The 144,179-nt window shown below is 49.8% G+C and overlaps 1 protein-coding gene across 1 annotated transcript; it reads left to right on the top strand.

Moving 5' to 3' along the window:
• Positions 1–55,307: 55,307 nt before the first annotated feature.
• On the top strand, positions 55,308–122,897 carry pla2g3 (phospholipase A2 group III). Its single transcript, XM_038819832.1, is given in 8 exon segments — positions 55,308–56,029; positions 88,820–88,952; positions 90,990–91,045; positions 91,048–91,123; positions 92,676–93,496; positions 115,076–115,205; positions 121,162–121,287; positions 122,631–122,897. Coding segments are annotated over 8 exon segments (2,217 nt in total). The 5' UTR covers positions 55,308–55,368; the 3' UTR covers positions 122,845–122,897.
• The last annotated feature ends 21,282 nt before the right edge of the window (positions 122,898–144,179 follow it).

Genomic DNA, 144,179 nt, shown 5'->3' with positions numbered 1-144,179 from the left:
CCTGATGGAGATGATCAGCATGTCCTCACTCTGATGGAGAAGATCAGCATGTCCTCACCCTGATGGAGAAGATCAGCATGTCCTCACCCTGATGGAGAAGATCAGCATTGTCTCACCCTGATGGTGACGATCAGCATGTCCTCACTCTGATGGAGAAGATCAGCATGTCCTCACCCTGATGGAGAAGATCAGCATGTCCTCACTCTGATGGAGAAGATCAGCATGTCCTCACCCTGATGGGGAAGATCAGCGTGTCCTCACCCTTATGGGGAAGATCAGCATGTCCTCACCCTGATGGGGAAGATCAGCATGTCCTCACTCTGATGGAGAAGATCAGCATGTCCTCACCCTGATGGGGAAGATCAGCATGTCCTCACCCTGATGCAGAAGATCAGCATGTCCTCACTCTGATGGAGAAGATCAGCATGTCCTCACCCTGATGGAGAAGATCAGCATGTCCTCACCCTGATGGAGAAGATCAGCATGTCCCCACCCTGATGGGGAAGATCAGCATGTCGTCACCCTGATGGAGAAGATCAGCATGTCCTCACTCTGATGGAGAAGATCAGCATGTCCTCACCCTGATGGAGAAGATCAGCATGTCCTCACCCTGATGGAGAAGATCAGCATGTCCTCACCCTGATGGAGAAGATCAGCATGTCCTCACCATGATGGGGAAGATCAGCATGTCCTCACCCTGATGGAGAAGATCAGCATGTCCTCACTCTGATGGAGAAGATCAGCATGTCCTCACCATGATGGGGAAGATCAGCATGTCCTCACCCTGATGGAGAAGATCAGCATGTCCTCACCATGATGGAGAAGATCAGCATGTCCTCACTCTGATGGAGAAGATCAGCATGTCCTCACTCTGATGGAGAAGATCAGCATGTCCTCACTCTGATGGAGAAGATCAGCATGTCCTCACCCTGATGGAGAAGATCAGCATGTCCTCACCCTGATGGAGATGATCAGCATGTCCTCACTCTGATGGAGAAGATCAGCATGTCCTCACCCTGATGGAGAAGATCAGCATGTCCTCACCCTGATGGAGAAGATCAGCATTGTCTCACCCTGATGGTGACGATCAGCATGTCCTCACTCTGATGGAGAAGATCAGCATGTCCTCACCCTGATGGAGAAGATCAGCATGTCCTCACTCTGATGGAGAACATCAGCATGTCCTCACCCTGATGGGGAAGATCAGCGTGTCCTCACCCTTATGGGGAAGATCAGCATGTCCTCACCCTGATGGGGAAGATCAGCATGTCCTCACTCTGATGGAGAAGATCAGCATGTCCTCACCCTGATGGAGAAGATCAGCATGTCCTCACTCTGATGGAGAAGATCAGCATGTCCTCACCCTGATGGAGAAGATCAGCATGTCCTCACCCTGATGGGGAAGATCAGCATGTCCTCACTCTGATGGAGAAGATCAGCATGTCCTCACCCTGATGGAGAAGATCAGCATGTCCTCACCCTGATGGAGAAGATCAGCATGTCCCCACCCTGATGGGGAAGATCAGCATGTCCTCACCCTGATGGAGAAGATCAGCATGTCCTCACTCTGATGGAGAAGATCAGCATGTCCTCACCCTGATGGAGAAGATCAGCATGTCCTCACCCTGATGGAGAAGATCAGCATGTCCTCACCCTGATGGAGAAGATCAGCATGTCCTCACTCTGATGGAGATCAGCATGTCCTCACCCTGATGGAGAAGATCAGCATGTCATCACCCTGATGGAGAAGATCAGCATGTCCTCACCCTGATGGAGAAGATCAGCAGGGCCTCACCCTGATGGGGAAGATCAGCAGGGTCTTGCTCTGATCTGGGAGAGAAACAGAGTTAATGGGCAGGGTTCTCCGACCCTCCGCTGGGTTGGAGAATCGGCGGTGGTTGGTGTGAATCCTGCCCCCGCTGTTCTCCAAATTCTCCGGCCCCCCCAAAAATCGGCCCGGCGTGAGTCGCACCGCCCACCTCTGAGAATTGTGGGGACTGACGCGACTCAATGGGCCCCGGGGCTCCCCGAATTCTCAGGTCTGCGATGGGCTGAAGTCCCGCCCGTTCTTTGCCAGTCCCACCGTCATAAATTGGAGTAGGTCCCTTACCGATGGGACCTAGCGTCCGGTGTTCTTGGGGGTGGGGGGGGGATCTGGTCCCGGGTGGTGCCCCCATCGTGATCTGGCCCGCGATCAGGGCCCACCGATCCGCGGGCAGGTCTGTGTCGTGGGGCCACTCTATCCTTGCGCACCGGAGGCTGTACCAGTCCACCATTCCTGGTGTGGAAGCGAATCCCTCTGCGCATGCGCGGGGATGACGCCAGCACACGCTGGCACTCCCGCGCATGCGCCAACTCGCGCCGGCCAGCAGAGGCCCTTCGGCGCCGGTTTGCATGGCGCCAAGCCCCTTTTCCGCCGGCCAGCGGGGCGTAAACAACTCCGGGGTGGGCCTAGTCCCTGAAGGTGGGGAGGATTCCGCAGTTTTGGGATGGCCCGCTGCCGGAGTGGTTCACGCCGCTCCTCAGCGCCGGGACCCACCGCCCTGCCGGGTTAGGGGAGATTCCCGCCCAATGTTTCAGGGCGGTTTGAGCTAAAGAAGGGGAGAAATGTGATGGAGTAGATAGTGTATAAAAGGGATAAAACAGATGGAGCAAAATTGAAGGTCAGTCAAAGAGGTGTGGGTCACAAGACAGAGGAAGTGTTAATGGCCGTGTGAGGGACTGCGGAAGGTGTTGATAGTGCCATTACGTTAAGATGGCAATAGGGGCTGTTAACTAAGGTAGAAACCCATGGAATTGAGGGCAAATTTCTGCAATGACTGGGAAATTTGTTGAGTGACAGATCACATAGAGTAAAGGTAATGGGCAGGTTCCCAAATTGGCAGGAGGTGACAAGTGGTGTGTCACAGGTATCTGGGTTCGGGCCTCAGTTGATCACGTTATTCATTAATAACTTGAATAATAGCATAGAAAATCATATATCCAAATTTACTAATGACACAAAGTTGGGAGGCTTTAAAGACAGTGTAGATGGCAGTATAAAATTACAAAGGGACATTGATAGACTAGGTAAATGGGCAAAACTGTGGCAGATAGATTTCAATGTAAGCAAGTGTGAGGGTGTCTATTTGGACCAGGAAAGGATATATTTTCTAGATGATATGAAGCTAAATTCAGTGGATGCCCAATGAGACCTGGGGGTTGAGGGAAATAGATCTTTAAAATGCCACGAACAAGTACAGAAAGTAATCAGGGAGGCTAATGGAATTCTAGCCTTTATATCTGGAGGACTGGAGTATAAATACACAGAGGTTATGCTGCAGCTTTACAAACCCCTGGGTAGACCCCACTTGGAATACTGTGAGCAGCTCTGGGCACCACACCTTAGGAAGGATATATTGATCTTTGAGGGAATGCAATTTGGACATCAGGAGTTAAGTTATGAGGAGAGATTATATATGATGGCCCAGCAGTTGGCACTGCTGCCTCACAGTGCCAGTGACCTGGATTCAATTCTGTCCTCGGGTGTCTGTGTGACGTTTGCACTTTCTCTCCGTGTCTGCGTTGATTTCCTCCAGGTGCTCCGGTTTCCTCCCACAGTCCAAAGATGTGCAGGTTAAGTGGATTGAGTAGATTGGCCATGCTAAATTGCCCCTTAGTGTCCTAAGGTTATGTGGGATTACTGGGTTATGGGTTGGGGTGGCACCATGGGCCTAGATAGGGTGCTCTTTCCAAGGATAGGTGCAGACTTGATGGGACGAATGGTCTCCTTCTGCATTGTAGGAATTCCATGAAATTAATTAATTTAAGCCTGTTTTCGCCAGAGTATAGAAGGTTAAGGGGTGATCTGGTCAAGTCTTCAAGATATTAGGCAGCAGGGTAGCATGGTGGTTAGCATAAATGCTTCACAGCTCCAGGGTCCCAGGTTCGATTCCCGGCTGGGTCACTGTCTGTGTGGAGTCTGCACGTCCTCCCCCTGTGTGCGTGGGTTTCCTCCGGGTGCTCCGGTTTCCTCCCACAGTCCAAAGATGTGCGGGTTAGGTGGATTGGCCATGCTAAATTGCCCGTAGTGTCCTAATAAAAGTAAGGTTAAGGGGGGGGTTGTTGGGTTACGGGTATAGGGTGGATACGTGGGTTGAGTAGGGTGATCATGGCTCGGCACAACATTGAGGGCCGAAGGGCCTGTTCTGTGCTGTACTGTTCTATGTTCTATGTTCTATATTAACAGGAAAAGAAGGGTAGATGAAGATAAACTGCTTCCATTGGTTAGAGAGTCAGGGGCAGTCTAAAAATTAGGGCCAGACCGTTCAGGAGAGCTGTTAGAAAGCACTTCTACACACAAAGGGTGGAACTTTCTTCCACAAATTTGATGCTAAATCAGTTGTGAAATGTGAGATAGATAAAGTTTTGTTAAGCAAAGGTATTAAGAGATCTGGGCCAATGATGGGTTAATGGAGTTAGGCTACAGATCAGCCATGATCTCAGGGTGGCATGGTGGCACAGTGGTTAGCACCAGGGACCCAGGTTCAATTCCGGCCTTGAGTGACTGTGCGGAGTTTTGTACGTGGGTTTCCTCTGGATGCTCCGGTTTCCTCCCACAGATCAAAAAAATGCAGGCGGATTGGCCATGCTAAATTGCCCCTTAGTGTCCAAAGATGTGCAGGTCAGGGGGTTATGGGGTTAAGGGGATAGGGTAGGGGAGTGAGCCTATGGAGGATGCTCTTTCAGAGGGTCAGTATAGACTTGACAGTCCAAATGGCCTCCTTCTGCACCGTAGGGATTCTATGGAATGGAGAATCAGGTTTGAGGGGTTTATTGGTCTACTCCTGTTCCTATGTTTCTATGTATCAATAGGAGAACAAAGATCAGTTGAACAGGAGAACAAAGATCAGTGCTCAGTGAAAGTAAACCTTAAGAACAAGTGCCAGGTGGGGGAGGTGAGTGGTTGCTTTGGGACAATGCAATATGATATTGCTTCCTACTTCACCATCTCACATCCCAGTTCCCTCTCATCCCACAACCTGTTCTGAGTTATAAGCTGCAGATGGTGTGTGTATGCAACCCTGCATTCCCTCCTATCCCTTGCCCAAGCCCACCCTCAGAAGCCCACCCGGGGAAGGGGGTGGCATAGTGGTATTGTCACTGGACTAGTAATACGGACCCCCAGGATAATTCACTGTCAACCTGGGTTAGAATCCCACCATGGCAGAGGGTAAAATTTGAGTTCAATGAAAATCTGTAATCAGGCACCAAATGATGACCATTAAATGATTGCCGATTGATGTAAAAACCCATCAGGTTCACTCATGTCTGTCAGCCAGACAACCCAGACTGCTGCTGTCTAAGCTGAGGCTGTGCAGTCAGGAGCTAAGCCTCCTCGACCCACAGCTGCATGAGGGCATCCTGCAAAATCAGCTTCAGTTCCACCCACTGATAGTCAGCAACCTTCCACCAGACATGCTGCAACCACTGGGGTAGAAATGTGAAAAGGCATACGGTCAGGTAAAGACAGACAGTGAGGGAATGTACAAGGGTGATGTCTTGTTATGCTCTTGGCGTAGCATAAGCTGCTTCCTTGATGTTCACTCTGACAATGGAAGGTTCAGACATGGAGATAAATTCAACACGTTTATTAAACTATTAACAATTCTCCTACTCTGATTCGCCTCTACTGTTAATCCTTCTATAGCTACTCAGACTGACAAACCAGTCTGCTACAATCCACGTGGTGGGTGTGATGTGTTGAATCAATCCTGTGTACCCACTGAATGTCTCCACTGGAAAGAGGAAGATCATGTGTGCTGTATCCTTTATATATGGGTTGGTGTAATGCCCCCCCTGTGGTAGTGTCACCTCTGTGTGTATCGTGAATGCCCATTTGTCGTGTCCTATCTTACTGACCTATTGGTTGAGTGTTTGTGTGTCATGTCTCTGGTTCTCCCTCTAGTATCTAGCTAGTCTACGTGTACTTACATTAACCCCTTGTGTATCTACAGTGATGCATATCACCACAGGTGACACGTTGTATGGAATAATGGATGGTTTAGTGGATAAATTTGGTTTGGAATGATTGTTTTGAAGTGCCTTTAATTTAATCGCTGTGACCAAAAGGATTCAATGAAGGTCTGAAACAAAGGGATAGTAGAGAGTAGTCTGGGAATTTAGGCTCCTTGGAAGCACAGTCATGCTCGGACTGCAATCAGAGACAAGCAGACCAGAAAGGAAAAGCGGATGTTGCCACCTCCTTTTCCTCCTTCCCCTGCTGAGTTATCACTCCATCCCTTAGCAAGGACTGTGCTCTTCAAACGGCCATGTTGTAGAGCGTACAGCAGACCACCAAGTCATGGTGAGTACTGGAGGGCATCTCCAGGGTGCTCTAGAGGCAGAACTATTGCTCTTCGACATTCCTCAAACTCCTTATGCCTTCCTACACCAGCTCATCCAAACACTAGCTCAGAGACCAGGCATAAAAATCCAAAATCCAGACTCTAGCAAGAGCCACCTAATGTGTGATCTCCACCTAAAGTCGCCACCGGAAGTCCTTAATTCCAGATTTTTATTGAATTCAAATTTCACCTTCTGCCATTAGGCCTCCCGAATTTAATGTATTATTGTTGCGTAACGAATGCAGCGAAGGTACAGGGATTGAATAGCGAGGTGGGGGCTTTGTGGGTGAGGATGGAGGTGGGTACATGTAGGGAGTCGGGGTAGCGAACGCTGGTAATGGCACCGCTTCCGATGGCCCCAGGAAGTATTCGGTGAGTCCAGTGGTGGTGGCCACGCTAAAGATCTGGAGGCAGTTTAGGTGACATTTTAGGTTGGGAGGTGGGGTCGTGGGGGATTCCGATTAGGGGCAATCATTGCTTTCAGCCAGGGAGGATGAATGAGAGATTCCGGGGATGGGAGGAGAGGGGATTAAGGAGATGAAGGATCTGTTTCCGGGAGAGTGGTTTGCGAGCTTGGAGGAGCTGAATGGGAGGTTTGGGCTGGCGAGGGGGGAAAGTTTCAGGTATATGCAGATGGGGGCTTTGCGAGGTCTTCCCGAACATCCCGATAGTGCCTGCCTCCTTATTGCGGGAGGTGTGCAAGTTAGGCGTATTATCCCTTGGTGTCCAAATTGCCTCTTAGTGTCCAAAGGTTAGGTGGGGTTACATGGATAGGGTGGGAGGTTGGACCAAGTGCTCATTCAGAGGGGTGCTGCAGACGTGAAGGCCGAATGGTTCCTTCTGCACTGTTGGGATTCTATTGGATGAAATCTGTCATCCTTACCTGGTCTGGCCAAATGTGACTCCAGACACACAGCAACGTGGTTGGCTCTTAAATGCCCTCAGGGATGGGCAGTAAATGCTGGCCCAGCCGGTCATGCCCACATCCCATAAACAAATAAAAAAAATAATTGATCAGCAGGCCACTAGCCAGCCTTTAGAGGTATTTCTCCTCAAAGATAGCCTGTTTATTTTATTAAAGTAAACACCTCTTCAGAGGGTGCCTCAAGATGATGCCCTCGTGTTCCCTCTCTGAGAGCGAGTGTCCACCTCTGCCAGGCAGACTATTATCCTCCCAAAACTGCAGGCCCCTCAACTTGGACTTGCAGTTTCAGGAATATGCCCGCTGTCCCTCTGTTGGGGAAGATCCCAGGTGAGCGCCCTGACAGCATCCTATTGCGAGCAAGTGATCTGACCAGAACCTTTGATATTAGGGCCAAAGCCTTTCTACAAGCAGCCAATGTGTACTACTGCCCAACAGATAAGTTTTATTATAAACTTTCCCTGTAGGGTGAGTAGTAACAGGAGTGTCCTCTGTCCCCCCCCCCCCCCCCTCCCTTGCTGTCGCCTTGTTCTCCCTTCCTGATTGGAAGATTGGATACCAACCCTACCATCTCTCTGCTGTTGGTAGTCAGTCTCTGGACCACAATTTTCTCCATCGCTTCCCATTAGCCTCCTGCCCAGAACACCAAGCAGAATTTCAGTGAAGCCCTACAGTTAACATCGGCCATCTCTCGCTCTATCTTAGAAAGGTGGGGAATGAAGTCAGTTTTGTTTTGTGCTTCAGCTGTGAACGAGTGAAATCCAGGCCACATGTCTTCAACTGAAATAAACTTTGAGACTATATCTAAAGTAATATTTTATTCCAAAATTCATCTCTTATTGTTTCCACTTATCTCTCTAGCTTCGTAGGTTATCTCCATAGCCAGTCCCATCCATCCACATTGATCTGCTCTATTTAAATTCCTTTAGCACACTCATCCTGGTCTTCTCTTATATTACACATAACTCATTGAAAACCTTACATCACAACTAAATGGACCTGCAAGCTGTGTTTGGGTTGGTCATTTGTGACAGGACAGCTTAATTCAAGTCAAGTATAACCAAGTACACCATTGCCAGTTGTGGAACTGGATTCTAAGACCTGGAATATGGGAGTTTCTGTAACATTAGCTGTACTTGTGCTTTATCATCTGTGGAGAGAGGTGACTTAAATTGGACTTTATTTAATTTTTTACAGATTGGAGGACAGATTGGGGCAGCACGGTAGCATTGTGGCTAGCACAATCGCTTCACAGCTCCAGGGTCTCAGGTTCGATTCCGGCTTGGGTCACTGTCTGTGCGGAGTCTGCACATCCTCCCCGTGTCTGCGTAGGTTTCCTCCGGGTGCTCCGGTTTCCTCCCACAGTCCAAAGATGTGCGGGTTAGGTGGATTGGCCGTGATAAATTGCCCTTAGTGTCCAAAATTGCCCTTAGTGTTGGGTGGGGTTACTGGGTTATGGGGATAGGGTGGAGGTGTTGACCTTGGGTAGGGTGCTCTTTCCAAGAGCCGGTGCAGGCTCGATGGGCCGAATGGCCTCCATCTGCACTGTAAATTCTATGTCTGATGATCAAACAGAGGTTTGTAAAGATGGTATTTTTCAATTTCCAAGGTAAACTACACTGAGAACAAGTTTATGTGTAACCAGTGCTATGTGCTCAATGTCAGCAAATCTTTGTGGTAAGTAAATAGATTATTTCATAATTATTGCAGAATTTGGAAAAGTGTATAATTCATTCTGCTTCCATCGCTGTTAGTGCATTCACTGCCCAATACCCTGCCCTGCTTCAATTAAATTCTCTCCTTGTTCAGATTTCTCCTTATTCCCCCTCTTTTGATTTGGCATCTGTTTTCCTTATGTCTCCGTGAAGTACTGTGGGACTTTCTTCGACATTGATAGTATCGTGGCATTGAGATCTTTGTACAACAAGGCAACCAAAATGGAACACAATGTTCTAATTGCTGCCTGGCCAGCGATTGCTATGGGTTGTCATTATCAGACTGTTTTTGTAATCAATTCCCAAGGCTCCTATTTATAAAATTCAGGATTATTTTTTTGGATGAATTTTACCTCATCATTCTGCTTCCAAAGACGTATTGTCTCTCATTTCTCCAGAGTAAATTTCATCAAACGTTTATCTGTCTATTGTTGGCCATGCTACTTATTGCTGTTGACAAATTTTGATATTAGACTTTCAATGCCCAAGTCCAAATCTTCTATAGACAAGAACAACCGTCCCAACACTGACCTCTGATTATGATTCTCTATGAACTGTAACTGCCTTGCTGCTATATTGCCTTTGATCCCATTTACCATAATCTGTTATATGGTGCTTTATTAAATGCTTTATTAAAGTCTAATGTGCACAACATCAAAGTCATCTACTTTACCAATATGCACTTATCTCCTCAAATTATTCTATTATATTTGTCTTCATATTATGTGCCTTTTCCAAATCTTTCTCTTTGCCCTTAATTAACCTAAATGTTTCTAAATGAGTGATTAATTTTATTATATATTGTAGACTCTAATAGCAGATCCATTAGCCATGTTGGTCTGACTAGTCTATAGACCAGTATTTTAAAAATAGATCAATTATGTTTATACTCCTTTAGTCATCTTGTATGCTTTTCACAACAATGAAGCTTGGCTTCAGCTTGGACAAATAAGCATTCATCCTCAGTGTCCAGGTTTGCTCATAAAGAATTGCATAAACTGAAGGTTCAAGCCTTGATTCCATCCCTCTCCCCAATGGTTCACTCTGTATATGGTGAACAATATTGGTATTTTGTTTTAACCTGAGCTGAGTTCAAACTCCACACCCTATTATCATTAACACTGCCTACTCTCACTTCCACAATCCTCCCGTCTGACCTCATCATATCCTCCCTGTCACAGTAAACTTTCATCACCTCCAGACTCAACGTGGTGGATCTTTGCAGATTTGCAGAGAATCTGTGGGATAACGGTGCAGATTGGAGCAAGTCCCTGCACTACCGACCTGACCAGCTCCATTATGGGGAGAGGCATAGAACTGCTACAGTGCAGAAGGAGGCCATTCGGCCCATCGAGTCTGCACCGACCGTCTGAAAGAGCACCCCACCCAGGCCCACTTCCATGCCCTAGCCCCATAACCGCACCTAACCTGCACATCCCTGGACACTAAGGGGAAATTTATCATGGCCAATCTACCTAATCCACGCACCTTTGGACTGTGGGAGGAAACTGGAGGAAACCCATGCAGACATAGGGAGAAAGTCCAAACTCCACACAGGGAGTCACTCAAGGCCAGAATTGAACCTGGGACCCTGGTGCTATGAGGCAGCAGTGTGCCACTGTGCTGCCCTAACCCTCCATAACTTTCATGGAGCTGGGCCAGCTTTTCGAGGACTCATTGTTTAGCGGACTCTCAGAGGTGCCATGAACCATAGTCTGGATGAGGAAACCTTTTGAAAGCTAGGTTCAAAAGGTCGTGCCCATGCCACCCCCCCCCCCCCAAGCCAGCCTATGCCTCTCCACCCACCCCAATGACCCCTCATTCCATCCATGCCAAGCTATGCCCCACCATTCAACCCTGTTATGATCACAGCGAATGTTAATTTCTGAGCAAATCAAATCCCAGAGCAAAGCTTGGATTCCGGGATATACCCTTCTGTCGTTTATATTCTGAAAATTAGCACAATGAAAATGTACAAATCTCCATGGCAACAAGTCCAGTAACACTTTCGGGATTTTAAAAATGAACAGTATAAAATTTATTAACGAGAAGAAAAAAACTTTGGCTCACAAGATTACAGTTATACAGTTAAAAATAGCCTTAAAAAGCATTCCCCCCAAAAGACTCCCTATGTGATCAGACCCATAAGTAAACATTTTCCAGACAACGCTAATGTTCTTTCACTAATGTCCTTTAGGGAAGGAAATCTGCCATCCTTACCTGGTCTGGCCTACATGTGATTCCAGACCCACAGCAATGTGGTTGACTCTCAAATGCCCTCTGACATGGAGGGCAGTTAGGGATGGGCAACAAATACTGGGCCATCCAACATCCCTTAAATTAATTTTTAAAATCTCCCTGAAAGACATTTAACTATAAAAATAATAATAATACACTAATAATAATAGCTTATTGTCACAAGTAGGCTTCAATGAAGTTACTGTGAAAAGCCCCTAGTCGCCACATTCCGGCCCCTGTTCGGGGAGGCTGGTACGGGAATTGAACCCGCACTGCTGGCCTTGTTCTGCATTGCAAGCCAGCTGTTTAGGCCACTGTGCTAAACCAGCCCTGTTCTAAATCCAGTACTATAACCCAAGGCAAAATTGCAGTCGCATTAACTAGGGTATACTATGTGACCTCTCAAGCTGGCTTCCTCTCTGCTGTGGAACCCCAAGAACTTCAGCACAGTACTACTTTTTACAGCCCAATACTTTCTTGACTTGACTGGATGGCTGACCCTTCTCCAGCCCACAGCTGTTTGCAGGAGGCTTTTCCCACACAGCTAACATCAAATCAGCACAACACCCCTCCTTACATATCCTTTATCTCTTTCATCTTCAATTCCATTGTTCTCAGCACTTCCTTGAACTTAACTTTTCCAAAATATAAAAATCCTTCATTTCTTTACTATTGCCCCACTTTTGGGATTAAACAAAATGTAATAACTTTTTTTTCACGCATTTCTGAAACTGTTGCAAGCTGTAAAAGCCGTTTATTTCCTTTTGAAATTTAACACTTGAAAAAAAAGGTCCCTATCTATCTCCTAATACAAATTTCTAAGCTTTACTTATTTACTGATAAATGAACTTGATCATAGCTTCATTATAAATGCATGCATTAAACACCTTCAATCCTTTCATCCCTCAACTATTCCTGATATATGGCCTCCATTAACCTTTCCCCAGCTTAATTAAATTATTTACACACACAGCCTTTTTTTTCCAGAATAACACAATATTCTCCTCAAATATTTCTTAAAAACAACATTTGTTCTCACGCTCTTATACCCTCCATGCCAATCTATGCCTTTTCCAATATACAAATGTAAAGTACCAAGGAAACCTAGAGTAGCAATGTGTGAAAAGACTTTACAAACCAATCATTCATTCATACCTTTTTAAAAAAAAACTGCTTTTACTACGGCCCTATTGGAGTAATAATCAACCAGACCTTTAAAGTATCAATAGCAGAAATGGCAAGCACTTTGATTTGTTTTTTTTCGCCTTGTGTAAGCAAACACGAAGCAATAGGTCAAAATAAAAAAGCTGTCAATAAAACAATGTTTTCCGCTGGGCACAGCTATTCCAACAGAATCTTAGATGTTTGGATTCTCAGCCAGGCTTCATTGTGTATTCTTGGCTAAGAGCTTAGACATCCATTAGTCTGTTGACAAGTCCCATCCTCCACCATTGACTTCTCAAATTCCAACCTACATAAACTACAACTCTTCTAAATCTCCTACCATTCGCATCTCATCCCTTCACAGCCACCATCTTTGTCAACCTCCATTGGCTTATGATTCAACAACCCATTAATATCAAAATTATTTTTCTGATTTACAAGTCCCCTATGGCTTTCCTTCTTTGCGCCTTTTTAATCCAGTACATGGATCTTCCATATAGCACTGGGGTCACTATTCTACTTACCATACCAGCTATGTTTATGGCTTGTTTGCTAATTTGGTGTCAATTATGTCTATTTAGGTGTAGTGACTCACTGAAACCTAGCTTGATCCTCTCAGCTGTCATTTTGTTAGCCCTGCAGTTTCCATTTATTTTTTACTAAAGTTACTGGATTCAAATAAACGGATAATCGGAAGCAGTAAATGTTTCAGTTCCTCTTTGGCAAATTGCTTTCTTACTCATCTTCTGCACCAGTACCATGTCTGAGTCAGACTTTACTTGTCACAGCTTGCTCTCCAGCTCTGCCCATTAATCCGGCCTTCGTCCATTTAAGGGGCAGTTTTGTGTTATCTGCCCACAACCATGAGCGACTGGAATCGCCATCAATACACACACTAATTAACCCAAAACCATAGAGATGCAAGGCCTGTATATCAGGCCCCCTTTAAATAGGGGCCTGATATACAGGGGCTGGTTTAGCACAGGGCTAAATCTCTGGCTTTGAAAGCAGACCAAGGCAGGCCAGCAGCATGGTTCAATTCCTATACCAGCCTCCCCGAACATAGAACATAGAACATTACAGCGCAGTGCAGGCCCTTCGGCCCACGATGTTGCACCATCCTGTGAAACCCCTCTAAAGTCCCTCTACACTATTCCCTTATCGTCCATATGTCTATCCAATGACCATTTGAATGTGTTTAGTGTTGGTGAGTCCACTACTGTTGCAGGCAGGGCATTCCACACCCTTACTACTCTCTGAGTAAAGAACCTACCTCTGACATCTGTCCTATATCTATCTCCCCTCAATTTAAAGCTATGTCCCCTCGTGCTGGACATCACCATCCGAGGAAAAAGGCTTTCAATGTCCACCCTATCTAATCCTCTGATCATCTTGTATGCCTCAATTAAGTCACCTCTTAACCTTCTTCTCTCTAACGAAAACAGCCTCAAGTCCCTCAGCCTTTCCTCGTATGATCTTCCCTCCATACCAGGCAACATCCTTGTAAATCTCCTCTGTACCCTTTCCTATGCTTCCACATCCTTCCTATAATGTGGCGACCAGAACTGCACGTAATACTCCAAATGTGGTCGCACCAGAGTTTTGTACAACTGCAACATGACCTCATGGCTCCGAAACTCAATTCCACTACCAATAAAAGCTAACACACCGTACGCCTTCTTAACAATCCTCTCAACCTGGGTGGCAACTTTCAGGGATCTATGGACATGGACACCGAGATCTCTCTGCTCGCCCACACTACCAAGAATCTTGCCATTAGTCCAGTACTCTGTCTTCCTGTTATTCCTTCCAAAATGAATCACCTCACACTTTTCTGCATTAAACTCCATTTGCCACCTGTCAGCCTAGCTCTGCAGCTTATCTATGTCCCTCTGTAACGTGTAACATCCTTCTGCACTGTCCACAACTCCACCGACTTTAGTGTCATCTGCAAATTTACTCACCCATCCTTCTATGCCCTCCTTCAGGTCATTTATAAAAATGACAAACAGCAGCGGCTCTAAAACAGATCCTTGTAGTACACCACTAGTAACTGGACACCTGTCAGAACATTTCCCATCAACCACCACCCTTTGTCTTCTATCAGCTAGCCAATTTCTGATCCAAACTGCTAAATCACCCTGAATCCCATGCCTCTGTATTTTCTGCAATAGCCTACCATGGGGAACCTTATCAAACACTTTACTGAAATCCATATACACCACACCAACTGCTTTACCCTCATCCACCTGTTTGGTCACCTTCTCGAAGAACTCAATGAGGTTTGTGAGGCACGACCCACCCTTCACAAAACCATGTTGACTATCTCTAATCAAATTATTCCTTTCCAGATGATTATACATCCTATCTCTTATAAACCTTTCCAAGACTTTTCCCACAACAGAAGTAAGGATCACTGGTCTATAGTTACCGGGGTTGTCTCTGCTCCCCTTCTTGAACAAGGGGACAACATTTGCTATCCTCCAGACCTCTGGCACTATTCCTGTGCCGGAATGTGGTGACTAGGGCCTTTTCACAGTAACTTCATTTGAAGCCTACTTGTGACAATAAGCGATTTTCATTTTTCATTTCAATAAACCATCTTTAATTAAGAGCAGCTTTTCAGGAATGTGCCTCTGTTAAAAATAGAATTTCATCTTTGAGGAGGTAATAGTGAAACTTGTTTTCAGAGCTTTGCTAGGTAGAGTCATATCCGATATTTCCAGTCAGGGACAAACTTAGGGAACCAACTGGAATAACTGGACACCATCACAACTGGTGCTGTACAATAGGAGCTCGAGCTCTCCCTGTTGCAGCTTGCATTCAAGCTCCACCGATCAATCTTAATTTCATCCACCTGACTTTCTCCCTGATCTCCTGGGTAAACTGGAAATCCCCTGAGGTCAAACTCTGTCAGTGAATCGAGGGATTTATGACACACTGTGTGTCCATTATACTGAGGGCTCTCCAGTGACAATCATTGTTCCTTTACGTTTCGGGCCAGTGGTCATAATTCCACTGTCAGATATGAAATTCCCCACTCCCCACATGCAATTTAACACCAGCAATAAGATTGGTTTTGTGCCTTATTTGTTGTTCCTATTTATCAGACGCACAACTCTGACAGCAGTAAATAACTGATTGCTGGGAGATTATACTTTGCCTCCTGGCTTACAGACCATCATTGTGAGCTTATGAACAATTCTGGCCCAGGGCTTTGTTTTTTTTCTTTGACTAAGGGAAGGATGCTGACAACACGCACTTTTCTTCACTTTTTCCACCAGGTTGCAATGGCTTCTGACCCCAGTGATCAAAAACTGCATAACTAGAAGGATTTAAATGTTATCATCTTTCTTTAGACGAGCAAAGTCACCACAGTGCCAAAGGCAGCTTTCCCCTGAGAGAGAAAGAGAGGTCATTGGTGCTGATTTAACCTGAGGGTCACCACACCTCCAGCAAGGTTGAGAAGGTGGGCCTTCATGAATAACTTTAGCCTGTACAGGGATTAAACCCACACTGTTGGCCATACTTTGCATTACAATCCAGCTGTCCAGCCAGCTGAGATAAACTAGTCTATGGCGTTTATTAAAAGCGGATACCAACTCTCGGGTGAGAACTATAGTAAACAACATCAAATTGGCTATTGGTGAATGCCAATCACAGATTAATTAGCACCAAACGGGTAGTTACGCTCAAACAGACTCTAAGAACTGCTGCTTCCATAAAAAATTGTTGCTATGGGAACTGAAACTGTTATCCCGGTATAGCATCGGAGGAAAGGCAATTTACTTCTGAAACTAACACAGCTTGCATTTATGGAGTTTTAAAAAAAAATGATTTTCTCAGAATTACAAAGTCAATGCACAGAATGGACAGGGAAAGCCCTGAATCCATCGCCTTGCATTCTCCAAAAAACAATTCATGTTGGACACAATTCATTGACCCCCACAAGAGAGACATACTTAGATTTTAATGAACCGTTGTGGGGAGAACCTCCATCTGCAAATAACTCACCCTATACTTGATTTGAGGGTTCTTGGTCAGGCAGCATTGAAATATACATAACTTCAGGCTGACCAAACCGTGAGATCGATTTGTTTCATCAGAAATGCATTGCATTTTAAGGCCGTTCCTGACAGCAAATAGAATGCCCAAACTTAATGGGAATTTGTCCTGGCAAATTCTTTTGCAGGTCCGCAACACGACTCAACTTCTCTCCCCAACCGGGTTGTCCACTTAGTTCATGGGCAATAACCCTGCTCTAGTGAAGACGCACACGTGAAAATGAGCTTGAAGTCCAGGAATTCAACTTTGTTTAACTATTCTGTGGCTGGGTTTGCGAGGACTATTGCCTGACTTCCATTGAGGAAAACAGCCATAAAACTGGTCCCCTCTTTAAGACAGAGATAGATAGGTTCTTGATTAATAAAGGGACCAGGGGTTATGGGGAGAAGGCAGGAGAATGGGGATGAGAAAAATATCAGCAATGATTGAATGGCGGAGCAGACTCGATGGGCCGAGTGGCCTAATTCTGCTGCTATGTCTTATGTTAGTTGAGCGATTGTACCAAAATGTCTCCAATTATCTCGCGCAGACTCAAGCGACTTGTCCCATAGTATCTCTTAGTAATCTATTCCAAAAACTGGCCACCAGCTCAATAAAGTAATAATCACCCCTGAATTTAACCTTTCTCCATTTATAAAAGCGAAAAGTGTTGGAAATACGCAGCTGGGCTGCCAGCCTCTGAGGAGAGAGAAACAGAGTTAATGGTTCGAGCCGGTCGCTTCACAGGTCCAGGGACTCGAGTTCGATTCCCGCTTGGATCACTGTCTGTGCGGAGTCTGCACGTTCTCCCTGTGTCTGTGTGGGTTACCTCCGGGTGCTCCGGTTTCCTCCCACAAGTCCCGAAAGACGCGCTGTTAGGTGAATTGGACATTCTGAATTCTCCTTCACTGTACCCAAACAGGCGACAGAATGTGGCGACTGGGGGCTTTTCACAATAACTTCATTGCAGTATTTTCAGTTTAAGGTCCATGAGGTAAAGTTTCGAGGAGCTATGCGAGGCAGGTGTTTTTACACAGAGGGTGGTGAGTGCCTGGAACGCGTTGCCAGGGAAGGTTGTGGAAGCAGATACATTAACAGTGTTCAAAAGGCAAACACATGGGTAGGATGGGTATAGAGGGATACGGCACACGGAAGTGCTGAGAGTTTTGGCCAAGGTTGGTATCCTGACCGGTACAGGCTTGGAGGGCCGAAGGGCCTGTTCCTGTGCTGTATTGTTATTTGTTCTTTGTTAATGTAAGCCTACTTGTGACAATAAAGATTATTATAAAGATTATTATTAGAATATAACTTCTTCTGAACTAAGGAAGCTAGAAATGTGATGAGTTTGATGCCATTGAAATGGGGGGTGGGGGAAGAACAAAGAGGAAGGTCTGGGGTGGAATCGTGGGCAGGAAAAAATGAAATCACAAAGGAGCAATAGAACAAAAGGTGATGGGAAAAGTAATGGTTGTATTAAAGTAACAAAGCATTGGAGGTTATGCTTGCAGAGTGAGTGTAGGTGTTCTGCAAAGCAGTCCCTCAATCTGTGTTACAGACTGATGCACGATCGATTGCACAAAGACGAGAGTTGAATACAACTGAGGCTTTATTACTCTAAGATGTGTGGCCTCCTACAGCAGCTGGTGAAATGGCTGCTGTATAGGGAGCACACATATTTATACTCCGCCTACTGGGCGGAGCCAGCAGGCAGGGACTACCACCATACCTGTAGTACAGGGTCTTACCACACATCTTCTGATATGTACAACAGTGGTGATTACCACATTCACCCCCTGTTAAAATTGAGTCCGGCGGGGGTTGTGGAGAACTATATACAGAGCAAGTTTAATATACAGAAGCAAAAAAAAATCTATCTCTTTCTGAAGTCCAGTACAAGGTGGTTTGATAGCCTCGAACCAATTATAGATTTAGCCGGTCTGGGGCCTTGATCTGCCGTTGGGAGCGATTCAGTGGTGGCGGTGATTCCGGTGTTGGTCTGGTTCTTGGTGACTCCGGGAGCGTGCCGAATTCCTCTTCATCCTCGGGTGTGGGCAGGGGAAGGACGGATGGTCCTGGAGGGGGTGCTGTTGGTTGCGTCGGGGGAGGGGAGGGTGGTGCCGGGCTGGAGGGATGTGTGTGTGTGGAACCTGTCTGGTGCCAGGTCCCTGAGGGAGACAGTATCCTGGCGGCCATCGGAATACGCTACGTAGGCATACTGGGGGTTAGTGTGGAGTAACTGCACCCTTTCAACCAACGGGTCCGCCTTGTGGAGTCAGATGTGCTTATGGAGGAGTACGGGTCCTGGAGCTGAGAGCCAGGTCGGGAGCGACACCCCGGATGTGGACTTCCTGGGGAAGGCAAAAAGACGTTCATGGGGTGTGGCGGTGCACAGTAGTGACCGAATGGAGTGCAGTGCATCGGGGAGGACCTCCTGCCAGTGGGAGGCATGGAGATTTCTGGACCGTAGGGCCAGTTGGACGGCCCTCCAGACCGTCACGATCTCCCTCTCCACCTGCCCGTTTCCCTGGGGGTTTTGGCTGGTGATCTTGCTGGAGGTGATACCCCTCCTGAGCAGGAACTGACACAGCTCATCACTCAAGAATGAGGATCCCCTGTCACTGTGGATGTAGGCGGGGAAGCCGAACAGAGCGAAGGTTGTGTTGAGGGCTTTGATGACGGTGGCAGACGTCATGTCGGGGCATGGGATGGCGAAGGGGAATCTGGAGTATTCATAGACCACACTGAGGAAATGCGTCTTACGGTCGGTGGAGGGGAGGGGCCCATTGAAATCCACGCTGAGGCGCTCAAAGTGGCGGGAGGCCTTCACCAGGCGTGCGCGGTCCGGCTGGTAGAAGTGCGGTTTACACTCCGCACAGACCTGGCAGTCCCTGGTGATAGCCCTGACTTCCTCGACGGAGTAGGGCAGATTGCGGGCCTTTATGAAATGGTACAACCATGTGACTCCCAGGTGTCAAAGGTTGTCGTGCAGGGTCCGGCTCGGTCTACATGTGCGCTGGCACATGTACCTCAGGTCAGGGCATCTGGGGGCTTGTTGAGTTTGCCGGGGCAATGCAAAATCTCGTAGTTGTAGGTGGAGAGCTCGATCCTCCACCTCAAGATTTTATCATTTTTGATCTTACCCTGCTGCGTGTTATTGAACATGAAGGCTACTGACCGTTAGTCAGTGACGAGAGTGAATCTCCTGCCGGCCAGGTAATGCCTCCAATGCCGCACAGCTTCAACGATTGCTTGGGCCTCTTTTTTGACGGAGGAGTGCTGAATTTCGGAGGCATGAAGAGTTCATGAAAAGAATGCCACAGGCCTGCCTGCCTGATTGAGCGTGGCGGCTAGGACGACGTCTGATGCGTCGCTCTCCACTTGAAAGGGCAGCGTCTCGTCTACTGCGTGCATCGCGGCCTTGGCAATATTGGCTCTAATACGGTTGAAGGCATGTTGAACCTCGGCTGTCAGGGGGAAAAGGGTGGACTGGATGAGTGGGCGGGCCTTGTCCGCATAGTTTGGGACCCACTGGATGTAGTATGAAAAGAACCCCAGGCAGCGTTTGAGGGCCTTGAGGCAGTGGGGAAGGGGGAGCTCCATGAGGGGGCGCATGCGATCGGGGTGCAGGGTCTTACCACACATCTTCTAATATGTACAACAGTGGTGATTACCACACAGACAAGTGTGTGAACAAGGAGCACGGGAATGCCATTGGCCCCTCGAGCTTGCTCCACCATTTAATTAGACTGTGGCAGCTCAGATAGCAACCTCAAATCTGCACCCTGCCTACCCCCAGTTACCTCTTACCCTCTTGTTTAACCTGAATCTATCCACCCCACCTTCAAAATATTCCAGGAATCTGCCTCCACCGCCTTTTCAGGAAGAGAGTTCCAAAGACTCACGACCCTCTGAGGGAAAACATTTCAACTCATTGCTGTTGTAAATGCGCGAGTCCTTGGGCTGGATTCTCTGCTGTCGGGATTCTCCACTGTCGGAATTCTCCACTCTCGGGACTCTCCGCTCTCGGGATTCTCTGCTGTCGGGATTCTCCACTGTCGGAATTCTCCACTCTCGGGACTCTCCGCTCTCGGGATTCTCCGCTGTCGGGATTCTCCACTGTCGGGATTCTCCACTCTCGGGATTCTCTGCTGTTGGGATTCTCCACTGTCGGAATTCTCCACTCTCGGGATTCTCCGCTGTCGGGACTCTCCGCTGTCGGGACTCTCCACTCTCGGGACTCTCCGCTCTCGGGACTCTCCGCTGTCGAAATTCTCCACTCTCGGGATTCTCCGCTCTCGGGATTCTCCGCTCTCGGGACTCTCCTCTCTCGGGACTCTCCGCTGTCGGGACTCTCCACTCTCGGGACTCTCCGCTGTCGGAATTCTCCACTCTCGGGATTCTCCGCTCTCGGGATTCTCCGCTCTCGGGACTCTCCTCTCTCGGGACTCTCCGCTGTCGGGACTCTCCACTCTCGGGGTTCTCCGCTCTCGGGACTCTCCGCTCTCGGGATTCTCTGCTGTCGGGATTCTCCACTGTCGGAATTCTCCACTCTCGGGACTCTCCGCTCTCGGGACTCACCGCTGTCGGGATTCTCCACTGTTGGAATTCTCCACTCTCGGGATTCTCCGCTCTCGGGACTCTCCGCTGTCGGGATTCTCCGCTCTCGGGATTCTCCGCTCTCGGGAATCTCCGCTGTCGGGATTCTCCGCTCTCGGGATTCTCCGCTCTTGGGAATCTCCGCTGTCGGGATTCTCCGCTCTCGGGATTCTCCGCTCTCGGGACTCTCCGCTGTTGGAATTCTCCGCTCTCGGGATTCTCCGCTCTCGGGAATCTCCGCTGTCGGGATTCTCCGCTCTCGGGATTCTCCGCTCTCGGGATTCACCGCTCTTGGGAATCTCCGCTGTCGGGATTCTCCGCTCTCGGGACTCTCCGCTGTCGGGATTCTCCGTTGTCGGGATTCTCCGCTCTCGGGAATCTCCGCTGTCGGGATTCTCCGCTGTCGGGATTCTCCACTGTCGGGATTCTCCGCTCTCGGAATTCTCCACTGTTGGGATTCTCCACTGTCGGAATTCTCCACTCTCGGGATTCTCCGCTCTCGGGATTCTCCGCTGTCGGGATTCTCCGCTGTCGGGACTCTCCACTCTCGGGACTCTCCGCTGTCGGGATTCTCCGCTCTCGGGATTCTCCACTGTTGGGATTCACCACTGTCGGAATTCTCCACTCTCGGGATTCTCCGCTCTCGGGATTCTCCGCTGTCGGGATTCTCCGCTGTCGGGACTCTCCACTCTCGGGACTCTCCGCTGTCGGGACTCTCCGCTGTCGGGACTCTCCACTCTCGGGACTCTCCGCTCTCGGGACTCTCCGCTGTCGGAATTCTCCACTCTCGGGATTCTCCGCTCTCGGGATTCTCCGCTCTCGGGACTCTCCTCTCTCGGGACTCTCCGCTGTCGGGACTCTCCACTCTCGGGACTCTCCGCTGTCGGAATTCTCCACTCTCGGGATTCTCCGCTCTCGGGATTCTCCGCTCTCGGGACTCTCCTCTCTCGGGACTCTCCGCTGTCGGGACTCTCCACTCTCGGGGTTCTCCGCTCTCGGGACTCTCCGCTCTCGGGATTCTCTGCTGTCGGGATTCTCCACTGTCGGAATTCTCCACTCTCGGGACTCTCCGCTCTCGGGACTCACCGCTGTCGGGATTCTCCACTGTTGGAATTCTCCACTCTCGGGATTCTCCGCTCTCGGGACTCTCCGCTGTCGGGATTCTCCGCTCTCGGGATTCTCCGCTCTCGGGAATCTCCGCTCTCGGGATTCTCCGCTCTCGGGATTCTCCGCTCTTGGGAATCTCCGCTGTCGGGATTCTCCGCTCTCGGGATTCTCCGCTCTCGGGACTCTCCGCTGTTGGAATTCTCCGCTCTCGGGATTCTCCGCTCTCGGGAATCTCCGCTGTCGGGATTCTCCGCTCTCGGGATTCTCCGCTCTCGGGATTCACCGCTCTTGGGAATCTCCGCTGTCGGGATTCTCCGCTCTCGGGACTCTCCGCTGTCGGGATTCTCCGTTGTCGGGATTCTCCGCTCTCGGGAATCTCCGCTGTCGGGATTCTCCGCTGTCGGGATTCTCCACTGTCGGGATTCTCCGCTCTCGGGATTCTCCACTGTTGGGATTCTCCACTGTCGGAATTCTCCACTCTCGGGATTCTCCGCACTCAGGACTCTCCACTCTCGGGATTCTCCGCTGTCGGGACTCTCCACTCTCGGGATTCTCCGCTCTCGGGACTCTCCGATGTCGGGATTCTCTGCTGTCGGGATTCTCCACTGTCGGAATTCTCCACTCTCGGGACTCTCCGCTCTCGGGACTCTCCGCTGTTGGGATTCTCCGCTCTCGGGATTCTCCGCTGTCGGGACTCTCCGCTCTCGGGATTCTCCGCTCTCGGGATTCTCCGCTGTCGGGATTCTCCACTCTCGGGACTCTCCGCTCTCGGGATTCTCTGCTGTCGGGATTCTCCACTGTCGGGATTCTCCACTCTCGGGACTCTCCGCTCTCGGGATTCTCTGCTGTCGGGACTCTCCGCTCTCGGGATTCTCCGCTCTCGGGATTCTCCGCTGTCGGGATTCTCCACTGTTGGGTTTCTCTGCTGTCGGGATTCTCCACTGTCGGGATTCTCCGCTGTCGGGATTCTCCGGCGTGACGGAGGGTCCCGGAGTAGGGGAATGGTGCCAACCACTCAGGGGTCGGGCCCCCACCTTTGGGGGCCAGCCCCGCGCCGGAGCGGTTAGCACCAGAAGACCGGCGAAAAAAACCGGCGCCCCCGGCAGCGGGGCTGGCCGAAAGGCTTTCGCTGGTCCGCGCATGCACCGGCAGTGACGTCAGCGGCAGCTGGCCGCTGATGTCACTGCAGGCGCATGCGCGATGTGGGTTCTCTTCCGCATCCACCATGGCGGAGGCCGTGGCGGCCGCGGAGGAAAATAGTGCAGCCAGGGCAATGGCCCGGACTCTGAGGGGGGTCCCCGATCGCAGGCCAGGCCACCGTGGGGGCACCCCCCGGGTTCAATCGCCCCCTGCCCCCCCAAGACCCCGGGGGCCTGCTCGCGCCGCTGAGCCCGCCGTTCCAGAGGTGGTTTAAACCTCGGCGGCGGGAGAGGCCTCCCAGCGGCGGGACTTCAGCCCATCCGGGCCGGAGAATCACTGCAGGGGCCTCTCCGATCGGAGTGGCGAGATTCCGCCACCACCACTTCCCGGGTGGCGGAGAATCTCTGCCACGGCGGGGGCGGGATTTTAGGCGGCCCCAGGCGATTCTCCGACCCTGCTGGGGGTCGGGGAATTTCGCCCCAGGATTTTACATGTTCAATCAAGTCACCACTTTTCACAATTTTTCTCCCGAGTTTACACCCCCCAACAACAAACAATAATCAACAACAAATATATCAAACCCCATAACAATAACAACGATCCCATCCTCCCACCAACCCCCAAACATCAGCCCGCATGTTAACATAAACAAATAACAAAAAAGGAATCAGGGATTACCCATAGCCATCTTTAACATACATAGCCCCCCTCCCCCCCAACCCACCCATCCACCCCATCCAACTAATGTTCGATGTTATCCAGTTCTTGAAAGTGCATAATGAATAATGCCCATGACTTGTAGAGCCCCTCCGAGCTTCCCCTCAGTTCAGACTTAACCTTCTCAAGGGTCAAGTATACCAACATGTCCCCCAGCCACGCCAGGGCACAGGGTGGAGAGGCTGCTCTCCATCCCAGCAGGATCCGCCTTTGGGCGATCAACGAGGCGAAGGCTACGATATCTGCCTTCGCACGCATTTCCAACCCTGGCTGATCCGACACCCCGATTATGGTCTCCCAGGGACCCGGATCTAGTTTCACGCGCAACACCTTGGAAATTACCCTAAACACCTCCTTCCAGTACTCCCCTAGCTTTGGACAGGACCAAAACATATGAACGTGATTAACGCCCCCCCCCCCCCCCCCCCCCCCCCCCGCAACATTCACACACATCTTCTACCCCTTCAAAGAATCGGCTCATCCTCGCCCTCGTGAGGTGCGCTCTATACACCTTCAGCTGTATCAGCCCCAACCTCGCACATGAGGTGGAGGCATTCACTCTCCGGAGCACCTCATACCAGACCCCCTCCTCTCTAACCTCTCCCAACTCTTCCTCCCACTTTGCTTTGATCCCTTCCAGTGGTGCCTTATCCTTTTCCAAAATAGCTCTGTACACCGCTGGCACTACCCCCTTCTCCAGTCCCCTTGCCGCCAGCACCTCCTCCAATAACATGGAGGCCGGTTTCTCCGGGAAGCTCTGTATCTCCTTCCTGGCAAAGTCTCGAACCTGCATATATCTAAACACTTCTCCCTGCTCCAGCCCATACTTCGCTTCCAGCTCCCTCAATCCTGCAAATCAACCCCGAAGAAACAAATCTTTTAGGGTGTTAATCCCCTTCTCTTCCTATTTCCGAAAGCTTCCGTCCCACCTTCCTGGCTCAAATCTGTGGTTCTCCCGAATCGGCATTTCCCTTGACCCTGCCCCCAACCCGAAGTGTTGGCAAAACTGCCTCCAGATTTTCAATGAAGCTATTATTACCGGACTCCCTGAGTATTTCCCCGGAGCTATCGGGAGCGCCGCTGTTGCTAGTGCTTTCAGTCCCGACCTCCTGCACAAACTCTCCTCCATTCTGACCCACTGGGAATTAACCTCTCTGACCCAGCTCCGCACCTTCTCCACATTCGCCGCCCAGTAGTAGTACATCAGGTTCGGGAGACCCAAACCCCCTGCCTGCCTTCCCCTCTGTAGCAGCACCTTCCTCACTCTGGCCACCTTCCCTCCCCATATGAATGAGGTAATCCTTCCCTCAATCTCCCCGAAAAAAGCTTTTGGCAGGAAAATCGGTAGGCATTGAAAAATAAACAGAAATCACGGCAACACATTCATTTTAACCGCCTGTACCCGGCCCGCCAGTGACAGAGGGAGACCACCCCACCTTGCCAGAGCGGCTTTCACTCTCCCCACCAAACTAGTGATATTGTATCTGCGAAGCCTCCCCCAGTCCCGGGCAACCTGCACCCCCAGATACCTAAAGTGAGTCCCTGCCCTACGGAATGGCAGCCCCCCCCACCCCTGCCTCCACCCCCGGCCGAGACACCACAAAATACTCACTCTTATCCAAGTTCAGCATGTACCCCAAGAAAGACCCAAATACCCGCAGTAACTCCAATATTCCTCCTATCGACGGACTCGAATCCGACACATACAGCATCAAGTAGTAGTACCTGATGTTCTACTACTGGGCGGCAAATGTGGAGAAGGTGCGGAGCTGGGTCAGAGGGGTTGATTCCCAGTGGGTCAGAATGGAGGAGAGTTTGTGCAGGGGGTCGGGGCTGAAAGCACTAGCATAAGGACACCCTATGCTCTATCCACCCCCCCCCCCCCCCCCCCCCCGCACTATTCCTTTCCATGCTCCCGAACTTCTCAATGCGATGGCCAACAGCTCAATTGCAAGTGCAAACAGCAGGGGGGACAGAGGACATCCCTGTCTCGTCCCACGGTGGAGAGAAAAGTATCTCGAACTGATATTGTTTGTGCGGACACTCGCCTTCGGCTTCCTATATAATAGATTTACCCAGTTTACAAATCTTGGTCCAATCCCAAACCTCTCCAGCACTGCCATCAGGTACCCCATTCTAGCCGATCAAACGCCTTCTCGGCATCCAGTACCACACCCACCTCTGTTTCCTTCCCTTCCGCCGGTGCCATAACGACGTTCAAACCCCTCCTAATGTTCGAAAACAGCTGTCTCCCTTTCACGAATCCCGTCTGATCCTCACCAATCATCGTCGGGATGCACCCCTCCAACCTACCCGCCAGTACCTTCGCCAATACTTTTGCGTCCACATTCAGAAGTGATATGGGCCTATACGACCCACACTCCGTCAGATCCTTATCCTTTTAAAGCAACAGTAAAATCGATGCCTGCCCCAAGGTTTGTGGCAGCACTCCCTTCCCCATCACCTCTTCAAACATCCCACCATCAGGGGTGCCAACTTAACCTTAAATTTTTTATAATATTCCACCGGAAACCCATCCGGCCCTGCCACCTTCCCCGACTGCATCCTCCCAATCGCATCTTTTATCTCCTGCTCCAGTATTGCTCCTTCTAATGTAGCCCTGTCCCCCTCCCCTAGCCTCAGGTACTCCAACCCATCTAGAAATTCCTGCATCTCGGTCTCCCCCAGGTGGCTCTGACCTGTACAACCTCTCGTAAAACTCCTCAAAAACCTTGTTAATCAGCTCCGGAGCCACCACCAACTTCCCGGCCCTATTCCTTACCTGAAGAATTTCCCTTGCCGCTGCCTCCCTCCGGAGCTGACCTGCTAACATGCCTTGTCTCCATGTTCATAAACTGCACCCCTTGCTCGTCTCAGTTGGCGCGCCGCCTTCCTGGTGGACATTTCGGTCGAAGCTCGCCTGTAGTTCCTTCCTCTTTCCCAGCATCGCTGGGTCCCCATCCTCCGCATAACCCCTATCTACCTCCAACATCTCATCTATTAGCCTCTGCTGCTCCAACCTCTCCTCTTTGTCCACCCTGGCCTTGAACAAAATTACCTCACCCGTCACCACCGCCTTTAGAGCCTCCCAGATGACTGCCTTCGACACCTCACCCGTACAGTTGAATCTTACATATTCCTTAATTACCGTTTCAATTTTCTCACAGAATACTTGGTTCCCCAAAAGCCCCACATCCAGTTTCCACCCCGGCCTCTGCGCAACCCCCTTCTCCAGCACCATATCCATCCAATGTGGAGCGTGATCTGACACAGCAATTGCAGAGTATTCCGACCCCTTGACCCCAGCCAGCAAAGCCTTTCCCACCACAAAAATGTCGATCCGTGAGTATTCCCTATGGGCTGCTGTGAAAAACGAGTCCTCCCGTTCCCCTGGGTGCAGGAACCTCCAAGGGTCCACCCCTTCCATTTCCACCATTAGCCCAGCTAGCGCCTTTGCCCCCCCGATGGGACAACCGAGCGCGGCCGTGATCTGTCCAACCTTGGCTCCTGCACCAAGTTCCAGTCCCCCCCCCCCCCCACAATCAGCTCGTGTGTGCCCAAGTGGGGAATGGCCCCAAACACCTTCTTCGCGAATCCCACATTGTCCCAATTGGGACTGTATACACTTAACAGCGCCACTAACTTCCTCTCCAGTACCCCTATCACAATCACATACCTACCCCTCTGATCTGCCACTACCTTCTCCATCTGGAAGCGTACCCTTTTGCTGACCAACACAGCTACCCCTCGAGCCCTTCCATCAAATCCAGAGTGAAACACTTGGCTAACCCAGCCCTTTTTAAGTCTCACCTGGTCCTTCACCCTCAAGTGAGTCTCCTGCAGCATTGCCACATCGGTTTTCAAACTTTTAAGATGCGCAAGCACCCTTGACCTCTTGACCGGACCTCCTAACCCCCTCACGTTCCACGTGACTATCCTAACTGGGGGTCTCTCCCCCCTCCCCCCCCCACCCTTCTTATCCACCATCATCATACCCCCGGGCCCTGCCCCATAAGCCTGACCCGCCCCTGTCCATTGTTAACATCGAACCCCTTCCCCCCCCTCCCGAGAACCCCCCCTACATTTCCCCCTGAAACAACATCCCACAGTATCCATCCCTTTCCCCCCTCTCACTCGCCTCGTAGGCCCATTGAAGCCTGCTATCCAGGCTCCAACGTCTGCAGCCCTCCTCTCCCCTCACCTCTGTTCACTAGCTGACTTTAGTTAGCTAGCGCGGGTGGCTTACCCGGCAAGACATACCATCCCCTTCCACCCAGTCCCAGAGAAAGAAACAAAACAAACCCAACAATCCAACCCCTACAATTCACTAACATAACATTTAACCGTTGCAACACAGAACGCCAATCAACCCACCATTAACTTGAACTCTGTAACAATGCAAAGAGAAGTAAATTACAATACAAATCCGTAAAAAGAAAGTTAAATGGGCGCGATTCTCCGCTCCCCATGCTGGGTGGGAGAATCGCGGGAGGGCCCCCCGACTAATTTCACGACCCCCTGGCACCCCCCGCGATTCTCCCAACCCCCGCTCGGAAGAATCACCGCTCGCCGTTTTCCACGGCGACCGGCAATTCTCCAACCCGGATGGGCCGAGCGGCCTGCCGTTCGCGACCGTTTCACGACGGCGGCAACCACACCTGGTCACTGCCATCGTGAATACGCCGTGAGATGCCCGTTTTGGGGCTTGTAGGGGGCCTGGTGGGGAATGAGCACCACGACTGTGCTTGGGAGGGGACAGGCCCGCGATCGGTGCCCACCAATCGCGGGCCGGCATCTCAATCGGACGCACTATTTCCCCTCCGCCGCCCGGCAAGATCAAGCCGCCACGTCTTGCGGGGCGGTTGAGGGGATAGACGGCCACCGCGCATGCGCGGGTTCGAGCTGTCAGCCGTCGTGACGTCAGCCGCGCATGCGCGGGTTGGAGCCGGCCAACCTGTGCATGCACGGCTGACGTCACATAGGCGCCGCCGTCGCGTCACTCTCGGCGCGCTGCCCGGCAGCGAAAGTTATGGAGCGCCGCTCCTAGCCCCGCCGGGAGGGGAGAATAGGGGGTGAGGAGCGGCCTCCGAGGCCGTCGTGAACTCAGCCGAGTTCACAACGGCCCTCCCGATTTTTCCCGGGAGCGGAGAATTCTGCCCATAACATTTATACATTTTCCGGCTGTTCAAACATAGTCCACAGTCTCTCTTCCAGTTCCGCTCTTCACGTCTGTCCCAAGCCTTCTGCCTTCACGAACGCCTCAGCCGTATCCGCTGTCTCAAAATAAAAGTCTTTGCCGTTATACGTTACCCTCAACTTGGCAATACTAAATCGCACCCCCTTCTTGTACAATGTCGCCTTCACTCGCCCAAACACCGCTCGTCTTTTTGCCAACTCCACCGTCAAGTGGAGTTGATGGGCAGCAGGGTAGCATGGTGGTTAGCATAAATGCTTCACAGCTCCAGGGTCCCAGGTTCGATTCCCGGCTGGGTCACTGTCTGTGTGGAGTCTGCACGTCCTCCCCCTGTGTGCGTGGGTTTCCTCCGGGTGCTCCGGTTTCCTCCCACAGTCCAAAGATGTGTGGGTTAGGTGGATTGGCCATGCTAAATTGCCCGTAGTGTCCTAATAAAAGTAAGGTTAAGGGGGGGGCGGGGTTGTTGGGTTACGGGTTACGGGTGTGGGGTGGATACGTGGGTTTGAGTAGGGTGATCATGGCTCGGCACAACATTGAGGGCCGAAGGGCCTGTTCTGTGCTGTACTGTTCTATGTTCTAAGTCCTGGTAGATCCGGACCGTAGTACCATCCCACAGCACCTCCAGCCTCTGCTTCGCCCAGCTTAACACCTTCTCCTTCATGCAAAACTTACGGAAGCAGATAATTACTGCCCTTGGCAGCCCGTTCACTTTGGGCTTCGGCCTTAATGACCGATGAGCTCGGTCTAGCTCGTACCGGTAGGGGTTCTCACCCTCCCCCATCAGCTCCGCCAACTTCTTAGCGAAGTATTGTGTTGGCCTTGGGCCCTCTGTCCCTTCGGGCAAGCCCACAATTCTCAAATTGTGCCGCCTTGAGCGGTTCTCCAAGTCTTCGAGCTTTGCTCAGAGTCCTCTATTGACCTCCATCATCCTCCGCAGCTCATCCCCCGTCGAGCTGACCTGGTCGCTGTGTCGTGACGCGGCTTCCTCTACTTTCTTCATCTTCTCGCCCTGCTCTCTCACCTCGGCCAATGCCTTTGCCACCGCCACATCCATCGGGGCGATTGCCTCCTCCACCAGTGATTTCAATACGACCGCCATCTCCTTTCTCAAGGCCTCCATGTGCCTCGCAAACTGTTTTTCCTGCTCCACCGCCATCACCTCGGTCATCTTCTCCACTTTCATTCGTCCTCTCCTTCAGCGGCGACCCCGCGTTTCTTCCTTTCTTCGGCGCTGCTTTTCGCACCATTTAGCGGCTTATTGTTTTTTAGTTTCTTTCTCTTCTCCTCTCTCCCCCTCCACCCTCCTGTCCTTCATCAGTCTGAATTATTCTTTTTTTTAAAAAAGGGGAAGAGAAAAAAAAATCCTTCACCAAACTTCCTTAAATCTTCTTACTTTCCCCTCTGTACTAATCCAGAGCTCCCCTGGGACCAGGCTTCAGCCTTCTTTCTTCCTCCTAGGTGGGAGCCGTCCGATGTGGGACATGCCACTTACATCGTGCCCTGGACTCGGGCCTACTGCCTCGGCCTCCTTGTAGCTCCGCCCCCGCTGCTCTGGCCCCGATGCCGCGGTGGGCCCAACGCCTCAGCCCCTGCCACCCGCCACCCGCGCGAGGTTCTTCACCGGTTTTTAAACAGGGCTGCTCGCGACGGCCCCAGAGGCCGACGATAGTCGGGGGGGGGGCGTTAAAACTCGGGGATTGCCCCGGAATCGACGTGACACGTGGCCACCAGTGGGAGATCTTTGCGCTGCGGCCGCCCTGCGCGCCCATGCCACCGGAAGTCTCCAATCAAGTCACCTCTTACTCTTCTAAACTTCAGTAGATACAAGCCTAGCCTGTCCAACCTATTGTACAGGAAATCACATTGGGAGCAGGAAATGAAGTGCACTCATTTGAAAGCACGAGCAAACCACTGCTTCACCTGGATAGAGTGTTTGGGCCTTGGACGGTGAGGAGACTGGAACCAAAAGGCAGGTGTTGCACTGGAGAGTGTGCAGAGGAAATCTATCAGGATGCTGTTTGGGCTGGGGGGGGGGGGGCTATGAGGAGAGATTGGGGGGGGGGGGGGGCTATGAGGAGAGATTGGGTGGGCTGCGGCTGTTTTCCTTGGAGTGGCGAAGATTGAGAGGGAACCTGATAGAGATGTATCAGACTATGGGGGAAGTGTTGCGTGGGTCTCACCCCAACAACCCAAAGATGTGCAGGCCACGCTAAATTGTCCACGCTAAATTGGCCCTGAATTGGATTTTTTTTTTTAAAGATAATGAGGGGTATTGATAGGGTGGAAAGGAAGGCAGTTTTTCCATTAGTAAAGGGGTCAATAACCAGGGGCATAGATTTAAGGTAAGAGGCAAAGAGGGGACTTGAGGAGAAAGAAACCAGCTTTTGCTTTGAAAATTCTAATTACATCCCAGCATTGAAACAGGCCATTCTGCCCAACTGATCGATGTCAGTATTTATCTCTGCACACGCCTTCTCCAACACCTTTTTTAACCCTATCAGCATAAGCACCTATTCCTTTGTTCCTCACGTGAATAACTAGCTTCCTATGTGCTCTATCTATGCTACTCTCAATGCCTCCTTGTGGTAGTGGCTTCCACATTCTGTCCAGGCTATGGGCAAGAAAGTGAGGGTGGAATGGCACAAAATAATGATCTTGAGCATGGAGTGGTACTAAAGTGTGAGATTGAGAGTGGAGTGGTACTAAAGTGTGAGATTGAGAGTGGAGTGGTACTAAAGTGTGAGATTGAGAGTGGAGTGGTACTAAAGTGTGAGATTGAGAGTGGAGTGGTACTAAAGTGTGAGATTGAGAGTGGAGTGGTACTAAAGTGTGAGATTGAGAGTGGAGTGGTACTAAAGTGTGAGATTGAGAGTGGAGTGGTACTAAAGTGTGAGATTGAGAGTGGAGTGGTACTAAAGTGTGAGATTGAGAGTGGAGTGGTATTAATAATAATAATTGCTTATTGTCACAGGTAGGCTTCAATGAAGTTACTGTGAAAAGACCCTAGTCGCCACATTCCGGCGCCTGTTTGGGGAGGCCGGTACGGGAATTGAACATGCGCTGCTGATTGTACGGAATGAGGTGACCAGGCAAAGTGTGAAGTTCCATAGTTTTGAAATTCTGGAAAGTAATATGCTGGTATATAATACCATGATTTTTTATTTCAGCACATTGAGGATGTTAGGGAGGAAGAAGAGTTTTTTTAGTTGCTTTATTTGTAAATGAGGAGAAACAAGAATGATCACCACAATAACATGTGTAAATCACAGTAATCCTGGAGGGAGAGAGATTACAATCATTTTCGTATCCTGTTCGGAGCACAAGGTACATATTAGAAAGCGGTCCCAGCAAAAGGCAATGGTTCTAAAGCAAATCCTGACATGTTCACATTCCAAGTGTTGCTCCCTCTCCGCTGGCCCTGGTAGGTCACACTTTGTAAAGAGTACCCAAAGGCAGAAATTAAAGCAGAGGCTTGCTGATGCGTCACAGCTGCACATGCCCTGCAGTCCTCAAGTAAGAGAGCACCTGTCTCTTAACATTAGTCCCAACAGTAGATTCAAGACACAAACTCTAGCCTGTGTACTGTTTTGGGACTTCAAAATATCCCTTAAACCAATAACACAAAATGATTGTGAACCTGGACTTAATTGCAGGTCTCGTGTACAGAAAGTAATCAGTTGACTTCTGAAGTGCATTCTTGTCTCCAAAGTAATTAGCACAATCGAATTTTTAAAAATATGAGTTGTTTGTTATTTAATTCTTGTTTTCGTCTCATGGCAAGTGTAAAATCATTGATAGAAATTCAAGTCCGATTTTCTGCTATTTTATTTTTCCCTCCCATTTTCTTCCATCTTCTCTCTGAGGTATTGAGGTTTGCTGCAGCTTTAGTTCCGTGAATGTTGTCAGTTCTCCCATGTTTTACTTAAGTAGCAGTTTGAGTTGTTTCTCCCTTGCTGCATCACAGCATCACTGGTCCCCCACGGGTAGGACAAGGAAGCAGATCCCAAATCCATCCCCAGCCAGAACCGGGATCAAACCTCGTGCTATTGGCACCGATCAGATTCACAGCAGTCCAGCCAATAGGCCCTCCCAGGAGCCTGAGTTGTTGTGGCAACGGACACTTTTACAGCCATGGTGCCATCCAGGGACTGACCGACAATTTCTCCTGTTCTTATTGCCCGCCATTGGCATGTGTTGTGAGGATTTGAAGATTGATGCTCAACTTGTCCGGCTGTATTAAAAACTCACTTTCCTTGACCAGCAAGTCCTGGAATGGGATTTGAAGTTGAGTTTTTGACTGAGAGGCAGGGAAACTGTCCATTGCACCTTATACTTGTCATAAAATACAGACATCTGCACAATGGGGGAAGACAGGATTCAAATTGAATCTGATGCATTCCTCGCTTGAATTGCTTGCTGACCATCACTGTCAATACATAAAGAATGGAAAGTGGACATCTCTTGTCGAACTGTAACCCAATAAAAGTGCTTTTATTAGAGGAGACCAAAAACCTGAAGAATGCTATATTGATTCAACTCAAGGCCCGTATAGTTGTTGATCTGATTGTATTATTAAATAAATAGCAAATGCTGTATGAATGTACTTATAAATATGAAAATATTTCAATGTCAGAATGCTATCTCACAAACTGTGCTTGTTCTGTGAGTTCAGTCTTTTGATGCTAGCCGCTTTATCAGGAGTTTCTCAATTATTCTGCAGTTGAGTCTGCTCTGCAGACAGTTAGAGATAGCGCAGAGTGAACTACTCTCTCTTACACCATCAGCGAGCTCAGGTTGACTGCCATCTACACAATGCTGCCGACCACTGTCTCACACCCCACAGGAATGCTGGGACAGTCCCATCTGGACAACTTTGATGCTGCAACTGTTAACTGTATCTCTCCCGATGGCAACCCTTCCTAGACCTCTTGGATCAGAGATAGAAACTGAGGCCATGACAGCAGCAACCCGGGAGGGGAGGGGAGGGCGGGAGGGGGGGGAGGGGGGGGGGGGGGGGGGGGGGGGAGGGGGGAAAACGACGAAGGAAGTACGGTAGCGGCGGTGGCACGGGCAAGGCCTGCCCGAGGACGCTGCTAGAAATGATAAGTTGGTCTGACTGTCGGTTCGCCGGCGGGGGGGGGGGGGGGGGGGGGGGGGGGGGGGGGGAGGATGCGCGGGTAGGGGGGGGGGGGGGGATTCTTTTTCTCTTTCTTGTTAAGTAGGGGGGTTTGACTTTGTTTTGTTATAATTTAAATGTAAATGTAGGGGGGGTTAAAATGTTTGTATTTTGAAAAATTCAATAAAAATTATTTAAAAAAAAAAAACTGTATCTCTCCCACAACACAACATAAAGTTTTAGCAGACTAAGACTATTCCCATATTGAGACCATTGGAATCAGCTCAAAAAACAGACTAAAATAAGTTAAAGAGGAAGACTAGGTTGAGAGGGAGTGGAGGGGCAGATACAGAAGTTAACAAAAGTTTTGTTTACCTAACTGGGGTGCTCAAATTTTGCCATTGGCCAATTTACTGAGTAAGAGACAACTTTGGTACAAAGAGAAGGAACTCACTTTTTTGGCAACTACCCTGCGAGAGATACAATGGGCGCGATTCTCCGCACTCACGCCGGTTCGGAGAATAGCGGGCGGCGCAAATTTTCGCGGCGATGCTGGTCCGACGCCCTCCCGCTATTCTCCGAACCCCGCACAAACTACACGTCGGCATTCCCAGCAAAGGCCTCGAACGCACCCCCGACACGACCAGAATCGCTACTTATTGGCCCCCCGCTATTCTCCGGCCCGGTTGGGCCGAAGTCCCGACGTCATCACGCACTGTTTTCACGCCGGCCAACACACCTGCTTTTCAAGTTCGTCAACCAGTCGTGCTGGCTGACAACAGCTTCAAGGAGGTGAGCGCACCGCTCAGCGCACTGCTGGAGTCTGGCCACAACGGGGAAGGCATCCCCGAGAACGGGAGGGGGGTCCAGAGCGGGGGGGGGGGAGGGCGAGAGACGGAGGGGGGAGTGGGGGAGACGGAAGGGAGAGTGGGGGAGACGGAGGGGGGAGTGGGGAGACGGAGGGGGGAGTGGGGGAGACGAAGGGGGGAGTGGGTGGAGACGGAGGGGGGAGTGGGGGGAGACGGAGGGGGGAGTGGGGAGACGGAGGGGGGAGTGGGGGAGACGGAGGGGGGAGTGGGGAGACGGAGGGGGGAGTGGGGGAGACGGAGGGGGGAGTGGGGAGACGGAGGGGGGAGTGGGGGAGACGAAGGGGGGAGTGGGGGAGACGGCGGGGGGAGTGGGGAGACGGAGGGGGGAGTGGGGAGACGGAGGGATGGGGAGACGGAGTGGGGTGGAGACGGAGGGGGGAGTGGGGAGACGGAGGGGGGAGAGTGGGGGAGACGGAGGGGGGAGTGGGGGAGACGGAGGGGGGAGTGGGGGAGACGGAGGGGGGGAGTGGGGGAGACGGAGGGGTAGTGGGGGAGACGGAGTAGGGGGTGTGGGGGAGACGGAGGGGGGGGAGTGGGAGTGGGGCGGGGGTAGGGAGAGAGTGAGCGAATGACCCGTCCAACCCCGGTTACAAAATGTCTGCCACCATGCCATGGTGTGCCGGTCACGAGGACACGGCCGCTGGTTGCCCTGTGGCTTACGGCCACAGGCCACTGACGCACCAGTGAGGAGGACATAGTTTACTGCCCGTTGGATGCAGAAAGTGATCAGGGGTTAGGCTGCCCGCGTGTCAGCAGCGCGACCAGGCCACCGGGACACACAGGTATCCCGTCGCAGGCGGCTGCCGAGGTGTAGACTAACCTCCGTCTAACATGTCCCGTTTCTCTGCCCCCACACCACCCTTCTGTAGGTTAGCACAATGTCTGCGAACAGAACGGCTATGTTCTGCGCAGTGGTTGGGGCCGCTGCACTGCATTTGGAGATGGAGCAGCGTCCACAGCCACATCCCGCAGTGGATGCAGGGCCAGCTGCAGCAGCAGAGGGAAGGGCCGAGGAGTTGCCAGTCGTCGAGCAGCATGGGGAGGAGGAGAAGGAGGAGGGGGGGGGAGGAGGAGAGAGTGAGGGTGCAGCCACGGCACCAGAGGCGACGACCAAGGCCGAGGGTGTACCGTGTCCGGGTCTCTTTCCTAACAATGACGGACATCACCTGCAAGAGGAAACTCCGGCTGCGTAGGCGGACGGTGATACATATCTGCCAACTCCTGTCGCACCTCGCCCCACGTGGAACATGGGAAGGACACGCGATCCCGGTTGCCATCAAGGTGACGGTCGCTCTTAACTTCTATGCGACCGGCTCCTTCCAGTCTCCGAGCGGGGACCTCTCCGGGATCTCCCAGTCATCGGTCCACAGGTGTATCCAGGATGTGACCGACATCCTCTATGCCATTGCCGATCGCTACATCACCTTTCCCGAGGACCGAGCAAGTCAAGACTCACGAGCTCGTGGATTTGCCAGCGTGGCCGGGATACCGATGGTGCAGGGGGCAATCGATTGTGTTCACGTCCCCATGCGCCCGCCTGCAGGGGACAGGGAGGTGTTCACAAACAGAAGGGGTACATACTCCATGAATATCCAGGTGGTATGCGACCCCCACATGAGGATCATGAACGTCTGTGCAAGGTTCCCAGGGAGTGTGCATGACTCCTACATACTGGCGCAGTCGTACATCCCTGCGATGTTTGAGGGGCTGAGGGGCTGGTTGCTAGGCGACAGGGGTTATCCGCTGAGGTCTTGGCTGATGACGCCTATATGGAGGCCTCAGACCAATGCGGAAACACGATACAACGAGGCCCATGCAGCAACCAGGGGTGTGGTGGTGCGCTGCCTTGGCCTCCTGAAGATGAGATTCAGGTGCCTGGACCGCTCTGGAGGGTCCCTGCAGTACCAGGCCGAAAGGGTCGCTCGCATTATTGTGGTCTGCTGTGCGCTGCACAACATCACGATGCAGAGGGGAGATGACCTGCTGCAGGAGGCGGAGGGAGAAGCCAGTGGCAGTGGTGCCAGCACAGAGGAGGAGGAGGAGGAGGAGGAGAGGGAGGAGGAGGAGGAGGAGGAGGCTGGTGGAGTGGCGGGCGCAGCACGCAGACACGACCCAGGTGCTGGTGATGTCCAGGAGGCAGCACGACGGACCCGGCGAGGACGGCGGGCACGCGACGCCTGGTGGCAGCACGGTTCACGCGTCGCATGTGACGTCCCCGCTGAACACCAAACCACCACCTGCATCGCTAGTCGTGCAGAGGGTCAACACACAACTGCCACCACCACAGCCCCCCCCCCCCCTCAGTGTATGGTACAACATCGAGGGCTGTGTCAGCGGGTGTGATCAGTGCCATGTGGAATGATGACAGCCCGCTCTGCGAAGAGCTGTGAGCTCAGAATCGTTAGAGAGAGTCTGACCCATGGCAATAGCTGAACCATCCACCTTGGTGGCCGCTGAGATCGTCACGGACACTCTATCACGTGCCCGTGTGGGCTAGCTGTGGGAGGGGGTGGGGGGGAAGGGACTGCACACCTGGCACCGAAGTTTCACCGCTCGTCAACCCCAGCGACACTCGATCACCATCACGATTCCTGTGGCTGTGGAACAATCACACGGTATTACAAGTAAGGTGGAACAGTGCGTTTCATGTGAACAAACATTTACAGGTGCCCTAGCCCCTACAACTAAACTGTGCCCTTCACCCGTGCCAACTTACTCAGTGTCTCTCTTTGTTGCCTTACGGGCCCTACCACTACGTCTAAGTGAATCCCCAGATGATACAGCAGGAGTGGAAGAGGACTGCTGCGAATCGCCCCCTTCGACTCGTTTCTCCTTGGCCAAGCGTTTCCTGGGGCAACCCGGCCTTGATGGGCCAGGCTGCTCTGCGGGCGTCTCGGGTGACGTTGTGCCACCCTGCTCTGCCTGCTGCCCACCCGATACACCAGGGATGGGACGGGGGGAGACCGAGAATTCCGGGATGTCCCGTGATGGAGTTAATGGGACGGGCCCCGAAACCCCCTCCTCCCTCGGGGAGCCCGGTGGCCCCCGGGCCTCACTTTGGGACAGAGGTGCGAGCGGGGAGGTGCCCCGTCGTGCCGCCGACACCTGGCGATGCCAGTCCTGGAGGCCTGCAACGGTATCCACCAGGATCCAAAGGTTTGCAGAGACGGAGTCCAGGGAGTTAGACATTCCCGCCAGGGACTGTGCGACCTCAACCTGTGAGTGCACGATGCCATCCAGCACGTGTGCCAGGGGGTTGATGCTCTCCGGGACTGACTGCTTCGATTGGGCCATGACCTGGTGAGACTGGGCCAAGGCCTGCAGGGCGCCGGCAATGTCGTTTTGCCTCTGGCGCGTTGCTGCTTGTGAGAGGGCAACCCTGTCCAGGGCCGAGGATGACGCCTGCACATGAAGCCCAACGTCTTGCATAACCTGACCCATGGCCGAAACCGTTTCACCCATTGCCTCCACCGCGGATGCCACCCGTGCGGTGTCGGCCTGGGTTGCTGCCATGAGCGGCACCACTCCCTGCTCGTGGACGCGGTTCGACTCCTCTAACAGCGTCTGCAGAGTCTGAAAGACAGCCCTCATCCCGCCATTGTTACCCTGGGTTTCTTGAGGCATCGGCTGTGCGGGTGGGTTGAGAAAGTCCAGGAACTCGGAAAACGTCTGGGAGCCAGCTGCATGCTGGGCCTGGCCTGGCCTCCGCCAGTCCGGGCCCTCGGCTGCTCCGACCTCCACCTGTTGTACCTGCTCAGCTGTGATGTGTGACCCAGACGCCTCGTCACTAAATAGGCCAGCCGGGGTGAGTGTCTCTGGGATGTTGGATGGTGTGGGAGATAGCTGTGCCGCAAGCTCGAGGTCGTCTTGGTTTGACGCCTCCTCGATGTCATCGGCCCGCTGAGAGGCCGCAGGGCGTTCACGGGCCATTTCTCTCTGGCTGTGTCGCCGCCCTCTGGGCGTCCTGCTCCACAGATTCAGTTGGAGAGGATGGGACTCCCCGCTGATCAGGCACCCACTGTCGTGCGGCCCCGGGTGAGGTGGGGGCAGATGCCTGTGTCCGTCTGGAGCCAGACGGCTCTGGTCATTCGGCATCACGTCCTAGGGTTATTTAGAGATGCTCGGCCAGGCGCTGGACGGTCCCAGTGGGCAGGGTGTGAAGGGACAGAGGATGGGGAGGTGTTCCAGTGGGCAGAGTGTGAGGGGACAGGGGAAGGGGGAGGTGTCCAGGTGGGCAGGGTGTGTGAAGGGACAGAGGATGGGGGAGGTGTCCCAGTGGGCAGGGTGTGTGAAGGGACAGAGGATGGGGGAGGTATCCCAGTGGGCAGGGTGTGTGATGGGACAGAGGATGGGGGAGGTGTTCCTGTGGGCAGGGTGTGTGAAGGGACAGAGGATGGGGGAGGTATCCAGTGGGCAGGGTGTGTGAAGGGACAGAGGATGGGGAGGTGTCCTAGTGGGCAGGGTGTGTGAAGGGACAGAGGATGTGGGAGGTGTCCCAGTGGGCAGGGTGTGTGATGGGACAGAGGATGGGGAGGTGTCCCAGTGGGCAGGGTGTGTGAAGGGACAGAGGATGGGGGAGGTGTTCCAGTGGGCAGGGTGTGTGAAGGGACAGAGGATGGGGGAGGTATCCCAGTGGGCAGGGTGTGTGATGGGACAGAGGATGGGGGAGGTGTTCCTGTGGGCAGGGTGTGTGAAGGGACAGAGGATGGGGGAGGTATCCCAGTGGGCAGGGTGTGTGAAGGGACAGAGGATGGGGAGGTATCCCAGTGGGCAGGGTGTGTGAAGGGACAGAGGATGGGGGAGGGGGGGTGTTTGTCATGCAGGGTTGTCTCACTTGTTGCAGCTCCGCCAACCTCGCATTGCGCGATCTCCCGAGTAGCAGATCCGCCAACAAGGTCCAGAGCCCTCTGCTTAAACGTGGTGAGGGGCCGCAGGATGGGCGAACCCCCTCCCGTCTTGTTCCGCTCACGGGTGTTGTGAGCGGTCTTGTCCTGTTGGGGGAGGGGCATAGGTAGATTATTACAATACGGCAGGTATCAGCAGTCCGTTCAGATACTCGTACAGTTTGGGGGTCAAGTTGTAATAAGACGATTGCATCTCTCTGTGGTGATATGATTTGCATACCTGTCTGCCATTGGGGCAGAACACCGGCTTACCATTGGCCCTGGTCGGTCATGTGCCTCTCGACCGATTGGCTGAGAGGCTGAGTTAACCACGCCTCCATTAACGAGGTATAAATGGACAAACGCCCGGCGATCGTCCATTCCATTGTAGACGATCGCAGAGCTGTGTTCTAGTGTATTAAAGCCTGACTTTTGTAAAGCACTCGTCTCTCGTACAATTGATGGCACATCACTCTCCACGGGGGCCAGAGCACTGGGTCTGTGACAGCTTTGTGAACCACCCTCAACTCACTCTCCCACAATCCCCCTCCACCCCCCGTGCCAGGGGGGGAGGTTGGTGATTAAGTAAAGGGGGTTGTGACCCGGGGGCACCCTCTTGGCACTTACCCTGGCAGCCCTGGTGAGGTCGTGCATCTTCTTCCGACACTGGTCAGCTGAACGAGGGGTCTGCCCCACAGCACTGACGGCAGCAGCAACCTCACGCCAGGCCTGGCGCACCGCGCTGGCAGGGTGGCGATGCCCTCTACGCGGGCAGATGATGCCCCTCCTCTGCTCGATGGAATCGAGCAGCATCTCTACATCAGCCTCCACAAATCGCGGGGCTGCTCTCCTCAGCTCCGACATCTTGGCCTCCAGTTTCTGTGCTCGCCCGCGCCTTTTTACGGCGTCGGGCGGCGTCACGTGGGCGTGCTCGTAGCGTCGCCGCGTTCCGGCGTGATTGACGCAGCCCCGTTCCTAGCCCATTTCCCGGACGTGAATACCTTGGGAAATGGGTCGTGTCGGGCCGTCGCAAAACTCGGCCGTTTTCACGGCCAACTTCGCGAATTTCCACGGGTGCGGAGAATCACGCCCAATATTTCTGTGGATAATAACTGAACTTAGTCCACTTATAGAACAAAGTCTGGAAGACCTGTACTGATGTGAAATGAGTCCAGGTAGAATTACAATAATGCTCTAAAGTCCCAACAAAACACCCACATAAAGTTACAAAGGACTTGGCTGAAATATTGAAGGGAGAACTGAACTAATGGTATGCAAACGGCGTTTACTGGACGTGCGGAGTGGAACGCATTGACGCTGCTGTCAAGGTACCGGAGAATTATGATTTGGCGTGAACCCGGCACCCGCCACAATTTTGGCATCAAAGCTGATTCTCCACCCAATCGCCTTTGCCGATTTTGCCATAGGCCGACGGAGAATCCCGCCCACTCTGTTTTTTTCCAGCCCACCATTGAATTCTAGAACTGACTCTGCTGGAGTTGCAGGTCATTGGGAGAACAGATATGGTGCAGGTGGGCACATGCATCTGCCTATCACACATGGCTAGAACATTCAACCTATGTCCAAAATGGTAGATATAGGGAATTGCCCGGGTCCTCCATGGATTCAACCATGTAATTCTCAGCCTCATGTAAAAACACTGAACAATAAAATGTTTTAAAAATCTTTTGGTAGAATCTTATTGCCTTTGAAAATACTCGTCCCAGCAGCCCCACCAGGAGAAGGTGGCACAGATCAGGCAGCAGCAGAACACGAGCAATGGAGGGGCCCTTGGGGGTTTGCATTAAAATTAAAATTGCTAAGGGCTGAAGTCAGTGGGACTCTTGGAATGGAGTGGAAACAACTCCAGAGGAATTGTTTGGGCCTTAGGTGTGGTCAATCCTGCCTGTGGTTCTGATACCACCTGGCCACCAGGCCACCACCCCCATGGAGCTACTCAGCGGAAGGTTGCTTTGACAACAGGAAGATCCTGACAGAATTCCCTGCATTTCCCTCAATAGTCTCTTAATTTGGAATTATTGGCCTCCCTCTGCAGCTGGGCAGGTCGCCATCTCAGTTGTTCACTTGCCTCCAGCAAGTGGGCAGCACGGCAGCATAGTGGTTAGCACTGTTGCTTCACAGCTCCAGGGTCCCAGGTTCGATTCCCGGCTTGGGTCACTGACTGTGTGGAGTCGGCACGTTCTCCCCGTGTCTGCATGAGTTCCCTCTCGGTGCCTCCCACAGTCCAAAGATGTGCGGGTTAGGTGGATTGGCTATGCTAAATTGCCCTTAGTGTCAATAAGATGTTAAGTGGGTGTTACTGGGTTACGGGGATAGGGTGGATACATGGGCTTCAGGAGGGTGGTCTTTGTAAGGGCCGGTACAGACTTGGTGGGCCGAATGGCCTCCTTCTCCACTGTAAATTCTGTAAATTCTGTAAAGATCCCCCAGAGGCAGGATGCATCAGCCTGCTAACATACCTGCACATTCCTATTTTCTTGTGATCCTGCCTTCAAACCCTCCTTGACAGGATCTGGAATATTCACTCTCTGGTCACTGCTCAGGACACTTCCCTCCTCAGGACCCCACTGCTGGAGCCAACTTTCATCCATCTGCAGGTTGGTACTCCAAGACTCACCCTTTCTGTTGCATCCCTTATTTCCCCTTTCTCGATTTTTGCCGTTATCATTTTGATCCAGGGACATATATCTTTACGTCAAGCAGCTGAGCGAATGAGCAATTCAGGAAGTTGCAGCATAGTATATGGTGCTGCTATCTTTGGACAACAGAATCAAGACATTGTGGCACCCAAGAGATGGGGTGGGACTCATAGAGTCATAGATGTTTACAGCATGGGAACAGGCCCTTCAGCCCAGCTTGTCCATGCCGCCTAGTTTCTATCACAAAGCTAGTCCCACTTACCCATATTTGGCCCATATCCCTCTATACCCACCCTGTCCATGTAACTGTCTAACTGCTTTTTAAAAGACAAAATCGTATCCACCTCTATCGCTGCCTCTGACAGCCTGTTCCAGATGCTCACTACCCTCCATGTGAAGAAGCTTCCCCTCTGGTCTCTTTTGTATCTCCCCCTCTCACCTATGCCCTCTAGTTCTAGACTCCTCTACCTCTGGGATAAGATGTTGACTGTCTACCTTATCTATGCCGCTCATTATTTTATAGACCTCTATATGTTCACCTCTAAGCATCCTACGCTTCAGAGAAAAAAGTCCCAGCCTATCCAGCCTCTCCTTATAGCTCAGACCATCAAGTCCTGGTACCATCCTCGGAAATCTCTTCTGCACTCTTTCTAGTTTAATAATATCCTACCTATAATAGGGTGACCAGAACTGAACACAGTATTCCATGAGTGGTCTTACTAATGTCTTGTACAAGACATTAGTTCAACAAGACGTCCCAACTCCTGTATTCAATATTCTGACCAATAAAACCTATCATGCTGAATGCCTTCTTCACCACCCTGTCCACCTGCGACTCCACCTTCAAGGAGCTATGAACCTGTACCCCTAGATCTCTTTGTTTGATTGGTTGGCTGGTGGCCAATGAATTGGTCAAAAGCTTGTATTCTGCTCGGTAACAGGTGGTGATTGGATCCTGCCTGAGTGGAATGTTGCTAAGTTTGCAGATGATACAAAGATCGGTAGAGGTGCAGGTAGTATGGAGGAAGCAAGGGGCTGCAGAAGGATTTGGAAACCTGGAAGAGTGGGCAATGAAGTGGAAAATGAAATACAATGTGGACAAATGTGAGGTTATGCACTTTGGAAGGAGGAATTTAGGCAGAGACTATTTTCTAAATGGGGAAATGCTTAGGAAATCAAAAGCACAAAGGGACTTGGGAGTCCTTGTTCATGATTCTCTTCAGGTTAACGTGCAGGTTCAGCCGGCAGTTAAGAAGGCAAATGCAATGTTAGCATTCATGTCAAGAGGGCTAGAATACAAGACCAGGGATGTACTTCTGAGGCTGTATAAGGCTCTGGTCAGACTCCATTTGGAGTTTGTGAGCAGTTTTGGGCCCCATATCTAAGGAAGGATGTGCTGGCCTTGGAAAGGGTCCAGAGGAGGTTCACAAGAATGATCCCTGGAATGCAGAACTTGTCATATGAGGAACGTTTAAGGACTCTGGGTCTGTACTCGTTGGGGTTTAGAAGGATGGGGAGATCTCATTGAAACTTACAGGATATTGCGAGGCCTGGATAGAGTGGACGTGGAGAGGATGTTTCCACTTGTAGGAAAAACTAGAAGCAGAGGAAACCATCTCAGACTAAAGGGACGATCCTTTAAAACACAGATGAGGAGGAGTTTCTTCAGCCAGAGGGTGGTGAATCTGTGGAACTCTTTGCCGCAGAAGGCTGTAAAGGCCAAATCACTGAGTGTCTTTAAGACAGCGATAGATAGGTTTTTGATTAATAAGGGTTATGGGGAGAAGTCAGGAGACTGGGGATGAGAAAATATCAGCTATGATTGAATGGCGGAGCAGACTCGATGGGCCGAGTGGCCTAATTCTACTCCTATGTCTTATGGTCGTGAATAGTGTTCTTATAGGGAACAGATCAGTCCAGAGGAGATTCGTTGAGGAATCTTGTAACTTTGGGGAAGAAGCTGTTCGTATGTCTGGATGTCCGGGTCTTCAGACTTCTGTATCTTCTGCCTGATGGAAGGGTCTGGAAGAAGGCAATGCCTGGGTGGGAGGGGTCTCTGATAATGCTGTCTGCCTTCCTGAGGCAGCGGGAGGTGTAGACAGAATCAATGTGGGGGGGGGGGGCAAGCTTGTGTGATGCGTTGGGCTGAATTCATCACACTCTGCAGTTTCTTGCGATCTTGGATCGAGCAGTTGCCATACCAAGCTGTGATGCAGCCGGATAGGATGCTCTCTATCGCATATCTGTAGATGTTTGTGAGAGTCGATGCAGACAAGCTGAATTTCTTTAGCTTCCGTAAGAAGTAGAGACGTTGTTGGGCTTTCTTGACTGTTGGACCAGGACTGTTGGTGATGGTGACCCCCAGGAACTTAAAGCTATCAACCATCTCTACTTCGGAGCCATTGATGTAGACGGGTGAAGGTGGTGGTGGGGGGGGGGGGGGGGGGGGGGGGGGGGCTGCCATGCTGCGCTTCCTGAAGTCGATGATCAGATCCTTGGTTTTTCCAAAATTTACTGAGAGGTTGATTTTGATACACCATGCAAACAAGTGATCTATATCCCTCTGCAGTCTGATTTGTCGTTGTTTGATATACAACCTATCACAGTCGTATCATCTGCAAACTTATAGATTGAGTTGGAGTTAAATCTTGCCACACAGTCGTGTGTATGGGGAGTACAGTAGAGGACTGAGCACACATCCTTGGGGATGTGTTGAGGACTATTGTGGAGGAGGTGCTGTTGCCTATCCTGACAGATTGTGGTCTGTTGGTGAGGAAGTCAATGATCCAGCAGCACAGGGAGGGGGTCAAGTCCAAGATTGCAGAGTTTGGTTATTAGTCTTGTCGGGATAATGGTTCTGGAAATCTAAATTTTTCTTTCTTTATTCGTTCAAGGGATGTGGCTTCAATGGCTGGGTCAGCATCTGTTGCCCATCCCTAACTACTCTCCATGTCAGAGGGCATTTAAGAGTCAACCACATTGCCGAGGGTCTGGAGTTACATATAGGCCAGACCAGGTGGGGATGACAGATTTTCTTCCCTAAAGGACATTATTGAACCAGGTGGGTTTCCACGACAATCGACAATGATTTCATGATGATCATGAGTTTAATTCCATATTTTTTTATTGAATTCAAATTCCAATTACTACTTCTTCAGACTCGAAAGAGAAAATGCTGTAAAATCTCAACAGGTCTGGCAGCATCTGTAGGGAGAGAAAAGAGCTAACGTTTCGAGTCCAATGACTCTTTGTCAAAGCTTCTTCACTTCTTCAGACTTGTCTCTTCTTTCCTCTCTTTTACCTTTTATATATTGAAAGAACTTTTCCTATTTTCTTTTATATTACGAGCTAGCTTCCACTCATATTTCATCTTCTCCCCCATTATTGATTTTTTAGTTGTCCTCTGCTCGCTTTTAAAGGCTTCCCAATCCTCTGGCTTTTCACTAATCCTTGCCACTTTGTCCGCTTTTTCTTTAGCTTTAATGCTGTCCCTGACTTCCCTCGTCAAGTTACCCTTATTTAATTGTAATACCGTTACATCTGATTGCAGCTTCTCCCTCTCAAACTGCAGGGCAAATTCTATCATATTGTGGCCACTGTTCCCCAAGGTTCCTTCACCTTACGTTCCCTAATCAAGTCTGCCTCATTACACATCACCAAACCCAGAATTGCCTACTCTCTAATGGGCTCTGTCACAAGCTGCTCCGAAACAAATATCTTAGACATTCCACAAATTCCTTTTCTTGGGATCCCAGAAGCCTGTCCATGAATTTCACCCACCGAGATGTGTATCTCTGCATTGGTGGAGGGTGGGGATGGCAGCTGTGATACATCGATGGTGGTGTCTTCAGAGCTCTCCTCCAAGGTGTTCTCTTGGAAGGTCGGTGGGGGGAGGGGGGGGGGTGCACCACGGATGGTCCGGCAGCATCAGGTGGGTATCCTGTGAAAGAATGTGCACATGGTCAATGAGAGGGAAGGACCATTATGTTCTGACATGTACAACTGACTTGCGACAGGTCATCTGGGTGACTTCTCCTGTGGGGACAGAGAGAGGGCATTATGAACCACATTCTTCATGCATCCCCGGGGAGGCTATGGTGGCAGACAGATGTGGGCACCACTACTGGGCATGGGTGGGTTGTGCTGGTGAGTGCCAGGATCTGCAGGGCACAGGTGCTGGGGGGGACTGGGTGGTGCCAGCCGCTGGCTTGTTGTGGGGTGGTGAGGTCAAGGAGTGGCGGGAGGGATGGGTGCCAGGGGGCTGATGCCAACTGACTTATGCGGCACCAGTGGAGGATGCTGAGCTTCGAATGGCACTGGATGGCAGTCCTCCATGTAAAATAGTCCTCGCGCTGACAGCTGTTGCAACTGCCTCCCGGGCGGTGCCACCTGACCTGTGGCTGATCCTCTGACCAACACAGGGAAAAAGGATGTCCCTTTGTGACTCCACCATGTCCAACAGTCAGGCCAAGTCGTCAGCCACGTCGGTTGGTCTCGGTGACATGACTGCGTGCTGTCTGGGGTTTGCTCGGAGGGAGAGGTTTATGAACTGCTCTCCCTTGTTAGCGGGGAGTGGCCAGGCGAGTTGCAATCAGCTGGTGGGACAGCCATTTCTGCAGTGAGGCCTGTGGGGGATCATTACCAGCCCGGATTGATGTTAGATACCGGTCAGGGTCTCACCAGGACAGCCATCAGGAAGCACCGGCAAATCATTCTCATTACTGCTCCTGGTGCTTCTCCATTAGATCGTGCCTGGGATCATTTATGTTCACATAAGTAAGCAGACAGGGGCTCAGTGTACTGTTTCATCTGAAAGACAGTGGCTAGATGGCGGGATTCTCTGTGCGTCGGCAGCACGCCCACACCCGGGGACTTCCCGATGGCGTGGGACTTCCCACAAAGGGAAACCCCATTGGCTGGCTGGCAGGACGGAGAATCCCTGACAATACAACAACACCCTTGATACTGTCGGCCTAGATTCTACGATTCTACCGCAGCTACGATTGGAGACCTAACTCCCCATAGAATTACTGCACCGAAACAGGGCAGTTCAGTCCATTTGGCCTGTGCTCCACATGAGCCTCCTACTAGTCGACTTACCTTCATCACACCTAATAGACAAAGCCTTTTCTGGATCATGTACTTATTCAGCTTCCCTTTAAATGCACGCATTTTCCTCACACAAACCATGTCCTAACTCCTCTTCAATCAGCATTTGCTTCATTATTGTTAATATTCATTATGAATTAGGTCAGAGGTGGACATGCTGTGCCCTGGGGCCACATGCGGCCCATCTGTGTTCTGAGTGTGGCCCATGAGACATTTTGTTGACCGTTGCCCATGTTCCGGGTGTTGCTCGTTTTACTGGAGTGTATTAACACGCCTCCGTTTAAAGGCCGTGTGCTTAACACTGCTATGGCTCTGTGTATGTAATTATGCTCAGGAGTCGCCAGGTGCCGTATTTAGACACCTCACAAGTATATCAAGGTCAGGTTCAAACGAATAAATCTGTACACCGATTAGTAAGTCCAAACGATTGATATTTATTATGACAAATATAATAAATACACATACATACGCTAAAGAGACTAACTTACTTCTAATACTAAACAACTAAAATACTTATCTAGACAGGAACAGTCAAGGTCAGGGAGCAAGGCCTTCGTCCCGTTCTTGGTCTGCAACTCTCAGGTATTTAAAGTTGTCAGGGTCTGGCAAAGTCTGGATCACGTAGCGATCGTTGTAGTGGCACTTACAGTTCGATGGCTGATGGCTCAACGGCTGGTGATGGAACTGGAGTCAGGATGCGATGTATCAGCAAAGCGAAGCCGGAGCGATGAAAAACAGACCATTTCTGCAAACTGCTTGTCCTTGCTAAGACTGTTTTCTCTCTGCAGCCTTAGCAGTTCTCCATTTTTTAGCCCAGTGTCCATCTTAGGTGGCTACACGGGTCGCCACATTCCGCTGATTTCCGTCCGTGTAATTTCTGTTCCCATCAGTCTGACTGAAATGATTTGCATGTAAAGCGAGTGAAGTGAAATGAGTGCTGATTGCTCACAACATTGACTGTGAGAGCCGTGCGCTCCCTCTGTGTCCAAAGTGTAAATACGTATTTTGTTTTCACCATTTGAAGTTGATGACAGTTCTATTAATATATAAATGATTAAGTAAATTCTCTAACGAGTTATGAAATATTCAACATGTATTACATGTATTTTATCTTATTGTGGGGTTACGAATAGTGAACGATGTGACCATCAATTCACACGACACGTAGTTGGAAGTGAACAGTGGTTTTAATGATCTTACAACGGAGCCTGCCTGCGACGCGATGAACTGGCAGGCAGGCTCAGACTGCCAGGCTTTGTACTTCCGGTTAGTGGGAGGAGCCATGGGCAGAACCATGGGTGGAGCCAAGAGTGGAGCCCAGTACAAACTCCTCATCTCCCCCTAGGGGCAGAGCCGCGCAACTGCTCATATACCGAGCTTACACAGACACAGTACATCATATATAATAACAGTGTCAATTACACGGACTGTGATTCACCACATTCATCCCCTGTAAAAATTGAGTCCAGCGGGGGTGATGTATCTACCAATTCCCAATTGCGAATTACAAGTTACAAGTTACAATTTACAGGTTATAAATTACAGGTTAAATCGATCTGGCGGCCGAGTCGTCCTCTGGGATTGACGAAGCACCGGGGTTTCAGCCTCTTCTGGTGGCGGTCGGCGAGGGAACCATGGCGGGCTCCGGGGGTGATTCGGCCAGAGCTTCGTATCCGCCTGGTTCGACTGGTGACGGGGAGCGTCGGAAACCCAATGGTGCGGGGGCGCAGAGCACGGGCAGCGGAACTGCAGGCGTGGGGGCACCGGGTGCGGGGGGTTGGGAGGGGTATAGTGTGAGGGGTATCTCAGCGGCGGTGGTGTCGGAGTTGGATCCTGCAGGTGCCAGGTCCCGGAGGGAAACAGTGTCCTGACGGCCATCAGGGTACTCTATAAATGCGTAGTGTGGGTTTGAATGGAGCAGGAGCACTCTTTCTATGAGTGGGTCAGTCTTGTGAGTCCGGACGTGCTTCCGGAGGAGAACCGGGCCCAGTGTCTTTAACCATGCTGGGAGCGAAAACCCCGTGGTAGCGCCCCTGGAAAAAACAAATACCCGCTCGTGAGGGGTCTGGTTGGTGGGCGTACATAGGAGGGACCTAATAGCGTGGAGCGCGTCGGGGAGGACCTCCTGCCAATGGGAGGTCAGGAGATTCCTGGACCGGAGGGTCAGTAGGACGGTCTTCCAGACCGTCGCGTTCTCCCTCTCCACCTGCCCGTTCCCCCTGGGGTTGTAGCTGGTAGTCCTGCTCGAGGCAATGCCCTTTTCGAGCAGGTACTGACGCAGCTCGTCACTCATAAAGGACGAACCCCTGTCGCTGTGTACGTAGCTGGGGAAACCAAACAGGGTGAAGATACTATGCAGGGCCCTAATGACTGTGTGGGAGGTCATGCCGGGGCACGGGATAGCAAAGGGAAAACTAGAGAACTCGTCGATGACGTTCAGGAAGTACACATTCCTATTGGTCGAGGGGAGTGGCCCTTTGAAATCGATAGCGAGGCGTTCAAAGGGCCGAGAAGCCTTGACCAGGTGGGCCCTGTCTGGTCTACAGAAGTGCGGTTTGCACTCCGCGGAGATTGGGCAATCCCTGGTGATGGCTTTCACCTCCTCTGTGGAGAAAGGCAGATTTCAGGCTTTGACATAGTGGGCGAGCCGGGTGACCCCCGGGTGGCAGAGGTCATCGTGGATAGCTTTCAGGCGGTCGTCTTGCGCGCTGGCGCACGTGCCGCGGGACAGGGCGTTGAGCTTCCCCTGTCGGTACATGATATCGTACTTGTAGGTGGAGAGTTCGATCCTCCACTGTAAGATCTTATCGTTTTTAATCTTGCCCCTTTGAGAGTTGTCGAACATAAAGGCAACCGATCTTTGGTCGGTGATGAGGGTGAACCTCCTACCTGCGAGGTAGTGCCTACAGTGACGTATAGCTTCCATGATGGCTTGTGCTTCCTTTTCGACTGAGGAGTGTCAACGTTCCGAAGCGGAGAGGGTTCGGGAGAAAAAGGCGATTGGTCTCCCTGCCTGATTTAGTGTGGCTGCGAGAGCGACTTCTGAGGCATCGCTCTCCACCTGAAACGGGACGGATTCATCCACCGCCCGCATGGCCGCTTTGGCGATGTCCTCCTTGATGCAGGTGAAGGCCTGGCGAGCCTCATCTGATAGAGGGAAGAGTGTGGCCTTAAATAGTGGGCGGGCTTTGTCCGCATATTGAGGGACCCACTGGGCATAATACGAAAAGAAACCCAGGCACCGTTTGAGGGCCCTGGGACAATGAGGGAGAAGGAGTTCTGAGAGGGGGCGCATACGGTCCGGGTCGGGGCCCAGGACTCCGTTTTCCACGACATAGCCGAGGATGGCGAGCCTGGTCGTGCGGAAAACGCATTTCTCCGTGTTATACGTGAGGTTGAGTTTCTGAGCAGTCTGGAGAAATCGATCGAGGTTAGCGTCGTGGTCCTGCTGATCATAGCCGCAGGTGGTGACGTTATCCAGGTACGGAAACGTGGCCCGCAGCCCGTACTGGTCCACCATTCGGTCCAATGCTTGTTGGAACACCGAGACCCCATTAGTGACGCCAAAGGGAACCCGGAGGAAGTGGAAGAGGCGGCCATCGGCCTCGAATGCCGTGAAGTGGCGGTCTTCTGGGCGGATTGGAAGCTGATGGTATGCAGACTTCAGATCCACCGTGGAAAAGACTTTATAGTGGGCGATCTGATTCACCATGTCTGCAATTCTGGGGAGGGGATACGCATCAAGGAGCGTAAACCGATTAATGGTCGGGCTATAGTCCACTACCATTCGGAATTTTTCCCCGGTCTTGACGACCACCACCTGAGCTCTCCAGGGGTTATTACTGGCATCTATGATCCCCTCACGTAGGAGCCTATGGACCCCGGTTCTGATAAATACCCTGTCCTGCAGGCTGTATCGCCTGCTGCGAGTGGCTACGGGTCTGCAGTCCGGCGTGAGATTGGCAAAGAGTGGAGGGGGGTCGATTTTTAGGGTGGCGATGCTGCAAAAAGTGAGTGGGGGCAAGGGCCCGCCGAAGCTGAGTGTGAGGCTTTTGAGGTTACACTGGAAGTCGAGTCCCAGTAGGAGTGGGGCGCAGAGTTCAGGGAGCACGTACAGCTGGAAGTTTGAGTAGCTAGTCCCCTGGATCGTTAGGGTCGCAATGGTGTGCCCTTGAAGGTGAACAGAGAGTGAGCCCGAAGCAAGGGAGATAGTTTGCCGTGCAGGGAAGATAGGGAGTGAACAGCGTCTTACCAGATCTGGGTGTACGAAGCTCTCGGTGCTCCCGGAGTCGAAGAGGCACGGTGTCCTGTACCCGTTGATTTCAACGGTCATCATGGAGTTGTGGATGTGCTTTGGACGCAACTGGTCCAGTGTCACTGCGCTGAGTTGCGGGTAGTCGGCGGCTCGATCAGCTGTGCTGGAGTGGCCCCGTGATGACTGCCCTCTGAGTTTGTAATCTTCTAGTCGAATTTCTGAGTTGGAAGAAGATGGCCGTCCCTGTGGATCGCACGTGGCAGGCGGTGAGGAAGATGGCACCCAAGATGGCGGCCCCATGAGTCGCACGTGTCATTTGGGGCGGAGTCGGAGTACAGGCCGCAGCATTTCGGGGCCTGCGGGCCTATGGATTATGGAAATGGGTGCTCTGGGCTGCGGGGGAGTTAGAAGAGGAGGCCTGTTTCATCAGGCAGACCCGGGCGCAGTGTCCCTTGCGACCACAGCTGCTGTAGGTCGCGTTACGGGCCGGGCAGTACTGCCGTGGGTGCTGGGGCTGCCGCAAAAGTGGCACACTGGGGCTGCGTGATGGCTGGGTGGCCACGTGGCGCAGGCCTGGGACAGTCGCTGGTCGGGGGCCCAGGATGGGGTTGCTTGGTCCGCGGAGAACGAGGTGAGGCTGCGGAATGAGACTTCCATAGTGGTAGCTAGTTCTACCGTGTCCTCTAAGTTCTGGGCCCCTTTTTCTAACAACCGCTGGCGCACATAATTGAATCTGAGGCCTGCCACGTACACATCCCTTATGGCAAGTTCCATGTGCTGTTCGGCTGATACCGCCTGATAATTACAGTCCCGAGCTAAAATCTTTAACTTCCGCAGGAATTCTTCTAATGACTCCGCGGTGCGCTGGCGGCGGGTTGTAAAAATATGGCGCGCGTAGACCTCGTTGATGGGCCTCACGTACATTCGATCTAGCATGGCTAGGGCCCCCGTATACGAGTTGGTACTGTTTAGTTGAGAAGATATGCGGTGGCTCACCCTTGCGTGCAGTAGACTGAGTTTCTGCTCCTCTGTAGTTCCTGGAGTTCTTGATTCAGACAGGTAGGCCTTAAAACATCTGAGCCAGTGCTGGAAAATTTCTCGTGCCTCTGCAGCCTGCAGGTCTAGTTCTAGTCGGTCAGGTCTGATTCCATAGTTGTTTCTTGAGTTGTTTCTTCGATTTCTTCTTATCGATTTCTTCTTGTTTCCTAAGATCATTAAATTGATGTGACCATCAATTCACACGACACGCAGTTGGAAGTGAACAGTGGTTTTAATGATCTTACAACGGAGCCTGCCTGCGATGCGATGAACTGGCAGGCAGGCTCAGACTGCCAGGCTTTATACTTCCGGTTAGTGGGAGGAGCCATGGGCAGAGCCAAGGGTGGAGCCAAGGGTGGAGCCCAGTACAAACTTCTCATCTCCCCCTAGGGGCAGAGCCGCGCAACTGCTTGTATACCGAGTTTACACAGACACAGTACATCATATATAATAACAGTGTCAATTACACGGACTGTGATTCACCACAGTGAACAAGCCCAATTGGATTGGATTGGATTTTGTTTATTGTCATGTGTACCGAGATACAGTAAAAAGTATTTTTCTGTGAGCAGCTCAAACAGATCATTTAGTACATGAAAATAAAATAAAAATAAAATACATAATAGGGCAACATAGGTACACAATGTAAATACAGTGACGTTTAAGGGGCATGTTGACAAATACATGAATAGGATGGGAATAGAGGGATACGGACCCCGGATGTGCAGATTTTAGTTTAGACGGGCAGCATGGTCGGCACAGGCTTGGAGGGCCGAAGGGCCTGTTCCTGTGCTGTACTTTTCTTTGTTCTTTGTTAAATACATGAACACCGGCATCAGGTGAAGCATAGAGGGGTGTAGTGGTAATGAGGTCAGTCCATAAGAGGGTCGTTTAGGAGTCTGGTGACGGTGGGGAAGAAGCTGTTTTTGAGTCTGTACATGCGTGTTCTCAGACTTCTGTATCTCCTGCCCGATGGAAGAAGTTGGAAGAGTGAGTAAGCCAGGTGGGAGGGGTCTTTGATTCTGCTGCCCACTTTCCCCAGGCAGCGGGAGGTGTCGATGGAGTCAATGGATGGGTGTTAGGTACGTGTGATGGACTGGGCGGTGTTCACGACTCTCTGAAGTTTCTTACGGCCTTGGGCTGAGCAGTTACCATACCAGGCTGTGATGCAGCCCGATAGGATGCTTTCTATGGTGCACCTGTAAAAGTTGGTAAGAGTTGATGTGGACATACTGAATTTTCTTAGTTTCCTGAGGAGGTATAGGTGCTGTTGCGCTTTCTTGATTGTAGCGTCGACGTGGGTGGACCAGGACAGATTGTAGCAATTTGAAGCTGTTAACCATCTCCACCTCGGCCCCGTTGATGCTGACAGGGGTGTGTACAATACTTTGCTTCCTGAAGTCAATGACCAGCTCTTTAGTTTTGCTGGCATTGAGGGATAGATTTCAATTTTGCTGCCCACTGAGATGAATGAGGGCCACTTATGTGGCCCACCCACTGGCCGAGATTGCCCATCACTGAATTAGATACTCTCAATGGGAGAGTTGGGGTACCACAAAGAGAACTGGAGCGAGGGGCTCAATGAATTCTTTCCTCTGTTTTTCTATCAGGTGTTGCATCGTGGTGAAGATTTGTTATCTAATCCCACTATTACCTGAGCCCAAACTGACACCAACACAGATTAAGAATATTGTTGATCAGTGTGAACCATCACAATAATTGCATCACATAGGGCTGAATTTCAATGAAGGCATTTTGTGAGGCGCAATTCTGTTGAAATTTACAACTTTGGACGGCTATCAGGGGAAAAGGATGTGTTTGAGAAATGCCTTTTTTAATATGTGATCAAAACACAGAGCAATTGTGATTAGTTTTCGATCTGATATCAATCTTACATCCCTCACCCACAAAGGTGATGGGGGTGCTGACCCTGAGGTTGTTGCCTCCTCTCGGGGTGGTTCCAGAGCCGGGGACAGCGAGCAGGCTGCCTGGGGAGGGGAAGGTAGGAAAACCCGAGGCAGAGCAGAGGCAGGGCTAAAGTGAAAGACACGCCCTCCTCGTCCGGGAAAACCTCCTCACACACTTTCACTGACAATAAACTTCCACACGTCCCAGCATGGAGCTCAGAGTTAAGGCAGGCATTTAACCATTGTGTCCTCCTGTTTTAAAATTCATCCAGATTTCACTGTCTGGGCGCCTGTGTTTGAACAGGGACATGTTAACAATGATTCTCAGTGGGTGTTTGTTCTGCTTGTTGTATTTTTCCCATATCCAAGGACACATGACATTGCCCAGGGACAGGCTGCTGGGTTTGTCCCACAAGGACAGGTCTCTGTGCCATTTAGTTGCCAGCGGCCCTTCAGCCCGCTCTTTGAGCTTCCTAGCCCACCTCGGAGGTTTCCACAATGGGACGGTCCTCTTCCAGACTACCTGGAGCTGGCAGGGTCACCTGGAGCAGTGCATCACCTGGGAGGAGGAGAGGATCACCCGCGTTTACCTGGCCTTTTGCCTTGAGAAGTGGGTCAGGCCAGGGGCCAAAGGCACCTTCCTGACAGCATGGGACTCCCAGCTGGAGGGGGACATGCAGCACCTGGAGGAATGGGGGCTCAAATGCTCCAGTCCATTCGCCCCAACTGCTGGCTCTGGCCTCTGGGGAAACAGCCCCGCCTCCCCAGGCCGGCTGTACAGGGCTAGGAGGAGTGCTTCACCTCCCCCTGTGGGCAATCTCTACACCGGCACCAAATCCTGGTTCATCCCGGATCCCATCGCCGCTGCTGATCAGCACCCAGGAGCTCGGCGGAGCCGGCGAGGCTGGACCTTACCCGGGACCATTTGGTGCGGGGCTGGAGACTCTGCTGAAAACTTCACTGATTTAGGTAAGAGAAGTCCAGATTACATACCTTTTTAAAAAAAAATCTAAAAGTCACAGAATCAGGAAATCTACCTCATTGAGAAAATCTACCAGTGACTGTTTAGATAAACATGGTGCTATCATAAATTAAAGAAGTGTTGTCTTTATGCAAAAGTTCATTTCAATTTTGTTCAATATCATAACACCAGCAGAAGGTTCAATCATAAACTCCATTGATATTTGCCTTTCATGTAAACCGACTTGGCAAATGGAAGTTGCCAGGGAAGGGAGAGATTAACAGGGAATGACCAAAGTCTGGCCAAGCAGAAAGATTTCATAGAATCATAGAATTTACAGTGCAGAAGGAGGCCATTCAGCCCATCGAGCCTGCACAGGCTCTTGGAAAGAGCGCCCCGTTTAAGCCCATGCCTCCACCCCATCCCCGTAACCCAGTAACCCCACCTAACATTTTTTAATAATAATAATCTTTATTGTCACAAGTAGGCTTACATTAACACTGCAATGAAGTTACTGTGAAAAGCCCCCAGTCGCCACATTCCGGCGCCTGTTCAGGTACACAGAGGGAGAATTCAGAATGTCCAAATTACCTAACAGCACATCTTTTGGGACTTGTGGGAGGAAACCGGAGCACCGGGAGGAAAACCACGTAGACACAGGGAGAACGTGCAGACTCCGCACAGTAACCCAAGCTGGGAATCGAACCGGGGATCCTCGCCCTGTGAAGCAACAGTGCTAACCGCTGGCTACTGTGCCGCCTATATTGGACACTAAGAGGCAATTAAGCATGGCCAATCCACCTAACCTGTACATCTTTGGACAGTGGGGGGAAACCGGAGCACCCGGTGGAAACCCACGCAGACATGGGGAGAAAGTACAACCTCCACACAGACAGTCACGCTAGGCCGGAGTGGAACCAGGGTCCCTGGAGCTGTGAGGCAGCAATGCTAGCCACTGTGCCGCCCAAGTCTTTTAACGAAGCACAGACTGGTTAACGTGTGGAAGAGGTGAGGGATAGCATGGCGCCAATACACCCCTGGTGACGCAGAGAGAGGGAGCTGTAACAAAATATCACTGCAGACTGGAGGGCTCATCAGAAGATATATAAGACCTGAAGGACATCACAGAGATAGGGTGCAGCTAGACCATGACGAAGTGTGATAATGCTGAGTTGTTTAAATGTACTATGTTCCAGGACAGGGGCTAATGTCAGTCAATGATGGAAGATCGAGAGACAATGAACAGTCTACAAGTTGATGTGCTTTGGGCAGCATGGTGGCACAGTGGTTAGCATTGCTGCCTCATGGCGTCGAGGTCCCTGGTTCGATCCTGGCTCTGGGTCACTGTCCGTGTGGAGTTTGCACATTCTCCCCGTGTCTGCGTGCGTTTCGCCCCCCCAACCCAAAGATGCACAGGATAGGTGGATTGGCCACACTAAATTGCCCCTTAATTGGAAAAAAATGAATTGGGTACTCAAACTTATTTTTATTTTTTTAAATTTAGATTAGCCAATTATTTTTTCCAATTAAGCGTGACCAATCCACCTACTCTGCACATTTTTGGGTTGTGGGGGCAAAACCCACACAGACACGGGGAGAACGTGCAAACTCCACACGGACAGTGACCCAGAGCCGGGATCGAACCTGGGACCTCAGCGCCGTGAGGCGGTTGTGCTAACCACTAGGCCACCGTGCTGCCCTACTCAAACTTATTTTTAAAATTGCTAGGCTTTGGATAAGTCAGAGTTTGTGGAGGAAGGGAAAATCTTGGAATAAGCTGGAGGTGACAAATAATGAAAAAGGCCTTCAGGGGAAGGGTGGCACAGAAAGGAACAGGTGGTGTTGGTGATGATCGGATGTGGGGTTTAAAGCTCATTTCAGTATCAGGGATTCACACTGCCTCAGTCTCAGTGAATGGTTGGGAAGGAGGTTGAAATCAGTGCTTGGAGGAGCATGGGTTAATAAAGGACAGCCAGCATAGATACGTTGCAGGCAACTCGTGTCAGAATAATCTGACTGAAATCCTTAACAGAGATGATTGATTGATAAAGGTACTGCAATAGCTGTGTATGGTAGCACAGGGGTTAGCACTGTTTCGTCACAGCGCTAGGGTCCCAGGTTCGATTCCCACTTGGGTCACTGTCTGTGTGGAGTGTGCACATTCTCCCGTGTCTGCGTGGGTTTCCTCCGGGTGCTCCGGTTTCCCCCCACAAGTCCTGAAAGACATGCTGTTAGGCGAATTCGACATTCTGAATTCTCCCTCTGTGTACCTGAACAGGCGCCGGAGTGTGGCAACTAGGGGCTTTTCACAGTAACTTCATTGCACTGTTAATGTAAGCCTACTTATGACACTAATAAAGATAATTATTCTATAAACTTTCACAATGTATTTGATAAAGTACCTCATTACATATTTATTCAGTAAGTGTTTGAGATTAAAGGTGGGTACAAAATTGATGAGGAAATGGGTTCAGATAGCAGTGAATGGAGGAGGGAAGGAAGGGGTCTCTGAGGGCTCATTGTGGTGATCTTTGCTTTTTTCGATTTTTACAAATGATCTGAATTTGGGTACTGCCGCTTTCTGTGCTGTAAGATTCGATGATTTTAAGGGAGCAAAGTTTGGGGCAGCACAGTAGTTAGCACTGCTGCCTCACAGCTCCAGGATCCGGGTTCAATCTGGCCTTGGGTGACTATGTTGAGTTTTCAGTTTCTCCCCGTGTCTGTGTGGATTTCCTCCGGGTGCTCCGATTTCCTCCCACAGTCCAAACATGTGACATGCTAAATTCCCCCTCAGTGTCCAAACGGTTAGGTGGGGTTACTGGGTTCCGAGATAGGGTGGGGTCTAGGTAGGGTGCTCCATCAGAGGGTCGCTACAGACTAGATGGGCTGAATGGCCTTCTGCACTGTAGCAATTCTATGATTATGGCTGGTTTGAAAACTTCCCCTATATTCTGGCTCATTCATAACTTTATATTGAACACATTACAGCAAAACCTCCATTCACTTAGTTACTTTAGTGTATAAAATGTCTAAAGGCAATTATTTAGGTGAGAAAAACATTATTGTATCACTTGCACATGACATCATAGTCACACCAATGATGCACTTTATTTCTGCCTCTTCTCCATCCCCAAACAATCAGAAAATGATCTTGTGAAAAGAATGACCCTTTAATATTAGGACCAGGGAGGAGGAACGTGCAGCTTGAGTTCAGTTTCTTTGACAGACAGACCACCCCGATCATTTAGCAAATTCAACAAAAAAGGCATTTAATTTAGTTCTTAAACTGAAGTGATTACAGATTATAGAAGAAATAATGTTTCACTTTGTGAGCCACACCCTGCCTGATATGGTTTACAATTCATGTGTGGTCCTGCAATGTGATTTGCAGTGGTGACTATATGCAGGAAGTTGAAACAAACACTCTTGTGCATTAAGGAGTTAACTTCTGTGATGTTAACAGACCCTGACTGTCATATCTGGAGATAGTTGTTAGCTCCTCCTGCCTGTTTTTGACAACTACCCTCACTGGGGTAACTAGCCCACAAGACCATCCTTCACAGGTGAGGCTAGACACAGTGTCAGCAAGGTTGTCACAGCCAAGCTGAATGCTGTCTTCACCCAAATTCCACACGCATGCCAGAGCTGGAAGGGGCACACAATCCAGAATTATTTCAGCATTTTCTGTTTTTCACGTTTCCACGATATTTTGTGTTTGTGCTAGATGGGGCACTGGTTGGTGATCAGGAGCGCGAATTATAGAATTTCACAGCATCGGAGAGCATTTAGCATACTGTTCCTTAAAATGCATTGGGTTGGATTTGTTTATTGTCACGTGTACCGAGGTATGGTGAAAAGTATTTTTCTGTGAGCAGCTCAAACTGATCATTAAGTACATGAAAATAAAATAAAATAAAAATAAATACATAATAGAGCAACACAAGGCACACAATGTAACTACATAAACACCGGCATCGGGTGAAGCATACAGGGGTGTAGTGTTAATCAGGTCAGTCCATAAGAGGATCATAAACAGGGGCTGTTTAGCACAACGCTAAATTGCTGGCTTTGAAAGCAGGCCAGCAGCACGGTTCGATTCCTGTAACACCCTCCCCGGCCAGGTGCCGGAATGTGGCGACTAGGGGCTTTTCACAGTGACTTCATTTGAAGCCTACTCGTGACAATAAGCGATTTTCATTTTCATTTTCATTTAGGAGTCTGGTAGCAACGGAGAAGAAGCTGGTTTTGAGACTGTGCTTGTTCTCAGAGTTTAATATCTCCTGCCCAATGGAAGAAGTTGGAAGAGTGACTAAGCCGGGTGGGAGGGGTCTTTGATTATGCTGCCTGCTTTCCCCAGGCAGCGGGAGGTGTAGATGGAGTCACTGGATGGGAGGCAGGTTTGTGTGATGGACTGGGCTGTGTTCACAACTCTCTGAAGTTTCTTGCGGTCTTGGGCCGAGCAGTTGCCATGATGGAGTCTGCATTCTTTAATCTGATAATCCTGTGTGTAAAGAAAAAAGATCTGAATCTCTCCCTTGGCTCTCTTGATGACCTTAAATTTATGCCCTCCGTTCTCAATTTGCTACATCAAAACCTTTCAGCATTTTGGACATTTCTATTGCATCTTCTTTCAACCTTTTCTCCAATGGAAACAGTCCTGTTTCTCTCATTTCTCCTCTTACTAAAGCCTCTATTCCCTGGTATCATTGTAATGAATATTGTCTGCAACCTCTTCATGTTCCTGACGTTGTTCTGAAAGCAAAGTTACCAAAACTGGACATAATATTCTAATTACAGCCTAACCAATAATTTGTATAGGTATGGAATGACCTCTTACTTTTTGTACTCTATACTCCTATATTAAAACAAAATCTTTAATTGTTTTAAATTGTGTTTTGGATCCTCAATTGGACCGATCTAAACCTAAATCTTTGATCCCATCTGGGGTGGCAAAGGCATTATTGGTTTCTATGGAGCAGATAGGGTGGAGGGAGCAGACCCATGGTGGTTTTTGCATCCAAATGACAAGGATTTTTCTTTTTCTCCCATGTCCATCAGGACACTGAAAAGAAGCTTGATAGGGTAGAATGGGATACCTCTTTGAGATTCTTGGGAGGTTTGGTTTTGGGCCAAATTTTACATCTTGGAAGTGTTTGCACAAATGTCTTGAGCTCAGGTTACATTTAGTTAAACAGGAGTACGAGGCAGGATTGTCCATTGTCCCCGCGTTTGTTTGCTTTGGCTGAATTTGGACAAGAGCGAATACGTTCCGGCAAATCCCCCAGAGAGGGGAGCCGATCTGGGGATGTTACCGTTTCGCTTGCCAGATCGATCTTTCGTTATCTGGGAATCTGGGTGACCCACGAGGATTCATACGGCATTTCTTCAGAGAGAAAGAGACAGTCAGGTGTCTTAGCTTTACTGGATTTATTATTTTGTTACCTGGCTGCTGATATTGAAAAAGACATTACCCCACATGACCCAGTCTTCCCACACCATCCCAATGAAGCACTCACCCCCCCTCCCCCCACAGATTGTTGCTGCTGCTGACATTTGATTTTCCCCGAGAAAGTCGACGAACGGCTGCCACCACCGAGAGAACCCTAGCGTAGACCCTCTTAAGGCAATCTTTATTTTTTCAAGGCTGGGAAACCCAGCCATGTCGTTAACCCAAGTCTCTACACTTGGGGGCTTCGAGTCCCTCCACGTTAATAAAATCCATCTCCGGGCTTCTAGGGAGGCAAAGGCCAAGACGTCGGCCTCTTTCGCCCCCTACACTCCCGGGTCTGCTGACACTCCGAAGATCGCTATCTCTGGACTCGGCACCACCCGTGTGTTAAGCACCTTGGACATTACCCTCGTGAACACTTGCCAGAACTCTCTAAGCTCCGGGCATGCCCAAAACATGTGGACATGGTTTGCAGGGCTGCCCTTGCACCTCATACAACTGGCTTCTACCCCAAAAAACTTGCTCATTCTCGCTGCCGTCATGTGTGCCCGGTGGACCACCTTAAATTGAACTAGACTGAGCCTGGCACATGGTGAGGAGGAATTCACCCTGCCCAAGACCCCTGCCCACAGACTCGCTTCCAACTCCTCACCGAGCTCCTCCCCCCACTTGCCCTTGAGCTTCTCCACCGGGGTTTCCTCCGCCTCCTGTAGTTCCTGGTAGATATCCGACACCTTCCCCTCCCCCACCCAGGTGCCGGAGACCACCCTGTCCTGTATCCTCAGTGGCGGCAGTAGGAAAGGCCACTACCTGTTTTTTCAGGAAGGCTCGTATTTGCAGATATTTAAAGGCATTTCCTGGTGGCAGATTAAATTTGTCCTCTAGCGCCTTCAAACTGGGAAAGCTTCGGTCTATGAACAGATCTCCCATCTTTCTGATGCCTGCCCTCTGCCAGCTCTGGAACCCACCATCCATCCTACCCAGGACAAACCTGTGGTTGTTACATATCGGGGTCCAGACCAACGCTCCCTTTACCTTGTTGTACCTCCTCCACTGTCCCCAGATCCGCAGTGTCGCCACCACCACCGGACTTGTGGAGTAACGGGTCGGCGAGAACTGCAAAGGAGCCGTTCTCAAACCTCCCAGACTAGTACCTTTACATGACGCCGCCTCCAGCTGCTCCCACGCTGCCGACCCCCCCCCACCCCCCACCCCCCGCCACACATCACCCACTTCCTAATCATAGCTATATTTGCCACCCAGTAGTAGTTGCGAGAGTTCGGCAGCACCAAACCCCCCCCCCCCCCCCGGACTGGGCTCCAACAGCAATCTCCTTACTCGCGGGGTCTTATTCACCCACACAAAGCCCGTAATAATCCTACTCACCCGCTTAAAAAAGGCCTCAGGGATGAAGATGGGGAGGCACTGAAAGACAAACAAAAATCTGGAGAGGACAGTCATCTTCACGGTCTGCACCCTCCCTGCCAGTGACAGCGGGAGCATATACCACCTTTTAAAGTCCCCTTCCATTTTCCCCACCAACCGGGTCAGGTTGAGCCTGTGCAGGGCATCCCAGTTCCTGGCCACCTGTATACCCAGGTAATGAAAACTTTTCTCTACCATCCTGAGCGGCAGCTCTTTCAGTCTCTCCTCCTGCCCCTTGGCCTGGATCACAAACAAATCGCTCTTTCCCATTCAGTTTATACCTTAAAAACTACCCAAATCCCTCAGGAACTGCAGAACCTCCCCCGTCCCCTCCACAGGGTCCGAAATGTACAGGAGCAAATCATCCGCGTATAGCGAGACCCGATGTTCCAACCCCCCCCGAACCAGTCCCCGCCAGAGGCTCGTTAAAGGAAAGAGACCTTTAAAAATAAAAATCCTTTATTGCATATTATACCTTGCTATGTGCATTAGAGAAGATTTCTATTTACAAAAAGTTATTGTGGGGAGTGGAGTGGAGTGCTACTAAGCAAGTTACAAAAAGTCAAGTCACAAAAAGTCTTTGACGAAAAAAATCATCGGACAAAAAGACGTTGGACCAAAAGACGGGCGGACAAAAAGACGTTGGACCAAAAGACGTGGACGAAGTGTCGTTGGACGAAGTGACGTCGGACGAAAAGACATAGCACCAAAGGTTTTAAGTTCGATAGGCAGCATGGTTGGCGCAGGCTTGAAGGGCCGAAGGGCCTGTTGCTGTGCTGTACCTTTCTTTGTTCTTTGTTCTCTTTGTTCTTTGTTCCGCTTCCCCCCTGAAAAATATACCTCGAGTCCGGCTGTAGCGTCCAATCTGAGGATTCGGAGGCAATTTAGGCGCCATTTTAAACTCGGTTCCATGTCATTGTTCAGCCCTATTTGTAGTAATCATCTCTTTGTGCCAGTGGGTTTATATTAGACATTCAGGTCATGGTGGAAGGAAGGTTAGGATAGATTTGGGGGTCTGTTTGTGGAAGGTAGGTTTGCCAGTTTTGAGGAGCTGTTGAACAAATTTCAACTCTGAAGGACTAATTTAGTTAGGCATTTCCAGGTTCGCTATTTCTTGCGTGAGGAGTTTTCTTCATTTTCCTTGGCACCTTCACTTTCTATCTTGAATAGGATCTTGGGAGGGATTCTCCCTTCTGGAGGCTAAGTCCCCACTCACGCCGGAAAACGGGCGAGAATCACTACGGACTTTTTCCTCGAAGGTCCGGGGTGATTCTCCGTTTTCCAGGGGGCTAGCAGAATCCCGGCGTGCATCCCGCAGCTCTGGCTGCCGGCGGGGCCCTGCTAGCCAGGCTGTGTGGCCACGCATGCTCACGGCAGCCGCAAACGGGTCCACGCATGTGCGCAGTGGCCCACCTCGACATGGCGGAGCCACACAGCGGGCCCACGCGGAGGAAGCAGTTGCCAGGTTGCAATGGCCCGCCGATCAGTGGCCCCGATTGCGGGCCTGGCCACCGCTGAGGCCCCCCCCCCGAAGTCAGATACCCCCTAGGCCCCCACCAGGTCCACCACCGCGGCCGCGGGTCCCAGCTCCCGCCAAGTGGTACAACATGTAAACTACGCCGACGGGTGTTTGGCTGGTCAACCGCAGAGAATAGCCGTGAGGGCCTATTCCAATGGCCCCCGACTGACGGCGAGTTGACCGCGCGCGCGGGACTGGCGGGTCCGCGGAAGCGCCGTTGTGCCGGATTCCCGCTGTGAATGGCTATTCTCCGCCCCCCCGTGCCAGGCACGATTCTGGCGCGAAGGGCCAGAGAATCCCACCCTAGATCTCTGGCTGATGCGGGTGAGGGGAAGATTTTGGATATTTATGGCCAGGTCCTGTTGGCGGAGCAGACTCCGTTGGAAGAGGTGAATAAGAAGGGGGATGGTGAACTGGGTCTGGTTTTGGATGGGAGTGTGTGGAGTGAGATTCTTCACAGGGTCAACTCTACCTCCTCATGTGCGAGGCTCAGCTTGACTCAGTTCAAGGTGGTGCACAGGGCGCATCTGACCAAGGTGAAGATGAGTGTTTTTTTTCTCAGGTGTGGATGATACGGGCGAAAGTTTTCTTGGGGACCAGCAAATCGCACCCACATGTTCTGGTCATGTCCTCAACTTGGAAACCTTTGGGTCTCCTTATTTAACACCATGTCGAGATTCCTGATATCCATCTGGAGCCTTGTCTGCTGGTAGCCATTTTGGGGGTTTTGGACTCGCCGGTGCTGCAGACAGGGGTGAAGGCGGGGAGAGACCTTTCAGGAACATCCTTAAAATCCTTCTGTCTTGTCAGTCACGTCTATCCAACATAAAATCCTATGGCAAAACTACAAAACTAAAGACAGACCTGGCTCCTTCCTTTTTCTTTCATCACCTGTAACCCAAACATAAGGCATTCTCCAGTGTCCTTCACTGAGATGTCCCATGACCTGCTTAGCTAGAACTAAACACGGCCCTCATCGATTATCTACAGCCCAGGGATCCTCCAAAATTAAAACAATGATCCATTAACCATCTCTCTGTAAATACGTAAATGGTTGCAATCAATGATTACCTCATCTATACAACCCTATAATCACAGCTTTAGCAGACATACTGCCTGGATGTATTTGGACCCATGGTTTTCAATAACATTACCACAATAAGTATAAAATACAATATATAACAATTTCCTACATTTATCACAACACATTGATCCACCAAAATTACCATAATTACAGAGATGTTGTACTTTGAAAGGAACACAATCCTAGATGCACCATCTTTGCATTGCTGATCAAGATGGTATATCTATGCCCAATCTACCCTGTCTTGATTTGCATTCAGGGCCTTTGTCTGTATTTCTCATGTCAGTGAAAGTGGCTCAGAAATTTTGAAGATGCAATTAGAGGTTTTGCGATAACAGGCGACGAAAGGCCTTACTTCTCCACAATGGAGGTTAACGTTTGGAAGATATGTTTGAGAAACTTACATCTGGTAAAATGAAAACAACTATGACTCAGCAGAAAATGCTCCAAAAACCTCATTCATTCCCAAGAAGCATGACCTCCAACATACTCAACAAGAAGGAAACAGGACAAGGGGGATCTTATAGAAACATATCAAATTATGAAGGGAATAGATAGGATAGATGTGGGCAGGTTGTTTCCACTGGCGGGTGAAAGCAGAACTAGGGGGCATGGCCTCAAAATAAGGGGAAGTAGATTTATGACTGAGTTTAGGCGGAACCTCTTTACCCAAAGGGTTGTGAATCTATGGAATTCCTTGCCCAGTGAAGCAGTTGAGGCTCCTTCATTAAATGTTTTTAAGGTAAAGATAGATAGTTTTTTGAAGAATAAAGGGATTAAGGTTATGGTGTTCGGGCGGAAAGTGGAGCTGAGTCCACAAAAGATCAGCCATGATCTCATTGAATGGTGGAGCAGGCTCGAGGGGCCAGATGGCCTACTCTTGCTCCTAGTTCTTATGTTCTTAAAACAATTGACCAATATTTTCACACGATTGAGGCAACCAACAAAGATGACTTTGGTGATGTTGAACACGTTGAGCACAAATGATCAAAGGTTGAGTCTCTAGTCAACTGCAAAGCACTCGAGAAAGACAGAAAGCTGTCAGAACTGTTGGAGTAAGCAAGATTGCCATCGTGTTCAGTGTCCAGAGTTACTGAAGTTAAGGCTGCCAACAGTACCACACGCCCAAGTTCAGCTCCAATGAACGCTCTTCATCACTCATGTGCCAGGAAACCACCTGCAAAGCAGCAACAGCTGTCTCACAAACAGAGCTGCAACTTTCCCAAAGAACGCTTCCACTGTGGCGGTGTTTATCCAGGCCGATAGAATATCCTGCTGCTCATTAGCAGTGTAAAGCTTGTGGGAAATTCAACCATTTTGCTCGTGTTTGTCACTCATCAGTGAACTCAACCATGAAACCATGAAACCATGAAACCATGACGAGTAATGCCACCAAAAGGATGCGATGTACACCTTCCGCAACAAAACGGTGAGATTGGAGCCAAGGTAGAGGTAGATAACCCTGAATATACTTTTGTGCCCTCTTTCAGACACAATAACCAGTGACATGTGACAGTGACCATTGGCTGCTCGGAAGTTGACTGATGCTGTCATAGATGCAGAAGTACCTGTCAATGTCATGGGAAATAAAACATTCAACAAACTTCAGGACTGCCCCATTCTCTGCAATCTTCCCAATCTTCGGCCCTCCAAGTCTGTACCAGTCATGATACCACCCTTCGCCAAAACTCTCAGCACTTCCTTGTGCCGTATCCCTCTATACCCATCCTATCCATGTGTTTGTCGAGATGCCTTTTGAAAGCCGTTAATGTATCTGCTTCCACAACCTCCCCTGGCAATGCGTTCAAGGCACTCACACATCTCCTGTAAACTTGTCCCACGGACCTTAAACCTATACCCCCTGGTGATTGACCCCTCCACCCTGGGAAAGAGTGCCTGCCCATCCACTCTATCCATGCTCCTAATAATCTTGCCGACCTCCATCAGGTCACTCCTCATCCTCCGTCTTTCTAATGATAACAGTCCAAGTCAATTCAGCCTCTCCACATAGCTAACACCCTCCAGACCAGGCAACATCCTGGTAAACCTCCTCTGCACCCTCTCCAAAGTCTCCACATCCTTCTGGTAGTATGGCAACCAGAATTGTGCACAATATTCCAAGTGTGGCCTTACCAAGGTTCTATACAACAACCTTGGGCTAACGGGTGAAAGCTTTAGGTATATACAGGTATTGACTTTGTGAGGAAGGTCTTTCCGACCTTCCCGATAATGCCTGCCTCCTCATTGTTGGAGTGGTGCTGTCAGTGGGGGTTTTGGAGAGGGAGGTTGTCTCGGCAATTTATGGGATGATTTTTGAGGAGGATGGGTTGTCCATGGAGGGGCTCAAGGTGAAGTGGGAGGAGGAGTTGGGGTGGTACTGGAGGAGGGACTGTGGTTCAAGGTGTCGCTGAGGGTAAACACTTCAACTTTGTGTGCGAAGCTGGGGCTCATACAGCTGAAGATGGTGTACAGGGCGCACCTTACAAGGTCTAGGATCAGCCGGCTGTTTGAGGGGGTGGAGGATGGCTGTGAGTGATGTGGGACGGGCCCTGCTAACCATGTCCATATATTTTGGGCTTGCCCGAAGCTGGAAAGGTTTTGGAGGATGGTTTTCATCACCATTTCAGGGGTTCTGCGTGTGGATGTGGAGCCCAGTCCCCTGGAAGCCATATTCGTGGTGTCAGATCGGTCAGAACTGCAGACCGGAGCGGAGCAGATGGTTTAGCCTTCGCCTCGCTGATTGCTCGTAGGCGGGTCTTGTTGGGGTGGTCAATGTCTCAACCCTGTGCCTCGGCGTGGCAGGGGGACCTACTGGAGCTTCTGACCCCGGAAAAGGTGACATTCGCTCTGAGGGGGGGGCGAGTGATGTGTTCTACAATTGTTGAGGTTTGTTCATCATGCATTTTCGGGAGTTGGTTACCATTGACTACTGTGGGCGGGTGGAGGTTGGGTGGGCTGAGGGGTTTTTGTGGGATTGTTTTGAGCTGCAAAACTGTTGCAAATTTGTTGAATAAAAATACTTTCCAAAAAAAAATCAATCAGTGTCAAGCAACGGCAATGTCAAATCTTCATGTTGCTCTCAAGGGGCTGGATTCTCCGACCCCCCCGACAGGTCGGAGAATCGCCGGGGATCAGCGTGAATCCCACCCCCACCGTCTCCTGAAGTCTCCGGGGGGTGCCCCACGGTGGCCTGGCCCGCGATCAGGGCCCACCAATCCGCGGGCATGTCCATATATTTTGGGTTTGCCCGAAGGGGCACTCTTTTCCTTCCGCGTCGCCCATAGCCTCCGCGATGGCCAACGCGGAAGTGACCCCTTCGGCCCCGGCTGGCGTGGCGCCAAAGGCCTTCCACGCCAGCCGGCGGGACGGCAACCACTCCGCCGTGGGCCCAGCCCCTCAAGGTGAGGGCTTGGCCCCTAAAGATGCGGAGAAATCCACACCTTTGGGGTGGCCTGATGCCGGAGTAGTTCACGCCACTCCGTCACGCCGGGACCCCCCGCCCCGCCCGGTAGGGGAGAATCCAGCCCAAGATGTCTGAACTATTTACAGGGCCATGGATTGAAGTTAGCATCGTTTTCACAAATTTGCCCTCTGCCTATTGTCATTGACAGATGCCCCAGATCCCCATCATAGGAATGGTTCCACCTTCCTTAACAAAACCCATCAATCTAAAGCATGTCCAGATTTTTGATTTGTAAGGATAGCCTAATATGGTGAAGAATGACAATGGTCCCGCATTCAACAGGGATGAATTCAGTAACTTGTGCACTATCTGGGCTTCACTCAATGTATGCTCACATACTGTTGGTTAAGACGAGTCAAGAGTTTTATGCATAGCTTGAAAATAGTGATTCTTGGAGCTACAGCTGAGATCAAGTCGAGGAAGGAAGCATTGTATTGCTTTCTCCGCAATTACAGAGCGGCTCACTTGATGACTGGAAAGCTTCCAGGAACAATCATTTTTGCACATTTCATTAGCTACCCCAAGGAGCTAATGATCAACATGTATACAAATCAAACTGAGAATAGAAGGAGAGTGAGAAACAGCGCAGAGAGGGGCGCACCCGGTGAGTGATGCCATAGGAAAACAGTAAGTTCATTGGCTGGTAAGCAACTGCTAATTTGCATTACCATATTCTAATTTACTTTCAGATTAAAGGGAAAAAGGAGAAATACAGGGTAGAAAGACTAAAAAACAGCTTGAAATTTAAATAAAAAACAAATTAAAAGTATTTAAATTAAATACAGATGGAGGGCCAGGCAGTGTGTTGTACCTGCATGATGTGGGAGTTGGTGGAACCCATTGTGGTTCCTAGTGTTCACAATCTGTAGAAAGTGCTGGTTGCTTGAGGAACGTCGGCTCAGAGTTGATGAGCTGAAGTCTGAGCTTTGGACCCTCTGACACATCAGGGAGGGGGAGAGTTACCTGGACTCTGTGTTTCAAGAGGCAGTCACACCCCTTAGATTAACTACCTTGAATTTGGCCTCCGCTCATGTACAGCTGGCTGTGAATATCAGTGAGGTCGTTCGAGGGATCCAGGAGTTAGGGTTGCAGGAGCCTCAGCCCTTGCCCAATAGGTTTTAGATGTTTGATCTCTGTGCAGATGAGAGCGGGACTGTAGAGAGGACAAGCAAACTGACCACAGCACTATGGTACAGGGAGCCATTCAAGTGGGAGGAGAGAAGAGAAATGTAGCCATAATTGGGGATAGTATAGTTAGGGGCATTGACACTGTTCTCTGTGACCAGGATCGAGAGTCCCAAAGGTTGTGTTGCCTGCCCGGTGCTCGGGTTCGGAATCTTTTATCTGGGCTGCAGAGGAACTTGGAGTGGGAGGAGAAAGATCCAGTTGTCATGGTCCAACTTAGGCAGAGCAAGGATTTGAGCAGCGAGGGGCTAAATTTAAAAGCAAGACCAAAAAGATAATGATCTCTGAATTACTACCTGAGCCACAAGCTAATTGGCACATGGTCAATAAGATTAAAGAGGTAAATGCGTGGCTCAAAGTTTGGTGTGGGAGAAATGGGTTTGAATTCATGGGTACCAGTACTGGGGAAGGAGGGAGCTGTTCCATTGGGATGGTCGTCACCTGAATCAAGCTGGGACCAGGTTCCTAGCATATCGCGGAACTAGGGCTGTAGATAGGGCTTTAAAATAAATAGTCTGGGAGGGTTCAGCTGTATGGAAAATTAGAAAATCAAAGTTAAAGGAGAAGGTGGGAGTGCAGATTAATGATGAGGACTTGAAACTAGTTAATGGGACCAAGGGCTCAGGAGAGGTTAGTAAAGTTTCCAGAACAAGTAATAGAGCAGACAGTATAGAAAGCAGCAGCATTCTAAAACAGATAAGGGGACAACTATGAGAAGGGGGGTGGGGGGGTCAATGCAGGATTGTGGGTGTTGTATCTAAATGAGCGCAGTATACAGAACAAGGTAAATGAGCTTGAAAAAATGAAAAATGAAAATCGCTATTGTCACGAGTAGGCTTCAATGAAGTTACTGTGAAAAGCCCCTAGTCGCCACATTCCGGCGCCTGTCCGGGGAGGCTGGTACGGCTGTTGCACACATTGAAATTGGCCGGTACAAAATGTATTTTTTTTAGTTTAGAGGAGATAATTATTTTAATTTTTTCCAATTAAGGGCTAATTTAGAATGGCCAATCCACCTAAATAGCACATCTTTGGGTTGTGGGGGTCAAACCCACGCAGACATGGGGAGAATGTGCAAACTCCACACGGACTGTGATCCAGGGTCGGGATGTGAACCTGGGTCCTCAGCACCGCAATCCCAGTGCTAACCACGGCGCCACATGCCGCCCTGGCCGGTACAATATTGTGGGCATCACAGAGACGTGGCTGCAAGGGGATCAGGGCTGGGATCTAAATATCCAAGGATATGTGTCTTATTGAAAGGACAGGCAGATGGGAGAGGGGGTGGGGTTGCCTTGTCAGTAAGAAATTAAATTAAATCAATAGCAAGAAGTGATATAGGGTCGGAAGATGTAGAATCTGTGTGGGTGGAGTTGAGGAATCGCAAAGGAAAAAAGACCCTGATGGGAGTTATGTACAGGTCCCCAGCAGTAGTCAGGATGTGGGGCAGAAAATAAATCAGCAGATGGAAAAGGCAATATTACAATAATCATGGAGGACTTTAATATGCAGGTGGTTTGGGAAAACCAAGATCCCAAGGAAAGGAATTTGTGGAATGTCTAAGAGATGTCTTTTTGGAGCAGCTTGTGACAGAGCCGACCAGGGAACAGGCAATTCTGGATTTGGTGATGTGTAATGAGGCAGACTTGATTAGGGAACTTAAGGTGAAGGAACACTTAGGGAGCAGTGACCACAATATGATAGAATTTACCCTGCAGTTTGAGAGGAAGAAGCTGCAATCAGATGTAACGGACTACACAGACATGAGGGAGGAGCTGGCCTGTGTTGATTGGATTGAATTGGATTTTGTTTATTGTCAAGTGTACCAAGGTACAGTGAAAAGTGTTTTTCTGCGAGCAGCTCAACAGATCAGTAAGTACATGAAAAGAAAAGGCAATAAAAGAAAATACGTAATAGGGCAACACAAGGTACACAATGTAACTACATAACACCGGCATTGGGTGAAGCATACAGGGGTGTAGTGTTAATGAGGTCAGTCCATAAGAGGGCTGTTTAGGAGTCTGGTAACAGCGGGGAAGAAGCTGTTTTTGAGTCTGTTTGTGCGTGTTCTCAGACTTTTGTATCTCCTGCCCGATGGAAGAAGTTGGAAGAGTGAGTAAGCCGGGTGGGAGGGGTCTTTGATTATGCTGCCTGCTTTCCCCAGGCAGCGGGAGGTGTAGATGGAGTCAATTGATGGGAGGCAGGTTTGTGTGATGGACTGGGCTGTGTTCACAACTCTCTGAAGTTTCTTGCGGTCTTGGGCCGAGCAGTTGCCGTACGAGGCTGTGATGCAGCCAGATAGGATGTTTCTATGGTGCATCTGTAAAGGTTGGTAAGAGTGGACATGCCAAATTTCCTTAGTTTCCTGAGGAAGTATAGGCGCTGTTGTGCTTTCCAGGTGGTAGCGTCGATGTGGATGGACCAGGACAGATTTTTGGAGATGTGTACCCCTAGGAATTTGAAGCTCTCAACCATCTCCACCTCGGCCCTGTTGATGCAGACAATGGTGTGCACAGTACTTTGCTTCCTGAAGTCAATGACCAGCTCTTTGGCATTGAGGGATAGATTGTTGTCGCTGCACCATTCCACTAGGTTCTGTATCTCCTAAGAAAAGGAGCCTAGCAGGGAAGACAGTGGAACAGCAATGGCAGAAGTTTTTAGCGGTTATTCGGGAGGCACAACAGAAATTCATCCCAAGGAGGAGGAAACATGATAAGGGGAGGACAAGGCATCCATGACTGACAAGAGAAGTCATGGACCGCATAAAAGAAAAAGAAGGAGCATACAACGTGGCGAGGATTAGTGGGAAGGGAGAGGATTGGGAAGCATTTAAAAGCGAGCAGAGCACAACTAAAAAAGCAATAAGGGGGAGAAGATGAAATATGAGTGTAAGCTATCCTAACAAGCACCAGACTGGTGATGAGGGGATTTTCACAGTACCTTCATTGCAGTCTTAATGTAAGCCTACTAGTGACACTAATAAAGATTACTATTATTATCTAGTACTATAAAAGAATATTGCAAGAGATTTTTTTTCGATATACAAAAGGTAAGAGAGAGGCAAGAATGGACATTGGACCATTGGAAAATGAGGCTGGAGAAGTAGTAATGGGGAACAAAGCAATGACAGAGGAAATGAATAATTACTTTGCATCAGTCTTCACGGTGGAAGACAGCAGCGGCATACCAGAACTTCAAGACAGTCAGGGGGCAGAGGTGAGTGAAGTGGCCATCACTAAGGAGAAGGTTCTGGGGTAACTGAAAATTCTGAAGGTGCATAGATCACCTAGACCGGATGGACTACACCCCATGGATCTAAAGGTGATAGCTGAGGAGATTGTGGAGGTATTGGTGATGATCTTTCAGGAATCACTGGAGTCAGGAAGAGTCCCAAATGACTGGAAAATGGCTAGTGGAACACCTTGTAAGGGAGGGAGGCAGAAGATGGGAAACTTTGCCTGATTAGTATGAGTTTGGTCATTGGTAAGATTTTAGTTGAGATTGCGGAGTACTTTGAAGTGCATGATAAAATAGGACTGAGTCAGCACGGCTTTGTCAAGGGGAGGTCATGTCTGACAAATCTGTTAGAGTTCTTTGAGGAGGTAATTGTTTAGATTTCCAGAAGGCCTTTGACAAGGTTGCTAAATAAGAGCCCATGGTGTTAAGGTTAAGATCCTGGCATGGATAGAGGATTGGCTGACTGGCAGAAGGCAGAGAGTGGGGATAAAGGGATCTTTTTCAGGATGGCAGCCGGTGACTAGTGATGTGTCTCAGGTCGGGGCTGGGACCACAACTTTTCACAATATACATTAATGATCTGGAAGAAGGAACTGAAGGCACTGTTGCTATGTTTGCAGATGATACAAAGATATGCAGAGGGACAGATAGTACTGAGGAAGCGAGGGAGCTGCAGAAGGACTTGGACAGGCTAGGAGAGTGGGCAAAGAAGTGGCTGATGGAATACAATGTGGAAAAGTGTGAGGTTATGCCTTTGGTGGAAGAATAGAGATATAAGGTGCGATTCTCCAGAACAATTTACAAGTATGGTAGCGAGCAGGAATTGCTGTGAGCTTCCCGGTGCTCGGCCCAGCAATTCAACATTAATTGGTCCACTTAATGAGGCCTCACGGGCTTCTTGCCACAAATAATGCATCTCCAGCTTATTTGCCAGGACCGTGATCGCCAGCCCTTCCCGCTTACAAGGTCGAGTAGCACTTAGGCTGCACTTGCTCAGTCAACACCAGTCAGATCGCAATAATGGCACCAGAGGAGACCAGTCCCCGAAGGGACGCTGACCTTGGGAGGGTCCTGGACGCGGTGGAGACCAGGAGGGATGTCTTGTTCCCCTGGGTGTCCCAGAGGGTGAGCCACAAGGCAGCCAGTGCTGCCTGGGATGAGGTGGTGGCAGCAGTCAGCTCCAACAATATGGCCAGGGGTATTGGCCAGCAGTACAGGAAGAAGGTCAATGACCTACACAGGGCAGCACAAGTCAGCAGAAACCAACGCCTGCCAACCCCTCCCCCCCAAGGGAGCATCTGCCACCCAACTCTCCAAGTGAGCCCCAGCCATTCCTCCCCCTTCCCCTACAATCCCACCTTCACACGCCCTCTCCCACCACTGAACCACGCGTGTGGCTAATGATGCTCTCCCTGTGTCTCCTCAGGAAAAGCTCTCCCATTGGGAGAGGGCCCAGACTGATGGTGGTGCGCCAGACATAAGAATCCTCGGCTCCTTCGAGGAGCAGGCCCTGGCGGTGGCTGGTGCCGAGAACAGATTGGTCACCCACACGGAGGCTGACGGATGCCGTGGGGGTGAGGAACCATCAGGCTCCACCCGGGGCCCTGTCAACCATGAGTTGCTATTGCCTTACTGACTGACCCGTCCCTCCCACTGACCACATGACCGTTCTTCTGCAGGTCCTCCAGCCGACGGTGCCGGTCCATCCCGGGAATCCTGACTCCCAGGAGAACACCTCGATCACGGCAAAGCTGTCATCCCCACCCTCTGCCAATGCAGATACACACACCTCGGTGGGAAATGTTAGTGGACAGGCTTTTGGGGTACAATCTGGTGAGCACCACACTGCTGCTGATGTACATCAGGTGGAGGCAGGAACCCCCAGGCATGACAGCAGTCGGAGGTCTGCTGGATGCCAGGACCAGCTGGGTCCCAACCTGATACTGAGCCTCTGGCACAGAGTTACCCAGAACTGATGCGATTAGGAGTGTCTGGGATGTTCAGAGGGAGAGTCAGCTTCACTCCAGCAGATCCACAGCCGATTGGAGGAGTTCCAGAGGCTACGGGCACAGGAGCTGTCGCTGGCAATAAGTGACCCCGAGGTCAACACTGCTAGGGTGGCGACTGCAGTGGAGAGCCTGGTCACTCATGCTATTTTTTTTTCAGGAACCCCACAGTGCCCCACAGTCCGGGTGGGTGTGGGGGAGAGGGGGGTGGGTGGGGGCAGAGGGGAGCTGATCTGTGGGCAGAGGGGGCTTTGGCTGGGGGCATGGTGGGGGGTGGTCCAGGGGTGGCAAGCCCAGCCAAAGGGGCACTATTTGGCAGGCTGCAAATCGGAGAATCTAGCCCTTATTCAGAGAAACGGAGAATCCAGCCAAACGGAGAATCCAGCCCTTAGTCAGAGAAACGGAGAATCCAGCCAAACGGAGAATTCAGCCCTTAGTCAGAGAAACGGAGAATCCAGCCAAACGGAGAATTCAGCCCTTAGTCAGAGAAACGGAGAATCCAGCCAAACGGAGAATCCAGCCCTTAGTCAGAGAAACGGAGAATCCAGCCAAACGGAGAATCCAGCCCTTATTCAGAGAAACGGAGAATCCAGCCCATTGAATCCGATCTAGATCTCAACATCTCAGTTGAAGAACGTGAGTTAAATGAGACTGCCCCTGATGTCAGACATTACCCTGCATGTGAGATACTGGATTCTCCGATTCTGAGACTAAGTGCTCTGATGTATAGACATGTTGTATAGACATCTGCTCCATACAACGTGGTGCCGGCCGCTCCTAGAGTACGCCGTTTTGGAGGGGGAGGAGCATCGCAAAAGCGGCACCGCCCCCCAATTTCAGCGCCAACGTGGATTCTCCGGTTGCTCACCGAATGCGATTCTGGCGTTGGAGACCAGCGAATCCAGCCCAAGGTGTCCATCACACTTAACTGATTATGCTGTAAAGTGAACTATTTTCAGTTGGTGAAAAAAGTCTTTCAACTCTTTGTACTGACTGAGTGTTAAATCAATCGGAAATTTAGAATACCTAATGGTGCTACCGGTAAAGTTAAATATTCACGTTATGTTTAAGTTCATTATTTACATGTTTGGAAGCAAACAATTGAAACACACTAGCCCTCTTATTTATTAAGGGAAGGGGTGGTGTGTATTGAGAATTGCATTGAGCACTTTGTCCACTGTTCGGCTGCCATGCACAGATAACAGCAGTTGGAAATGGGAATACAGGAATCCGTATTTCAACAGTATATGTGATTCTGATTTGGATTTTGTTTTGCTGAATCTTAGTGCTTTTCCCAAGAACTTCACAACAACCAACCACCCAGCTGTTATACTCAAAGATACACACACTCACATTCCTCCTGCACACAATTGTGATCAGGAGACAAGGTACATTTTACCCTTCCACATTGAACATTGAGACCAACCATTGTGCTCCCACTGTGATCTAAGCAGAGAACACTAGTCTAGGTCAAGCATTAAGTCCGGGGCTTGCTCTGTATTCCATAGCAGGCTGTGAATTCAACCTTTGAGGGAGCTGGACAATTTTACTTTTTTCTCACCTTTTTTTTCACTGCTGACTTTGGCCAGGGCAGACTTTAGATTTGTACTTTAGATTTGTATTTTATAGAATCCCTACAGTACAGAAGGAGGCCATTCAGCCCATCGAGTCTGCACCGATCCTCCGAAATACACAGGCCCAATCCCCAATCCTGTCCTCGTAATCCCACCTAACCGTTGGACATTTAGGGACAAGTTAGCATGGCCAATCCACCTAATCTGCACATTTATGGACTATGGGAGGAAACTCGAGTACAGACATGGGGCAAACTGCACACAGTCACCCGAGCTCGGAATTGAACCCGGGTCCCTGGCGCTGTGAGGCAGCAGTGCTTAAATCGCAATGCATTAAGCAATGAGAGTGGCAGTTCTTCAGCATATCTTGACCTTTGTCAGCCATCTCCTTACTGGCTGCAATGCCCAATCCATTTGACCAAGCATACATCCATCTACCTCTAGATCAGGGTCTTCTGTTATGTCTGTGCTCCTCATCGCTTTTCACTGGCCACTGATCGAAAATGCGTAACCGGGGATGCTGAATAAAATCAAGAAACCCCCTGTGTCCAGCGGCCTGTCAGCAATCACGGTCCAGGCCCACTTGTGAAGAATGGTTTCTTAGTGAGATTGTCGAGCGTGTTTGGCACCTGTAAATGATAATCCAACAATGGCTCCAATGTCCACTTCCATAGATGGCGCCAGATCGAGGCGACTCTCTGTGAGCTCTCCCCAACAGATCCACTTTTTCCTTAACTTATACTCGTTCTAATCTTTTAAAAATTAATTCTGAAGCTCTTGTATTTTCTTGAATTTTGGTTGATTCCCTTTTCTTCCCATGTACTGAATGATCTGCTCGCAGAAAAATACATTTCACTGTACCTCGGTACACGTGACAATAAACAAATCCAATCCAATCCAATGTCCTTGGGCAGGAGAAAGAAAATTTGCGTACAGGAATCCCAGGCATCCTCTGAATTGTTGGTTTAGACATTATATTACTCACTTCAGGCATAATTTGGTGTTATCAGGTTACCAGCGAGAAGATGTTTGAGCTTGTGTTTGTGCAGCGAGTGAGATTCTGCTCCTGCTTCATTTTAAAGGAGGCAGTGAGACTGAAGTAATCTCTCATTAACTTTCATTATTGTGCTTCTGTGGCTGGTTCCCGAATAAATTGTTTCTTCCACAGTGGGGAATTCTAACCCTCCTGGCAGGAGACTGAGAGATCAGATCAGGAAAGCGTATTGCATATGGCCTGACTTTATTTTCTGTTGATTACATGTAATATAATAGTTATAAATGAGAGCTGTAGATACTAAGCACGACCCTGCATAGTCACATTTTGAAAATACAGGCGTTGAGGAGGCGCACAGATTCTTAGACTGGACATTTTTATCATTCAGTTTTGTGGCATTAAGAACAAAACGTTTTTCTTGCAAAAATATAGTTTATTCATAAAATATCTGAATTTACAGTACAAAGCATTGCAAAATAACAGAGTGCACTGATATTCCGATTATCCACAGACTGATCAAGCAGGAACGTGAGGTGCTTCAATACAATTGTGATACATGCAATATTGACTGTGTACATCCTGTGAGTCATGCAGCCCGAGGGGTTCTATACAATTCCCAGTCCATCAGATCACTCCGGCTGAAAGGTCTTAGACAGCGACCTTTCCCAATTGCGCCTCTGTGGCGGCTCCCCAAGCTTTGGTGCATCTCTTTGGAATGTGCCAATCTGCAACACTCAATCAGGGACAACTCTTTGCACAATTTTCGGGCGGACATAGGTCTTCTTTCATCGAGTTGATGATCCTCCAGCCGCAGTTGATGTTTGTCTCGGTGTGCGTCCCTGGGAACAGCCCATAGAGTCCTGCTCGGGATGAACCTCGACAGAAACCACACCATCTCTCTCCAGACCTTCTTTGCAAAGGCACATTCCACAAGGAGGTGGACAATGGTCTCCTCTCCACCAAAGCCACCTTGAAGGCAACGTGTAGACTAGAGGGAGTGAGATTTCAGGTGTGTAGGAAGAATCTGACAGGGAGGGCCTTTCTCACCATCAACCAACCTGGTCAAAGGCACATTTACACTTTTGGGGGCCCCACGCTCTCCCTCTTTGCAGGGGCCCCATGTCACGCCATGCCCCTGGAGATATGGTGGCCTACCCACAATGATGTTGATTCACACCCCCAATGATGTTAGGCTGACCTGAATAACGTTGATGCCCTCTTAACCCCGCCACCCTCTGCCCATGCAGTGAAAGCAAAGAAACCAGTTGCTACCCAGCCCAGCCGTCTCACCCTCACATCTACCGGAGTGGCCTGTGGCTCGAGTTGAGTCTCCCTGCTCACGTTGGCTGCTGCCCTCTGATTCCCGAAAAACATCGCCAGCACTTGTCTGGCATCCATTGCACCCCCTGACTGCTGCTTTGCTCACCTCTCGGCTCTCGCTCGGCTGGCTGGGCCTCACGCCTCTATCCTCAACAACCACATGTGCTCCTGGCTGGCTTCCTGGCCTGATGGCCTCTGTTCTTTTTGGTTGGTTGCCCACCTGAGCCCGTGCCTGGAGATTGGGAATCGCCCCGCTGCTCTCCTTGACAGCCGTTGGCCAGCACCTCCTCCTCGCCTCACTGAAGGCCTCACAGGATCGCAGCCCAATGTTAAACCAATGACCTCACTTTTTGCCTCAGGTTGCCCTCCAGACCAAATGGCAGAAACCTGGCTGATACTTTGCACATTTACTCAATGAAAGCTGAGAAACTTCACACCAATTCAGGAGATCCGTGTCTAACCTGCTCCAAGTCTCCACCACCTCTCAACGTCTGGCAAACTGTTTTCCCGCTCTAAAGGGGAGTCCACCAATCAGAGCCTGATGTTGTTCTGTATGGCTTGCTGATAGGCCCATTCATCAGCCTATCGGCAAATTTAGAGCTACCAAAGCTCTGAATAGTATTCCCACCACAACAGCCACCTCTCCCTATCGGGACCCCTTATTGGCCGGGGCCCCGTGCTGCAATGTTTCATTGAAAATCCGCCTCTGATCCTTTTGCTTGTTTGGAAGTTCTGGTGATTGGGCATTTTGAAAATGACTTTGACAGTCTGCTCAGGAAACCATCCGACAGGATCCAGCATCTCCTTTTCCCACATTAAGAACAGAACATCTCACCACACAGATTGTACTCAGTTGACTCGTGTTGTGAAATCACATAATTACTGGAAAAAGGAGTGAAGTTAGTTCCTCTTCACAGTAAATATAGTTTGCTGAAGCAGAACCTTATTTTGGATCTAATTACAGCAAATGGTAATGGTTTTGCTTGGAACACACTCAAGAATTACAATGAATAGCATAAATGCTGGAAACAAGAAATAGAAATTTAAAATGATGACAATATCACACAATAGATTGCTGATCAGCAATGCGTTTCTTTTGACATGCAGAAAGTATGAGGTCAAGATATTTCCCTTCTATTAACGCATCCAGTCCAAATAAGATGCTCTGCTTTCTGTTCCGCTCTTTTGCGGATATTGCTAACTGCAAGGGGGCAACAGAAAGCTACTAAAAAAGCTATAAAGAAGAGTAAGATAGATTATGAGAGTAAACTTGCTCAGAATATAAAAATAACAGTAAAAGTTTCTACAAATATATAAAACAAAAAAGAGTGGCTAAGCTAAATATTGGTCCTTTAGAGGATGAGAAGGGAGATTTAATAATGGGAGATGAGGAAATGGCTGAGGAACTGAACAGGTTTTTTGGGTCGGTCTTCACAGTGGAAGACACAAATAACATGCCAGTGACTGATAGAAATGAGGCTATGACAGGTGAGGACCGTGAGATGAATGTTATCACTAAGGAGGTAGTGATGGGCAAGCTAATGGGGCTAAAGGTAGACAAGTCTCCTGGCCCTGATGGAATACATCCCAGAGTGCTAAAAGAGATGGCTAGGGAAATTGCAAATGCACTAGTGATAATTTACCAAAATTCACTAGACTCTGGGGTGGTCCCGGCGGATTGGAAATTAGCAAATGTGACACCACTGTTTAAAAAAGGAGGTAGGCAGAAAGCGGGTAATTATAACCAGCGAGCTTAACTTCGGTAGTAGGGAAGATGCTGGAATCTATCATCAAAGACGAAATAGCGAGGCATCTGCAATGCGTTTCCAATGAATTCTTTTGACATGCAGAAAGTATGAGGTCAAGATATTCCCTTCTATTAACACATCCAGTCCAAATAAGATGCTCTGCTTTCTGTTCCACTCTTTTGCGGATATTGCTAACTGAATCTTGAGTGTCGTCGATTCAACTGTGATTAGACTGCAAAGCTGTTCGGGCGCACAGAGGGAGAATTCAGAATGTCCAATTCACATAACAAGCACATCTTTTGGGGACTTGTGGGAGGAAACCGGAGCTCCCGGATGAAGCCCCTGCAGACACAGGGAGAACGTGCAGACTCCACACAGACAGTGACCCAAGGCAGGAATCGAACCCGGATCCCTGGTCCTGTGAAGCAACAGTGCTAACCACTGTGCTACCGTGTTGCCCAAGCTATTCCACAACAAGTTGCTGTATTCCACCACAAACTGTATCCCCATGGCTAGCTAATCCCTCACTCCTTCATCACCATCAAACCAACCCCAGTTCATTGAGCAGAGTAGAAAAGTATCCATTGAAGTCAAAATTACAAATCAGGGGCGGGATTCTCCCCTACCCGGCGTGACGGAGGGTCCCGGCGTAGGGGAGTGGCGCCAACCACTCAGGGGTCGGGCCTCCCCAAAGGTAGGGAATTCTCCCCACCTTTGGGGGCCAGCCCCGCGCCGGAGCGGTTGGCACCAGAAGACTGGCGCAAACAACCGACGCCCCCGGCAGTGGGGCTGGCCGAAAGGCTTTCGCCGGTCGGCGCATGCGTCAGCAGTGACGTCATGCGCGATGTGGGTTTCTCTTCCGCTTCCGCCATGGCGGAGGCCGTGGCAGCCGCGGAGGAGAAATAGTGCAGCCAGGGCAATGGCCCAGAGTCTGAGCGGGGGGGGCCCCGATCGCGGGCCAGGCCACCGTGGGGGCACCCCCCCCCGGGGTTCGGTTGCCCCCCCCCGCCCCCCCCCCCCCCCCCCCCCCCCCCAGAACCCCGGGGCCCGCTCGCGCCGCTGATCCCACCATTCCAGAGGTGGTTCAAACCTCGGCAGCGGGAGAGGCCTCCCAGCGGCGGGACTTCGGCCCATCCGGGCCGGAGAATCGCCGCAGGGGCCTCTCCGATCGGAGTGGCGAGATTCCCGCCACTGCCACTTCCCGGGTGGCGGAGAATCTCTGCCACGGCGGGGGTGGGATTTTCGGCAGCCCCAGGCGATTCTCCGACCCCGCTGGGGGTTGGAGAATTTCGCCCCTGGAGAGATGTGAGATCGGCTGTCAAACTGTTATTGCCCATTTAAGTATGTTGCACAAATCATGGCGAGTGATACTGAAGCATGCAGACCTGGGGGATCCCTGCTCTGCATTGAGTTAGCTAATCTCAACTGGGGTAGCAATTGAGGCCGTCAAGATGGGCCTCAGCATTCCTGAGAATGGAAAGGGAAAAATAAGCCAGGTTTCCCATTCTGATTATCAGCATTGATAGCCACTATCCCACAGGAAGAATGCAAGTGTCTGGATGCCAGCTGGTGGTGGGATCAGGTTCAAATCTGAAAACCCTCTGAAAAGCTCTTACATAACAAAAAGACTCCTAAACCGGATATGTTGTCAGTGTAAACCAATAAGTGGTGGACGTGCATGGCAGGTCAGTGTGTACTCTGACTGACGCACACTGTGCTGCACTCCAGTATGTTCCCACTTTCCAACATATAGATTTCTTTTTGTAATTATTGGAGTGTGCTGCAATCAAAATGTGCAGTTGCTGGAAGTAGGGTCAGAGTCGGTCAGTGTCACATAGGTTCCTGTTTGTTTTTGATAAAGTTGCTTATTGTCCCACTTATTGGCTTAGGTTCTCGGTGCAGAGCTGCAAGTCATGGCAAATGGTGAAAACATTGTGATGCCATTAAGCTAATCAGTACTCTGCTCTCCACTGTTCTCTCACCATTTTAGTGGCTCCTCTTTAAAAGGAAACTGTTTCTGAGATTTACAGTATTATTATGTGAAGTGCCTGTGCACTTTGGCCTGTTCTTGCCTTCGGGTTGTAGTTTAGAACTTTTAGTCAGAGGCAGGTTTGGAGTATTTTGTGTGAACCCTCCCAGGGGCTGGTTTAGCTCACCAGGCTAAATCGCTGGCTTTTAAAGCAGACCAAGCAGGCCAGCAGCACGGTTCGATTCCCGTACCAGCCTCCCCGGACAGGCGCCGGAATGTGGCAACTAGGGGCTTTTCACAGTAACTTCATCGAAGCCTACTCGTGACAATAAGCGATTTTCATTTCATTTCAGTTATGTTGTTAAGATCATGGATGTGGAATTGGCTGGCAACCCAACATAAAATTATTACATCCATTGAGCACGTGAGAACCAGGACTGAGAGATATCAGAGAGGCAACTGTGGCCATATCGATCGCTCCTTTTAAAATATTTAGTGCTATTTGGTCATTTTCTTTTTGTTTACTCAAGGGATGTGGGCATCGCTGGCTAAGCCAGCATTTATTGCCCATCCCTGATTACCCCTTGAGACGGTGGTGGTGAGTTGCCTTCTTGAACCGCTGAAGTCCATGTGGTGTAGGTACGCCCACAGTGCTGTTAGGGAGAGAGTTCCAGGATTTTGACCCAGTGACAGTGAAGGAATGCCAATGTATTTCCAAGTCAGGTTGGTGAGTGGAGAGGAATATTAATAATAAAAAATAATAAAAATTGGGAATTTGGAGGTGGTGGTGTTCCCATGGTATCTGCTGCTCTTGTCCTTCTAGATGGTAGTGGTCATGGGTTTGGAAGGTGCTGCCTAAGGAACCTTGGTGAGTTACTGCAGTGCATCTTGTAGATGGTACACACGGCTGCCACTGTTCGTTGGTGGTGGAGAAAGTGAGTCTTTGTGGAAGGGATTCCAAATAAGCGGGCTGCTTTGTCCTGGATGGTGTCCACCTTCTTAAGTGTTTTTGCTGTTACGCTCACCCAGGCAAGGAGAGAGTATTCTACTACACTCCTGACTTGTGCCTTGTAAGTATTGGAGGGACTTTGGGGAGTCAGAAAATGAGTTACTTGCATGGTAGGATTTTCAGCCTCTGACTTGTTCTTATAGCCACAGTATTGATGTGGCTAGTTCAGTTTCTGGTCAATGGTAACTGCCAGGATGTTTACTGTGGGGGATTCAGTAATGCCATTGATTGTTAAGGGGCAATTGTTAGATTCTCTCTTGTCGGAGATGGTCATTGACTGACACTTTTGTGGCGCGAATGTAAGTTGCCACTTGGCAGCCAGAGCAACTGTGCAGGGCCCGGAGCACAAGGCAGTGGGAGCAGCGGCCAATGGGGTTCCGCATTGTAACCACCCCACACCATTGGGAAACCAGTGGGTGTGGGTGCGCTGGCAGCAGAGCAGAGGACCCCGCCAACAGAGAATTCTGCTTACAATGTTTTGGCCTTAACTGCTTTTTGTAGTAGTGAATTCCACAACCTCACAATTCTCTCGGTGAAGAAATTTCTCCTCATCTCTGTCCTAAATGGGCTACCCCGTCTCCTCAGACTGTGTCTCCTGGTTCTGGAACCCCCACCATCAGGAACATCCTATCTGTATCTACCCTGACTGGTCCTGCTGGAATTTTATAGGTTTCTATGACATTCCCCCCTCATTCTTCTAAACTTCAGCGTTTCTAATCCTAACCGACTCAATCTCCTCTCACAGGTCAATCCTGACATTCCAGGAATCTGTCTGGTAAACCTTCTCTGCATTTATTCTGTACCAAGAATATCCTTCCTCAGAAAAGCAGAACAAAACTGCACACAGTATAGATTATTTGTATTCCCTGATGGCAGCTTTACAGGAATGTACAGCACAGAAACAGGCATTTAACCCACCTCATCTATATTGGTGTTAATGTTCCACACAACCCCCCTCCCACCCTTCTTGATCACACTATCAGGGTAACCTCCAGCTTCTTTCTTCCTCATGTTGTTTATCAACTTCCTTCACAGTATCTATTATAGATATCATAGAATTTACAGTGCAGAAGGAGGCCATTTGGCCCATCGAGTCTGCACCGGCTCTTGGAAAGAGCACCCTACCCAAGGTCAACACCTCCACCTTATCCCCATAACCCAGTAACCTCACCCAACACTAAGGGCAATTTTGGACACTAAGGGCAATTTATCATGGCCTAACCTACACATCTTTGGACTGTGGTAGGAAACCGGAGCACCCGGAGGAAACCCACGCACACACGGGGATGTGCAGACTCCACACAGACAGTGGACCAAGCCGGAATCGAACCTGGGACCCTGGAGCTGTGAAGCGATTGTGCTATCCACAAGGCTACCGTGCTGCCCTATACTAGAACCATAGAATGGTTATCGCACAGAAAGAGTTCATTCAGCACAATGTCTTTGTGTTAGTTCTCGCCAACAACAACTCAGATAGTCCCGCTCCTTGACCATTTCCCTGAAGCCCCAAAAATATTTTCTCCAGTCCTCTTTTGAAAACTGCAATCGATTCTCTCCACCAAACGCTCAGGCAGTGCTTTCCTGATCCAAAAGTAAGTTTTTCCTCATGTCGCTCCGGGTTAATCACCTTGGGGTTTTCAACTTTCTGTCTATAGGAACAATTTCTCTCCATTTACCCTTTAATAACGGTATTACAATTGAACAACAATGAGGGAGGAGCTGGCCAGAGTTGATTGGAGAAGGAGCCTAGCAGGGAAGACAGTGGAACAGCAATGGCAGGATTTTTGGGGGTTATTCAGGAGGCATAACAGAAATTCATCCCAAGGAGGAGGAAAGATGCTAAGGGGAGGATGAGGCATCCTTGGCTGACAAGGGAAGTCAAGGACAGCATAAAAACATAAGAAACAGCATACGATGTGGCGAGGATTAGTGGGAAGCCAAAGGATTGGGAAGCCTTTAAAAGCAAGCAGAGGACAACTAAAAAAGCAACAAGGGTGGGGAGAGAACATGGAACATGTGTGCCAGCCATCTATTAATATAAAAGAAGATAGCAAGAGTTTTGTTCAATATATAAAAGGTAAGAGAGAGGCAAGAATGGACATTGGACCACTGGAAAACGTGGCTGGAGAAGTAGCAATGGGGAACAAAGAAATGGCAGAGGAACTGAATAATTACTTTGCATCAGTCTTCATGGGTGGAAGACAGCAGTTGGATGCCAGAGCTCCAGGGGAATCGGGGGCAGGGGCGAGTGCAGTGACCATTACTAAGGAGAAGGTTCTGGGGAAACTGAAAGGTGGGAAGGTGGATAAATCACCTGGACCGGATGGACTACAATGTGGAAAAGTGCGAGGTGAATGGAGGGATAGACTATTTTCTAAATAGGAAAAGGTTTTGGAAATCAGAACCACAAAGGGACTTAGGAGTCCCAGTTCAAGACTCTCTTAAGGTTAATTTGCAGGTTCAGTCGGCGGTTAGGAAGGCGAATGCAATGTTAGCATTCATGTCGAGAGGGCGAGAATACAAGACCAGGGATGTACTTCTGAGGCTGTATAAGGCTCTAGTCAGACCCCATTTGGAGTATTGTGAGCAGTTGTGGGCCCCGTATCTAAGGAAGGATGTGCTGGCCTTGGAAAGGGTCCAGAAGAGGTTCACAAGAATGACCCCTGGAATTAAGAGCTTATCATAGAGGCTAGGTTAATGACTCTGGATCTGTACTCATTGTAGTTTAGAAGGATGAGGGGGGGGGGACTTATTTAACCGGAGGTAGAAACCATTCATTGATTTCTTCAAGGAGGATTGAGGGGTCAGTAAGGGAGGGGGTTCTTTGGGGGGGTGGGGGGGGGGGGGGGGTAAGAAGGTGAAAATGGGGAAGGTGGGACCTGGTTTGGGGTTGGTGCCAGGGGGCTGGACGGTTGTTGTTTATTGGGTTGATGTTTTGTTCTTCTGATATTTTGTACATTTTGGTTAAAAAGCCTTGAATAAAAATATTTAAAAAAGAATTGTACCCTTTAATTTCTGTCACCTAGCTTCGTTCTTCTGGCCAAAATGAATCACTTCACACGTCTCTGCATTAAATTGAATTTGCCATGTGCCTTCCCATCCCACCAGCCTGGCTATATCCTCTTGAAGTGCATCACTATCCTCCTCAGTTCACAACGCTTCTTGCATCATCTTCAACTTCTGAAATTGTGCCCTGTACACCCAGGTCCAGGTTACAATTAAAAATAAAGAAAAGCAGTTATCGCTCCATATACCATCCCCCTGTCCAAAGTAAGTAAATTTTGTTCTCACTGGAACGACGGAGGTTGAGGGGCGACCTGATAGAGGTCCACAAAATTATGAGGGGCATAGACAGGGTGGCTAGTCAGGGACTTTTCCCAGGGTAGAGGGGTCAATTACAAGGTGGCATAAGGTTTAAGATGCGAGGGGCAAGGTTTAGAGGAGATGTACGAGGCAAGTTTTTTACACAGAGGGTAGTGGGTGCCTGGAACTCGCTGCCGGAGGAAGTGGTGGAAGCAGGGCCTGGGGCCTCACGGTAGCATGGTGGTTAGCATCAATGCTTCACAGCTCCAGGGTCCCAGGTTCGATTCCTGGCTGGGTCACTGTCTGTGTGGAGTCTGCATGTCCTCCCCGTGTGTGCGTGGGTTTCCTCCGGGTGCTCCGGTTTCCTCCCACAGTCCAAAGATGTGCGGGTTAGGTGGATTGGCCATGCTAAATTGCCCGTAGTGTAAGGTTAATGGAGGGATTGTTGGGTTACGGGTATACGGGTTACGTGGGTTTAAGTAGGGTGATCATTGCTCGGCACAACATCGAGGGCCGAAGGGCCTGTTCTGTGCTGTACTGTTCTATGTTCTATGTTCTAGGGACAGTAGTGACGTTTAAGGGGCGTCTTGACAAATACATGAATAGGATGGGAATAGAGGGATACGGACCCCGGAAGTGTAGAAGTTTTAGTCTAGACGGGCAGCATGATCGGCGCAGGGTTGGAGGGCCGAAGGGCCTGTTCCTGTAATTTTCTTTGTTCTTTTTTTTAATAGGATATAATTAAATAATTAAACAGTAATCTAATGATATTCTAGCTAATAATAATATTTATTATTGTCACAAATAGACTTACATTAACACTGCAATGAAGTTACTGTGAAACACCCCTAGTCGCCACATTCTGTCACCTGTTCGGGTACACTGAGGGAGAATTCAGAATGTCCAATTCACCTAACAGGCACGTCTTTCGGGACTTGTGGGAGGAAACCGGGGCACCCGGAGAAAACCCACACAGACACGGGGAGAACGTGCAGACTGCACACAGACAGAGTCCCAAGCCGGGAATCGAACCCGGGACCCTGGCGCTGTGAAGCAGCAGTGCTAACCAATGTGCTCCCATGCCACTATGCTGAAGACTAATGATTCAAATTACCACATGGTTTGAAATAAAATGCCGACCAGCACGGATATATTTCACTTGAAATGTATAGTTTTACTCACCCTCAGCCCCCATCATCCTGAACCTGAGAGAGAAAGTTTAAATGTAGCATTTCAACAGAGTACAGCTAACTCAGAAATGAGATTTAGGCTTTTCTTAGTCTGTTCAGTTGAGTTAACACAGTTAGCGTCGTGACAATTGTCTTCACAGATTGTGTCAACTAAACATAAAAGTTTTACCCATGGCAATGGCTCTTTAAATGTTGACAACGTTTGCACAGCAGGCCCGATGGGCCGAATGGCCTAATTTTGTTCCTGAGTATTATGGTCTGTTACTGAACTGCATATTCCTTGAGTAATTGTCTTCATTTGTAATCATTCTTTTCATGCTTAGGAGTATTTGATCGGACAGACTTATGCTGCAGAGAGCACGACCATTGTGAGCATAAAATATCTGCTTTTGAATATAACTATGGAATGAGGAACTTCAGGCTGCACACCGTGTCCCATTGTGACTGTGATTATAGGTAAGCCCAAAGCCAAGGGCTTATGACTGAAGACTCATGTTGGGACCGTATGGAAGTCCTGATGCACTGATCCCTGTGGGAAATGCCCAGAAAGTTTGAACTTTCGATGGGCAATTCTCCTGCTCCCTGGGGCCCTCCACAAATACCTCCGACTCTTCCGTTATAGTTGGAGACTTTGGACAGTTCGGATGTCATGTTAGGAAGTTGGAATTAAGTAAAAAGTAAAGAATTGGATAAAAAAGAAACTGATAGAGATTTAGCTGGACTGAGGGCTTGTGAAATGCAGTTTTGCCTGGTAGCAGGGTGAAACAGATGTTTTGTTAAGCCAAGTGGAGACCGACAGTCCAGGTACCTAGATCATAGCACACGCAGTTGCAAAGCAGAGCTCTTGCAGGAGAATTGAGCTGTTATACAGAGATGGAAAGCATTAGAAATCTGTCTGAGTCAGACCTCATACGTCTACGTTAAATTCAAAGAAAAGGTCCCAAAAGAAAGGTACCAGTGTGGTAATTGTTTGCTAGATTTGGCTCATGGTGTTCAAACCTATGGGAAATGTTAGACAGGAAAATCTGTCTAATTCCTGCGTAACCCCATCACTCATTCATACTGACCCCCTTTACCCCTCTCATTTCCAACTATCTCTCCTGACACCCAGACTACCATTGATCCCCGATTTATCCCCAACTACCCATGGCTATCTCCCTGAGTGCTTGGCAGTCCCCCCATCCATAGATTCCTCAATCCTCTAGACTATCCCTCTGACCTCTTGACTATTCCTTTGGTTACCCAACGAACACCTCGACCTGACCCGACTGCCCCTCCCCACCAAGCTACCCAACCCATCGACTACCTTACTACCTTACTCACCTACCCACCTCAGAGTTCAGAACTCTGGGTCTGTACTCGTTGGAGTTTAGAAGGATGAGGGGGATCTTCTTGAAACTTACAGGATATTGAGAGGCCTAGGTAGAATAGGCGCGGAGAGGATGTTTCCACGAGTAGGAAAATCTAGAACCTGAGGTCACAGCCTCAGACTGAAGGGACGATCATTTAAAACAGATGAGGAGGAATTTCTTCAGCCAGATGGTGGTGAATCTGTGGAACTCTTTTCTGCAGAAGGCTGTAGAGGCCAAAACATTGAATATCTTTAAGACAGAGATAGATAGTTTCTTGATTAATAAGGATATCAGGGGTTATGGCGAGAACGCAGGAGAATGGGGATGAGAAACATATGATTGAATGGAGGAGCAGACTCGGGCTGAATGGCCTAATTCTGTTCCCATGTCTTATGGTCTTCCCATCCTACCCATTCACTTATTCAGTAACGTTCATAATGGACCTTTAAATTTACCACATGCCAGCAAGTGCTGTGAAAAGGGGGCATGTCCTGTCTTCCCCTCAACTCCACTCAACTGCGATGGAGTTCCCTGAGGGACACTGTGCTCCACATTTCTGGGAAAGCCGGGATTGGAAAACCCAGCAAGAAATATGGAGAAGCATTGAGTCGGGGGAAGGTTTGAGCAGAGCATCAATCCAACAATGATTGCCGTTCTTCAGACGATCTGAGCAATGGTTGGAGTATGCTGAACTGCAATTCAAAAACTTGTAGCTAACAGGTGAGGGAAGGATGTAGGTGAGGTCAGTGCCCAGCGGCTGTGCCTGTGGGGATGTGGCAGGAATGGTTGATTCTTAGGAGGAAGCAGTGATGGGTGCCTTGATGGGCCTTTTGGAGAATACTCACAGAGACAGATGAAATGGATTTATTGAGGTGGTATTAAAGCTTCAAATGGAGGCTGGAGAACAGGAAGTCAAAGGAATAGTGATGGGTTAGAGTAGGAACTTGACGAGGTGGGGCAAAGTACAAAAGAGGATAGAAATGTAAGTTGGCTTGGCTGGATGATTGGAAGCAGAGGAGACGGGAGAGAGAGGCAAAGAAACAAGGAACAGTGGTTCAGGTAGCCTTGTTAACATCAACACTGGGAAATTCAGCATCATGCAAATTAACTCTTTGTTAACTTTATTTCCCCCTGACCTCAGGTTCAGAAAATGTCTCCTGAATGTGAACGATACTATGTCCACACTGGTTGGAATAACATTTTCAGCATCCTGCAGGTCCCCTGTTTCAATCTGGAACTCGTTGAACATTGTGCTATAAACACTTGGTGGAGACGGTGAGACTATCAATACATGTTCTTCCCTCCCTTCCCGCCCTTCCCAATCTCTTTTATTATATCCCTGGTAACTGATCACATTCCAAGTGACAATTCTTCATAGGGTAAATTTTAGAATCTGCATTTCCCAGCACAGAGCTTTGCCAATCAGGAACACATATCGGGAATTCAGCCCGTGGGTGAGTGGGCCTGTGCAGGATTTCCCCTGCATTAAAATTTAATGAGGGACCTGGTAACTCTTGTACCTAATTCCCGGTGTTTGCAAACAGCAGATAAAATTCTGAAGTGAGATTGCAAATGATCCCTCAGGCATTAATCTAGGCAACGGGTTTCAGCACCTGCCAAGAGCAACACAGTCAAGTTCAATCCAGTGTGTACCCAACAACCACACACACGCATTCGAGGAAGATGTTTGGGTGTTAAGCACAAGTGGGAAACCAAGATCTTTCCTTCTTTTTTTTCCAGGGGTATTGTGACTAAGTGTAGACCCCCTATGGAAGCCCAAAGATTCACCCAGGAGCTAAGGCACCCAATCTCATTGGCGTATCTAGGGTCAGGGTGAGATGAACCATTTTGAATAGTGCTGACGGACACTCAAGTCAATATGCCAATTGAGATACTTGCTTGAGGGGTGAGGAGATATGGCACTGGCAAGTCACTTGTGAGCTGAGATACCAGATAATGAACCTTATTAGTATGTTGGCACACGGCCCTCCTGATTTACCTGATAGTGCCAGTGTTCTTTAGAAAAGCCTAGTCCTGAACACCATGTTGGCCATGCTTGAACTTCGCATGTACCTAGCACTTGTATCTTTTTGGTATCTGGAACGTGAGCACTCAGGAGGCAGGAGCCACTGGAATTTTGGTGGTGTGCGGTGACATCCCTATCACTTTCCCATACCATTGGACTTCTCTAGGGTGGATGAAAGAGTCACCCAACCCCAACCCCAATAATAATTCACCTGCTTGACACTTCAGGGCTGAGATCCAAGAGTCCTAACTGTTCTTAATCTCCTTACCTGACTTCTTTGGATCCCCTGTTACCCTGCATTATGCTTCAAGCATCGAGCAAATTGAAGGCCATTGCGCCTCATTTCTAAGCTCAGCTAAAACAACCCCTGTTATACTCGAATGCCATTTTAATCTGATAGACAAGCTTTTGGCTGCCATCCATTTCAGAGCAAATTTGTGTTGAATTAAAGGTAGTTTTGTGTCCGGGTGGCACGGTGGTGCAGTCCTTAGCACTGCTGCCTCATGGCTCTGAGGACCCGGGTTCAATCCCGGCCCCGGGTCACTGTCCGTGTGGAGTTTGCACATTCTCCCCGTGTCTGTGTGGGACTCACCCCCACAACCCTAAGAAATGTAGGGTAGGTGGATTGGTAACGCTAAATTGCCCCTGAAAAAGAGGTGGCTTTGTGTGGAGATTAGGATCCAGGAGGAGCTGGATTAAAATCTCTTGGGTAAATTGAAGGAATAGACTGTTGATGGTGCAAGTTTCTCCTCCGCTAAGGTTTAACCGACTTGTGTTTCTGTATCTCTCTCTCTCTCTCAGCTGCAATCCCACTGAACTGGTGTCGCAGGCCATTTTACACCATCAATCCAAATATAACTACAGCCAGCCCATTTTTGAAATGGAATCCGGGCCCAAACCCACATCAGGCCCCATAGCAACCAGCAGACAGAACCAAATGGCCACCTCTCTTAATTTGTTGCCAAACTCAATCCAAAGGATGAAGAGGAAAAACAAAAAGAAATGTCAAAAGTGCAAAGGTCACCGGAGGCGAAAAACCAAAGTTCCTTCCAAAAATATCTTGAGGATGCGGGAAGGGATGATGTCCACAACGGCACACAACGAGACAGGTTTCAACCCTGCTCTTGGGCAGAATTTGATGGCAAACCCATTCCCTGTGGAACTGGGGGAGAAGGATGTTCGGAGAAAGCTGTTGCAAAGAAATGCTTCCAATGCGTTAAAAAGCCAAGTGAATGGCACCATAGCTATTAGATGGGGTGAAAATATCAGTAAAGAGCATCATCTCATCATCCTGGGAGAACCGAGCTTACCCAAGAATGTGCGCTCCACCTTATCATCAAACCAAAATGTAACTCTGCCTTTGATAAGGCGGGACAAGAGCATTGAAAAAAACAAGATGGATAGCTCCTTCTCCCTTCCCTCAAGAGAAAAATTCAACTTGAGCAGGTTTTCCAAGAACAAAGGTTTGAAATTCTTGCCAAATCCCATGGATAGAAAAGGCCTTGCATCTGCCAATCCCGAATGTGGAATTGGAAATATCAGCCGTTCTGGAATCATTGGCGCCTCCTCCAGTGTTCGTCAGTCTCCGGATCCAGCCAGGCGGCGTCGGACAAAAGATAAAGGTCCAGCTCAAACTTTACTTAAATGTTTTACTGTCGTTATTTATTGAACCAAGATGTAACTTGCTATTTGAAATATCTTAGCAGATAAAGCAGGCGAGTGGCATTGCATCAAGGAACAGAGTCAAATGGCTGGATTCTCCGGTCCACCAGTCATGGATTTCTCGGCTGTGCACCTTGGCCGGCAGCGAGGTTTTACCGTTCCCGCCACCTACCAATGGAATTTCCCATTGTGGCCACCCCATCGCAGCAGGACACCTGTGGGCGTGGATGAGCTGCTAGCACAGCAGAGAATCCCCCCGGTGGTGAATCCCGCCCAAAATGTGACGGGGATCAGAACAGCAAATGTGGTGTTAGGACGTGTGGGTTCAGTATGCCTGTTCGTTATTTTTGGGCGGCATGGTGGCACAGTGGTTAGCACTGCTGCCTCACAGCTCCAGGGACCCGGGTTCAATTCCGGCCTCAGGTGACTGTGTGGAATTTTCATGTTCTCCCCGTGTTTGCGTGGATTGCCTCCAGGTGCTCCGGTTTCCTCCCACAGGTTAGGTGGATTGGCCATGCTATATTTCCCTTAGTGTCCAGAAAGGGTAGGTGGGGTTACGGGAATAGGGTGGAGTCGTGGGCTTAGGTAGGATGCTCTTTCCAAGGGCCAGTGTAGACTCAATGGGCTGAATGGCCTCCTTCTGCATTGTAGGGATTCTATGAAAATTAAACATGCACAAATCTCAATATTTCCATTACTGTTTTAAAAATACCGATTAAATTAGCATTATTTTAATTGCACTTAGCGATATATTGAGGGGTTCACAATTTAAGGTAAATTTGAAATCAGAGAATTTATTCAAACTCTACTTTGCTCTAACTGTATTCAATTTCAAACTGACCTTTGCAAATCTAAATAATTATTCATGTTTCAAAACAATAACATGCTACTTCGAGAAATATTTTTAAAATGTGTCCATTGTTGTCACCTGTCCTGGCTGATAAACTTGTTTTGTGTCTAATTATTTTGCTCACTCAGTTAACTCTATTAGAGTGAATCAATGCTCTTCATTGTGAGTCGCAATGAAGGAATTACTGGCTGTCCCTCACAACAGCCATCCTCCTGAAATCATGCTCAAAGTTCTGCTAGGGGTTTGCAAATTCAATACCCATCTTCCTTCCACTCCAGCCTGATTCTCAAGCTCTGACTGCACATTTCCCATCTTAATATTCTTGCTTTGAAATCTACTACTCAGTTTACTTTTCTGATATTGTCATTTCTTTAAAGCCCTTCCTCTCACAAAGTTGGCTCCCAAAATTGACTTCTCCCATGATTTAACGCTCAGCGAGTAATTGGTTATAAAGTTATGCTTACTGTCTGTCCCCTTCGACTTCTTAATTCATATTTTCATGCAGAATGTCCGTGATCCTGTATACTGGGAAATGACTGCCACACTTCCTGGCTGTTAATAAGTGCCCAGCCTGAAAGTCCCTAAAGTTGCAGAGTAGAATATAAATACTGAAGGTAATACTAGAGTAAGCATTGTGGTAGTATGACTAGGGGTATTACGGTACCTGGGAGTGTGAGCTGCCATTGGTGCAGAGGGCTCGCTGCCCATTGGCCCAAGTATCGTGTCCTCTGTATTCGCATTGGTCGAGAGGAAGGTAGCTCTGCCTCCGAGGCGGGGTATAAGAACCCGTGTTCCCCAGCAGCCAGGTCATTTCTGTACTCCTGCTGCTTGGCACACTTCTTGCTGACTAAAGCCTTCGCTTCGGACTATTCCTTCGTTTCGTGTCCATTGATTGTGCATCAAGCATAGAGTGACATATTAAATCAAATCCACTAATACATGGTATTAAACCCAAATTAAACCTAAGCACTGGGCAAACATTGTCCCGAGTCCAAGAGACGGTTTGGAGGGTAGTAAAAAGGAAGAAATATTTAGGATCAACAAAAGTATAACAGAGAGACAGGCAGTGTCAAGCGTGTTAAACACAGTAACAGTTGGTGTAATGAATAACGAGTTTCAGAAAAACAAAAAATGCTGGAAATAGTCAGCGGGTTGGGCAGCATCTGCAGCAGGAAAAGCAGAGTTAATGGTGGAATTCTTCCTTTAGGAGACTATGTGTTGGCGGACGGCTCTGGCGTAGCTTTTCCCGCTGGCCAGAATGGCGGGATCCTGTGGCAGATTCTGCGCTTGGCAGCTCATTAATTATGCACAGGCACATCCCCTCCAAGTCACCTGACAGGCCGGGAGCTGATTCGGCCACCTTTGTCAGCTGGCAGGTTTGAAGGTCCCAGTGCCATGTTTAACCAGCGCAGCACACTCATCACTATCACCAACCCACCTGCCTTCAGGAGACCCACCAACATGCCAGGAGGCCCCAGAAGCAAAAGGCAAATAGCCTCAAGAAGAAGGCAGCATCTATTTTCATCGCCCAGGCCCTCGAGGAAGGGAGTCCAGGTCCACAGACATGTCCTCTACCCATGGGATGGCTCAAGAAAGCACACCAAACTCAACTCTCTAACCTGGGAGGCCATTTCCCAGGAGGTCTGCACGGTTGATACCCACCCACGATACTCCACACTGTGCAGGAAAGAGATGAATGGTTCCATCTGCTCCGCCAGGGTAAGTCCTCCCTCAGCTCCATTGACTATCAAACTCTCAGCGGGTCATCATGTACTGAAACAACTACTCTGTTCACAGATCTCACACATTCAGTCGAGGGGGACGCACATCAACACTTTCCCTCTGAACAAGACATTCACAACACCACCATCCCAACTGTCTTGTTGCTCACACTCCATTCTATCCCTTCCGGAGATGGTGCCCCACACACAGCATTCCAGCCAACCTCTACTTCATCCTCTTTGATCATATCTCCTTCTTTTGTCTCCATACAGGCCAGACTTCCACAGAACAAGCGAGAGGGAGCCTGGACTGGAGGAGGGATGGCAGAGATCCTCATCCTTGACTTCGAGGAGGCTGCAGGAGAGCTTTCTGGTGACGACAGGGGTAGCTCCTGTGGCAATGGACAGCTTGGTCCCTTCCAACAACCTCATACAGAACTCAGCTCCGGTCACCACCCAATCCTGCAATTCACACTGAGAGCTGGGAAGTGGGAATCAGCGTCAGCTCATCCAATAGAACAGTCCTCTGGTATTTGTTCGATATCAGGCTAGCTGAGCAGCACCTGGAGCCTGTCTGAGGATGAGGGGTTATCAGGAGGAACGATCAAAGTGCTCACCCACACCCTCCACCAGCGCAGAGTCACACACTGACGGAGAGTAGTTCAAAGGTTAGGCTCGGGGTCACTTTATGGAGAACACCTCTCAGACCCGTCCCTGCAGCAGCCCGAGGTCTCCGGCTCTCGGAGGGCTAATGGGGACCAGCCACCTGCTCAGTCACAGTCAGATGAGCCTCTGGAAGTGGCTGCCAGCTCAATGGTGAAATGCAAAGGCAGGCAGCGGATCATGGGGCAGAGCTTTGAGAGTATCTCAGCCGTCTAGAGAGAACAATGGAGGAGTCCGTCTGTGTTCTGTCTGATGTCATGGCTCTGACATCCGAGCACCTCAAGGCCATCATGGGAAGGTTGGCAACCACCATGGAGACCCTGGTCCAGCAGATGCTGCTGGATTTGCAGTAGCCCCTGCACTCTATAGCCTCACATTCTGGTGGCCACCATCAGGATTTAGGCCATATGGGGCCCAGGCACCTTGACCTCCCTCCAGGTACCCAATCTCCTTCAGGAGTCAGGCTAGGGTCCTCTGGTACCCACTGGAAGATGAGCATCAGTCAGACAACTCGGTGGTCTCCACACAGGACACACCACAGGGGTATCACCACTCAGAGCCTCACTGCCCAAGCCCATACCAACTTAGGTAGTGCCAGGTGCCGAGGTTGCTTCTGCCCGAATCAATCTTTATTATTGTCACAAGTAGGCTTATATTAATACTGCAATGAAGTTACTGTGAAAAGACCCTAGTTGCTACACTCCAGCGCCTGTTCGGGTACACAGAGGGAGAATCCAGAATGTCCAATTCACCTAACAGCACATCTTTCGGGACTTGTGGGAAGAAACCGGAGCACCCGGAGGAAACCGACGCAGACACGGGAAGAATGTGCAGACTCCACACAGACAGTGACCCAAGACGGGAATCGAACCTGGGACCCTGGCGCTGTGAAGCAACAGTGCTAATCACTGTGCTACCGTGCCGCCGAACTTATGAATCTGGGTCCCGCCACAGCTCAAATCTCCAGAGGACGTCGGCCAAGGTCATTCCAGGCATCGGGACGTAGTAGTGAGCAGGCTGCATTCGGCCCGGCTGTGGATGTTTGGCTGCCCCAAGACCTAGCGTCAGGGTTAGGAAAGTTCAAAAGTATTGATGTCAGCTCAGGGTCATGGGTGCTCGTTGGCTGTGAATAATTCACGCTTGTTGAAAACCATTCCATGAGTATGTGAATGGAATGGTCAGAGGAAAGCAATTTTGGATCGGATCTTTGCAATCCTCTTATTCCAAGGTTCAACCCTTCTCACGCTCACGGTATCCCTTTAAACATTAACATTCATCCCATCTCCATCTCAGAGCAATTCTTTTCCGGACCCTTGTGCGTTGTCAGGGAGAGGTGCGTAATTCTTTATTTGGACTGTATGATAGATGGGTTCTCAAACCTGAGTCCTCAAGCGACAGCAATGGCTGAAGAGGGCTCATCAGCAATGTGGCTCTCTGCACACCTGAGTTTCCTAACTTACGGAGGCCCAAACCGAGACATGCACTTTAGGATGAGAGCATTGAGCTGGTCCGCATTTCCCTCCTGGACTCACCTTGCACCCCAACCCCAGTCAAGCCTCAAATCTTTGGTGGCCGCATGAGTCCCTGTTGAGGAGTTAGACACAGGTGTGTGGCCCCAGAGTGGGGGGTGGGGGTTGTGGGGAGGGGAGCATGGAGGAGGAGACCCTGTACCCCCTCAGCTCCAGGCACCGCACTGATCCAAGTTAGTGACAGACAAGGGTCCGTGTCCAGCAGCACGGTGTGATCCATGAAGACCAGCTCGGCATGGAGATGGAGGGCAGGAAGCAGTCTGCCATGGCACAGTGGGTAGCACTATGGCAGGTGGGCTTGGTATGTTGCGCTCACATCAAAGTCTCTTGCACCTTGTGCACCCCATTCTTTATCAATCGGGTTTTAGACCGACGTAATTTCCAGCAGGTGTGATGCAAGATTGGAAATCCTGATGGGATTCCAGCGGCCTGTTTTAATGAGCGGTCATGACAGGCAAATGAATGAAAATAGCGTTCACCGCACCAGCCAGCGGGACCCACCATTAACCCACCACTGGGAGATTTGCAATGTATTTTTACACTGGTGGATATGCGACTTTTTGGCCCCCGCTAGATTATCCGCTCATGCCTACCACCAAACCCGCCACGGGGCAGGATGGGAGAATTCCACCCAATGTTTCTGCTCTGTGGTCGTGGGTCATTGTATTCACCGCAGGAAATTGAGTAAATATCCCACATCTCTTCCATAGGCTGGTGGGCTGTGTTTAATGCCCGACATTCCTCTCTCCAACCCCCTCTTATCTCTCTTTGTTGCAGCTGGTCATGTTTGAAGCGTTGGTTGGGGAAGGTCAGGGGGCTTATCAGCGCTTGACATACAGGTCGAAGGAAATGTGATCCTCCAATCATTGCAAAGGGATTGGAGTTTAAAAGTAGGGAGGTTTTGTTGCAATTATAGAGGGGGTTGGTGAGGCCTCACCTGGTGTACTGCAGATAGGTTAGGTCCCCTTACCTAAAAAAGGATATAGTAACATGGGAGGAAGTCAAAAGGAGATTCAGCAGGCTAATTCCAGCGATGAGGCAGTTGTCCTATCAAGAGAGACTAATAGTCTGGGTCTGTATTGCTTGGAGTTTAGAAGAGTGAGGGGTGACCTTATTCAAACATATAACACCCTGAAGGGGTCTGACAGGGTAGATAGTGAGATGTTTTCACTAGTGGGAGAGTCTCAAACATAGCTACAAGATAAAGGACATGCCATTTAAAACTGAGATGTGCAGACATTTCTCCTCACAGAGGGTGGTGGTGGCTGGATCATTCAAAGTATTTAAAGTGGAGGTGGATAAATGCAGACTCCGCACAGACAGTGACCCAATGCTGGAATTGAGGCAGCAGTGCTAACCACTGTGTCACTTTACATATATATATGAAATGCACACTAATGAACAACATTTTTATATTTATTTTAACTTTGTTCCTTTTGTTTAGAGCTTAAACACCTTGCATATTGAAAAACGTCCAACATGCTATTTCATGCAATTGTTCAGTTACTCTCATTAACATTTTCATATACCTTCTCTTCATTCCCAAACAGTTCTCCAAACCTGTAATGAACTCCAATTGGCTTTATTGGTTGGCCAATTGGAGTATGAGCTCCCTCAATGATAGGTCATTGAGGGAGCCCATATAATCACCTGTGTAGGCTTTGTGAGCCAGTCTTTAGTTGACTGGACTGCTAGCAGCACTGTTTGTAGCTGCTCCTGTAATATCGTTATTTGTAAATAAATATTAGTGTGGTGACGGAACTCCTGCCTCCCGTGGATTACTACAAAACCCTAACATGTCCCATTGGAATACCACAGTCTCCATTTCAGTACATAATCCTTTCTTTATCAGATACATCCTCCAACTTCCCTTGAACAGCAATATAATAGATCCACAAACCATTGATCCAAATCTCAGAATCTATAAACTAAAAATACGATTTGATTCATTCTATCACCATAGGTCCGTGGCCTTGATAATCCTTTGTGCATAACAGGAAGATAGGAACAGGAATAGACTGTCAGCCCTTCAAACCCATCCCATCATTCAGTTAGATGATGGTTGATCTGTACCTCTACTCCATTTATCCACCTTTGATTCATGTCCTTTATTAACAAGAATCTATCATCGGAACTTCAAAAGGATGTCAATCCGAGACTTGGAAGTCCCAGATTCACAGTGTCCTTTATGTGGGAACAATGCTTTCATCCCCAATTAACCTAATATTGTTTAAGATTATGTCATCTGGTTCTGGATTCTCTCACCAGAAGGAATAATTTCGACATATCTAACGTATCGAATCTACAGCGAGAGGAGAGCCGGGAGTTTCAGTGTTTAAAACAGTGAGAGGGGAGCCGGGAGTTTCAGTGTTTAAAACAGCGAGAGGAGAGCCGGGAGTTTCAGTGTTTAAAACAGAGAGAGGGGAGCCGGGAGTTTCAGTGTTTAAACCAGCGAGAGATGAGCCGGGAGTTTCAGTGTTTAAAACAGTGAGGGGGAGCCGGGAGTTGTGATGATATGATCTGCATACTCGTCTGCCATTGGGCCAGAACGTCGGCTTACCATTGGCCCTGGTCGGTCATGTGCCTCTCGACCGATTGGCCGAGAGGCTGAGTTAACCACGCCTCTATCAACGAGGTATAAATGCTCAGAAGCCTGACGATCGTTCCTTTCCACTGTAGACGATCGCCAGGCTGTGTTCTAGTTAATTAAACCCTGACATTGGTAAATCACTCGCCTCGCGTGCAATCGATGGTGCATCAGGAGTTTCAGTGTTTAAAACAGCGAGAGGAGAGCCGGGAGTTTCAGTGTTTAAAACAGTGAGAGGGGAGCCGGGAGTTTCAGTGTTTCAAACAGGGAGGGGGAGCCGGGAGTTTCAGTGTTTAATACAGAGAGAGGAGAGCCGGGAGTTTCAGTGTTTAAAACAGCGAGAGGAGAGCCGGGAGTTTCAGTGTTTAAACAGCGAGAGGGGAGCCGGGAGTTTCAGTGTTCAAACCAGCGAGAGGAGAGCCGCGAGTTTCAGTGTTTAAACAGAGAGAGGAGAGCCGGGGGTTTCAGTGTTTAAACCAGCGAGAGGAGAGCTGGGAGTTTCAGTGTTTAAAACAGAGAGAAGGGAGCCGGGAGTTTCAGTGTTTCAAACAGGAAGGGGGAGCCGGGAGTTTCAGTGTTTAAAACAGAGAGAGGCGAGCCGGGAGTTTCAGTGTTTAAAACAGCGAGAGGGGAGCCGGGAGTTTCAGTGTTTAAAACAGCGAGAGGGGAGCCGGGAGTTTCAGTGTTTAAACCAGCGAGAGGGGAGCAGGGAGTTTCAGTGTTTAAACCAGCGAGAGGAGAGCCGGGAGTTTCAGTGTTTAAAACAGCGAGAGGGGAGCCGGGAGTTTCAGTGTTTAAAACAGTGAGAGGAGAGCCGGGAGTTTCAGTGTTTAAAACAGCGAGAGGGGAGCCGGGAGTTTCAGTGTTTAAAACAGCGAGAGGAGAGCCGGGAGTTTCAGTGTTTAAACCAGCGAGAGGGGAGCCGGGAGTTTCAGTGTTTAAACAGCGAGAGGAGAGCCGGGAGTTTCAGTGTTTAAAACAGCGAGAGGGGAGCAGGGTGTTTCAGTGTTTAAACAGCGAGAGGGGAGCCGGGAGTTTCAGTGTTTAAAACAGAGAGAGGAGAGCCGGGAGTTTCAGTGTTTAAACAGCGAGAGGGGAGCCGGGAGTTTCAGTATTTAAAACAGCGAGAGGGGAGCCGGGAGTTTCAGTGTTTAAAACAGCGAGAGGAGAGCCGGGAGTTTCAGTGTTTAAACAGCGAGAGGGGAGCCGGGAGTTTCAGTGTTTAAAACAGCGAGAGGGGAGCCGGGAGTTTCAGTGTTTAAACAGAGAGAGGAGAGCCGGGAGTTTCAGTGTTTAAACCAGCGAGAGGAGACCTGGGAGTTTCAGTGTTTAAAACAGAGAGAAGGGAGCCGGGAGTTTCAGTGTTTCAAACAGCGAGAGGGGAGCCGGGTGTTTCAGAGTTTAAAACAGTGAGAGGCGAGCCGGGAGTTTCAGTGTTTAAAACAGAGAGAGGGGAGCCAGGAGTTTCAGTGTTTAAACAGCGAGAGGAGAGCCGGGAGTTTCAGTGTTTAAAACAGCGAGAGGGGAGCCGGGTGTTTCAGTGTTTAAAACAGGGAGAGGAGAGCCGGGAGTTTCAGTGTTTAAAACAGCGAGAGGGGAGCCGGGAGTTTCAGTGTTTAAACCAGCGAGAGGGGAGCAGGGAGTTTCAGTGTTTAAACCAGCGAGAGGGGAGCCGGGAGTTTCAGTGTTTAAAACAGCGAGAGGAGAGCCGGGTGTTTCAGTGTTTAAACAGCGAGAGGGGAGCCGGGAGTTTCAGTGTTTAAAACAGAGAGAGGAGAGCCGGGAGTTTCAGTGTTTAAAACAGCGAGAGGAGAGCCGGGAGATTCAGTGTTTAAAACAGCGAGAGGAGAGCCGGGAGTTTCAGTGTTTAAAACAGCGAGAGGGGAGCCGGGTGTTTCAGAGTTTAAACCAGCGAGAGGAGAGCCGGGAGTTTCAGTGTTTAAAACAGAGAGAGGAGAGCCGGGAGTTTCAGTGTTTAAAACAGCGAGAGGAGAGCCGGGAGATTCAGTGTTTAAAACAGCGAGAGGAGAGCCGGGAGTTTCAGTGTTTAAAACAGCGAGAGGGGAGCCGGGTGTTTCAGAGTTTAAACCAGCGAGAGGAGAGCCGGGAGTTTCAGTGTTTAAAACAGAGAGAGGAGAGCCGGGAGTTTCAGTGTTAAAAACAGAGAGAGGGGAGCCGGGAGTTTCAGTGTTTAAAACAGCGAGAGGGGAGCCGGGAGTTTCAGTGTTTAAAACAGCGAGAGGGGAGCCGGGAGTTTCAGTGTTTAAACCAGCGAGAGGGGAGCCGGGAGTTTCAGTGTTTAAAACAGAGAGCGGGCAGCCGGGAGTTTCAGTGTTTAAAACAGTGAGAGGAGAGCCGGGAGTTTCAGTGTTTAAACCAGCGAGAGGGCAGCCGGGAGTTTCAGTGTTAAAAACAGTGAGAGGAGAGCCGGGAGTTTCAGGTTGCGAGGACGGGACTGGTCGAGCGTAACGGAGGCGAGCAGTGGTTGGTCGGCGGTTGAGTCAGATGAGTCCGACGAGGAGCGATAGCGACCCGTGTCCCGTGATGGCGGCCCCTGGAGACGAGATGGCGGCATCCGCAGTACCTGTGGGTAAAATGGCGGCGTCCATGGAGCGCACGTTATGGGGTCGGAACAAAATGGCGGCGCCCATGGAACGCACATGGCTGTGGTGGATGAAGATGGCGGCGCCCATGGGGCGCACGTGGCGGTGCGGCAAAAGATGGCGGCGCCCACTGATCGCACGTGGGGTCGGGGGAAGTGGACGGCGGGGCCCATTGAGGGAGCGGCTGAGGCGTGGGGACCGGCGGCGCGATAGCGGCGACCGTCTGGGACTGACACACCGCTGCAAAGTGGCCTTTCTTTCCACAAGCTTTGCAGGTCGCTGTGCGGGCCGGGCAGCGTTGGCGAGGGTGCTTCTGTTGGCCGCAGAAGTAACAGTGGGGACCCCCAGGAAGTGCGGTGCGGCGAGCAGCGCAGGCATAGTGCGCGGGGGCGGCTGCTGGGGGGGCCGTTTGCGGGGTCCACGAGGGGTAGGACGGATGGGCCTGGGGAGCCGTTTGCGGGGTCCACGAGGGGTAGGACGGGTGGGCCGAGTGGCTAGCGGAGTAAGTGTGCGCACTACGGGAGGCGGCCGTCATGGAGAGCGCCAGGGCTTTGCGGCCGCGAGGTCGGGGGCGACCCCTTCCAGCAGTCGTTGCCGGATGGGGTCCGATGCAATGCCTGTAACGAACGCATCGTGCATGAGTAACTCAGAATGTTCCGTGGCTGTGAGGGCCCGGCAGTCGCAGTCTCGTACCAGAGGTATAAGGGCCCTCCAGAAGGGGAGCCGGGAGTTTCAGTGTTTAAACCAGCGAGAGGGGAGCCGGGAGTTTCAGTGTTTAAAACAGGGAGAGGAGAGCCGGGAGTTTCAGTGTTTAAAACAGAGAGAGGGGAGCCAGGAGTTTCAGTGTTTAAACCAGCGAGAGGAGAGCCGGGAGTTTCAGTGTTTAAAACAGCGAGAGGAGAGCCGGGAGTTTCAGTGTTTAAACCAGCGAGAGGGGAGCCGGGTGTTTCAGTGTTTAAAACAGCGAGAGGGGAGCCAGGAGTTTCAGTGTTTAAAACAGGGAGAGGAGAGCCGGGAGTTTCAGTGTTTAAAACAGAGAGAGGAGAGCCGGGCGTTTCAGTGTTTAAAACCGAGAGAGGAGAGCCGGGCGTTTCAGTGCTTAAAACAGCGAGAGGGGAGCCGGGTGTTTCAGTGTTTAAAACAGAAGAGGAGAGCCGGGAGTTTCAGTGTTTAAACCAGCGAGAGGGGAGCCGGGAGTTTCAGTGTTTAAAACAACGAGAGGGGAGCCGGGAGTTTCAGTGTTTAAACCAGCGAGAGGGGAGCCGGGAGTTTCAGTGTTTAAACCAGCGAGAGGGGAGCCAGGAGTTTCAGTGTTTAAAACACTGAGAGGAGAGCCGGGAGTTTCAGTGTTTAAAACAGTGAGAGGAGAGCCGGGAGTTTCAGTGTTTAAAACAGAGAGAGGAGAGCCGGGAGTTTCAATGTTTAAACAGCGAGAGGGCAGCCGGGAGTTTCAGTGTTTAAAACAGAGAGAGGAGAGCCGGGAGTTTCAATGTTTAAACAGCGAGAGGGGAGCCGGGAGTTTCAGTGTTTAAAACAGCGAGAGGGGAGCCGTGAGTTTCAGTGTTTAAAACAGCGAGAGGAGAGCCGGGAGTTTCAGTGTTTAAAACAGCGAGAGGAGAGCCGGGAGTTTCAGTGTTTAAAACAGAGAGAGGGGAGCAGGGAGTTTCAGTGTTTAAACCAGCGAGAGGAGAGCCGGGAGTTTCAGTGTTTAAACAGCGAGAGGGGAGCCGGGAGTTTCAGTGTTTAAACCAGCAAGAGGGCAGCCGGGAGTTTCAGTGTTTAAAACAGAGAGAGGGGAGCCGGGAGTTTCAGTGTTTAAAACAGCGAGAGGGGAGCCGGGAGTTTCAGTGTTTAAACAGCGAGAGGGGAGCCGAGAGTTTCAGTGTTTAAAACAGCGAGAGGGGAGCCGGGAGTTTCAGTGTTTAAAACAGCGAGAGGGGAGCCGGGAGTTACAGTGTTTAAAACAGCGAGAGGAGAGCCGGGAGTTTCAGTGTTTAAAACAGAGAGAGGAGAGCCGGGAGTTTCAGTGTTTAAAACAGAGAGAGGAGAGCCGGGAGTTTCAGTGTTTAAACCAGCGAGAGGAGAGCTGGGAGTTTCAGTGTTTAAAACAGAGAGAGGGGAGCCGGGAGTTTCAGTGTTTAAAACAGAGAGAGGAGAGCCGGGAGTTTCAGTGTTTAAAACAGCGAGAGGGGAGCCGGGAGTTTCAGTGTTTAAAACAGCGAGAGGGGAGCCGGGAGTTTCAGTGTTTAAACCAGCGAGAGGGGAGCCGGGAGTTTCAGTGTTTAAAACAGAGAGCGGGCAGCCGGGAGTTTCAGTGTTTAAAACAGTGAGAGGAGAGCCGGGAGTTTCAGTGTTTAAACCAGCGAGAGGGCAGCCGGGAGTTTCAGTGTTTAAAACAGTGAGAGGAGAGCCGGGAGTTTCAGGTTGCGAGGACGGGACTGGTCGAGCGTAACGGAGGCGAGCAGTGGTTGGTCGGCGGTTGAGTCAGATGAGTCCGACGAGGAGCGGTAGCGACCCGTGTCCCGTGATGGCGGCCCCTGGAGACGAGATGGCGGCATCCGCAGTATCTGTGGGTAAAATGGCGGCGTCCATGGAACGCACATAGCTGTGGTGGATGAAGATGGCGGCGCCCATGGGGCGCACGTGGCGGTGCGGCAAAAGATGGCGGCGCCCACTGATCGCACGTGGGGTCGGGGGAAGTGGACGGCGGGGCCCATTGAGGGAGCGGCTGAGGCGTGGGGACCGGCGGCGCGATAGCGGCGACCGTCCGGGACTGACACACCGCTGCAAAGTGGCCTTTCTTTCCACAAGCTTTGCAGGTCGCTGTGCGGGCCGGGCAGCGTTGGCGAGGGTGCTTCTGTTGGCCGCAGAAGTAACAGTGGGGACCCCCAGGGGGTGCGGTGCGGCGAGCAGCGCAGGCATAGTGCGCGGGGTTGGCTGCTGGGGGGGCCGTTTGCGGGGTCCACGAGGGGTAGGACGGATGGGCCTGGGGAGCCGTTTGCGGGGTCCACGAGGGGTAGGACGGGTGGGCCGAGTGGCTAGCGGAGTAAGTATGCGCACTACGGGAGGCGGCCGTCATGGAGAGCGCCAGGGCCTTTGCGGCCGCGAGGTCGGGGGCGACCCCTTCCAGCAGTCGTTGCCGGATGGGGTCCGATGCAATGCCTGTAACGAAGGCATCGCGCATGAGTAACTCATAATGTTCCGTGGCTGTGAGGGCCCGGCAGTCGCAGTCTCGTACCAGAGGTATAAGGGCCCTCCAGAAGGGGAGCCGGGAGTTTCAGTGTTTAAACCAGCGAGAGGGGAGCCAGGAGTTTCAGTGTTTAAAACAGGGAGAGGAGAGCCGGGAGTTTCAGTGTTTAAAACAGCGAGAGGGGAGCCGGGAGTTTCAGTGTTTAAACCAGCGAGAGGAGAGCCGGGAATTTCAGTGTTTAAAACAGCGAGAGGAGAGCCGGGAGTTTCAGTGTTTAAACCAGCGAGAGGGGAGCCGGGTGTTTCAGTGTTTAAAACAGAGAGAGGAGAGCCGGGAGTTTCAGTGTTTAAAACAGCGAGAGGGGAGCCGGGAGTTTCAGTGTTTAAAACAGCGAGAGGGGAGGAGGGAGTTTCAGTGTTTAAAACAGAGAGAGGAGAGCCGGGCGTTTCAGTGTTTAAAACAGCGAGAGGGGAGCCGGGAGTTTCAGTGTTTAAACCAGCGAGAGGGGAGCCGGGTGTTTCAGTGTTTAAACCAGCGAGAGGGGAGACGGGAGTTTCAGTGTTTAAAACAGAGAGAGGAGAGCCGGGCGTTTCAGTGTTTAAAACAGAGAGAGGAGAGCCGGGAGTTTCAGTGTTTAAAACAGAGAGAGGAGAGCCGGGCGTTTCAGTGTTTAAAACAGAGAGAGGAGAGCCGGGCGTTTCAGTGCTTAAAACAGCGAGAGGGGAGCCGGGTGTTTCAGTGTTTAAAACAGAGAGAGGAGAGCCGGGAGTTTCAGTGTTTAAATCAGCGAGAGGGGAGCCGGGAGTTTCAGTGTTTAAAACAGCGAGAGGGGAGCAGGGAGTTTCAGTGTTTAAAACAGAGAGAGGAGAGCCGGGCGTTTCAGTGCTTAAAACAGCGAGAGGAGAGCCGGGAGTTTCAGTGTTTAAAACAGCAAGAGGATAGCCGGGAGTTTCAGTGTTTAAAACAGCGAGTGGGGAGCCGGGAGTTTCAGTGTTTAAAACAGCGAGAGGGGTGCCGGGGGTTTCAGTGTTTAAAACAGAGAGAGGAGAGCCGGGAGTTTCAGTGTTTAAAACAGCGAGAGGGGAGCCGGGGGTTTAAGTGTTTAAAACAGAGAGAGGAGAGCCGGGAGTTTCAGTGTTTAAACCAGCGAGAGGGGAGCCGGGAGTTTCAGTGTTTAAAATAACGAGAGGGAGCCGGGAGCTTCAGTGTTTAAAACAGCGAGAGGGGAGCCGGGAGTTTCAGTGTTTAAACCAGCGAGAGGAGAGCCGGGAGTTTCAGTGTTTAAAATAACGAGAGGGAGCCGGGAGCTTCAGTGTTTAAAACAGCGAGAGGGGAGCCGGGAGTTTCAGTGTTTAAACCAGCGAGAGGAGAGCCGGGAGTTTCAGTATTTAAACCAGCGAGAGGGGAGCCGGGAGTTTCAGTGTTTAAACCAGCGAGAGGAGAGCCGGGAGTTTCAGTGTTTAAAACAACGAGAGGGGAGCCGGGGGTTTAAGTGTTTAAAACAGAGAGAGGAGAGCCGGGAGTTTCAGTGTTTAAACTAGCGAGAGGGGAGCCGGGAGTTTCAGTGTTTAAAACAACGAGAGGGAGCCGGGAGCTTCAGTGTTTAAAACAGCGAGAGGGGAGCCGGGAGTTTCAGTGTTTAAACCAGCGAGAGGAGAGCCGGGAGTTTCAGTATTTAAACCAGCGAGAGGGGAGCCGGGAGTTTCAGTGTTTAAACCAGCGAGAGGCGAGCCGGGTGTTTCAGTGTTTAAAACAGCGAGAGGAGAGCCGGGAGTTTCAGTGTTTAAAACAGCGAGAGGGCAGCCGGGGGTTTCAGTGTTTAAACCAGCGAGAGGGGAGCCGGGAGTTTCAGTGTTTAAAACAGTGAGAGGGGAGCCGGGGGTTTCAGTGTTTAAAACAGGGAGAGGAGAGCCGGGAGTTTCAGTGTTTAAAACAGCGAGAGGGGAGCCAGGAGTTTCAGTGTTTAAACCAGCGAGAGGGGAACCGGGAGTTTCAGTGCTTAAAACAGAGAGAGGGGAGCCGGGAGTTTCAGTGTTTAAAACAGAGAGAGGGGAGCCGGGAGTTTCAGTGTTTAAACAGCGAGAGGAGAGCCGGGAGTTTCAGTGTTTAAACCAGTGAGGGGGAGCCGGGAGTTTCAGTGTTTAAAACAGCGAGAGGGCAGCCGGGAGTTTCAGTGTTTAAACCAGCGAGAGGGGAGCCGGGAGTTTCAGTGTTTAAAACAGAGAGAGGGGAGCCGGGGGTTTCAGTGTTTAAAACAGCGAGAGGGCAGCCGGGAGTTTCAGTGTTTAAACCAGCGAGAGGAGAGCCGGGAGTTTCAGTGTTTAAACCAGCGAGAGGGGAGCAGGGAGTTTCAGTGTTTAAAACAGAGAGAGGAGAGCCGGGCGTTTCAGTGCTTAAAACAGCAAGAGGAGAGCCGGGAGTTTCAGTGTTTAAAACAGCAAGAGGATAGCCGGGCGTTTCAGTGTTTAAAACAGCGAGTGGGGAGCCGGGAGTTTCAGTGTTTAAAACAGCGAGAGGGGAGCCGGGGGCTTCAGTGCTTAAAACAGAGAGAGGAGAGCCGGGAGTTTCAGTGTTTAAAACAGCGAGAGGGGAGCCGGGGGTTTCAGTGTTTAAAACAGAGAGAGGAGAGCCGGGAGTTTCAGTGTTTAAACCAGCGAGAGGGGAGCCGGGAGTTTCAGTGTTTAAAACAACGAGAGGGGAGCCGGGAGTTTCAGTGTTTAAACCAGCGAGAGGGGAGCCGGGAGTTTCAGTGTTTAAAACAACGAGAGGGAGCCGGGAGCTTCAGTGTTTAAAACAGCGAGAGGGGAGCCGGGAGTTTCAGTGTTTAAACCAGCGAGAGGAGAGCCGGGAGTTTCAGTATTTAAACCAGTGAGAGGGCAGCCGGGAGTTTCAGTGTTTAAACAGCGAGAGGGCAGCCGGGAGTTTCAGTGTTTAAACCAGCGAGAGGGGAGTCGGGAGTTTCAGTGTTTAAACCAGCGAGAGGCGAGCCGGGTGTTTCAGTGTTTAAAACAGCGAGAGGAGAGCCGGGAGTTTCAGTGTTTAAAACAGCGAGAGGGCAGTCGGGAGTTTCAGTGTTTAAACCAGCGAGAGGGGAGCCGGGAGTTTCAGTGTTTAAACCAGCGAGAGGCGAGCCGGGTGTTTCAGTGTTTAAAACAGGGAGAGGAGAGCCGGGGGTTTCAGTGTTTAAAACAGCGAGAGGAGAGCCGGGAGTTTCAGTGTTTAAAACAGCGAGAGGAGAGCCGGGAGTTTCAGTGTTTAAACAGCGAGAGGGCAGCCGGGAGTTTCAGTGTTTAAAACAGCGAGAGGGGAGCCGGGAGTTTCAGTGTTTAAACAGCGAGAGGGGAGCCGGGAGTTTCAGTGTTTAAAACAGCGAGAGGGGAGCCGGGTGTTTCAGTGTTTAAAACAGCGAGAGGGGAGCCGGGGGTTTCAGTGTTTAAACAGCGAGAGGAGAGCCGGGAGTTTCAGTGTTTAAAACAGCGAGAGGAGAGCCGGGAGTTTCAGTGTTTAAAACAGAGAGAGGGGAGCCAGGAGTTTCAGTGTTTATACCAGCGAGAGGGGAGCCAGGAGTTTCAGTGTTTAAAACAGCGAGAGGAGAGCCGGGAGTTTCAGTGTTTAAAACAGCGAGAGGAGAGCCGGGAGTTTCAGTGTTTAAAACAGCGAGAGGAGAGCCGGGAGTTTCAGTGTTTAAAACAGCGAGAGGGGAGCCGGGAGTTTCAGTGTTTAAAACAGCGAGAGGGGAGCCAGGAGTTTCAGTGTTTAAACAGCGAGAGGGGAGCCGGGAGTTTCAGTGTTTAAAACAGCGAGAGGGGAGCCGGGAGTTTCAGTGTTTAAAACAGCGAGAGGGGAGCCAGGAGTTTCAGTGTTTATACCAGCGAGAGGGGAGCCAGGAGTTTCAGTGTTTAAAACAGCGAGAGGAGAGCCGGGAGTTTCAGTGTTTAAAACAGCGAGAGGGGAGCCAGGAGTTTCAGTGTTTAAACAGCGAGAGGGGAGCCGGGAGTTTCAGTGTTTAAAACAGCGAGAGGGGAGCCAGGAGTTTCAGTGTTTATACCAGCGAGAGGGGAGCCAGGAGTTTCAGTGTTTAAAACAGCGAGAGGAGAGCCGGGTGTTTCAGTGTTTAAACAGCGAGAGGGCAGCCGGGAGTTTCAGTGTTTAAACCAGCGAGAGGAGAGCCGGGAGTTTCAGTGTTTAAACCAGCGAGAGGAGAGCCGGGAGTTTCAGTGTTTAAAACAGCGAGAGGGGAGCCGGGAGTTTCAGTGTTTAAACCAGCGAGAGGGGAGCCGGGAGTTTCAGTGTTTAAAACAGCGAGAGGGGAGCCGGGAGTTTCAGTGTTTAAAACAGAGAGAGGAGAGCCGGGAGTTTCAGTGTTTAAACGAGCGAGAGGGGAGCCGGGAGTTTCAGTGTTTAAACAGCGAGAGGGGAGCCAGGAGTTTCAGTGTTTAAAACAGCGAGAGGGCAGCCGGGAGTTTCAGTGTTTTAACCAGCGAGAGGCGAGCCGGGAGTTTCAGTGTTTAAAACAGCGAGAGGGCAGCCGGGAGTTTCAGTGTTTAAACCAGCGAGAGGCGAGCCGGGAGTTTCAGTGTTTAAAACAGAGAGAGGAGAGCCGGGAGTTTCAGTGTTTAAAACAGCGAGAGGGGTAGCCGGGAGTTTCAGTGTTTAAACCAGTGAGAGGGGAGCCGAGAGTTTCAGTGTTTAAACCAGCGAGAGGGGAGCCGGGAGTTTCAGTGTTTAAACAGCGAGAGGGGAGCCGGGAGTTTCAGTGTTTAAAACAGCGAGAGGGGAGCCGGGAGTTTCAGTGTTTAAACCAGCGAGAGGAGAGCCGGGAGTTTCAGTATTTAAACCAGCGAGAGGGGAGCCGGGAGTTTCAGTGTTTAAACAGCGAGAGGAGAGCCGGGAGTTTCAGTGTTTAAACAGCGAGAGGGGAGCCGGGAGTTTCAGTGTTTAAAACAGTGAGAGGGGAGCCGGGGGTTTCAGTGTTTAAAACAGGGAGAGGAGAGCCGGGAGTTTCAGTGTTTAAAACAGCGAGAGGGGAGCCAGGAGTTTCAGTGTTTAAACCAGCGAGAGGGGAGCCGGGAGTTTCAGTGCTTAAAACAGAGAGAGGGGAGTCGGGGGTTTCAGTGTTTAAAACAGAGAGAGGAGAGCCGGGAGTTTCAGTGTTTAAACAGCGAGAGGAGAGCCGGGTGTTTCAGTGTTTAAACCAGTGGAAGGGGAGCCGGGAGTTTCAGTGTTTAAAACAGCGAGAGGGCAGCCGGGAGTATCAGTGTTTAAACCAGCAAGAGGGGAGCCGGGAGTTTCAGTGTTTAAAACAGAGAGAGGGGAGCCGGGAGTTTCAGTGTTTAAACAGCGAGAGGGCAGCCGGGAGTTTCAGTGTTTAAAACAGCGAGAGGAGAGCCGGGAGTTTCAGTGTTTAAAACAGCGAGAGGGGAGCCGGGAGTTTCAGTGTTTAAAACAGAGAGAGGGGAGCCGGGAGTTTCAGTGTTTAAACAGAGAGAGGAGAGCCGGGAGTTTCAGTGTTTAAACAGAGAGAGGAGAGCCGGGAGTTTCAGTGTTTAAAACAGCGAGAGGGCAGCCGGGAGTTTCAGTGTTTAAACAGCGAGAGGGGAGCCGGGAGTTTCAGTGTTTAAACCAGCGAGAGGGGAGCCGGGAGTTTCAGTGTTTAAACAGCGAGAGGAGAGCCGGGAGTTTCAGTGTTTAAACAGCGAGAGGAGAGCCGGGAGTTTCAGTGATTAAACCAGCGAGAGGATAGCCGGGGGTTTCAGTGTTTAAACAGCGAGAGGGGAGCCGGGAGATTCACAGTTTAAAACAGCAAGAGGGGAGCCGGGAGTTTCAGTGTTTAAAACAGCGAGAGGAGAGCCGGGAGTTTCAGTGTTTAAACAGCGAGAGGGCAGCCGGGAGTTTCAGTGTTTAAAACAGCGAGAGGGGAGCCGGGAGTTTCAGTGTTTAAAACAGCGAGAGGGGAGCCGGGTGTTTCAGTGTTTAATACAGCGAGAGGGGAGCCGGGGGTTTCAGTGTTTAAACAGCGAGAGGAGAGCCGGGAGTTTCAGTGTTTAAACCAGCGAGAGGAGAGCCGGGAGCAGAGAGAAGTGGACCGGCGCGGGACACTGGGAGCACCACTCTGGGGTGGCCCCGGAGGATTAGAAACACCACTGTTCAAAAAAGGAGGTTGGCAGAAAGCAGGTAATTATTGGCCAGTTAGCTTAACTTTGGTAGTAGGGAAGATTCTGGAATCTGTCATCAAGGAAGAAACAGCGAGGCATCTGGATAGAAATTGTCCCATTGGGCAGACGCAGCATGAGTTCATAAAGGGCAGGTCGTGCCTAACTAATTTAGTGGAATTTTTTGAGGACATTACTAGTGCAGTAGATAACGGGGAGCTAATGGATGTGGTATATCTGGATTTCCAGAAAGCTTTTGACAATGTGTCACACAAAAGGTTGCTGCATTAGATAAAGCTGCGTGGCATGAAGGGCAAAGCACTGATAGAGCATTGGTTACTTAATAGAAAGCAAACAGTGGGGATTAATGGGTGTTTCTCTGGTTAGCAATCAGTAGCGAGTGGTGTCCCTCAGGGATCCGTGTTGGGCCCACAATTGTTCACAATTTACATAGATGATTTGGAGTTGGGGGACCAAGTGCGATGTGTCCAAGTTTGCAGATGACACTAAGATAAGTGGTAAAGCAAAAAGTGCAGAGGATACCGGAAGTCTGCAGAGGGATTTTAATAGGTTAAGTGAATGGGCTAGGGTCTGGCAGATGGCAGACAATGAGGACAAATGTGAGGTTATCCATTTTGGTAGGAATAACAGCAAAAAGGATTATTATTTAAATGATAAAATATTAAAGCATGCCGCTGTTCAGAGAGACTTGGGTGTGCTAGTGCATGAGTCGCAAAAAGTTGGTTCACAGGTGCAACAGGTGATTAAGAAGGCAAATGGAATTTTGTCCTTCATTGCTAGAGGGATGAATCTATGGAATTCCTTGCCCAGTGAAGCAGTAGAGTGAAGCAGTAGAGGTTCCTTCATTAAATGTTTTTAAGATAAAGATAAATAGTTTTTTGAAGAATAAAGGGATTAAGGGTTATGGTGTTAAGGCCGGAAAGTGGAGCTGAGTCCACAAAAGATCAGCCGTGATCTCACTGAATGGCGGAGCAGGCTCGAGGGGCCATTTGGCCTACTCCTGCTCTTAGTTCTTATGTTCTTATTTTTTAAAAACACCTCGATCGCTCCTCAGTCTTCTTCACTAAAAAAATACAGGCCAGACCTATGTTCTCATAATTTGACACTTTGTACCCCAGTATTGTTCTGGTGAATCTGGGCTGGATGCCTTCCAAGGTCAATACACCTGTCCTGAGGTTTTGTGCCTAAGACTCCGGATGATAACTATCCAAGGCCCTGTGCAACTGAAGCATTGTTCCCTCATTATTGAATCCCAACCCTTACTCCTATATTACTGGACATGGAAGACTTATTTTTGGTACAGTAAGAAGTCTTTCAGCACCAGGTTAAAGTCCAATAGGTTTGTTTCGAATCACTAGCTTTCGGAGCGCAGCTCCTTCCTCAGATGAATGAAGAGGTGGGTTCCAGAAATGCATATATAGACTAAGTCAATGATGCAAGACGATACTTTGAATTCAAGTCTTTGCAGGTAATTACGTCTTTACAGGCCCAGACAGTGTGACTGGAGAGAGGGATAATCACAGGTTAAAGAGGTGTGAATTGTCTCAAGCCAGGACAGTTGGTAGGATTTTGCAAGCCCAGGCCAGATGGTGGGGGGTGAATGGAATGCGACATGAATCCAAGGTCCTGGTTGAGGCCGTATTCATGTGTGCGGAACTTGGCTATAAGTTTCTGCTCTGCGATTCTGCATTGTTGCGCGTCCTGAAGGCCGCCTTGGAGAACGCTTACCCGGAGATCAGAGGCTGAATGCCCTTGACTGCTGAAGTGTTCCCCGACTGGAAGGGAACATTCCTGCCTGCTGATTGTCGCGCGATGTCCGTTCATCCATTGTCGCAGAATCTGCATGGTCTCGCTAATGTACCACGCTTCTGGACGTCCTTTCCTGCAGCGTATGAGGTAGACAACATTGCCTGAATCGCACAAGTATGTACCGCGTACCTGGTGGGTGGTGTTCTCACGTGTAATGGTGGTAAACTGAGGAGCTGCTGATGTTCTTGAACAATGCTACAGTAATTGTTAACAGCAGATCTGCCATTGCATTGCTCATAGTGAGTTGGAGAACACACTATTTTATAATAAGGAGAATGTACCCTGGAGGGATATTATTGGCAATGATGGATTAACAAAAGTGGGAGAGTCGCAGCAGCTGAAAGGACCACAAATTAATCCTTTATCAAGAATTCTCCAGGAAAGTGTTTAATAATGTGTATTACTCCTTTGCAGGCACTTCCAGACGCTGTAACTGTTACAAACCCCTGGATCGGTGTGAACACAAGATCTCTCCACAGGAATTCAAATTCTCTTATTACAACCAAGAGCACAAAACTCTGTATCACTGTGACTGCACTAAGAGGTAAACTCATTGCTCCACACACTGTCAGGGCTAGCTAAGATCCACAGTGCCCTGGGAGGAGGCCTGGCTGATTTTCCAACCGTATTACAGCCTTTCTGAGGTTATTAGCTCCAGGAGATGCGATAGCCAAAAACAGCTATTAAAGAGGGATCCTTATCACCCACGTAATATCAATGGCATAAATAGTAGAGAACCTGGGGTTTGTTCATCAGTTGTGAATTATCCCCGATTTTAAAGCTTAGTTCATTGAATTTAGCGTAAGACACACCCCTGGAAACTGGTGAGGGGGTGACCAGGGTAGGGCAGTTCAGTTTTGTCCAGTGATGGAGGAACACCAAGATCTATAACACAGTACACCTTGCAGATCTTCTGGCACTACGCAGAGGCTTGAACTTGCTATTAAACATTTTCTTTCTGAGCCTATGAGAGCTTAAATAACTTACTTCTAAGCTGAGAATCACAGAATACTACAGTGCAGAAGAGGCCATTCGACCCATCGAGCTTGCACCTATGCATAAAAGGACCGGACCTGCCCACCTAATCCCAGCACTTGGCCCATAGCCTTGCATGTTATGATGTGCCATGTACTCATCCAGGTACTTTTTAAAGGATGTGAGGCATCCTGCCTTTACCACCCTTCCAGGCAGTCCATTCCAGACCGTCACCACTCTCTGAGTAAAATGTTTTTCCTCAAATCCCTCCTAAACCTCCCACCTCTCACTTTGAACTTGTGTCCCCTCGTAGCTGACCCTTCAACTCAGGGGAACAGCTGCTTCCTATCCACCCTGTCCATCCCCCTCATAATCCTGTACACCCCAATCAGTTCTCCCCTCAGTCTTCTCTGCTCCAGCGAAAACAACCCAAGCCTATCCAACCTCTCTTTATAACTTAAATGTTCCATCCCAGGCAACCTTCTGGTGAATCTTCTCTGCACCCCCTCCAGTGCAATTACATCCTTCCTATAATGTGGTGACCAGAATTGCACACAGTACTCCAGCTCTGGCCTCACCAAAGTTCTATACAGCTCCATCATGACCTTCATGCTTTTGTAATCTGCGCTCCGTTTGTCCCATATGCCTTTTTCATTACCGTATAACTTGCCCTTCTTCCTTCAGCGATCTATGGACAAATACGCCACGGTCCCTTTGTTCTTCGGAACTTCCCAGTGTCAGATCTTTCATAGTATACTTTCTTGTTAAATCACTCCTTCCAAAGTCTATCACCTCACACTTTTCAGGGTTAAATTCCATCTGCCACTTAACCGCCCGTTTGACCATCCCGTCTATATCTTCCTGGAAACCAAGACACTCAGCCTCACAGTTTTTTTTTTATAAATGTTTTTTATTGGGTTTTTGAACAAGGTATATTTACCGTTATGTACACAGGATAAGAAACATATATATATATACACATATATAGAAGAGACGGGCACACACAAATATACCAAAGAAAAGAAAATAGTACATAAAATAAGGGGGGGGGGAAGGCAAATATACATTTGGGTGCCGGGGAGATAATTACAGTGTGTGATACTTGGCTGTGTTTCGTGTTGTTGTCGCCTGCTTCTCCCGGACGGATCTCGCTGCCGTCTCGCGCTCGCCTCCACTTCTGCCGTTCCTCCCGTCCTCCGTCTTTATTCTCCTCGTTCCCTGCTCCTGGAGATGCCATGCCCATTTTTGTATCCCGTGCATTCCTTCCGGCTCTCATTTCCCTGCCTCCCCCCACCTCCCTGGTTCTTCTCTCTTGTTCCCTATCTCTTCCCTCTCCACCCCCCCACCCCCCGCGTGGTTCGCCTTTCTTTCCTCAGGTTTAGCTGTCTCCCCCCCCCCCCCCCCCCCCCCACTCCCTCCCTCCCGGTCTATCTCTCCCCTTCATGCTTTGGCTTCTTTCCCCTGACTCTTGGCTACTTTCCCCTGATTCTTGGCTACCTGGCTATTCTTTCTCTTGTTTGTTAGCCGCAAACAGGTCCCGGAACATTCGCGTGAATGGTTCCCACGTTCTGTTGAAGCCGTCGTCTGACCCTCGGATGGCGAATTAGATTTTCTCCATTTGGAGAGATTCCGAGAGGTCGGACAGCCAGTCCGCAGCTCTGGGTGGTGCTGCTGACCGCCAGCCAAACAGGATTCTACAGCGGGCGATTAGGGAGGCAAAGGCAAGGGCGTCCGCCCTCCTCCCCAGGAATAGATCTGGCTTGTCTGAAACCCCGAAGACCGCCACTTTTGGGCATGGCTCCACCCTCACCCCCACCACTTTGGACATAGCCTCAAAGAAGGCTGTCCAGTACTCCACAAGTCTGGGGCAAGACCAGAACATGTGGGCGTGGTTGGCCGGGCCTACTTGGCACCGTTCACATCTGTCCTCCACCTCCGGGAAGAACCTACTCATACGGGTTCTTGTTAAGTGGGCTCTATGTACCATTTTTAGCTGCATCAGGCTGAGCCTTGTGCACGTGGCGGTGGAGTTGACCCTATGCAGTGCTTCGCTCCAGAGTCCCCACCCTATCTCTATCCCCAGATCCTCCTCCCATTTCTTTCGTGTTGCGTCCAGTACGGCCCTTTCTGTCAGTCGGTCACACATGTCACTACAGTTTCCCTTGTCTAGTATGCTTGCGTCCAGTAGTTCTTCCAATAGTGTCTGTCGTGGCGGTTGTGGGTACGTCCTTGTCTCCTTTCGTAGGAAGTTTTTAAGCTGCAGATACCTTAGCTCGTTCCCCCCAGCTAGCTGGAATTTCTCTGTCAGTTCGTCCAGTGTTGCGATCCTGCCGTCCGTGTATAGGTCCCTGACTGTCAGTGTCCCTCCGTCCTGCCTCCACCTTTTGAAGGTGGCGTCAGTCAATGCTGGTGTGAACCTATGATTGTTGCAGATGGGAGCTTTGTCCGACATTTTGGTCAGGCCAAATTGCTGCCGCAGTTGGTTCCAGGATTGGAGGGTGGCTATCAACACCGGGCTGCTGGAGTGTTTTTTGGGTGGGGATGGGAGTGCTGCCGTGGCGAGGGCCCGGAGGGAGGTCCCCATGCAGGAGGCCTCCTCCGCGCGCACCCACTCGGCCTCTGGCACCTGGGTCCATCCTTTTATTCGCTCAGCTGTTGCTGCCCAGTGGTAGAATTGCAGGTTTGGGAGGGCCAGCCCCCCCCGGATTTTGTTTTTTGCAGGACCTTCTTTGGGATCCTAGCATTCCCCCCCCCCCCCCCCCCCCCCCATACGAATGCCATGATTAGTTTGTCCAGCGCTTTGAAAAAGGCCTTGGGGATGTAGATCGGAATGGATCTAAACAGGAAGAGGAACCTAGGCAGTACGTTCATTTTGATCGTCTGGAATCTCCCCGCGAGGGAGAGTGGGAGTGTGTTCCATCTTTGCAGGTCCTTTTTAACTTCCTCCGTCAGACTGGTGAGGTTCCATTTGTGGATCCCTTTCCAGTCATGGGCTATTTGGATCCCCAGGTAGCGGAATTTGTGTCGGGCTTGTTTGAATGGCAACCCCTTTAGTGCTGCCCCCCCCCCCCCCCCCCCCCCACTTGCGGGTGTACTGGGAAGACCTCGCTTTTGCTCATGTTGAGTTTGTAGAAGGCTCCAAACTCTTTCAGGAGCGCAATGATTCCGTCCATGCTGCTCTGTCGGTCCGAAATGTAGAGGAGCAGGTCATCTGCATAGAGTGAGACTCTGGGCTCTCTGCCTCCCCTTCGAATCCACCTCCAACTTTTTGCTGCCCTGAGCGTGATTGCTAGCGGTTCGATTGCTAGTGCGAACAGCAGCGGGGATAGTGGGCATCCTTGTCTGGTGCCCCTGTGCAGTTGGAAGTATCGGGAGTTGGTATTGTTGGTCCGTACGCTCGCCATGGGAGCGTTGTATAGGAGCTTTACCCAAGCGGTGAACCCTGTTCCAAGCCCGAACCGCTCCAGTACCTCTATGAGGTATTTCCATTCGACTCTGCCGAAGGCTTTTTCTGCGTCCAGGGAGACGATCACCTCTTGTGTTCTCTCCCCAGAGGGGGTCATTATCACGTTCAGCAGGTGCCTGATGTTCGAGGTAAGCTGTCTACCTTTGACGAAGCCCGTCTGGTCCTCTGTGACCACCTCAGGTACACAGTCTTCTAGCCTTTTGGCTAGGATTTTGGCCAGTATTTTGGCGTCTGCGTTCAGCAGTGAGATGGGTCTGTATGACCCACATTCCGTTGGGTCTTTGCCTTTCTTGGGTATCAGCGAGATTGAGGCCTGTGCTAGCGTGGATGGCAGTGTGCCCCTAGCTAGCGAGTCTGTGAACATCTCCCGCAGGTGCGGGGCCAGTGCTGTCGCACATTTTTTGTAGAAGTCCACCGGGAATCCATCTGGTCCCGGCGCCTTCCCCGCCTGCATGGAGCTAATGCTCTCCATGATCTCTCCCAGTGCTAGTGGTGCTTCCAGATCCCGTTTTCTGCCCTCCCCCACGACTGGTATGTCCAGTCCATCAAGGAACCGTTTCATCCCGAACTCCCCCATTTGGGGCTCTGAGGTGTATAGCCCTTGGTAGAAGGCCTTGAAGGTTTTGTTAATCTTTTCTGGTTCTGTTTCTAATGTGCCTCTAGTATCCCTGATTTGTGCAATTTCTCTGGTGGCTGCCTGCTTTCTCAGCTGGTGTGCCAACAGGCGGCTGGCTTTGCCTCCGTGTTCGTATAGGGTCCCACGTGCCTGGCGGAGTTGGTGCACTGCTTTGCTGGTGGAGAGCAGATCAAAGTTCCTTTGTAATTCTTTCCTCTCTGTCCAGAGCTCTACGGTCGGGGCCTCGGAGTATTTACGGTCTACCTCCAGTATGGGGTCGACCAGCTGCTGCCTTGCCGCCCTTTCCTCCCTATCTCTTCGCGACTCAGCCTCACTGTTAACTACCCTGCCAATCTTTATGTCATCTGCAAACTTACTGATCCTACCCCCCACATAGCCATCCATGTCATTTATATAAATGAGGAACAATAGGGGGCCCAGCACCGATCCCTGTGGTACGCCACTTGTCGCTGGCTTCCAGACACTAAATCCGCCATCTATCATCACCCTCTGTCTCCTACCGCTAAGCCAATTATGAATCCACTTTATCAAATCAGCCTGTATTCCATGTGCATTTACCTTTTTATTAAGTCTCCCATCCGGGACCTTGTCAAAGGCTTTGCTGAAATCCATGTAAACTACATCAACTTCTCTACCCTCATCTACACACTTGGTTAAGTGCTTAGAAAATTGAATCAAATTTGTTAGGCATCACCTCTCTTTGACAAAGCAATGCTGACTATTCTTGATGAACCTTGCCTCTCCAGAATCTTCTCCAGTAGTTTCCCTACTACTGATGTGGGACTCACCCTTTCTTAAATAATGAAACCACATTAGCTGTTCTCCAGTCCTCTGGCACCTCTCCTGTGGCCAAGTCCTCTGGCATTTCCCCTGAGGCCAGAGAGGAATTACAAATTTGGGTCAAAGCCCCTGTAATCCACTTCCTCGCCTCCCACAGCAACCTGGGACACAATTCATCTGGACCAGGATATCTGTCCACTTTTAAGCCAGTCAGCATATCCAATACCTTGTCACTCCCTGTGACAAATTGCTCAAGAATTGTCATTCTTTTTTTGCCATTTCTGATTCTGAATCGACCCAAACATGCTTAATATCTAATAGTAAATGTAGCCAGGGTTAAGAAGAGATTTTGCCATTGTTCTGCAGATAATTGAAATGTGTGATCTGCTTCAGAAAGTGGAAGAATGTGCGCTGTTAGTCTTGATCAGGCGAATCTACAAACTACCAGACACATTTATATAATCCCTCATAACAGAAAGTCTTCAGTTTTGTGGCATTTATCAGTGACGGCAAACGTTATTAAATTCAACCCTCCCCTCATCAACATGTCTGCCAAAATCAGGGCGGAAGAGGGAACTTAAATATTAACAAGTGGAACATCTCTTGGATTTTGTTACTTTTGTCGAATCCCATTTCCTTTAGATTGGCAAAGCGGATGAGAAGAGTGAAAGTGAACGCGGTGGAGCAGCGGTTGCTGGAATTGGTGTCGGCGAGCTGTTTCCGGCTAAGATCAGTGCTGAGGAATTGCAGCAAAGGGAAGCGGAGGCCGTGAGTTCTGTTTGGTTTCTGTGCTTTGTGCTGGTGTGGAAGGGGTATCCAGGGTCAGTCACATGGTTTCCTTGCTGTGGTGTGAGCGCCTATTGGGCATTTTCTCTGGCTGCCTAACACACCCTCTTGCTGCTGGCTGAGCTCGCTGAGGGGCTGGTTTAGCTCACTGGGCTAAATCGCTGGCTTTTAAAGCTGACCAAGCAGGCCAGCAGCACGGTTCGATTCCCGTACCGGCCTCCCCGAACAGGCGCCGGAATGTGGCGACTAGGGGCTTTTCACAGTAACTTAATTGAAGCCTACTCGTGACAATAAACGATTTTCATTTCAATTTCTGCCCTCTGTCTGGAAATAGAGGAAACAGTTTAGTCCAGGCCAAGGATGCAAAAATCTACTGTATTGGGACATAGGTTCGCTGATTTAAACTTGTTGTTCCGTAGGTGACTACAACTCATTTTCAAGTAAAATCAAATAGTTTCTGCCATCGAGATTTTCCACATTGGAAGAGCAAGGCTGCTAAAGTTAATTAAGCAGTGAGCATGTGCTAAGTCAGTGTGTCGGCGATGCAGATTTGTTTTTGGCATAAATTGAATTGTGTGTGAAGGAAGCCTGGAAGTTCAGGGGGAAAAGCTGAAGGTTTCTTCACATGTGTAATAGTAATAAAAATGGATCTGTAAAGATTGTCCATGCTCTGCGGCCCTCGAATGGCTGAAGATTATCATATGTGGCTCTAGTGTTTAAAAGCGTTTGGCTATCCCTGCACTATTCCTCAGTTGGTCCTGAGGTATATTGTCGGAGCAGAGTAGAGAGCAGTTTACTCTGCATTTAACTTGTGCTTGAAGAAGTTTCCCTCACCATTCGATCCATGTTGTACCTGGCCTGGGACCTCTTTGATGTGGCATCTAACTGAGTTATATTCAACCTGGGAATGCTCCATACTCACTTAAATGTAGCATTAGGGGTGAATGAATTCCAGTTGGCATGGCCAATCCAACTAACCTGCGCATCTGTGGGAGGAAACCAGAGCACCCGGAGGAAACCCACGCAGACACGGGGAGAAGGTGCAGACTCCGCATAGACAGTCACCCAAGGGCGGAATTGAACCCGGGTCCCTGGCGCTGTGCGGCAGCAGTGCTAACCACTGTGCCAACATGAGATGAATAAAGATCATTGAGAAGCAAAACAGAGAACACTTCATCATTCACAATGGCTCAAGAAAAGGTGGTGATTTTTGCTGTCTATTGATGTAAAGGTGGCCCCATGGCACAGAGAGTGGTGTGGGTCATTTGCTCAGTCCTGGTAGTGTCCTCTATATTACCCTTTACAACAAATGATTTATTTTCTAGGTGTGAAAAACAGTTACGTTCCACTGTGGCCGTGCTTTCCAAACCCAAACATCTCCAGAAGATTCTGAAAGTCCAGAGGAGTGCGGATGAATCCCTCTATCCATTAACTGAGCAGCAAGAAAGAGACATCAATGGAACATCTGTTGGCACCAAGTCTGATAAACTGTACAACAAGTGTTTACAAATTACTCAGGCTTTAACTGTGAAGCCTTAAGGAATTCTATGCAAGCTGTATTTGAATAATTAATCTGTTTCGGAGATTTGGACAAACTCGGCATCCATGTAACAGAGAAAATATTTTTTATATTCAAGAGCTGAGTTCTGTAATGCGAGGCCACTGCCAAAGTTATTGATAAAAGGTTTACCGGATAGAAGAGGTCAGGTTATACTAGATTGCCTCTCTGAGAGAATGATAAATAGGGCAAAGGGTTAAACAGAAGGGGAAAAAAATGTAAGATAAGGGCTTTTTCAACTACTTCAAAATTCTCAACACTGAACTGTATGACAGAGTAACAATGACGACAGGTGACAGAGGCCCATGGATCACCATGGTAATGGGGCAATGTGGTCCAGTGCTGAAAGTGGAGAAAGTTGTATGATTTTAGTAAACGAGTTGACAGATTGATTGATCTCCAGTGTTCCTGTCTAAGTAACGCCACCATCTCACGGAAAGTCCCAAAGTTGACTGTCTGCCTAAATGCCTTGCGCAATGACATTAAATTCAGCAGATCTCCGTGTCAACTACGACAAGGGACTTACAACGACTGCAAAACTGTAACGATAAATTACATTGGATTTTGAATAGAATAGTAAAGAGGACGGCACGGTGGCAGAGCGGTTGGCACTGCTACCTCATAGTGTCAGGGACCCGGGTTCGATTCTGACCTTGGGTGACTGTGTGGAGTCAGAACGTTCTCCCTGTGCCTGCGTGGGTTTCCTCCGGGCGCTCCGGTTTCCTCCCACAGTCCAAAGGTATGTGGGTTAGGTGGATGAGCCATGATAAATTGCCCCTTAATGTCCAAAATGTTAGGTGGGGTTACAGGGATAGGCTGGGTGCGTGGGGCAGGGTGGGCTGCTCGTTCGGACAGTCGGTGTAGGCTTGATGGGCCAAATGGCCACCCTCTGCACTGTAGGGATTTTATATTCCACATTTTGCAATGCCACATCCCATGGCCCAGAAGGTCTGTGGATTGGCAGTCATCGCCCGATTGCCACCCTGCACCTCTCGCACCGGAACGGAGCTGCATATCTTTCACCCGATTTCCCAACCCGGGCCTGGTGAGAAATGTGAGCATAGTACCCAGTGCAGAGTCTTTGCAGCACAGGAAAGCAGCGTCGAGGCAAGTGAAACCCCCTCCCCCCCTACTTTACCGCGCAAACTGCCATAAAGTGGTAAGTTTAAAGGTCCCAGACACTCTGACAGGCGAGAAGGCAAGTATCTAAGGTATGTGGGTGAGGGGGTCGTCAGGTGGTTGGGAAGGGGTAGTTGGGGGCTTTGGGGGGGGGGGGGTGTTAGTTGGCTGGTTAGGGACATAGTTGGTGATGGGTGTAGTTGAGGGGAGATGGAGGGGTGGCTGGGGGGGCAGTCAGATGGTCAGAGAAGGAGTTGGGGGAGGGTAGTTAGGGGGGGTCAGAGGTTGGGAGGTAATCATGGGGGTTTGGAGCAGTTAGTAGCATAGTTACCCAGGAGTTAGAAGTAGTTTTAATCCTCCTAACTCTTCTGAGAGAGAATCGGAACCATCCAAAGTCTCTTCCTTTCATCCCTCTGCCTCCACATGTGTCCCAATAACATTATCAGTTTGGTGTAAAATGATCTGACATGACCTGGCAGCAGTCCAGTTTGTGTCTGTGACCCTGTACACGCTGGAATTACACCAGGCAAGGACAAGTTCAGGGTCAACAGTGAAACTTTGCTCAATCGATAACCTACTGGCACTCACTGTTGCATTGACGCTGAGGAACATAGGAACAGGAAAGGCCTTTCAGCCCCTCAAGCCTGCTCCACCATTCAATGAGATCATGGCTGATCTGTGGCCTAACCCCATATCCCGCAATATCTTTGCTTAAGCAAAAACTGTTCAGGTTTAAAATGAACAACTGTTCCAGCTTCAACTGCTGTTTGTGGCAAGAAGTTCCAAACCTCTATTGCCCTTTGAGTGAAAATGTTCTTCTCAACATCTCTCCTGAACGGCCTGGCACTCATTTTTAGACTCTGACCCCTAGTTCTAGAATCTTCAACCAATGGAAACAGTATGTATCCTATCTTTTCCTGTTAATATAGTGAAGACTTTGATCATGTCACCCTTTAACTTTCTAAATTCTAGTGAAACAGGCCTAATTTGTATAATCTCACCTCATATCTTAACTCCTGCAGTCCAGGTATCATCTTGTAAACTGACTTTGCCCTCCCTCCAAGATCAATATATCCTTCCTAAGGTGTGGTGCCCAGAGCTGCTCACAGTGCTCCAAGTGGGGTCTAACCAGGGGTTTGTAAAGCTGCAGCATAACCTCTGTGTCTTTATACTCCAGTCCTCCAGATATAAAGGCTAGAATTCCATTAGCCTCCCTGATTACTTCCTGCCCTTGTTCGTGGCATTTTAAAGATCTATTTACCTCAACCCCCAGGTCTCATTGGGCATCCACTGAATTTAGCTTCATACCATCTAGAACAGGGGTGGGCAAACTTTTCTGTGCAAGGGCCACATTCAGAAATTCACAATTTTAAAGGGCCGCATAGTATATTAAGTAAAATAATTAATATTTAAAATAGCCAAAATAAAAGGTTTTTAAAGAAAAAAAAGCAATTAATTTTTATTAATTAATATTTTAAAGTAGAAACTTTACATGAAACACATTTATTTGAAAAACAAAGTAACTCAGTTTAAAGAAAAAAAAGCAATTCATTTTTATTAATTAATATTTTAAAGTAGAAACTTCACATGAAACACATGTTGTGCCGAGCAATGATCACCCTACTCAAGTCAACATATCCACCCTATACCAGTAACCCAATTGGTGGCACAGTGGTTAGCACTGCTGCCTCTCAACTCCAGGGACCTGGGTTCAATTCCCACCTCAGGTGACTGTGCGGAGTCTGCACATCCCCCGCGTGTGTGCGTGGGTTTCCTCCGGGTGCTCCGGTTTCCTCCCACAGTCCAAAGATGTGCAGGTTAGGTGGATTGGCCATGCTAAATTGCCCCTTAGTGTCCAAAAGATTAGGTGGGGTTATGGAGATAGGGTGGGGGATCTTTCCAAAGAGTCGGTGCAGACTCGATGGGCTGAATGGCCTCTGTCTGCACTGTAAATTCTATGATTCTATGAAAATGAATATCCTCACACTTTCTTTAATTGAAATTCACCTGACACAGTGTTGCCCATTCCCCTCTTCTATCAATATCCCTTTGTAATTTTATGCTGTCGTCTATCCTGTCTACAATGCCATCTAACGTGTGACATTATGTAATGTACTGACAGCCTGTCATCCCCATAAACTATATCCCAACCAGTAATTCCAGAAGCCAGGAGACAAACAGCACAGTACTCAGGAATCAACTCGCCTTGCCCTGGCACTTGAAGTGATGGAATTCCTGTCTCCATCATTCCCGACTGACAAGTCCCAGATCACAGTTGATGACATAAACTACAGCGATTTGCAGTGTTAACTTATTGCATGTTTTTTTTTAGTTGTATGGTTGAGCTGTAGTTTGGTCACAGGATTTAGTGACTGGCAGGGTTACAAAGTTAAATTTCACGGTTAAGCATCAGGACCTGAAATAATGAAGTTGCGTTACTGAAACATACTCCAGATTATCTCATTCTTGATAACACACAAGCCAAGTTTGCATTTTTCTTTTATTCTACCAGTCTTTTCACTCGTAAATTGCACTGATATTTGTTGCGGGTTTGCACATGGTAACTCTCTCCTCGCATTCTGAATGGATGAGTCTCAAAGAGTGATTGTCTGCAGGTTAATGAGTTGTGTAAGACTTCATCGCCAAGTCTGACCTGTCCCCAGTTGATGACCATGCAGGAACAATTCTTCAGCGGTCACTTCTCCGTGGTTAGAAGTGCAAACTCGATCAGATTATTTTCCCCTTCCCTCTCGCTGCCAGGGTGTAGGGGGAGTGGAGGCCCTGAAGATAAATGCAGAGCTTCAGTTACTGCCCAGAGAGCAGCTGATGTTGCACAGACCATAACCCTCCCATGAGAACAGGGTGGGTGTGACTTTTCCTCCAGTTTTTAGCATGGTGGGTAGATTATCAAACCGTTACAGATAATACAGATTCTGGGACTGTGCCGGATGGTGTTAACTTTAGTGAAATCAGCTTTTTTCATGGGATGTTCGAGACCGGGTTCACTTTACAATTAGAAACAGGGGGCCTCAGGAAACATTGAACAGGATGGGGCTCCGTTCTCGAGAAAAGAAGAGACCGAAGGGTGAACTGAAAGAGGTCTTTCAGATTATTCAGAGCTTGATCAGAGAGAGAAAGATAAAACGGGCGCGGTTTAATGGCCTCGTTGGGCCTGATTTGGGGACACGTCGAGGCAGCTGAGATTCACCACGATTGAAACGCCTCGCGAGATTTAACAGAATATCACAGGACGTCTTGCCGGATGAGATCCAGCACCTTAGAGACCCCTGAGTGGTCAGGTTCTGGGCAGGGTAGTACCCTCTCACTCCTGCTGATACCGTGGCACCTTGGCACTGCCAGTGTGCCAGGTTGGCAGTGCTAAGGTAACCAGGTGCCAGGTTGGCAGTGCTAAGGTACCCAGGTGCCAGGTTGGCAGTGCTCAGGTGCCAGGTTGGCAGTGCTAGGGGTTCCTTGTCCTTGAGAGGTAGGGTAAAGGGGGTGCTCGAGGTCCCTCTAAGAGGCAGGTTGGGGAGGTGGTCGGGAGGTCGCTGTGGGGTGGCTGGGGGGGGGGGGGGGGGGGGGTCTAAAGATCAGGGTGGCATTTACAGATGGTGTCCTGATCCGGGAGTACGCGTCCTGTACGCGAGCTGGGCCCATCAGTGGGGGAAATTATGTAAGTGCGGCCTAGGTGGGGCATTTCTCGCCGATACCCAAAAAACCCGGCAAAATGACAATAAATAGCGGTGTCGCTCCTGGACTCTGTTTCTGTCCCGTTAAATTGTGCCCGATATTTCTACTTGAGAAGGAGATCAGAACTAAGGCCCACAAGTACATGACCATAAATCCAACAGGGATTTTGGGAGATACTGCTTTATGCAGGAAATGGTGAGAATGTGGAACTCACAGCGCACAGGGACTGGTTGAGGCATAAGAAACTCGGTAGACAGCCGAGGGAGAAAGATAGGGATTGTGTTGGTAGGGATGGATGAAGAGACTTTGGAGGAGAGTCATACGGAGCATAAAGACTGGCAAAGACCAGTTCAGCCAAATGGTCTGTTTCTGGGTTGTAGATTATGTAATTTCTAAAGAGAAATCTCTGCATATGCACAAGTATTATATGCACCAGGAATCTATGTTTCACGGTGTCCTCAGAATGTTATTCATATTCTGTTGCACAGTATTAACGGTGGTATTTGTCTCCACCTTGTGGAAGCAGTGAGTAAAGCAGGGAATAGCAATCCTGTATATCAGTATATGCAACAAGCAGATCATTGAATAGAGTTTCTATTCGGTTGTATTAGTTTTGTCTGTGTAAGCGTGCAAAAGATCATTGAATTTTAAACACAACTTATGTTCAGCACAAATCAAGTTTCCATAATTTTTTATACTGGCTTAACAACATCGTACTGGAAACCAGCCATATCCACTCAACCAGAATTAATTTATCTCCATTACAAGTTTCCACTAGTTGCACTCATTTTTGGGCTTTCAAAGAAGTTTGAAAATTAAGCTAGCTCCCTTTGTCACGAGGAAACTGATCGGCCCATTTCAAAAGCTCGTGTTTTTTTTCCCCCAGAGAAACTGACCACTACCCCCATAACGCAAATCGTTTTGCATTTTAAAATTCATTTTCAATACTTTAAAATTGGGTTGCTCACAGATGACAGGTGTAGGATCGGAATCCCCTCCAACTGGACTTTTATTACAGATGAAACCCCAAAAGCATCATGGACAGAAACACTGCAATCAAGCCAAACCTCAACTGTACTGTAAGGGGGTTTGTTAACCTTCAAAACATATTGATAGCTAAACTCTTGGGACATCTCAGACACAAAACAGTGGTGGAGACCATCAGGGCTGATAGCCCCAGACAGGAGCCACGATACAAACAAACATCAACAACAGCTAAGGGGAAATGGAACTCTTCACAGAGTTGGGAGCCAGAGTCATCACATCTAAATGGGATCCATTGTTTTGGATGTGGAAACGCCACCATGATGAATGGTTTGTCTAGACTAAGAGATTAAACACTAGTCATCCAAACAGGGTGTCTCTAAGAATATGCTGTCATATTTTTGTCATAAGTTTTGTAATAAAAAGGGTAACACAGTCTCACACTGCAGACATGGGGGGTAGGGAGTGGCAGGAATGGTCACCCTGATTCACAGCCTACAGCTCATACTGGTACGACCAACAAAGAACAAAGAAAAGTACAGGAACAGGCCCTTCAGCCCTCCAAGCCCGTGCCAACCATGCTGCCCGTCTAAACTAAAATCTTTTGCACTTCCTGGGTCCGTATCCTTCTATTCCCATCCTATTCATGTATTTGTGAAGATGCCCCTTAAATGTCACTATCGTCCCTGCTTCCACCACCTCCTCCGGCAGCGAGTTCCAGGCATCCACTACCCTCTGTTTTACAAAAGGTGCCTCGTACATCTCCTCTAAACCTTGCCCCTCGCACCTTAAACCTATGCCCCCTAGTAATTGACCCCTCTAGCCTGGGGAAAGCCCCTGACTATCCACTCTGTCTCTGCCCCTCATAATTTTGTAGACCTCTATCTGGTCGCCCCTCAACCTCCGTCGTTCCAGTGAGAACAAACCGAGTTTATTCAACCTCCTCATAGCTAATGCTGTGATGGTGCTGTGATGGATGGAACTGTGTGGTGAGTTATATCAGCCAGATCTGAGGGCATTGGGGCTGAGGTTTAAAGATAGTTTGAGGCTAGCAACCAAGTCCTGAGGGAGTTTAAGTTGAGGAGTGGCCAAAATGTGGTTTCTCGTGGAGGATTTTTATTAATTTTTGTTATGCGCTTGATGTAGCATAGGCTGCTTCCTTGATATGCACTCTGACAAAGGAAGGTTCAGACTTGGAGATAGCTTTAACACATTTATTAAACTGTTAACAATTCTGCTACTTGAATTCGACTCTCCTGTTAATCCTGCTATAGCTACTCAGACTGATGAACTAGTCTGCTACAATCCACGTGGTGGGTGTGATGTGTTTCAAATCAACCCTGTGTCTGTACTCACTGAGTGTCTCCACTGGAAAGAGGAAGATCATGTGTGCTGTGTCCTTATATATGGGTTGGTGTAATGCCCTCCTGTGGTAGTGTTACCTCTGTGTGTATCTTGAATGGTCATTGGTTGTGTCCTATCTTACTGGCCTATTGGTTTAATGTCTGTGTGTCATGTCTCTGGTGCTCCCTCTAGTGTCCAGCTAGTCTACGTGTATTTACATTAACCCCTTGTGTATTTACAGTGATGCATATCACCACATCCCCCCTTTTTTGTGTTACATATTTTCTGTACAGTGTTAAAGAAAATTGAATAAACACAGGTAGATAAGTGATGCTATGCACAAGTTATGATAACAGTGATCATTAAACAATAAGTCCAAATCATATGCATGAGTCCAAAATTCATTAATTATTATGGTCGAGTGTCTTTCTTGTTTGGTTGGTGAGTTGGTGATGTTGATGGTGGCATTGCTTTGTAAACGCCGTCAGTGTCCCTGTGCGTAAGGAACCAAGAAGTGGTCAAAAAATCACTTTGTTCTCTGATTTGGAGTCTTTTTTTCCCGATGCTTGTGGTAGTGATGTATGCAATCTGTGTCGTCCTGCCATGGTATGTCATTGTACTGAGCTGAGCAGTAACAGGGTCCCTTATGGGCAGAGTTGTACCATGTCGTACCAGTCGTAGTTCCAGTAGCGCTGTGTTTGTCGTGCTTGTTGTCGACGCTGTTGCCTTTGGTACGCTTTTTGTTATTGTCTTTGATGTTGTTGGTGTGTTGGTTGGTTTTGTTGTTGTGTTCGCTGCGCTCAAGGACCACACTCTGTGGATAATACGAGGCCTTCACACAGTTACTCGTGACAGCGTCCTTTGTGGCATCTGCTGTCTCCTTGAGCGTGTCGTCACTGAGTTTACAGCGCTCCCCATCTGGAGTCATGTCCGGCTTACTTGAATCAGCTTTAGCTTGTCGATGCTCCCCTTCTGGAGTCTGGTCTGTTTCACCTGAATCAGTTTTGGCTTGTCGATGCTCCACGTCCAGAGTCAAAACGTTCAGGAATTCATTTGCTTGTGGAGAGGCTCACGCGGATGAAGTTTGAAGTAACGTGGTGTCACCGGAGTCACCAGTAGTCTCACTGTGATTGTCGAGTGCCTCTGTACACACTAGCTGAGGTCTGTCACGTTGCACATCTGGTGTGGGAAGTGGGATGCCATCGTCGCGTGGCGCACATACAGTGGGTAGAGCCTCAGTAGCTTCTTGTCGTACACTTGAGCTGGGTAGACTGTCAGAGTCTTATTCTGGTGGCTCAAACAATCTGGGTGGACTGTCATAGTCGCTTTGTTGTTCACTGGCGCATGGTAGACTGTCATAGTCTCCTTGCTCTGCACTTGAGCTTGGCAGACCTGCATCGTCTGCTGCTGGTTGCTCAGAGGAGGTTGCTAGACCCTCATAGTCTTGCTCATGCAAGGACTGCGCTTTGGAGTCTTGCATTGCTTCTATCGTGGAGCTGTCCATGAGCTCGCTGTGGAGGCTTGTGTCACTCTCTGTCTCTTGGCGTAAGGCCGCAGCATAATCCTGCACTCACGAGTCGGGATGTCGTATATGCTGGGCTGAGGATTCCCCAATCCGAAGAACTCGTCGTCGGGGTCTTCAATGTACAACACCTCTAGTTGCGGTTCGAATTTGGTACTGGGGTAGCCACCTCCCAAGATGAAATCTTCGTCTGAGTCGTTGTCTTCCAAGACCATATCATCTTCTCGGGCAGTGCTAACTGCTTGTTGCAGGGTTCTGCGGAGGTTACTTTCAGCTACTGGTCGAATTTCAGGCATTGTGCTGTCGTTCCAGGTGAAAGAATCAGGTTTTGAGGCTTTATATATTTTTTCGTGTTTTGGGACATTTCCCCTTTAAGTGGGCATGGTCCGGGGCCTCTGACGTCACAAAGCTTGTGATGTAGAGCATAGGAAGCGATTGCGCATGCTCAGATCGCTGTTCCTTTACTGGGGCCCTTTTTCGTAATTGTGCATGCACAGCTTCTCGCGCATGTGTAAACGAACCTTCCCGTTCTGTGCGCTCTTCACGCAACTGCGCATGTGCAGCACCTTTTCCAATCTGGCTGCAAATTAAAACTGCAGTTTGTTGCTGCAAGCCTACTTCGTGGCGAGTTTTGGCACCTCTTTTACCTTTTCTTCTTGTATCTTCCTCGCAGAATTCTTGGAATTTGTCCAGGACTGCCTGGAAGTCGCTTTTGTTTTGCCCCTTTGAGTATTTGAAGGTCTGGAAGATTTTAGCTGCTTCTGGACCCGCGATGGTAAGTAGAAGCTTTATTTTCTCTGCATCCGCCACGGCATCGAGGTCGGACGCTACCAGGTAGATCTCGAATCTCTGCCTGAATGCACACCAGTTTTCACTGAGATTGCCTTGGTACCTGAGCTGCTGTGGAACCGGAATCTCGAACAGCATCTTGCCTGGGTGCCGTCGCTGGTTGTCACTGTTTGCTGAGTTGTAACTATATGGATTTAACAGTCACTCACTGGTACCATGTTTTGTTACGCTCTTGACGTAGCATAAGCTGCTTCCTTGATGTGCACTCTGACAAAGGAAGGTTCAGACTTGGAGTTAGCTTTAACACATTTATTAAACTGTTAACGATTCTCCTACTTGGATTCGACTCTCCTGTTAATCCTGCTATAGCTACTCAGACTGACGAACTAGTCTGCTACAATCCACGTGGTGGGCTTGATGTGTTTCAAATCAACCCTGTGTACTCACTGAGTGACTCCACTGGAAAGAGACTGAGCATGTGTGCTGTGTCCTTTTATATGGGTCGGTGTAATGCCCCCCTGTGGTAGTGTCACCTCAGTGTGTGTCGTGACTGCCCATTCGTCGTGTCCTGTCTTACTGACCTATTGGTTGAATGTCTGTGTGCCGTGTCTCTGGTGCTCCCTCTAGTGTCTAGCTAGTCTATGTGTATTTACATTAACCCCGTGTGTATTTACAGTGATGCATATCACCACAAAGTTGTTGTTTCGAGTGTTGATCTTCATCACTAGACTAGTGTAGTTCTTGTATTTGACACGAGGAGTGTTTTTCTTTGAATAAAAATGTTTGTGGTTGAGCCTAAAGGCCTGTGTCTGTGTAAATTAGCCCTTTATAAAATCCTCAAGTCAAAACCAGCAGTAAGGGTAAACAGGATTGAGCACCTCTTACATAAGCATCAGTGATACTTTTTGTGACAACCCATTTTCAGCTGTACTTATCATTCTTAAATATAGTGAGGATTATATTCTGAAGCTTTTAAATTAAAAATTATACTGCACCTAATCAGGGTGGATTTTATATTTATTGATGTGGAAATAAGCTACAATTCGAGATAAAGCATTTCGCAAAACTAGTCCGACTTGTGCCCAGCTCACATTTTGTACCCAGAGAGAAAACTATTCTCCATATATTTATTATTAAAGATGAACATTTTCCACAAAGATGTTCTCCTGACCCAAGTCCATCTCCAGCTGCGAGTCACTTGCATCGTTTTGACAGGTTCTGCAACCTTCTCTGGGTATCTGCTTGGGAATGGCCACACACACCGACTGCACAGACCTTTCATTGTTTTGGGTTTCTTCTAGCCCCTGTTCTTCTAATAGCTGAAAATGATTGCTTCAACCGCTAAATTTAATTGCTCAGCCTGAGCTTTAAAATGGATTTCAATTTTAAATGTCTCCTGCACTGCCCAGAAAGATGACCTATGTTGAGCAGGCACCTATTTCCTATAATTCTTAACAGTGCAAAAGGAGGCTATTTAGCCCATCAAGTCTGCACCGACCCTCAGAAAGAGCCCCCTTCCTAGGTCCAGTCCTCTACTCTATCCCATTAATCCCATAACCGCACCTTTGGACCCAAGGGGCAATCTTTCAGCATGGCCAATACACCTACCCTGCACATGGGAAGGCTGTGGACTGTGGGCAAAAATGGGAGCACTCGGAGGAAACCGGCCCATCCTGTTCATTCCCTTTCATTGGGTGCAATCGAACACGCTGCTTGGCAAAGCAGTGCCACAGCGCAATGTGGCCGATAGAAGCGGGAAACGTTGCAATGTGAATCCTGCCCATTGTGGAGACCATGGGGGAGCCCCGTTCAGTACTGATCTCCACAAACGGGCACCAGACAGAATGGAACTTGTGGGGGACTCCAGAGGACATGAGGCCATTGGAAAATGGTGTCTCAGTCTCTTGCTACACTGAGGAGTTCTGGCGAGCAGAATTGCTCAAGTGCAGAAAACAGGGTTATGTTCGGCCTCAGTTGCATATTCACCAGGAGGCCCCCTATCGAACCCAAGTGACGTTTGATAACGTTATTTCTCGGCGTTGTGAGTGCCGGGATCCACGCGGCTAAAAGCGTATGCTATGGGACTTTGTTCGCATTTAGTTAAATTGTGCTCGTTTTCATTTGATGTTATCATTTTGATCCATGGATGTTTAATAGACCATAAGACATAGGAGCAGAATTAGGCCACTCGGCCCATCGAGTATGCTCCACCATTCAATCATGGCTGATATTTTTTGCATCTCCATTCTCCGGCCTTCTCCCCATAACCCCTGATCCCATTATTCATCAAGAACCTATCTATCTCTGTCTTAAAGACACTCAGTGATTTGGCCTCCACAGCCTTCTGCGGCAGAGTTCCACCAATTCATCACCTTCTGGCTGAAGAAATTCCTCCTCATCTCTGCTTTAAAAGATCGTCCCTTTAGTCTGAGATGGTGCCCTCTGGTTCTAGTTTTTCCGACAAGTGGAAACTTCCTCTCCACGTCCACTCTATCCAGGCCTCGCAGTATCCTGTAAGTTTCAATAAGATCCCCCTCATTCTTCTGAACACCGAGTACAGACCCAGAGTCCTCAACCTTCCTCATATGACAAACTTTTCATTCCAGGGATCATTCTTGTGAACCTCCTCTGGACCCTTTCCAAGGCCAACACATCCTTCCTTAGATAGGGGGCCCAAAACTGCTCACAAACTCCAAATGGGGTCTGACCAGAGTCTTATACAGCCTCAGGAGTACATCCCTGGTCTTGTATCCTAGCCCTCTCGACATGAATGCCAACATTGCATTTACTTTCCTAACTGCCAACTGAACCTGCACGTTAACCTTAAGAGTCGTGAACAAGGACTCCCAAGTCCCTTTATGCTTCTGATTTCCTAAGCATTTCCCCATTTAGAAAATAGTCTATGCCTCCATTCCTCCTTCCAAAGTGCATAACCTCACACCTTTCCACACTGTATTCCAGAAGCCTCTTCTTTGCCCACTCTCCTAGCCTGTCCAAGTCCTTCTGCAGCCTCCTTGCTTCCTCAATACTACCTGCCCCTCTACAGATCTTTCTATGATCTGCAAACGTAGCAACAGTGCCTTCAGTTCCTTCTTCCAGATCATTAATGTATATTGTGAAAAGTTGTGGTCCCAGCACAGACCCGTGAGGCACACCACTAGTTACTGGCTGTCATCCTGAAAAAGACCCCTTTATCCCCACTCGCTGCCTTCTGTCAGTCAGCCAATCCTCTATCTGTGCCAGGATTTACCCTTAACATCATGGGCTCTTGTGTGGCATCTTGTCAAAGGCTCTCGGGGAAATCTAAATAAATCATGTCCACTGATTCTCCTCTGTCTAACCTCCTTGTTACCTCCTCAAAGAATTCAAACAGATTTGTCAGACACGACCTCCCCCTGATGAAGCCGTGCTGACTCAGTTCTATTTTACCATGCATTTCCAAGTACTCTGCGATCTCACCTTTAATAACGGACTCCAAAATCTTACCAATGACCGAAGTCAGGCTAACCGGCCTATAATTTCCCGTCTTCTGCCTCCCTCCCTTCTTAAACAGCGGTGTTACATTAGCCACTTTCCAGTCCTCAGGGACCCTTCCTGCCTCCAGTGATTCCTGAAAGATCACCACCAATGCCTCCACAATCTCCTCAGCTATCTCTCTTAGATCCTACGTCAAGCAGGGGAAGTGAGGAATTCAAAAGTTACAAAATAGAACAGCTTTCGGACAGCAGAACTCGGACTTTTTGGCATGCGAGAGATCTGTGGGACTTGGTTCATTCAGTTGGCTAGTGGCCAATGAACTGGTCAAAATGCCGTATTCTGCCCGGTAACAGGCGGTGATTGGGTTCTGTCTGAGTCAGCTGATTTTCAGAGAGCCAGGGTAAGTGCATTGGAGTGCTGAATGGTCCGAGGAAAGGACCCATTATCTCTCTCCAGAAAAGCTGCTGTATTTCTGAAACTGCAGAGACCTGAATTAATGTCCAGTGACAACCATTACAGCCTGGAAGCAGAAATCTCAAAGCCTGAATAGAAGGAAGGTTTGCTTGAAACAACCATCTGAAACAAAACATATCCTTTTACTTTCAGTATTATTTTTACACCACTCTGTGCATGTGTAAAGGGAAGGGCGAGTTTAAGTGGAGGTGGGTTTGGGACTTAGATGATAGCTAATCTATTGTATTTGCTGCATATTCTAATTATAGTTACCATTATTAATAAAATTAATTGTGTTTTATATTTGGGAACCTGGCAACTGTAATTATTGGGCAGCTAAAGGCCAAAGACTTTGGGTGTTTTTCTCAGAATTATTTATTAATTTTAATTGGTTGCGACTCCAGGTTAAGTAGGGCTGAAATTGACCACGGACTAGCCCAGGGCGTCATAACAACACAGACAGTCACCCAAGGTCAGAATTGAACCCAGGTCCCTGGCACTGTGAAGCAGCAGTGCTAACCACTGGGCCACCGTGTCACCCATTTCTAACCACTCAGAATAATAAACCATGATGAAAAAAACACTCGCCTAAAATCTCTTTAAAATAAACACAAACGGTCACGATTACACTCAACAAACTTTATTGTGCATCATTGTTGAACCACGGTGAAACTTTTCCATCCACAGAGCGCGTCACGTTTTACAGCTGACCTTAATCAATGGAAGACGGGAATCTCACACACACACGCATGTGCTCACACACACACACACACACATATGCGCACACACACATACACACATATGCGCACACACACACACACACACACACAGCAATGACAGACAGGCATACACACACACACACACACACAGCAATGACAGACAGGCATACACACACACACACACAGCAATGACAGACAGGCATACACACACACACACACACAGCAATGACAGACAGGCATACACACACACACACACACACACACAGCAATGACAGACAGGCATACACACACACACACAGCAATGACAAACAGGCATACACACACACACACACACACACAGCAATGACAGACAGGCATACACACACACACACACAGCAATGACAGACAGGCATACACACACACACACACACACACAGCAATGACAGACAGGCATATACACACACACACACACACAGCAATGACAGACAGGCATACACACACACACACACAGCAATGACAGACAGGCATACACACACACACACACACACAGCAATGACAGACAGGCATACACACACACACACACACAGCAATGACAGACAGGCATACACACACACACACACAGCAATGACAGACAGGCATACACACGCACACACACACAGCAATGACAGACAGGCATACACACACACACACACAGCAATGACAGACAGGCATACACACACACACACACACACACACAGCAATGACAGACAGGCATACACACACACACACACACAGCAATGACAGGCATACACACACACACACACACAGCAATGACAGACAGGCATACACACACACACACAGCAATGACAGACAGGCATACACACACACAGCAATGACAGACAGGCATACACACACACACACACACAGCAATGACAGACAGGCATACACGCACACACACACACAGCAATGACAGACAGGCATACACACACACACACACACAGCAATGACAGACAGGCATACACACACACACACACAGCAATGACAGACAGGCATACACACACACACACACAGCAATGACAGACAGGCAATGCCTCGAGTCCAAACTGCTCTTGGAATCCTGCTACAAAGTCAATGCAATAAATGTTCAGAGCTTTCCTCATATTTAGGCTGCAGAACATTTCAACGCATCGCAAAGGTTTTACATTTAGAAAGTGAAGAAGCCTTTAGCCGTGAGCTTCCTGTGCCCTAGTTATTGTGAAAGAAAATTCTATCCTAATTTGAAATCCTATTGAACTGTTTCTGGTTGTAAAGATTGGCTCTAAAAGCCTAAAGTTGTCTCTAAAATCTGTCTCTAAACGCAAACTTGCTAACAAGTTCCACAAATGTAGTGGTTTAGGGTGGTAAAATCACTGCTGGTATACTGCAATTGTGCAGATTTGACAACACTGAACTACGCGATATAGATGCCATCCTCTTTAGTTCACCTCTGATCTCAGTATTTTTCTTTCCTTGCTTTCTCATTGCAAGTCATCACGTTTTATGACATGACACTGCTCTTCTCAGCCCCCTGGCCATGTCTATACTGAAATGTGACATGTCTGTACTGAAGAGTCTACATGTACAATGGAGAATCCTTGTCTACTGAAGAGTCTTCATTTATACTGAAGAATTCACACTGAAGGGTCCTTAAACTGAGAAATCTTCCTCTTATACAGAAATGCACATTGAAGAGTCCTCGTCAATAAGAGTCCTCATCTATACCAAAGGATTGTTGTCTATATTGGGGATTCCGCATGTTTACTTGAGATTTCTACAGTGAAGAGTCTTTATATCTTTTAGTCTTAGTCGATACTGAAGGATTAACACATTTACTGAAGCGAGCCGGTCTATACTGTAAAGGTCTCGGGATTCTCCGATTCCGGGACCAGCCGGAGAATAGGCTTTTATGCCAAAACGGCCCGCGACTCAGTTTCAACGCCGATTTTTGATTCTCCGCACCCCCAAAAAATCACGCAATCGCAGCGGGCGCCGTACAGCCCGTAGAATCATGGGAATTGGCCCGACGACCGATTCTCTAGGCCAGTGTTCTTCAAACTTTTTTTCCAGGGACCCATTTTTACCAACCGGCCAACCTTCGCGACCCACGCCGGCCGACCTGCGCGAGCCACCATTTTCTCTAACCTTGTTTGCTGGAGGAAATGGTTTTGGGTCCCTTTGGCCCTCGTACACGCACCTCCAATGGAACCTGTTGAATTTTCTATAATAGTGTAGAGGGACTTTAGAAGGGTTTCACAGGACGGTGCAACATCGAGGGCCGAAGGGCCTGTACTGCGCTGTTATGTTCTCTCTTCTATGAAGGTGAAGCCTTCCGGTGTCGGAAAGTATGGAGTCTCCATCTGTCCAAAGTTCTGCATTTTCTTCCTGTAAAGTTTTATCAAATAAACCCCCGGCCCGAACTTGTAAAAAAAAATAAAAAATAAAATGAATAAAATAAATGAAAAAAATAAAACTTAAATGAATAAAATAAATGAATAAAATGAATAAAAAACCCCCGAACTTATAAAACAAAAAGCTGCGACCATTTAAAAAAATAGCGGCTGCACTGCGCATGCGTGCCCGATCATCGGCGCACATGCACATAGTTTTGCGCATGCGCGCTGATGATCATGTGCGCATGCGCAATGCGGCCGAATATTTTTAACATGTTTGAAGGCCGCTTGCAGCCGGCGTTATTAAAAGCCAGCTGCTGTGGCTGCTGCGCGGGGCTTTGCGCGATCGGGAGCACCGCAAAGGATGGCTCCGCGACCCTCCCGACACCCGCCCGCGACCCACCCGCAGGTCACACACCCGAGTTTGAAGAACACTGCTCTAGGCCCCTAATAATTCTGAGCCCTGGATAGGCCGAAGTCCCGACAGCGTGGTTGAATGAAAAATGAAATGAAAATCGCTTATTGTCACGAGTAGGCTTCAATTAAGTTACTGTGAAAAGCCCCTAGTCGCCACATTCCGGCGCCTGTCCGGGGAGGCTGGTATGGGAATCGAACCGTGCTGCTGGCCTGCCTTGTCTGCTTTAAAAGCCAGCGAGTTAGCTCAGTGAGCTAAACCAGCTTCAAACCACCTTAAAACAATTGTCAAACAGTGGTGCGGGCTGACGAGGCGTTCGGAGGAGGTAGTGGTCAGCATGGGGGGGGGGGGGGGCTTTGGGCTCTCAATTGGGAGACGGCCTTGGCTGATGTGGGGGGCGGTGGAGAAAAACCTTCCAGGGCAGGGGGAGTTTCGGGGAAGGTGGGGGAGACAGCCGGGCAGCCAGGAGTCCCCCTGTAATGACAGGGCAATGCCCACACAACGGATGCCAATACGCTGGCCATGTTTATGGGCACCAACACCGGGTGCTGGCTCACACAGGCATCATGGCTGTTTGGGTGTTTGCCGGGCCCCTTGCCGGCCATCCCACCCAGCTGGCACTCACCGGGGGTGGAGACGCAGGGCCACACCCACGGCAACCCCCGATGAGGGCTGTGCCATGGAACGGTGGCCCTGACAGGAGGGACGGGCGACAGGTGCTGAGTCACTGACGGGGAGCGGGTGGATGGGCATGCGTGGCTGGGCCGCACGGTGCCAACCGGGGCGACCAAGTAGGCCATGGCACCTGGCTGTGGATGGCTGTATGTGCCATGATAACATTTCGTTTCCCTGCACCCCCTGCAGATCAGAATGTTTGGCTACCACCCAGCGACGTTGGCCGCCGTGGCGGGGACCGCTGCCCGCATGTTGCCCTGTGGGAGTGTGAGCGGGATGGCTGAGAGAGGAGGCAGAGGCCGCAACAGAGGAGCAGCTGCAGAGGGGCATGTGCCAGCCGCTCAGGCTGCAGGTCCGCCTGCCCGACAGGCCGAGGAGGAGGAGGAGGAGGTGGTGCCATGAAGGCGCCTGATGAGGCCCCATGTGTACTGGCGTTGCATGTCCTTCCAGGATCTCCTGGACAGGGCATGCAGGAGGACTGAGGATAAGCTGGGAAACCGTGGCCCACATATGCTACATGATGGCACACCTAGCATCGCATCGGACTGGGAGAGGACACCCACTCCCGGTGGCCGTCAAGGTTACGGTTGGCCTAAACCTCTACGCCATGGGGTCGTTCCAGTCGCCGAGTGGGGACCTGTCCGGCATTGGTGCACAGGTTCATCCATGCCATGACTGACATCCTGTATGCCCTTGCGGACTGGTACATACAGTTCCCTATGGATCACGGCCACCAGGATGGCCGGGCAGTGGGTTTCGCCGCCGTCACCAGAATACCCATGATTCAGGTGGTGATCAATAGCGTTCACGTCGCCATGCAGCCACTATTGTATAACAGGCCGGTGTTGATGAACAGGAAGGAGTACCACTCCATGAACGTGCACTTGGTCTGTGACCACCAGATGAAGATCTTGCACGTCTGGGCCTACTACCCACCCGGGCAATGTACATGATTCCTTCACAGATGGCACAGTCTGTGAACCCCGGCATGTTCGAGGGATGCCCCCACCGGCTGAGGGGCTGGTTGCTGGGCGACAGGGGTTACCCGTTGCGGTCTTGGCTGATGATGCCTATACGGAAGCCACAGACCAACGCGGAGAACAGCTACAATGAGGCCCACTGTGCGACCAGGGGTGTGGTCGAGAGGTTTTTTGGGGTCCTGAAAATGCGCTTCAGGTGCCTGGGCCATTCTGGCAGGGCCCTCTACGCCTCAAGGAGGATTGGCCGCATTGTTGTGGTCTGCTGCATACTCCACAATATGGCCCAGCAGAGGGGCGATGCTCTGGAGGTAGAGGAGGGGGTTGAGGAGGATCAGGAAGAGGGGCTCCAGACCCTCCAGAGGAGGAGAGGCTGTCCATGGCATGGAGGATGATGCCAGCCCGCTCTGCGACGAGCTCTGAGCTCCAAATCGTTAGATAATGTCTGACTTATGCACACACAAAAACTCACCACCTTTTAGCTGGGGGCGGGGTGGTGTGGATGTCCGGGGAGGGGGGGGGGGGGGGGGGGGGGGGGGGGGGGGAGCTGCACGGCACACCCACTGGGACTCAATGTTCCATCACCCCCTCAGTCACAGCGACGTTAACCTCTCTCCCACCCCCGCAGAAGCAGCTTCCATCATTGATAAAAAGTGTTTAATTTGTAAAGTTATATACATGTACCCTGGCCCCTTTAACTGAACTGTGCTGTGTACCTGTGCCAACTTACTCAGTGTCTAACTTCCTGGCCTTTCGGGCTGATGATCATGTGCGCATGCGCAATGCGGCCGAATATTTTTAACATGTTTGAAGGCCGCTTGCAGCCGGCGTTATTAAAAGCCAGCTGCTGTGGCTGCTGCGCGGGGCTTTGCGCGATCGGGAGCACCGCAAAGGATGGCTCCGCGACCCTCCCGACACCCGCCCGCGACCCACCCGCAGGTCACACACCCGAGTTTGAAGAACACTGCTCTAGGCCCCTAATAATTCTGAGCCCTGGATAGGCCGAAGTCCCGACAGCGTGGTTGAATGAAAAATGAAATGAAAATCGCTTATTGTCACGAGTAGGCTTCAATTAAGTTACTGTGAAAAGCCCCTAGTCGCCACATTCCGGCGCCTGTCCGGGGAGGCTGGTATGGGAATCGAACCGTGCTGCTGGCCTGCCTTGTCTGCTTTAAAAGCCAGCGAGTTAGCTCAGTGAGCTAAACCAGCTTCAAACCACCTTAAAACAATTGTCAAACAGTGGTGCGGGCTGACGAGGCGTTCGGAGGAGGTAGTGGTCAGCATGGGGGGGGGGGGGGACTTTGGGCTCTCAATTGGGAGACGGCCTTGGCTGATGTGGGGGGCGGTGGAGAAAAACCTTCCAGGGCAGGGGGAGTTTCGGGGAAGGTGGGGGAGACAGCCGGGCAGCCAGGAGTCCCCCTGTAATGACAGGGCAATGCCCACACAACGGATGCCAATACGCTGGCCATGTTTATGGGCACCAACACCGGGTGCTGGCTCACACAGGCATCATGGCTGTTTGGGTGTTTGCCGGGCCCCTTGCCGGCCATCCCACCCAGCTGGCACTCACCGGGGGTGGAGACGCAGGGCCACACCCACGGCAACCCCCGATGAGGGCTGTGCCATGGAACGGTGGCCCTGACAGGAGGGACGGGCGACAGGTGCTGAGTCACTGACGGGGAGCGGGTGGATGGGCATGCGTGGCTGGGCCGCACGGTGCCAACCGGGGCGACCAAGTAGGCCATGGCACCTGGCTGTGGATGGCTGTATGTGCCATGATAACATTTCGTTTCCCTGCACCCCCTGCAGATCAGAATGTTTGGCTACCACCCAGCGACGTTGGCCGCCGTGGCGGGGACCGCTGCCCGCATGTTGCCCTGTGGGAGTGTGAGCGGGATGGCTGAGAGAGGAGGCAGAGGCCGCAACAGAGGAGCAGCTGCAGAGGGGCATGTGCCAGCCGCTCAGGCTGCAGGTCCGCCTGCCCGACAGGCCGAGGAGGAGGAGGAGGAGGTGGTGCCATGAAGGCGCCTGATGAGGCCCCATGTGTACTGGCGTTGCATGTCCTTCCAGGATCTCCTGGACAGGGCATGCAGGAGGACTGAGGATAAGCTGGGAAACCGTGGCCCACATATGCTACATGATGGCACACCTAGCATCGCATCGGACTGGGAGAGGACACCCACTCCCGGTGGCCGTCAAGGTTACGGTTGGCCTAAACCTCTACGCCATGGGGTCGTTCCAGTCGCCGAGTGGGGACCTGTCCGGCATTGGTGCACAGGTTCATCCATGCCATGACTGACATCCTGTATGCCCTTGCGGACTGGTACATACAGTTCCCTATGGATCACGGCCACCAGGATGGCCGGGCAGTGGGTTTCGCCGCCGTCACCAGAATACCCATGATTCAGGTGGTGATCAATAGCGTTCACGTCGCCATGCAGCCACTATTGTATAACAGGCCGGTGTTGATGAACAGGAAGGAGTACCACTCCATGAACGTGCACTTGGTCTGTGACCACCAGATGAAGATCTTGCACGTCTGGGCCTACTACCCACCCGGGCAATGTACATGATTCCTTCACAGATGGCACAGTCTGTGAACCCCGGCATGTTCGAGGGATGCCCCCACCGGCTGAGGGGCTGGTTGCTGGGCGACAGGGGTTACCCGTTGCGGTCTTGGCTGATGATGCCTATACGGAAGCCACAGACCAACGCGGAGAACAGCTACAATGAGGCCCACTGTGCGACCAGGGGTGTGGTCGAGA

Source organism: Scyliorhinus canicula, chromosome 1, assembly GCF_902713615.1.
Source record: "Scyliorhinus canicula chromosome 1, sScyCan1.1, whole genome shotgun sequence".
NCBI classification, from domain to species: domain Eukaryota; kingdom Metazoa; phylum Chordata; class Chondrichthyes; order Carcharhiniformes; family Scyliorhinidae; genus Scyliorhinus; species Scyliorhinus canicula.
The sequence above is the reverse complement of the archived record's forward strand: the minus strand, read 5'-3'. Positions and strand labels throughout refer to the sequence as shown.